This window comes from Carassius auratus, chromosome 7 (assembly GCF_003368295.1).
Source record: "Carassius auratus strain Wakin chromosome 7, ASM336829v1, whole genome shotgun sequence".
Classification (NCBI taxonomy): domain Eukaryota; kingdom Metazoa; phylum Chordata; class Actinopteri; order Cypriniformes; family Cyprinidae; genus Carassius; species Carassius auratus.
The window spans coordinates 22,149,948-22,294,126 of NC_039249.1; the positions used below are offsets into that span (position 1 = coordinate 22,149,948).

Sequence of the window (144,179 nt, forward strand, 5' to 3'; positions counted from 1 at the left end):
CAAGAAAACCTCACAAAATCAGAACCCATAAGCAAAACCGTGTTTAACCACAGCTGCGTTCACGTTATTTATTGTGTTTTTGCTCACATTGTTTCTGGATTGAACAAAGCTGTTGCCTCAGCAGAGAGCTTGATGATCTGTAGACGGCATGACCTAGATAGAGAAATGTGCCAGCGTATGAAGTCAGAGAGCCTCTGATCTACAACAGTAAAGAAAAGGGTAGAAAGAAAGAAAGAAAGAAAGAAAGAAAGTATGGATAGCAGGACAAAGTTTGTGGAGAATCTGGAGAGCAGACAAGATGAGCACTAGAACAGAAAAGTGAGGAGCTGGAGACTCTACTTCTTACCTTGTCCCATTCACTCCATCTCTGTCTCCTCCACTTGTCCTCTTTCTCACTTTCCCCTGTCCTCCAGCCTGTGAATGCATCTCCTCCTCCTAATGAGCAAAGGCTGAGGGCCAATAGCCCAATAGAGTTCATGTTCAATGAACTCTAAAATAAGTTGCATTTCAATACAGGCTCTCTCCCTCTTTCTCTCACTCTCCTTCCTCAATCCTGGACTGTCCTCCTGTATGTTTGTCATTTTAAAAACGAAGCATTTTTTCTTTCTTTCACTTTGCAGTCTCTATTTTTTTTGTCTTGATATGGAGAAAAGCACACCGTACACAGTTGTTATACTTTAAATTATTAAGCATGAAGAAATCAGACAAAACGCAACAAACACTTTAATGATGGTCTACCACAGTCTGATGAGAAAAACCACCTCACAATAATTAGTCTGACAGACCATCTCCATGCAAATAAATTCATCTCTTAAATTCAACAGATTTTACACTTTTCTAAAAACATCTATCATATCTCTAGTATCTCTAGCTCTAAGTAAAGCCCTCATTAGAGACTTCAAATCTCTCATTTCACTGTGAATCCTCGATGAGTAACCTTGGTCACTGAGTGCTTTAAATAGCTAAGGAAGGTGTCAGCTACTCACACAAGTGGAAATCTGTTTGTGTGAACACAAGTCTGTGTGCAGAGCACCTGGATTTAATGATGAGGAGAAATCTGCCCTCTCTTGTCCTTTTGTAACCTTCTCATAAAGTAATTCAAGTTTGGTCAAAGAGTTTACTGTACTAATAACACATACTGTAACTTTAACTTTTAACTTACTGTAAACTTTTCTCTCATAAAAATAAATAAATAATTATTTACTAAAACAAAGCTGCACAAACATCTCATATTGCAGAAACCTCAAAATCCTCTGATTGATGACAGCAGAAGCAATGGAATATGACCACTAACAAAATATTTCTAAACACCAAGGAAATGATTGATGAGAGTAAAATATAGTCAAATGCAGCGCAGGTCATGCCTGATCTGGTAGTGTGTAACACCTGCTGCTCTATATATCCTTCTGAAGGATCCCAACATTAGAAAGTGGTGGCAGATTTATTTTTAACTATCATTTCCGTCTGACCTTAACAGATTGAGTGGCACATTTCAGTGGTTTGTGCACCTATTACAATAACATAGATTTTGCAAAGAGGCTTTTGGGGCAGACTGTTATAATTTGAAACTCAAAGAAAGGGTTAAAAAAAATTAAAGCACATGAATTTAAAAAAAAAAGTATAATAAGACTTCATATTGGAGATGTAGCCTGGCCTTATCCTCTTCTCATTGTAACCCATCTGCTCTCACTGCCCTATCAAATAAAAGCTAAATTAATATATATATATATATATATATATATATATATATATATATATATATATATGTGTGTGTGTGTGTGTGTGTGTGTGTGTGTGTGTGTGTGTGTGTGTGTGTGTGTGTGTGTGTGTGTGTGTGTGTGTGTTGATAATAAAATAATGATGGAGCTTTGAATTACTTCTTATTATATAACGCCCTGCAGTTACTTGTTAATTTCCCATTTAATGGCCAGTTTACTCAAAATCCATTGGAAACGATCAAATCCAGACACAGTCCCACTAGAGGAGTTCAGGGTTCAGAGTCATGCTCAAGGACTCAGATGTACAGTATACAGGCTGTTACAGTCTCACGACCTCTCAGTTGCTGCTGTTTGGTGTTTCACCAGAGCAGACAGTCAACTGTGCTGCAGTCAAACCCACAAACCCTTCTGAGGTGGAAGCAAAAACCTCTGTTTTCTTCATTCATTCCATAGCATTCTTTCCTCTCAGACCCCCGTCAGAAAAAGAAGAACTTTTCCATGGAACATAGGTCTTCAAAAACAAGAGGGGAAAAAAATCATAATAATTGTTGCCTCACATATTTTTATACCCCCGTTTTGCATTTTCCATATCTTGTGCCTCAATCAGTCAAAATAGAGATGAATAGAATTAAATGGCCATTCAGACAATGGGAATCCACACCACTTGTGGACATTAGTCATGTGTTTTCCAAATAGTGATCTTACATGCTGTCCCTCTACAAACTTATCTGGTTTCAAGATGTTCAGTTTCTCCCTGGAAATAATGAATGGATACCAAAGCATTCTGACTAACCAAATCCATCCTCTTCTCACCATGTGTCACCATAATGGTAGTTTAGGATCTTGATCACTCTCGCTTCCTGGATCCGCACTGCTCATGAGTCACAATTTACTCTGATGTGTCATTTTCAGTGAGACTGACTGCCGTGAAACAAATGCAAAACTTTCAGTATGGATATGCATGTAGCTTGTTTCATTCTCTGCTGTTTTTTTAAATTGAAATAAGTGTTCACTGGATGTAAGCATTAAATGTAAGACCTGTGGTTCTCCTGTTTTTGAAGACTCAGCAATGATGTACAGATACTTAAATTTTAACTGCGGTCACTCCATCACTTAGACAGCTTTATGATGTTTTGGCCCGTGCTCATCTTCCTGTTGATTTTTTTTTTCTAGTTTGGACATCAGACAAGGATAGTGTATATCCACATTGGATGCATACCTGCTTAATTTGTGGTTAGCGTGTTTTGCTCTCTAACTATTCTGTGTGGTCAGAAATCATTTCAGTGGTTATTTTATGTTAGTTGACGTACTTCAGTGCTGAGGCACACACATATTTTTTATGGTTGCTCATGAGGAACGTGACAAACCACAGACAGTCCCATATGAACGGGCGACTGCTGACACAGGAAGAAGGGTTGAGGCCAAGCAGCTCTGTACTGAAGCCAGATTTCCTCTCACACTTTATAACCCCCCTCTCCATCTCTTGTCATTTAATCTCATTTTCATTCATTTTCTTGGATAGTTCACTCAAAAATGAAACATTCTACAGTATCATCATTTACTCATCTTTATAAGTCCAAGCCCATTTTACCCATTTTTCTTCTGTGAAACATATAGATATTTCAGATCACCTTTACACAGGTCTTGAGGACTGTTTAAGATCACTAAGCCAATGAGTCGAATATTCATATCAAATCAGTCCAAAATGATAATTAATCAATCACCTGAAGAATTAGTCATTCGTTTTTTTTTTTTTGTTTTTTTTTTTTAATACAGTTGTTTATCAAAGTTGACAGAAATTGAACTTTTGCATTTTTTGTTATTTAAAAGAACATGCTTAGTTTTTATCCTGTTGATCAGATTATTTAATTCCATTTAGATCGAGCTCAGTCAGATTCATTGAACTATTTACAAGAAGCGTTTTCGATCTGATTGAGCCATCAGTTTGACTGTAGCAGATTATTTGGTTGAATGTAAATTCCAGAGTAAATAGCTCACTATGAAGGTAGATTCTCACTGAATAATGAATTAAGATTCACACGATGAACAGGAAGATTCTTCAGTAGCAAACTATTCCTTCGACAACAGCCTTTTTATGCTTTCTTCCACTAGTCATAACTAGAGGCAGAGAGATGGGAGCATTAGCCTCAGTAATGATAATGAAAGGCCGCAGCTGCACTGAGCTACAAATAGCTTTTATATAAGGCAACACAGCCACAGATAGTCATAAATAACAAGCATTTCACAGAATATCAGCTTGCATGCCAAGATTTAACACTAAGTCTATCAATGCAATCTGTACTATCATGCTAACAGTATGACATTATGATCACTATGTGACACCACACACACACACACACACACACACACACACTGGAACACGTTCTCACACAAACATCACGAAGAGCAGCCAGGCCAAGGAGGCAGTGCTGTCTCCATGACAACTGCCTAGAATGTGGAGATTAGTATCAGCATGCTTGTCCACATCTCTGCTGCTCTCTGCCGCTCTCTCTCGCTTCCTCTTGAACCATCTCTTTCCCTCATTCTGTCAGTCTCTTCATCTCCCACCGGATGAAGATGTTTCTTCTAAAACACTGCGCAGCACAGCAGACATCAGAGAGAGAATGTTGAAGATCTGTTGAACAGTCATGCAGTTCATGTGGTATGTCTGGAGGAAATGGTGTTCATGTGGAAAAACCCAAAGATTTAGGGATAAAAACTGTATGCACATTATACACATCTTTTTATACTCATAAAAAAAAATATATATATATTAATGTATTTTAAAATGTAGTTTATTCCTGCAAAGCTGACTTTGCAGTGGTCTTTACTGACGTTTACTGTTGCATGAACCTTCTAGAATTCTTTGATGATCATAAAGTTTAAAGTTTAAAGCAAATTGTATTTCAAATGGAAATCTTTTGTAACATTAAAATTTTCATTTTATTAATTGAAATTATCCTTGCTGAATAAAAGTATGAATTTATGTCTGTGTGCGTTTGTGTGTGTGTGAGTATATACTGTCACCAGAACATTTTCATTTTTTATGCATTTGCACCTGTGTCTTTTTAGGAATCATGCAGTGAACCGTTTAAAACTGTGTCTCGAGATGTTTCAATCGCCAACTGGCCACTGTGACCCTTGAAGGCAAAGAGGTCTGGGTCAGGCTCTCCTGAATGCAGGATGTAAATCACAAACCTGTATATTTTAGGTGATTATTCAAATTCAAAGCATATGAAAATATATGACATCACATATATGACAGCCAGGAAGGTAGATTCTGAAAATGTTCAATTCTGTTAAATTGTGTACACCTGCAAATAAATAAATAAATAAATGCTAAAACTGTAAAGCATATTTTTTCATCAATAATTTGGTAGTTAGAAGATGCCTTCTCTGATACAAGTAACAGAGGAATTGCTATTTTAGTTTTTATAAGTAGCTTAATGTTCAGAGTGGAACTCTTTCACGGTCAGAAATCTGAGAAATTAAACAGAAATATTCCAAATTTAACTCTAGTTGGGATGCATTATTTTTACATGGTGGTTCAGACTGATATTTTTAAATGCCCATAGGAATCGTGGTGTCTGCAAGAACATGTGTTTTTTGGTTTAGGTTTGCTAACTACCTATTTAAAGGTTGAGCAGCTCATTTTGTTTTCCAGAGCTGCAGGGGTTTACTCCCTCAGGTCCAGTAAGTTTGTAAGGCGGAGTAAAGTGGTGGCAGATACTGCCGAAGCCCCTCCCCCTTTCCCACGATCGTTTAGCAGCTCTCTGTCCTGAGAAGAGGCTTCCTCAAAGAGGAACAGCTCTCTAACCCATTACCCTCTGTTTCCTGCAACAGCTTTAGTTTACAAACACTGGGGGGTGGAGGGGGTATAAGAGACACTTCCACAATTCAGCCATGTTTCCGTTTCTCACTTACTCTTTCTCACACTATATCAACACGTGATATACAGCTCCTCCACTGCAATAATGAGGAGGTTTAACAAATAGTGCTTTATCCAAATAAATAAAAATATGATACCATACAAAAAAAAAAAAAAAAAAAGGCAAGACATTGTTTGTTCTCATGCTTGTAAAACAAGCATGAGAACAAAAAATGTAAAATAAAAATTCTGAAGCAGCCATGCCTTTAACTTACCTCTACAAGAGCTTTTTAATTGCAGAGTGCAATGCTGTACCAGGTGAGCTACTGAGCAAGTTTACTGTCAGAAACACCTCACATATGTAGTAAATGTCAAATCATGCACTGCATCAGACGTGTTTTGAGGTTTTAGTACTACTGGTGGTCACTTCAGTTAGAAAATGCAGGGAATTATAGGGAATTTACGGAATTTTGCCAGATGTACTGTAGGTAGAGGCATGTATTTCCAATGAGCCTAAGCTATATTTATTCATAATTGATTATAATAGGAACATTTAAGTAGTAGAATTCAGTTCTTGTTCATCTGTTACACCTGGGTTAGTCTGATATGGGCTTGTTTTAACAGAACTGAACAACTTTAATATTGCTGGATTCCAGCATTAATGGGATTATTCATAAACCCATGTATATGGCTTCACAGTCAACAGAAAACTAGCAGCTAAATCCACAATATAACACTTTCACGTTTCACACTCTGTACTAGACAACTCCATTCAGTGGCAGTGTTTATCCATTTAGGCAAGCTTCTGGATGGCTGGAAGTGAGTCTACGATAACACATTGAACCCACGTTTCTCATATAGACCCCATTCAGATGTAATATACTAATGTGTGCATAAAGTGTCAGTGAAAAAAATCTTCATGCTAATGTGTGAGCTTGAATGAGCTGTGCCAAGGATGCCGTGCCGTGTTCAGATTACCTCCTGATGAGGAGATGGTGTTGGGGTGTTATTTTTGTAGTGTCAGTGGGATGTGTATGGGGGAAGGAGAAACAGGAGGTTATGTAAACGCAGACGCTCGTCATCCTCCACACACCTGTGATTTCTGGGTGATTCACATAGACTCAGCTGGCGGGTCCTTTCCCAGCTCACACACACACACTTTACCACTCTTTTACCTCGTTTACCACTGCGTTCAAGGTCCTGGTTGGTTTGGATCCATTTAGCTGTTTAGAAGAGCCACACGTGCCCCCTGTTGATAGATGTGGTAACTACACCATTTTGCAGCAAAAATTATTTCACCATTTATATACACACTTGTATTTTTTTGCAAGGAACAGCTGTATTGGCATTTCATCATACTATAGATATTTTAATAGGGGTTGGCTTTTTAGAGCCCTGCTGTATCAGAATTTAAAAATGTTTTAATGGCTATTAATTGAGAAAGATGCTTTTATTTTCCGCTAGATGGTGTAGTTATGGAATCTACCTGCTGGGGTTAACGGGGTCATAGCCAAACCAACCAAACTACGACCCTTTGGAGAACAGCGTGTGATTTAATGGATCGAGGAAGAGAACGTTTATAAGCGCCTCCAGACCCAGACACTAATGAGCTCTCATTTTAGAAATCCCTCCTTCCACATACTACCATGTGGGACTGAAATACACGCTTATATTTAAAATCTACTTTGAGAGCTAGATTGACATTAGTATACATTTAGAGCAAACAGAAAAAAAAAAAAAAAAAAAAAAAATCCCGATTTAACAATTAGCCCTACCAAAATATAATGGATTTATACTGGTGAGAGGAAAAACTAAATCCAGCTTGAAGCTTTCAGAATGACAAATGCAGCACTTCCACCTACTGGTCAAGAAGAGTTAGGAACTATCATTATCCTGAAACTATACCCTTTTTCGGGATAACGCATTTTAAAAGACATTTTAAATGAGCTTTACAGATCTGTAAACGGTTTAAACCTAACAAAAATGTCCAATGTTAAGGAGTTGTGCAGTTTAATAACTTGTTAGTACAGCGATACTAACATACAAAAGGTCCATGCGAAAATATTTTGCAGGAACGCATTAAATTAAGTGGCAGTTGAAACGTACAAGATGTTTCTTCAAATGTATTGAAATTAAAGAGCTCCAGTTTGCTCAATATTTAGCGGCATTTTTTGAATTCCAATTCTAACTACACACTGGCCTTTTAAAAGAAACCTAGTCACACAGCATGAGTAATGCTTAAACACCTTTATTGTGCACAGTCAAAAATTCAAACTTCACCTTTGTAAGCAAACTTGGCAGAGAACAATGAGGTAGAATGACAGAGGAGCTTGAGAAATAGCTCTGCATGGAATGCATATGGTGAGAAAAAGACAGTCTTAGTTCTGAAAGTAATGTTATCCATTCAGACATTCAGCAGATGATGATTAAAGTGACATTTGCATTTAGTCTGCTAAGGCTCTTGGTACATTCAAGGGAAGTCTATGGTTTTAAATTCAACAAGCAGCCATTTGGGCTCACACCCACAACACTGCTGATGTACAATAAGTGGTTAAAAACCTACCCCTTTACAAAGTGCAAATTAAAAAGTGCAATAAAACTACGTGCAGTCGATGGCCATTCTCATTTCAGGATTAATATATCAAGTCGGTTTGAAATCTGATCGAGAGCAGTAAAAGCAATGCCTAGTGGGAGGCACGCACTGAAATTGATCTGGATTGGCAATTAGATCTGCAGGGTTATGCGCAAAACTCTTGTTCTACCAAACAGAACACTGATAAGGCAAAACTAAACTCCAAAAAACAAAGAAAAAAAAAAAAGCGCAAAATTAAAAATCTGCCAGGTAGATTGCTATTCAACCTTTTCCATGCCATACCTTAAAACTGTTTCATGTAAAAATTTATGAAAACTAAAACGGTGAAATGTCATGATGAAAAACTGGCTTATAGTTGCGTCTTAAAGAAAAAGAAATTGGCAAAAAAAAAAAAAAAAAAAACTGTTGGAGGGGAAAACCAATTAAAGGCACTGTATGGCTTCCTACTGTTAAACAAGGAGTTTAGAATGGATTAACCAAATAGCAACCTATAAAAAGGGAGGAAAAAAAAAAAAATCCCTTCAACCATGGCCTGAATATCAACTTAGTTCAAAACTCTGGGTCTTCCCCATCCATGGGCCCCAGCTAACCCATCTCACCGTGTACAGTGCCAAAGTGAACAAGCCAAACTAAAAAGAAAGTGCAACAGTGAACTTTCTACAGTGTTTCCCCATGCCCCAACTCCTGGGAGGGCCTTTTGAAGGGGGGCCGACTCTGGAGCAGTTCCCCGAGGAGAGCAGGCGCAATGGACATCCAGGCTGAGGCATCGTGCTGCCATGCGTGGTTTCAGTTGACATCCCGCTTCTTCTGGTTGCGCATCAGAGGGCGGTGGTTACTGAGGATGTCCATGGAGTGCTGCCTATGCCAGCAGGAGCGACAGTAGTATTTGAAGCAGGTCTGGGGGAGAGAAGGGCATAGCGTACAGATTAACGCACTAACAAAAGAGACACCCACAGGTGAGAAAAAAAACCCACACCACCTCACCTTGTCCCTGCAGAAGAACGGCCCAGGCTCACGACTGCATGATTGACAGATGGCATCCTCCAAGTATGGGTCAATCTGAACCTGAAACGAGAAAGACAGTTTCATAAAGAAAAGCTACCGTAATACTAAAGCGTCTTAATCACACGGCCAGGCAGACAGACAAGTGTGACCGTGCCAACTGAACTCAATTTGTCATATAGACCCATTATGTACCTTCTTTGTAAATTTGGGCGTCTTTATCTCAACAAATGCAGCGCTCACTGCTTTCAGATAACTGCGTTGGTTGTTAAAGGTTACACGTCCAGATCCTAGGAGGGGGTGCAAAAAAATTATGTAAGCTAACCCCAGTATAAAAGGTTCTCCATAATCAATTTGTTAACCTTGAGGAACAAAAATAAAATAGCTTTACCAATGGGGTATTTGTGCTTGTCTGTGTCGATGCCTGCATACACAACACCTCCGAACAGATCATTCATGATGCTGGCCAGGGCCTCAGCGTTGAGCATGCCATGCAGAGCTCCTACAAACACAGTGTTCCTAGGGTCCAGCCTTTGAGAGGGGCAACTCACATAGTTACTGTCTGAAATCACCCAAGGGATCACCTGTGCCTGAAATAAAAGAAGGTTTCTGATACATCAAGATAGACAAAGGATACATCAAGGAACAAAGTTTTCACCATCTACAAAACTACACAAAACCATCCAGGAAGCAGGTCAACAGGCAGCCAATGAGTCACTAATGTATAGGGGTTAATCAGTCTGCGTTAAATGTATCAAAAAATAAAAACACCCCCTCCCCCCACTGCATCAAATGCTACCACATCTACTCCTAAAGCACATCTTACATCTTTGCAGCGCATCCTTCTGCTGGACATTTTGAAGTAATACTCGCTGTAGCCCTCAGGATGGAGCAGGTCCTCAGTGCAGTCCTGTAGCAGGGCACGCACAGACTTGTCCGATTCAAACACCAAGTACACATAACCTGGGGAACAATCAGATGAATGAAAATAAGTCACGTGGCCAAGATGTTATTCAGTTTAAAAGGCTTTGCAGCCATCTGCATAACTGTAGACTGCACAAACTTTGGTATGGAAATCTTGCAAAGGGAGTTAACATTTAAATAAATTCCCAGAAACAGATACAACCATGTGTATGAAGGGTTCTTTTCACCAATCAGTTGAGTGCCATGAGCCACACCATCCCACAACAGTGCTGTAATAAAATAGGTTTCCTACCCTTTCAGCATTACCTTTGGGCATATTACCTTTCGGAGGGCAGCGAGGGTGCTTGCCATCCTTACCTGGCCACTCCACACTGAGAGGGCCATAGCATTTAAAAGTGTTTATCAAACCAGCTGGGAACAAAAACAGAGAAGCGATTAGTCTAGAAGCAAACAGGGCTATTGCAGATCTATACTACCCTTCAAAGTTTGGGATTAGTAAGATTTAGGTGTTGGAAATAATTTAAAAAAAGTTGTATTGATTGGATACAGCAATAATAGTAATGAAAGGATTACGAATTTACTCGTTCAACATTAAACCTAATGGTTCAGCTTGGATCCATGTTCAGTGAAGAAACTGGAGTTAATCCAAGAGACCAGCTGTGCCCGAAATGGCAATTCCAGTTCATAGCTAAACAGAATTTTTAGCAGCCACTACTCAAATCTTTAGCGTCACAGGACCATTCCAAAGCAAGTTACTGCATTAACGTTGGGAACGTGTGCAGCCTAAAATGGTGAAAGTTGGTTCCAAGGACTCTTTGAACAGGATGAGTAAATTTAAAACCGAAATATGTAACAAATGCCTTTACGGTCTCTTGATCAATTTAATGAATCCTTGCTGTTCTTACTGAATCTTACAGACCACAAACTTTAAATGGCAGTGTAAACAGATCAGATACAGCACACAGTAAAAGGTGGAGAACAAAAAGCAAAATGGCACAAGTCAATTAACATTTTCTTAGGTGCAGAAACAAAGATCCCACACCTCCTACAGGAATAGACCACGAGTCAACATGGCACACAAACATTTTAATCAAGTAGTCATTTGAAACTTTATTTCAGTTAGTAGGCTAGTAATCTATTCCAAGCAACGCAATAAAAAAAATAAAAATTCAAAACCAACTACCAATTCACATATTGTATAAAAGCAGTTATTCTACCTTCAGTGATGTCCCAGGGGACACCTCCTAAAAAGACCTTGCAGGAATAAATGGGATTTTGGTAGTGTCTGGGGGGCAACTGTCCACTCCATGTGAAGGTAGCTTCATTGATGGCTGTGGAGCACAAATTCTCAAGATGAGCACAACAACAGCAATGCACCTGCATTATGGATTAATGAAAAACACCGTAAACAGCAGCAACAAGGTTGCACGAATCGGTTAAATGGAAGTGTTAAAGGACATTAAAGTGAAGTGACATTCAGCCAAGTATGGTGACCCATACTCAGAATTTGTGCTCTGCATTTAACCCATCCGAAATGCACACACACAGAGCAGTGAACACACACACACTGGGAGCACACACCCGGAGCAGTGGGCAACCATTTATGCTGCGGCGCCCGGGGAGCAGTTGGGGGTTCGATGCCTTGCTCAAGGACACCTAAGTCATGGTATTGAAGGTGGAGAGAGAACTGTACATGCACTCCCCCCACCCACAATTCCGTCCGGCCTGAGACTAGAACCCACAACCCTTCGATTGGGAGACCAACCCTCTAACCATTAGGCCACGACTTCCCCAATAGGTTTTGGTGGGAGGGTGAAGGGGTGGGGGATAGCTTATGAATTCATGCACTACAGTAGCATGCAATGGGCATACAGGCTGCCTGTCGGTGAAGCCAGGCCTCTCTTTCAATGCTGAAGGGGCTCTCAGGGGTCTTCATTAGGTCCCAGTTGGGCCAGATGGAGGCACCAGGCCAGCGGTGGGACAGACCACCGCTTGAGGTGGCACTGGGTGGTGGGGTGAGAGGGGAGCTGCTGTGGTCCAAACGAGAGCCCAGAGCTAGCTTGAGCGGATCCCTTTGCATACTGGACATAAGGAAGGGCACAGACGGAGAGATCCTCAAAGAAGACTACAAAGAGGAAAGAGAAAAGTGTTAGCATTACCAAGAAGAACATTAAAAGGTGAGCTACCTCTAAAACTAGCCTCAATTAAAACACCATTCCACACTCAGCTGCTTTAATTGATAGTCAAGTCAAATTAGTATTGCACTTTTGAGGAGCTTTACAAGAAGTGTCATACTACGGTGTCAGGTTTAACAGCAGTTTTAGGATGGGCAAAATAGAATTTAAATATAATCTGAATGGAGATCTTCCCATTTTGGATTTAGTGCAGTTGCTATAAGAGTGGCACAGTGGTATAGTCAATGAAGCTTAAGTAGAACCAGTCATGATTACCAATCGCAAGGGTTTATACATTTATAAATAAAAAAAAAAAAAAAAAAAAAAAAGACTCAGCAGAAACCACACATAACACAGTCCCAAAACGCTTACCAGCAGGTCTGAGAGGTGATCAGAACCAGAGCTGAAGCCGCTGGTCTCAGAGTCCACAGGGCTAATGGAGTGAGAGTCCAGGAAAGACTGAGAATTCAAGCGTGCCATGCCGGGAAATCTTTCCAGGAAGTCTGTGGCACCAATGGAAGGCTCAGAGTAGCTTGGAAGCCTGTTGGAGAGATGGCTGGGAGTCCCTAAAATCCCATGCACTGAAAAATAAATGGGTTTAAAAATGGTTACAGTAACAGACAAAATAAAAATTAAAAAAAAGTAGCAAGGAAAAGCCAAAAGAATAGATTTTTGTATTACTCAAACCCTCAGAATAAAAGGAGCACTACAAAACTCACAAGTACAGCTGAAGAGGACAGTTCTTCTATTAGAGCACTAATGAGAATTACTAGTGCAAGAGGCAGGCCGAGAATCTGTGACCATCGTCAACAAAAGGCTCTGACTTACGGTTACAGGCCAAGTGAAAATGGTTTAAACATGCTCTAGCTAGGATAAGGCCAAAGACCCAGAAAGAGAATCCACAAGAAAAAGCCTACTGAAAACGTTCACTATAAATCAATACTGTATAAGTCAGGGTTGCTTAAAGTGTATACGGTTACTTTAATGCTACTCATTCCACTCACGCGAGGCTGTATTAGTCTGTGCAGAGGGATCCGAGTCATGGCTGCTCCATGGTCTCTCCCAGTCAGACAGGCTGAGGGACTGTAGGCCCAGACCCCAGTTACTGACGTCAGGCAGACCCCTGGATGAGTCCTGGCCACCGCTGGGGAAGAGCATCCTGCTCCGGACTGCAGACAAGTCGGAGTCGGGACGACCTGTTAACAGAGTCCAGAAACAAACATACTTTTTGGCAACTCTGCATCAGCAGTGGAAATAAAAAGGCATACACATTGAGAAAACATCGGCTCCCTAGACGGATAGAAAATCACAGCTCGCCTCCTTTTGTCTGGCTAAATGACACCGGAGCAGCGGTCTCTGCAGAGACGACCCACCCTGCATGTGACCCAGGCGCTGCTGCCCTCACAGCCCCTTGCTAATGACATCAGTCCCTGGCCTCCTCGATGCCACACCACAGAGCATTCCTGACAAATTCCCCTGCAAAGAGACAGCACCCCCTCCCACCTCTGGCTCAGACACTCGAGGTGGCAGGGAGAGAGAGCTCGCCGCTAGCTGCAGGCTAAGAGACCGAAAACTCCAGTGAATCACAGCACTATTGCTATTGGCTAAGTAGCTGAAGAATGAGCAATCTGGGCTTCTCGTGCAGAGCTGGACTGCATCCAACTGCTTACTCCAGCCCTGATTCAGCATCCTCCGTCTTATCTGCATGACATCGCATGACCAGTGCTGTAATGATTCCCTGCGCACATGAAGCTCTAATGCAGGGCCAAGGCTGAAGGTGCGGACAGCAACGCAGCATGCGCACATGAACAGGGGCAGCAAAAAAAGCTCTTGTTACAGAGCCTGCGCGCACACACACACAAGAATTGTCTGCTTGCATTTGTGGTTTATTCTAGCGCTCAATTAACAAGTGAATCTCTTTGTACACAAACTAGGGTTTACCATTAAAAGGGTCTCGCTTGCATTTGGCAGTGGGAGTGGTGCAAACCCCACTGAGATCCAGTGAGTTTCCCAGCATGGTGTTCATCCTGGAGAACGTGTCTGCATTGCTACATGTAGACAGGGCTGGAATATCAGAATCCAGGCAGTTAAGAAGTCTGGGGTTCTCGCTCTGTCAGAACACAGATAGACATCACAAATGGTAAAACATGGCCTGATTCGTCCCTTGCACCCTTTCCACACCATTTTAGGTTCAGTTAGCAAAACAGTATAATGCCATAAGATTTTAAGTTAAGGAGAATTTATTTGGAGGCCACTTTCAGTAGAGTGATGGTAAACAATATGCCTATAAGTTAATTTGCCACTTCTGCTGTTAAATTGAACAAAGCAGCCAATTATTAAATCTGACAAGCCCAAATCAGTGGACCCATACCGCACTGTAAACAACCATTACTGATGACAGATACAGGCCAGCATAATAACTAGCATTTCTGCATGCTCAACAACCAAAAATGGAGTGGAACACTTCTTTTTTCATTTCCAAATGACCCCAAACTTTTATTGAGGTAGTAGACGCGGGTCAAACGCAAAATAAATATTTAACACGCTCACAAAAACTTTAATAAAAGTGGCGCAAAATTTAAACCCGAACTAACACCGAAACTCACCAGAGAAAACGCCATCGTAGGACTATCAACCAAAATTATCGAAAACAACACCTTATTTAAGTCTCTTAAGTCTACTTAAACCTTTCGAGGGAACTTTTGGCCTAATTCACAACACCTGTGCTCGAGACAAGCGCCTCTTTCTCTCCTGGGATCCACTTCTTCTCTTGAGTAACCAATCACTGATTGCATATTGATATTTATTCATGAGGGGCGGGGACTTGTCGTGACGTCAGTTTCCATAGGCCAATTTACAAAACTACCGTAATTTTTTTTTTAAATGTCCCCAAATTATCTATATTATTATATAATGTATGACAATATTTCTGATTCCTGTCGAGGTGTCATTCTCTCAAACAAGTTCATTTTTCTTATTCAACAAATATTATAGTTGGTCGTGGCGTCTTATGTGTTATGCATTTTAGAGCCTTCTGCAGGTTTCTGAATATATTTAGATCTAAACATAAATGTTATTACTTATTTTTTCATTATCTAAATTGCTCAGTGCGAGTGCGGCCTTGATATTTGTAATGAGTCACGTCGCGTGTAAAATGTATTTTATTGACATAAATCAGGACCATGGAGAGCAGCATTTATAAATTAGGTCTTTATCAAGACAAATCACACAATTTGTGACTAAAGACTTCTATAATACAGTAAATACAATAGTGATTAACAGCAGGAACATTGCAAGAGAGACCAGCAGATACTTTCAGGGCAGGCATTGGATTTAAAACAAATGACAGACTACCGACTCACTTCCTCTAGATGGCAGCACTTACATTGTTTCATAGGGTCTTCACTTTAAAAGGACAGTTCACCTCAAAAGTAAAAGTTTCATGCTGTTGTAAACCTGTTTGATGTTCTTTAATGACACAAAAGGATATGTTGGGCATGAGAGTCTCAGATTTATTATGCCAAAAATAAAAGGCGAGACCCTAGACATGCTGTCTAACATCCCTTTTGTGCTACAAAGTCACGCATATTTGAAAACATGACTATGGATGACCATATTTTTAGCCTACTTCTGTAAATTATGAACCTAATTTCAGACGCATGAAAGCTGCTGCAATTGAAACATAACTGTAGTGCACAGTTCAATAAAAGTACACACAAGACATTTTAATGCATTCCCATTTTAATACTTTTATACAGTAGTATTTTTGTACACCAAACACTTTACAAATGCATTTCAAATGTTTGAATAAACCATTACTATACCCACATTAAAACCCATGCACACTTGTAGCATCTCTTTATATTCAGAGAATTAACGTGAAACAGCGATTTCATGTTAGCAGCAAATTTGCTGTGCATATACTGTTCGTTTTGTGCCACACTGACACGTTTATATAAAAAAAAAAAAAAAAAAAAAAAAAAAAAAAAACACACTACAACTTAACCTCTGAAACTGCTATAAAAGGACATGGATACAAAAACAAATGTCAACACAAAGAAAGGGTTACCAATAACGTGTACAGATTATTCATCTCAATTGCACAAACTCTTGTTTCCCCAGTCACACACTCTAGATTGAGGTGGTCTCATATTTTGTAAAGTCACCAGACCCTCTGTGATGTGTTACAGTGGACATTAGTGGGGGGGAACCATATGACTGTCTGGACATCACATTACCCAAAATAAGTTGGCCAAAGTTTTGTATATAACATAAGCAACTTTAAAAGACCATACTACCAAACAAGACAAACTGAAAAAGGTTACACAGATCATAGAAGCAACAAACATACAATGACACACAGAGCTACACTTCATGTCAAAACTAACATGCTCAATGTCAGCTTCAGTTGATGGTCTCATTTTATGTCGATCCAGAGCAAATCTCAATGAACAAATAAATTAGTATCTTATCTTAAATTCTTCAATACAAAGAAAAAAAAGAGGGGGGGGGAGAGAAAGTTCAAGGGACCAATCCATTAAGAACTGCTAAGGTCTATTTTTGTGCTGTTGGCAATGATTAGTGCTGTCAAATGATTAAAATCGCACATAATGCATGTGTGCTGTATGATAATAAATATTACACATACATTTCAGATTTTTTTTTTATTAAATATTTAGAATATAAATTATGAATAGATAGACATGTAAATACATGTCAATATTTTCAAATGTATACATAAATATACACAGAACACAAGCATTACGCAAGCAAAAACTAATCGATTAATCGTTTGACAGAACTAATTTCAATACAGGCTCAATGAGCAATATGAAAGCAAATTTCATCTCTTCATGGCCTAATTCCAAAGGATTTTAATACATCCAAAAGCCTAAAGTTCAAATGCACTGAACCATTTTTAAACAGGAGCTGGAAGACACCATTTCAAGAGAAACCTGAAAGAAAGAAAAAAATATTAAAGAGAACATTTTATGAATCACATGTTGCATGGGAGAGGAATAGAATGGCCTTACTAGATTTTAACAGAATTGCCGTGATTTCCATCCAGGCTGGGATGAGTCTGATGTGGAGGGATACCAGCGCATCTAAAAAAATAAAGAAATAAAAATAAAACGATATAAAAAAAGTTAACACCTTCAGACTTTGTGAAAGAGCCAAGGAAATCTTCACAATTCATTAGCATGTGACCCAAGCAGTCACAGCTGACAGTTGATTTCTTTGAATAATTAGAACATCTTTTGGACCAGATCATTAGCCTTTACTTGACATTGAGACAGCCTCTACTTATCCGAGATAGGAAAACATGTTAGCATTTGTGGCGAGTGGGGCGTGGGAACGAGGAGTGAGGCCAGGTGTAGTGATTGGAGATGAGCTGCACCTGCGCCCCACCGCCAGTATCGAGTCCCACGTAGGAGATGGAAGGATATAAAACTGGAGTGACGACCGTGAAGGACGAGAGAGGACCAGGCCTGGGACATTATTTTATGTTGTGACTTTTATTTGTGCGCGTCAGTCGCCGTGAGGGGCTGACACGCTGTTTTGTGTTTATTTTGAATAATTAAAGTTTTATTTTGATTGTGCGCCGGTTCCCGCCTCCTTCTTCCCGATGAATATGGAGATGTGAATATCGTTACAGCATTGAACAGAGTAGTAACTCATTTACGTAACCAACATAACTTAAAAGGTGACTGGCATACAAAACATGAAATTATCTTTTGGAGGTCGTAAAACATGTAAATAATACACAAAACAATTGTGACGAGTGGGGCGGATCCGAGAGCCGTGGGAACCGGAGCGAGGCCGGTGGAGTGATTGGAGATGAGCGACACCTGGGCTTCTCTCGTCCTTCACTGTCATCGCTCCTGTTTTATATCCTTCCATCTCCTCCGTGGGACTCGAGACCGGTGGGTCGAGCAGGTGTCGCTCATCTCCAAATCACTCCACCGGCCTCGCTCCGGTTCCCACTGCTCTCGGACCCACCCCACTAGTCACAACAATGTTTAAAGACTTAAATGTCTGAAATTATTTAAATTACGCTTGCTACATTGACTTCCTGCCCAGAAAGAATACAAACTTTTATACACTTTTTTTTTTTTTTTTAATAAACATTCATAATGGTGCATTAAAAGATCTTCCAACAAAATCATAATAATGATGCATCTTTACATTAAAATGCTTTGTTTTCTTTATGGAAATTTTTTTTTAAATCCATTGATTTTGACATGACTAGCAGGATTTAATTTGTGAAACATGGCCTTCCATGAATTAGTGCATAATATTTATGTATATGAATCTGGAACCTAGTACAGTAATGAAAAAACGATTAAAGAGTTAAAATGGCAATTTTAAAGTTAAAAAACAAATACCACACACACACACCAAAAAACGACATGCAAGGGAAAAAAAAAAAGATTAAAAAAAAAAAAATTACAGATGGCCTCACCTGAGCATGAAGTGCAGCTGCTGCTGCAGCGGCCGCTGCTGGGTAGGTGAAAGCCGTGTGGGGCAGGCCGGGGCTGAGCTCTGGGGTATAGAAAGGGTAAGGAGACCAGGCCTCTGGAGATGCTGGGATCAGTGCTGCCCCTGTCAAATCATCTGAGGATTGGGATGAGCAGAGCAAACCATCACCTGAGACTGAGGCCAGTTGAGTTCAGTATCTCAGACATGACTGAAATCACCACTTCAAAACCAAGTGACACATTGTTCAAGTCAGAGGCACAAACACTCCTAAAGACTCTTACAGAGGCAGGAACTAAATCCTGATACCTGTGTGATCTCTGGTCATTTCTGTGACTTGGAACAGAAGAGCGGTTGAATGAGATGTGAAGTGCTAAGGCTCAACTTAAGTGTAATAGAACTAAGAGAACAGAAAAGGCCATTTGCTAATGACACATGCATGTGGAGGTGGATTAGTCTCTTCTTTTGTTTTCCTAAGACCTACTCTATAGATGTGTATGCCTGACTGCAGTGTGTGAACTACTGTGAACTACTGTGTTGGCCAACTTACATGGGTCCCGTGCTATGAAGTGCGCTCCTAGAGCTGGGTGGATATTTGTGGGATTCGGAGTGCCCATCAGCTTACTCTTTGCCATCTTCGTGTTGGCCTTAGCAAACTCTAACCGGAGGGTCTGCGGGTTTTCAGGGTCAAATCGAACCCCCTGGAGACACAAGGGAGGGAGGGGGACAGAGTAATGGGGATGGGTTGTGCCTGCCAGACCCTGGTCAAAATGTGCAGTGCGTTTTAAGCTGGTGCCCACATGCAGTGAACGTTTCTAATAGTGATTGAACAGCAAAGCTAGTGGTTACCTAAACAGAAGCGGACACATACTACACACTAAAGACAACAACAAAAAAAAAAAAAAACCACACACATTACTGGTAATCTACTGAATAGTGGCTTCTCCGGCCATCATGGTGCTCAGTAACTTTTGAAATAAACATTATGCATTTATTTGTAATGCATTGGAACATTTCAATGTATGAGACTACTTTAAAGGGATACTCCATCCCAAAATGAAATTTTTGTTAGTAATCCCTTGCAGTGGGCAGCCATTTATGCTGAGGTGCACAAGGAGCAGTTGGGGGTTTAGTGCCTTTCCGGCCCGAGACTCGAACCCACAACCTTGATCTTGAATAACAGAGCAACCACATTGCTAAATTAAACTCTGTAAAATGTTAAGTAGGTCGCAGTGCCATGCACTTAACGGTCATCTATGGTCATTCTTCAATAAGGTTCATTAATTTACATTAGTTAAATGAACTATTTCCACAGCATTTATTAATCTTAGTTTGTTCGTTTCAGCATTTACTTATGCATTAAAATAACAGGTTGTATTTGTAAACAATGCTGTGTTAACATGAACAATGGATGACTATTTATTAACATTAACAAAGATTAATAAATTGTGTAATAAATGTATTGTTCCTGGTTCATGATAGTTAATATCTTATTGTAAAGTGTTACCATTAATATTGATTCATCATACTGTTGAACTTGACAGTATTTTCCTGTTACTTCATAGGAGCTTCAAAGAAAACTTGTGACCTGCGTTTATCAGTATTTTTTTGCTCATTGGGAGAAAAAGGAAAAAAATAATTTGATATCCTCCCCCAAGGTTTCTATAGAGATCACAATTTATCTATATTGTGAATTCGTATGGCCACAATAACCATGATATTAAAAAAAATCTAATATCATGACAGCACTGATGGCAGATGGACTATTCTGACCATGCTTTTCATACTTTTCAGAACTTTGACAGTGTAACTTACAAGCCTTCTGGTTTTCATCCAAAATATCTTACAATTGTGTTCTGAAGACGAACAAAGCTTTTACACGTTTAAACAACATGGGGGTAAGGGATTAAATGACAATTTTCATTTTGGGATTGAGTATTTCTCTAAGCTCACCATGTTTTAATGGTCAAATGAGATGCAAGCTATGGCCATTATTGTACAAATTGACAGCAGAAAATATTCTTAATGTATATACAGTAGATAATGCATTTAAACCGCATCAAGTATGAACCTAGCTGATAATATTCAACAGATTATCAATATTTCAAGCCATTGCTTACAGATAACTGGTTTCTTACATTTAATGCATTCTTTGCCGCTTCAGCACCGGAACGACTATCAAAGGTTACAAAACCAACAGGCTGGAAAAGAAGGAAACAAGTCAATGGCCATGGTGTAATTTATCAAAAACACACAAGAGACATGGTAAGTGTAACTTTCATTGCGAAAACGAACCAAAAAAAAAACACAATAATAATAATAATAATAATAATAATAATAATAATAATGTGATTGCTCACTACACAGTCCTAAATATAGGTTTATAAATCACTAAAATAAAAAAGGCATGGCCGCAACACAATTGCAAAAGTAAATGTTTTTAATACAACACACAGGTCTGGTCAGCTAATATCAAAATGTCTCACCTGCTTTGATGTTAACTTGATAAGTGAACCCTCATAACCCTGAAAAGGAAAATTAATCCAATTACCATAATGTAGTCACATGCTTGAAAAGAAAGAAATTCCTGCTGCACTCCCTATAAGAGGCCAACTCTGTCAGAGAGGATGCACTTTACCGCACTGCTAATCTGTGCGACTGGAACATCTCTGCTGCTAAGAATTATTCCAATTCTTACAACTCTAAAACTCAATTTAGAAACTTCACTATTCCCCTCCAGTCAATTCATTGTTTCAGTGAGAATTTCTAACTGTTGATTGGGCGACCACAACAATTAGGAGCTAGAAGCAGAGTTAACTAAACACCGTCAATGAGATTTACCATCTAAAACCTCTGTTTTTACCTTAAATGGTCGAAATAGCAGATAAAGTTCACGAGGTTTGATATCTGTTGGCAGACCACTGACAAATAGTGTCCGTACCTGTAAAATACAAAATACATGCAAAGTTTCTAGATAACACAAAAGGAGATGACTTCGTTTAGACACAGAACAGAAATGAAGTGATCAATGACCCTTGGAACACGAAGTCAGCACTTATTTAATGAAGTAAAAAACTAAAATAAATTAAATGCTTATGGTTTGCAATGACCTGAAAAATACAAAAAGCCATGAATTGGGTTTTAAAAAGCCTGGCAGCTTCACACTCAAAACTTATAGTACAAAGACTCATGAAAAACGCATTCAGCTACATGATGGCCACATTCAGCTTCAGAAATAAACAAATGCACATCCACTCGCTTTGACTTGGTGGGGGGTTCAAAGCCACAATGGACTGCCAGTGGAACAGCGATGGACAACGTCGCACAGCGTGACCGCACTTCCTTCCTCTGACCCACAACAACAACCCCGACGGCGCAACACCATTCCTCGGCCCTCAACCCCTCACCTCTGCACCACCTCTGTGTTTTAATGATCATGTATAAAGGTTCAGTTTAAATTAATAGCTTCAGGTTTCAGTAGCTTCAAGTGATACTGACAACCACAATCCAAAACCGTTTTCGAAGTTGATTGTCTCTTATTTGAGATGCCATTCATTAATGGATCGAAACAGCTGCATAAGGCAGTGGTGTCTATTTACAAATAATAATGTGCAAAAAAAAGCTCATACATATATATATATATATATATATATATATATATATATATATATATATATATATATATATATATATATATACACATACATATACACACACACTAACATGTCACAGGTTTATTGCGGTTTGTAAGGGATATAAAAACACACACGTATACACAGACACCAATAAGACTGAAATATGCTTTAAGCCATTTATTTTATTTAGTTTTAACTGTTTGCATCTTTAAAAGCATGGTTTAGGAAGAAACCACACAAATATTACGCAGTGCTGCATTACGACCAGAACAAAATTGTATACAACCATTAAAGGTCAGTGACGCTGAAGCAAATTTCAAACAATTCGGTGATTTGCGTCTGTGTGACAGTTTGAGACAACAAACTAAATCTACTGAGCGGCTTTTTTGTATTTTATTGAGACCCTGGCCAAAAAAAGCTAACCCAAAGACAAACAAACTTTACACCTGACGTAACTCCCTAAACGTTTGAAGGAAGCGCCAATCACATACCGCTCAACAAAATCATAACGTCAAGGTAAAGGAAGTCATTGATTTAATGCAAAACCATTTATATTCAATCTGAAATTATTAACTTTAAACCACCGTCTTTTAATTGTGATTATTTCCTTACTTACTAAAAAAAAAAAAAAAAAAAAAGACACCACACACACACACACACACACACACACACTTAATGGGAGACGCTGAGGCTCCCCTTCACACTTCTAAAGTTTGTAACAAAAAACCATGTACATCGACCTAGACAGATTTTTTTTTTTTTAATACAACACCTCATTGACTAATTTTAAACTCCGAACTCTCACCTCCTCTTCTATTGGGACATTGTTGTTCGGCTCGGAGTCAGACTTGATACTCATCTTGAACGTAAACTTGAGACACCCAGAAGGACCGGCAGAAGTTTCGTTTTTTTCAGCGTCCTAAAGTGCGACTGGATCCTGATGGCGATCCGTGCGGGACTCAGCAGAACTCGTGCGGGACACTGAGGTCGTGTCAAAAGTGCCAGGTGAACCGTAGACGCGAAGGTGACTCGGTGAAACGAAGTGCAGTGCGTGGTGGTGAGGGGAAGAGAAACGACGCTGCCACCTCACATTTACCTCGTTTTAAATGTTAAATTTCAAAGAAAGCAGATCTCATGGGTAGGACCTGTTCCATAGTTGACCTGCTCGCCAATTAGGTCATCAAGAGAGATGGGGCAGGCTCGAGAGCGGCGCTGCAGCTGGTGGTGAAGCCAACCCCTCCATTAGTGAATCATCGCCTTCATGGGGAAGTACGGACCAATTGGAACCGTTCCTTTTATTATTGGAGACATCTCATATCAACTGTATCAGGAGGAGGGAGGAGAGTAAATAAAAGAGAGGAATTCGTTTACTCGAGGCATATAAAAGCTTTGTAAAACTAACTTTGAAGTTTCTTTATGGGTGGCAGTTGTGAAAGGGTCAGGATGTATACATCTTTTTGTTTGTTGAAAAACTGAGCTATTCTAAAAATAACCCTGACATTTGAGTGCATTTAATTATGGGAACATCTGTTTAAAAGGAAAGCTACTTTTCTTGAAACTTGGCGAGACACACAATGCAGGGAACCAATCGTCTGGTAAAAATGGGCCTGTACTGTAAAGCTCATAAATGTTATGTTAAACTGTTTGCACCTTCAGCTGGTCTTCTGTCATGTTTCCTGACATTGTGTAGTCACACAAAGTAAATGAGCATTGTTGAAGCCTGCGGGTGCGGTAAGGGTTGAGAAGGTTTTTTTTTTTTTTTTTTTTTTTTTTTTTTTTTTTACAAATCTAAGTCTAATTATAGACAAAATCATTCTTGCCAGGCCTCTCGAATTCCATTGTGCATAAGGGAGCTATGAACTATTTATAAATCCTACAGATGTTTATTCACAGACTTGCAGTTTGTTTGAGGGCCTGTCTTATAGTGACTGCTTAATTCAGTTACAAACTCCAAACTGGATCTTTAAAGTAGTCCTTTATCGTGATTAATTTGCATGATATTTCTGTGTGTACTGTGTATATCTATGTAGCTTATATATAAATACACACAAATACAGTATATATATATATATATATATATATATATATATATATATATATATATATATATATATATATATATATATATTTAAAATAATAACAAGTATTTACATGTATATATTTATACTCATATAATGTATATTATTATGAATATAATCTTATATATATATATAATATTATATTCATAATCATATACATATATGTACTGTATATATATGATATATATGATATATATATATATATATATATATATATATATATATATATATATATATATATATATATATATATATATATATATATATATATATATATATATATATATATATATACAGTACAGACCAAAAGTTTGGACACACTTTCTCATTCAAAGACTTTTCTTTATTTTCATGACTATGAAAATTGTAGAGTCACACTGAAGGCATCAAGGTCTATTTGACCAAGAAGGAGAGTGATGGGGTGCTGCGCCAGATGACCTGGCCTCCACAGTCACCGGACCTGAACCCAATCCAGATGGTTTAGGGGTGAGCTGGACCGCAGACAGAAGGCAAAAGGGCCAACAAGTGCTTAGCATCTCTCGGGGAACTCCTTCAAGACTGTTGGAAGACCATTTCAGGTGACTACCTCTTGAAGCTCATTAAGAGAATGCCAAGAGTGTGCAAAGCAGTAATCAAAGCAAAAGGTGGCTACTTTGAAGAACCTAGAATATGACATATTTTCAGTTGTTTCACACTTTTTTGTTATGTATATAATTCCATATATAATTCCACATGTGTTAATTCATAGTTTTGATGCCTTCAATGTGAATCTACAATTTTCATAGTCATCAAAATAAAGAAAACTCTTTAAATGAGAAGGTGTGTCCAAACCTTTGGTCTGTACTGTATATAAACGTATTTTTTAAAAAAAATATATACATGCATAGGTGTGTATTTATATATACATAATAAATATACACAGGACACACTCCTGTAGTATATGTGAACAAAAACGTTTATTTTGGTTGCGATTCATTGCGATTACAAATACAAATTGGTTTGAAAAACCTTTTGCAACAACATTAAATGAAAGGTTAACTGCCCTGATGTGCGTTTTTCCATTAACACTCATTCTAACAGTAACCTATTCCTCTTGTTCTCAGGGGTTTAAAAATAAGTCAAACAGAGCACAGGTACACAGAGCCAAAGCTTACAGACTGATAAAGGTATCAGTGCCAGGCTCTTAAAGAATGACAAGTGCACAGATTGGCTGAGTGCAGACATGTCACAGCCAGAAGGGTGCTGGCATTCGTCTGACACGTTACACTGCAAAGTCACATTCAGACCAAATTATTTAAACTCTTTCTATTACTTTATAAAAAAAAAAAAACACAACATATTATCATCAAAGTGACAGGTATAGCTCATCCCTGCAAATTCTCGGCGTATTGTTAATCGACATCCCGTTTCGTGTCATCTCCTTGTTAGTGGTGAGCTCCCCAACACAAAGCCTGTACAGTGGGGTCAGAATGCTGTTATGAGGCCTTCATGTTTTATTGGAGAAGAGCAGGCCCATTGTCCCAAAAGCCACCTCAATCCACACTCCTCCTCCTCACGCCTCACTGGCCCCGTCCCATCACATCGGCGTCATAGAGCTCCACAGCACTTAGCTTGTGTTCCCCGTGTCCTCTGTGCCTCACTGCATATCCAACATTTACAGCGCTCCTTCTTTCCGCTCAGAAGAGACGTTCAAGTCAAAAAAAATATTCCTTTTGGAAAGGCTTTCACACTTTAGATGTATAAGTGGTGACATTATTGAGAGTTCTTTTAGTTTTGTGATTCATGTTGTGAGTGATGATACTCAGTAATGCATCCACATTAATAAGACACATATAATTTTTGGCTTCTTTTTTTTCCCTTCACGTCAGCAGGATTGCACTGGTGTAAAGGCTGGAATATACTACACAGCTTTTTCATTTTTGATTTTTGCCCCAATTTACAGTCTGAGTGAGTCACTAGTTGCCAAAAGTCTGCAGAATTGACAGAAAACTGCATAGTTTGTGATGGGCACAGACACAGACATTTTAGCTTCAGAATATATGATTCCATCCAGTCGGAGGAGATTAAACATGACTGATATTTTAAGACAATTGTAGAATTTCTCCATGAGTTTGTTGTATTCAGAATGATTTCAAAGTCTGGTGGTGTGTGATCCATAGCTATTCAGTTTTAATTTAAGTTTAGGATGCCTAGTATTTTAAAATCTGTTACGATTTTAAAAGTTGTGTAGTTTATTTCAGCCGGGCATTTTGGGAAAATGCTCTCTGTCTAAAGAAACCTTCGTACTCGGCCATCACCTAAAACACAGTCACCACAGTTCATTGCCTCATGGTCAGGGACATTTTTGCCACTGTAAAAACAAACCATTGGTGTAGAATCTCTGGAATAATTGTTGATGCAGAGCCGGATGAAACAAACACAACCAAAATAATGATAAGTTCTGCTTGCATCAATACAGTGTATTTCCTGTTTGCAGCCTCTTTTGCTTCTTGAAGCAATGAGACCTTGTGACCAAAGGATATTGGTATGCCCTTTAGCTTTCTCTTGCATCTGTTTTCTCTTGGACTGCCAAATCAGAATTTACAAAAGCTCTTGTGTTAATCTGTCATTTCCTCTATCTGTTGCCTTCTGTTTTTTCTCATATTAAAGCAAACAACTCTACGAAGACACTCGCAAATGATAAATAACGTTTTTTTTTTCTTTTCTTTTTTTTTTTTTCAAAGCAGTTAGAATATATTTAAAAATGTCTTTTTCTTTCTTTTTTTTTTGCTCACATATTTGTTAAAGTTTTACTATGTCTTCTTGATTAAAGAGCTATTTATTTTATGTACTCCCTCATATTTTCACAAGTGATCCCATGTTTCCTGTTTAAATTTGGAAAATGCACATAAAAGGTTATACTGCTAAAACAAAGGGCAACACATTCCCAGAGAGACAAATTGGGATCTGATAGCACAGAACGCTGGCGTTTTGACGCTGTCTTACATAAACATTTCATGCATTTAGGAAATTCAATCCCAGCCAAACTTTCATGAAGACTATGTATAATGTAAAAAAAACAAAAAACAAAAAGCAAGAAGGACTGAAATAGTAAATACTCTGGAAACTGGATGGGAACATCAAGGCTCTGTCCCTTGTGCCTAGACTGGCTGCCAAACAGGACAAATTACAAAAAAATAAAAATAAAAAAATAACCTCAATGAGTCTCTTCAGTGCTCCATCTCAAATAATTGGGCTTAGCTCATACTGAGAGAAACAAACGTGAGCTACTGTGTATTCAGACAAATGACAATTTGAACTGAGGCTGTCCAATATGAAACGACAGGATGACTATATTTAATAATACTTATATTATTTATTTTTTTAATAAATTATACAGTAAACCATAAGGACAATTTGAAAATGCACAAGAATAAAAAATCTGACCATTTCTCCATAAGGGTTTTGGAAGAGTGCTATGCTGAGCCTCAACAAAAAGTGGGTTATTTTAATTAATACAATATTTAATCATATTTTAGGTCATATGTTACAACATCACTGTATAGACCTTAGTCAGGGAAGATGCCATATGAATTTTATGGGGATGAAAACAAGGCTGTGACGGACAGGCTTAAAGTCTTTTCAATGGTAACATTCAAATCAGTTTTATGCAGTTTTTGTCTGCTGAAAGTTCAGTATGGTGCTACCCTAAAGTCTATGTGCCCAGTCTAAGAGTGTGCGAATTAAAGTCTAAAGTCTTAAATTAAATTAACATTTATGTAGCAAATAAGTTTTGAAACTTGATTTTAGGAGGCTGGTCATCATCTGCAAGGCTTTTTTAAGACTTACCATCAAGCACAAACAGCTTTTGAGACCCACTTTTCTGATGGTGCAAGCAGAACTTCATATAACCATTTAAAACCTCTCACACAGCACAGACTGCAAAGTAGAACTACAGAGACACACAAAAACCAGTCAAGAGGAACTGATCTCATGAAATATTAAACAGAAGTCGGGGGAGTGATTCAGTGATGCATGGGACTGTTAAGGGCTGAATAAGGGGCGTGCATGATGGAGCATGCATATGCTAAGATTTACCTTCTCAATATTAGATATGAAAGTAATAGTAAACTCATTTTTGGTTTTGAAAATGAAATTGGTCACTAATGTTTTGGTATTGGTATTTGGTATTGACTCATTATGGTATTCCAGAAATGTGAACATGCAATGACACCAGATACTATATTCTCTTGAAACATTTCTAATAGCTTCTCAACATCAGTCTATATCTCAGTTCAATCAGTGTTTTTGTAGACAGTGAGGACAATCACATGAAATCGCTACAAGTCAGACTTAAATAGAGCAAGGGACTGGGCACTACGCAGCTGTCCATCACATCTACTGAAGTCTGTCTCGGCCTCTAAGAAAGATGAATATTTGATAATGACCCTCCCTCCTGTATTGGCCTGTCAGCTCCTGTTCTTTCCACAACTGCACAACACACTCTCTCTGGACTTAAGAGGACGGTACAGTGTGCATTATTCAGACGCTCCATGCTGTGCACTTTATGTCGCTTTAAAAAACGGCGCCATATGGGATGATAAATAAAGCAGCCTAAATGTAACCATACATTTACAGGATCAGAAATGTGCATCTTGCGCTTTTGCCTGTACAGCTTTGAAACTTTGCGCTTGTACCAGACTCAGTGGTGACTCAGCCGCAAGGACGAAAACTGCAAGTGGTAAAAGTTTTTCAAACACAACCTCGCTCACCCTTTGTTGTTTACATAATATGGGACACAGTTATGCCCAGAGAAGTGGACACAGTGTGTGTGGAGTGGTAGGATTAAGAATGAGGAACAAAAGGCCTACTGACAGGCCGCCAGGAGGACAGCTGCTTGCTCAGGTCAAGCAGTGTTAATCAATTTAATAATAATAATACAATTCAGCTAATATGAATGTCCCTGAGAGAGTAAATGGAAAAATAGTTATCTGTAACATTTGTATTATTAATATTATTTTTTCCACTAGATAATGATCAAATATTTACTTCATTATGAAGGACATATTGTGGGATCATAGTTCATTTAAGTGTCAGCTCAGACTATTAAAGTTTTAATTAGTTTAATTTTTTATATATATACATTTTAGTTTTTGTTTAATGTTTTAGTCACTTTGGTTGTGTGTGTGTGTTTTTTTTTTTTTTTGTAGTTGATGTTTGATTTGTTATAGTAATAAAAATATATTAATATTATTATCTCTGTATACTTTATTTGAATATTGTATATGATTTTTTTTTCCCTTTTTTCATAAGGTCTTGATATTGTTGAAAACTACTGTCAAAATTGCTGTAATATTTTATATATTTTTAAACAGCTTTCAGATTATGATCTCTCCAATGGCACATCTGAGTTTACATTTACATCACTGTAAAAAATCTAAATAAATAAATTCTAACTTGTAAGTAAAACAATGATTATTACATGTTATATTTTTATACTGTTTCTACTTATTTCAATGTTATCCTTGCCATTTCTTTATAAACATTTGTGAAATGTGCTCACAATTTCTGAGTAAAAAGTGTTTACTAGCTTTTTTCAACTTAATCATACACCCACTTTTTTTGGTGCATGTTTAGACTGTAAAATCAAAAGGACAGACATTTTTTTTACACGTGCAAGCTAAATTCAGGATCATCCAAAGTTTTGTTTAACTTGTCCTTTTCAAACAAGACTAATGTATAGACATACACCCTAAACATGTCCTCTGGTGTGGGCAGTATTTGGCAGTGTTTGAGGGTGGTGGGGGTAGGCGATGTCATCTGTCAGCTGATGTATACCACCCGCCTTGACCTCAGCCTGACCCTCTGCCGCCCCCACAGCAGAGGCATTCCACAAGCTTCCAGAGTCATGTTTTTACTGAGGAAGATTAGACAACCCTCCCCTTAGACTGACCAGCCTCCGCTTCATGCCTCTTTATCTATGAGGCAAAGTCTGCGCTGCCAAGAGCCTCTTTCTCACTGCCACTAGCAGGAGGATCATGTTTTTGTACTGAGTCATTTTGTGAGGTCATATCATTTTGAAATATTAGACAGGGTTGTGTTCTTATACTTATATATATGTAATATAATCACCAAATGATTTGATTCATGTGTCTTATTTAAGAGAAACTAAACCTACTCAGTAAACCTCCAGTAAGCAAAAAAGACACACACCCCTAACTGTTATTCTGCAGTTTACTGACAAAAAGTACAGACAGCTGTGAAGCTAAGGTATATTTTAACCTCTGCCTTCATTCAGGACATTGTTTTAAACATTGTGTTTTCTTAAGGTAAATACATATTTTATGTAGTTTTGAGGAGTTGTAGTTTTAGTAGCGAGAGATCAATAAAAGGGTTGTGTTAATAATATGTTACGTCTTATTAAATTCACTCTGGTAATGTTAGAGATGAATGAAGACAATAATCTTAATAATCACTGATTTACAACACAAAAACATGAAATGCAGTTCAAACGTGAAACAACCTAAGAAAGTCAAAGCACATAATAGACCCAGTTCTGTTGATACATACACAGTCACCAAAGCAGTATAAAATATAGATTTTCATAATTTACTGACACTACTTTGTAAAACATAGTTTTATAATGAGGTTTTATAGTTAGTTATATGTGTATGTGTGTTAATAGTTCTGTGTTGTATAGTAATTTAGTAAATGCTGAAATATTACAAAAATGTTATTAAATGTATGGATTTAAAAATAGTTATAATAATTAATTAAACATTATTTGCACTAAAGAGAGCAGCGTTAAGCAAGGACTCATGAGGCGACAGTGGAGGACAGGATTGAGATATGAGGATTATTGCTTCATCTAGTGGTGATGTTAGGACATAACAAGTGATTTAGACTGGCTGCCTGTCGCCCACTATGAACCGTGAAGGGAACATTTTGAACCGTATCCAACCTCTTGAAATGACGCTGAAGCAGCAGCACTCGAGCCACTGAAGAGGGCGTGCGCGAGGACGCAGCGTCATAACGTCTATTTAATCCCCGATTGTGATCTATTCTGTCTTTGGTTCTAATAGGTCTAACAAAGGATCATAATTGTCATCTTCCAAAGGGACTTTCTTAAACCCGAGACTCGTCAGGACAACTCACCCGAATCTATTGCGTAGAGAAGAAATGATCAACACCCAAGCAAGGTAAGTAATAGTCGCGTGTTTTTTTTTTTTTTTCTGTTCCTTTCTTTTTTCCTTGGTTAGGTCAGTACCTCCTCGAGCATCAGCCATGGTTTGGCGTTTCATAGAAACAGTCAGTGCTGGAAAAGACTAAATGATTGTCTCCTAATACCCTAATACCCGTTTTATTTTATTATATTATTTTTGTAATATGTGCATTACGTCCAAATGAAAATACACTGACATTCTGCAGATGAACAGCTACCTGTAAAAAGGCTACAGGAAAACTGTAATCCGGAATTTAGGTGAATAATACGCAATGATTCATATCTGATTTACAGTGTCTGCAAATCCAACAGCTATAGTTGAGGAACTGGTTAAGACTCAGTGTGTTCAGTGTATTTAGAGTCGTGACAGTGTAGAGTACATCATGTTCTTACATCATCAGTACCGCACATTTGTCCTATCAGATCGTTTCTCTATCATTGTGTGTCTGACCTTTACGTTTATTTTCTGTATTATTATTTCTAAAGTTTGTAATGCAGCACTGCTTCTCCGGTGTCAAGCAGTTTGCACAATTATTAGACAAGCACGAGCGCGTCCGTTACGCAATAAATAAATATAAAAAAGAAATACGAGAATATATGCCATATAAGCATAATAGGTATATGCCATATGCAGCCAAATGAGAGTTTGTGTCAAACTGGCCATGTATTGTGTCTTGTTTGTTTAACATGAATTACTCAAGACCATAAACTCAAAGTTGAAAGATCTTTCTTGTGTCTGTGCAGAGCTGTACTTGTGGATTCAGCTTGTGTGCTCCGCTGGCTCAGGCAGCAAGCTCCAGGGCCTCAGTGGTGTTCCTGATGCTCCTCACCCACAGATGATGAACACAGCTGGGCTTAGCACGAGCAGGGATCTGACTCAAGATGTGCTCCTTCATAAGGTGAGGGCATCACAACCTCACAATGGAGATGCTTATCTACTACAGCCACATCTAAAAATATCTAATCTAATGCGATGCTTCAGTGGTTCAAAAGATAAGCACCTGTTTCTTTCCAGGTTTATGAGATGAAAGTTACTTTATTTATGCATAGATGAATGTAAAGTCATTTTTGCTTATATAATTTTTATGTCTTCCTTTGATGCAGGATGGGAAGTTAACTGTGAAACAGCAGGTGACCTTACTGGACAACAAATCATCAATTCTGCATTTTCAGTATCAGCTAAGTGAGCAGTTGTCATGGAGTATGCAGACTGTGCTCTCTGGCCGTAGCCTCTTTGTTGGTTTACCAAATGGAGAACTTCTTAAAGGCACCAAAGAAGGGTAAGCGATTAGTAGGGACTGAACTATAAGACCTATTTTAGCAAAAAGACACTGAGAATGGATCAGTAAGCCCCACTACTGTCATATTAATAGAGGTTATACATTTATCAAAACCTTCTAATCCTGGCCTAAAAGGTCTTGAATAACTACTTTCTGCACTCTCACTGTATCCCAAAAGGAACAGATTCTTCACAGCCAAACACCTTTGAAGATACAAGTAGAAATGTCATTGTGAATGAGCTGTTGAGGGATGATTGTGTTGAATGCTGAGCTGAAGTCTATGAACAGCATTTTGATGTATGAGTCTTCTTTGTCCAGATGTGTGAGTGCTGAGTGGAGGGCATTGGCGGTTCACTCATATCACTAAGATTGGCAGAAACAGCAATGCACAATATGTCTTAAGTTCTGCTCTCTAAATAAAAGCACTAGTTACGTCACTCCAGGACCATTAGAAGCTCCAGTTCCCATAGAAACAGTCAGTGTCATGTGACGTGTGCTCATGTCTGGCTGGACCAACCTGAAATACACACTTTTGAACAATTTTTGTTCAAAAGAAACAACATTTATTGGAAAGTTTGTCAGGTTTTATTACTGATTTGAGAGATGTTTTTAAAATGTGAGTTTGTCCAGCACTTTTTGGGATCTCAGTATTTCCCCATTTGAGATGGGAGTTAGTCTTGCATGTCCGAAATAACCAGGAGGCCTTGCAAATACGGTGTCAGATTGAACTTACTTTCCTTAAAGGGAATTAGTAAGAATGTTTTCTTTATTCTCCTTAATCCCGAAGGCTCACTGCTGTTTTGGAGTTTGCAGAGGAGAAACTGAAGATCAACCATGTATTTGTGTGGTTCATGAAGAACAGGCCTGATAAATGTAAGTTCAGGATGAGTGGTTTTGATTTGCTGGGAATGGGTTGGGTCGGGTCTTACAGTAACAGTTACAAAGAACCACAATACATTACACCATTCTCAATTATCAACTGTGTTTTAAGACACTATCGTGACAACATTACTCACATTTCACCAGAGGGGTTAACATAAATCTTCTAGCTTCTATAAAATCTAATGCATTTTTGAGAAGTTGTGACTTCTTCTTGTCTCTTCCGCAGTGCTCCTCACCAGAACATTCTGCTACCTTGGATTTGAGCTTGTAAAACAAGATCATCTAACAGCATCCATTGCTGGAGATTTGCATCTTATGGTCTACACTATACAACAAACTCACCCATCAGAAGAATGACTACAAGGCCTTTAAAACACATAATTCTTGTAGACTGTTGCTAAATCCACTAAATGCTAAATCAGTAAGCAGTAGTTATTGTTCAAAACTAACATTGTAAAGGCGCATTCAGGGTAATTCAGTGACTGAAAAAAGTAATAGAGTAATGTTAATCTTACTGATCATTTAAAGAGACACACCTGAACATTTAAATGTGTTTAAATATCAAAATGGCAATATAACTGGTTTGTTGTGTGTGTGTAAATGGCTGATAGTAACTCACATATCATGCCTGTGATATATGCACTGAAGAGTGATCCTTGTGTTTTCAGTTGATGAGTTTTATCTCATCCACTGACTAAATTGTATTTATGACAAAAAAAAAATGTAATCTGAATTATAGCAATGTAATGGGAATTTTTATTTCACTCAGTGAATCTGTAATTGACATGGTCTCTCAGTGAAACTACAAATAAAACAACTTAATAAATGAACATAATGGAAATTTAATTAAGCCTTTTCACAAATGCATAAATTGTTAATAAATTTCCACTCTAGCTTCAATATCTGCAGTGCTTTTGGTAATATAACAACAGGAACATGTATTCATATTTATATCGCATTGTGGAAAGGTATGGGTATGGAGAATTTATTTCAAAGGCATTCATAGATAGTCTTAGTAACAGATAGAAAGACTTTCTTTCTTTGTTTCTTTCTTTATACAATTTATACATTTACAATGCAAGACAGGGCATATAGGCTCACTTACTGCAAAAAACAAACAAACAACCAACAACTATAAAAGAAGCATGAGAATGAAATGAAGCATGAAATCTTAGTAAATATTTTGACAAAGGAGCATCAGTTTTCTTTTTAAGTTTTTGAAACTGTGCATTATCGTGGCATTTTTATTTATTTTTATCTAAAAAACGTCACAAAACCATGTAGGAATAAACAAACTGAATGTCAAATGCATACTGTACATATCAAGGTCATTTAGCAGCAATTTTTTTGGGGAGGTAGACAAGAGCTGCAACATAGACTCTCACCTATATGCCCACAATCAGTTACAGTAGCTGGCATGCTTTTATAAATATTAAATGAAATTAAAAATTCAATTAGTTTAAGTATAAATTTTGACACCTACAGTATTTCTAACATCCCGGTCGATGAACTTGAACCTTTATTAGAATGTCAGATGAGAGAGCTGTGATTGATCTTAATTGTGTTATTGATATTGCAATGGAATGCAATGAGCATAATAGTGAACGGTCAAGATTAAATAATAATAATAATAATAATTGTTGCAGAACAGAATAATAAACCACATGTAGTTCACATTCAGTAAACAAGGCTTAAATCTCATTTGGATTTTAAATTGCAAGATTATAAGAGTGTCCGTAGGGACAAAATATATGGAGTAGGAGGAGGAGGAGTGGCTACTTTTGTAAAGGAAGGGGTACAGTTTATTAGGTAATGAATTTGAAGAAGTAGAAGTAGACGTATGGGCTGGAGATCAGAATTTGAGAATAATTAATTACCATAAAAGATTAAGATTAAGTAGTGATATTCTTGAGAAAAATTATAGGGGATAGAAATTTCATAGACTGGTTTGGTGTGGAGATTTTTATGGACACAGTAGGCTATATTATGAGGAAGTGAAAAAAAAAAGATTTTAATGGAAATATTATAGAGGATATGTTATATAAGTGTTAATAATTTGTTTTAATGATGAAAGAATTGATTTAGCAAAAGGAAAGTCAACTGACTAAGAGTTAACCGTTGTTTCAGGAAATCTGGCAAGGAGAAGAGCACACTCTATTGTCCGAGATCATTATCCAATTCCTTGTAAAATAGGAATAGATATGGAAATTCAGCTGACTGGGATACGTTTTAGGAGGTAAGTGAGACATTGATGATGGAAACTCAGTAGAGGAGGTTGAAGAATATAATAATAAGCGAGTCATTGGTAAAACAAGTAAAACAAGAAGAAGGAAGAAGCCAGTCCCGTGGTGGAATGCTAAGTGTAGTGAAGAAATAAAGCTAATCATCGGAATAAAGATCTGAAAAAGGTTATAGGAAAAACTAAATTTTTGAATGATTTTACTGAGTGTTAGAGAAAACAGGCAAGGTGAGGTGATCAAAAATGCAAAAAGAAATGATGGGAGACAATATCGTGAAAGTATAGGGAAAGAAACTGAAGTAAGTCATATGTGGGGAATTATCAAGAAGATGAATGGAATACAAAATAAATAATAGTATTCCAGTTATAATAAATGGAAATAAACCAGCTGTTTTGGATATCGAAAAAGCTTTAGCATAGTAATGATAATATCCCAGACAGTTTAAGAAGGCATAGACATAACTGTTTAAGAGATAATCCAGAATTATTAGTTCATAGAGGATTAGTACAGTTAGTTTGGAAACATGGGATTGTTATTCCAATTGCAAAACCGGGAAAGAGCTCTTCATTAGTATCTAGTTACAGGCCTATAGCCCTAACATCTAATCTGTGTAAAATAATGGAGAGAATGATTATATTTAGACTGAATCATGTTCTGGAAAATAAAGAATATTTTTCTCCTTACCAGAGTTGGTTTCTAAAGGTCGGAACACTATGGATGCGGTTCTACGTCTAGAGTCTGATATAAGGAAGCTGCAGGTCAATAAGGAGGTTTTAGTAGGAGTATTTTTCAGTGTGGAGAAAGCCCACGACATGATGTGGAAAGAGGGACTTCTAATTCAATTGGATCAGATGGGTATTGGTAGAAGAATGTTTAACTGTTTCCTTTTTGATAGATCTATTCAAGTCAGGGTGGGATCATCATTCTCCAAAATATATTATTCTCTGTCCTATTAAATGTAATGATTAATGACTTTTTTTTTTCCGGAACGTTAAAGAAAGCATCTGAATTTAGCTGGATACTAAACTGACATTTGCAACTCATATATAAAAAAAGTTTTGTTGATAAATGCAAAAAAGTTGCAAATATTTCAAGATATTTAGCTGGGGTGGAATGGGGGAACAGAAGTCATTCACTGAAGAGAATTTATTATGCACTAATTAGGTCAACCATAGATTATGGATGTATGGGTCTGCGTTCAACACATTACATGCATAAATTAGAAATTTTTCAGTCACAGGGATTACGAATATGTTGTGATGCTATCAGGTCTTCTCCTATTCCTGCTTTACAGGTAGAAATACATCAAATATCTTCATTTGCAAAAACAATATTAATGATAAAAATAGAGTGATAACTAAGGATGCAACGGATATGCAGTATCTTGAGCAGGATTATAGATCAATGATTACAGTTTTCACTGATGGATCTAAATATCCAGAAGTATAAGTTAAAATTGGTAAAAGGGTATCTGATGAAGTGGGAGTTTACACAACAGGCGAGCAGCAGTAAATAAGTTAAGATTGGTAAAAGGGTATCTGATGAAGTAGAAGTTTACACAATAGGAGAAGGCACAATATTGTTAGCTACCAGGTGGATGGAGGATTCTTGACCAATGAATGTGTTAATATGCTCAGACTCTTTCTCGACATCATCAAGTCTAATTAGTGAGAGATATATGATATGAAGTAGCTATGCACAGGTTAAATAAATTGGGAAGCAAGATGCTTCCTGTGGGTTTCAGCACATGTGGGAGTAGATGGAAACGAGGAAGTGCATCATCTAGCAAAGGAGGCACTGAAATGATCTTCTGTAGAACTGAATAATTCACTTTGTAAAAAAGAAGTTAAGGGTATAATTCGAACAGCTGTAAAAGGCAAATGGCAAGTAGTAGAATGGAATGAGGAGGAAAGAGGAAGACATCTTTATCAGATTCGAAATAAAATTTGGTGGTGAAAGAGGAAGTCTGGGCAGTAGAAGAGAAGACACAGTCATTACCAGACTTCACCATGGGCTTACTCAGAATTATTTTAACAGTTCCAGCTCATTAGTTTGCGGGAATGCACCTTTTAGTTTGTTTGCCAACCACCATAAAAAGTCAGAAGAAGAAGAAATCGTCACAGATCCCTACCATGTTCACTCAGGGGGGCAGGGTTTCATATTTTATTTAAGCACCCCTGGTCACTGCCATTGGCTAGCGGATCCCCACCTGCTGTTAGCATTCCATTGACTCCCATTCATTTTGGCGTCACTTTGACAGCGATTAACTTTACATCCGAGGCATTTAAAGACTCCATTTGTCCATTCATTATTTCTAAAGAAACACAAAAATGTATAATAGGCACCATTACCTTTTATCTTACGTTGTGGGCCCTGTAGAAGCAGTTTTTGTAAAAATAAGCTAACGATTGTGTCATAACCTGCGACTCTTTGTCGCACAGTATAGAAATTAACATATAGACAGGAGGAGGAGCTCGCAGGAAATATTTACTGTCTATGAGGCTATCGGGGGGACGTGGAGACATGAAGTCAAGGGAGAAGCCCATAGAGAGTCCATAAAGGCAACGGGACATATTTATTCAACAACGTCTGCAAGATTCGGTAGGTGATTCAGATTTCTCTTGGCACAGCTGTTATTAGAAGACTTACAGTTGTCAGACAGGTTGCTCACCTGACATCTATGTCATCAAGCTCAGTTTGAGTCTGCGCTGTACGCTCGACCCCCAGGAAGTGAGTGCTTCTAATTGACTTCATTTGTCTCCGTTGAATCCAAATGGGGTCGCTGTGTCCATTTCTTTTACTGTCTATGTGTTCACTACCCAATGAGCGGTTGTAGCTATTGCTACTATCCTGTCCTGAACATACAGACCAATGTCAACCTAAATATGGCATTTCACTGAATCATCTCTGCTGTACGATAAGACTGCTGTGGCTGATCACAGATGATAAAGCGGAACCCCATGAGTATTGTGCTGACTAGCCACTACAGATCATCACTTTGTGCATTTACAAAGCAGCTGAACTCTCTGAATCATTGACCCTGGCAGTGTTTATCTGAGCATGATTTGAGACAGCAATATGTTACAGAGACGGTGTGAACTAATGATGGAAGCTTTGCAAAGCACCGGGGCTTTCTTTTTCCTCTGTGCACACTAACGACATCCTGTGGTCAAAAGGTGGAAAAAGCTGCCTTTGCATCCCAGACGACCCAGCCATTTCAGGAAATAATTATAATTAGTTTGTGCTATGAAAACCTGTATACAGCAAAGGTAATATGAAGTCTATATAAATAAGTCTTCATGTCAGTCATTGTTATTACACAATATGAAAAAAGTCTGAATAAACAATGCTATGATCAAAATAACAAGATTATCATGGTCAGTTAAAGTGTCTGTGAACCAGGAATTAATACAAAATGAACATGCACAAAACAACACATGCAAATGTTTATTCGTATTATGATTTATTCTTTTAAAAGACGTGAGTGACACATGAAAGTGTGCAAGTGGTTCGTGTTATTTGAATCAGAAGAGCAGTGGTTTTCAAACCGGTCCTGTGAAGACCCCCAGTAGGCATGGGCCGGTATGAGAATCTGACGGTATGATAACCTTAGAACCTTATAATATCACGGTTTCATGGTATTGTGATTACAGCTCTAAAATATGTTATTTTTAAATGTCTTGGTAAAAGCACAACCTTTTTTTTCCACCGAACACAATATATACAATTTTTAAAGGTCCCCTTCTTCGTAATCCCATGTTTCAAACTTTAGTTAGTGTGTAATGTTTTTGTTAGAGTATAAATAATACCTGTAAAATTCTAAAGCTCAAAGTTCAATGCCAAGTGAGATATATAATTTAATGTAGAGGTCAGACAGATTCGGCCACAATATCAAAAAGATTACTATGTCTATTTTTGAAACAATTGATAGAAAAATTCTGGAAGACATAGTGCAGGACCTAAAATCATCAACCTGCTGTTTTGACACACTTCCCACATCTTTTTTCAAAAGTGTGCTTAACTGCTTAGAAGCAGATCTTTTAGAAGATCACTTCTTTCTGGGACATTTCCAAACTCCCTAAAAACTGCAGTTGTTAAGCCCCTCCTGAAAAAGAGCAATCTTGATAACACAATTTTGAGCAATTTCAGACCAATATCTAATCTTCCTTTTATAGGCAAAATTATAGAAAAGGTAGTTTTTAATCAGATGAACAAATACTTAAACTCAAATGGATACCTGGACAATTTTCAATCTGGTTTTCGACCGCATCACAGCACAGAGACAGCAATCATTAAGATAATAAATGATATTCGCTTAAATTGCGACTCTGGCAAAATATCGGTGCTGGTATTGCTAGATCTCAGTGCTGCGTTTGACACTGTCGATCATAACATACTACTAGAGAGACTGGAAAACTGGGTCGGGCTTTCTGGGGTGGAACTTAAATAGTTCAGGTCATACTTAGAAGGGAGAGGCTATTATGTGAGTCTAGGAGAGCATAAGTCTAAATGGACGTCCATGACATGTGGAGTCCCACAAGGCTCAATTCTTGCACCACTCTTGTTTAGCCTGTATATGCTTCCACTGAGTCAAATAATGAGAAATAACCAAATTGCCTATCACAGCTATGCTGATGATACCCAGATTTACCTAGCCTTATCTCCAAATGACTACAGCCCCATTGACTCCCTCTGCAAATGCATTGATGAAATTAATAGTTGGATGTGCAGAACTTTCTTCAGTTAAACAAGGAAAAAACTGTCATTGCATTTGGAAACAAAGATGAAGTGTTCAAGGTGAATGCATACCTTGACCCTAGGGGTCATACAACTAAAATACAAGTCAGGAATCTTGGTGTGATTCTGGACACAGACCTTAGTTTCAGTAGTCATGTCAAAGCAGTAACTAAATCAGCATACTATCATTTGAAAAACATTACAAGAATTAGATGTTTTGTTTCTAGCCAAGACTTGGAGAAACTAGTTCATGCCTTTATCACCAGCAGGGTGGACTATTGTAATGGGCTCCTCACCGGCCTTGCCAAAAAGACCATTAGACAGCTGCAGCTCATCCAGAACGCTGCTGCCAGGATTCTGACTAGAACCAGAAGATCTGAGCATATCACACCAGTCCTCAGGTCCTTACACTAGCTTCCAGTTACATTTAGGATTGATTTTAAAATACTTTTACTTGTATATAAGCCACTACATGACCTGGGACCGAAATATATTTCAGATATGCTCACTGAATATAAACCTAACAGAGCACTCAGATCACTAGGTTCGAGTCAGTTAGAAATACCAAAGGTTCACACAAAACAAGGGGAGTCCGCCTTTAGTTACTATGCTGCCCGCAGTTGGAATCAGCTTCCAGAAGAGATCAGATGTGCTAAAACACTAGTCACTTTTAAACTATACTCAAAACCCATCTGTTTAGTTGTGCATTTATTGAATGAGCACTGTGCTATGTCCCAACTGATTGCACTATATTTTCAATGTTTTATTTTATATAAAATCATTTTCTAACTGTTTTTAAATTGATTTTAAGTAAACGTTTTAATCATTTTAAGTTTTAAAATTGCTTGTTTTATTTTTTTCTTATTTTTCATGATTATTTTACTTTCTTTGATGTAAAGCACTTTGAATTACCATTGTGTATGAAATGTGCTATATAAATAAACTTGCCTTGCCTAAACTCGTGGCCAGGAGAAAAACATATCGTTCCATCAACATAAGAAGTCGTGGCCACGAGAAATGGATGTTGTTCCCTCAACATAGCATCTGGAGGCCACGACATAAGGATGTCGTTACCTCCACAAAATGATCTCGTGGCCACGACATAATATATGGAAGCATAATATGACGTTCCCACGAGTTAATATGACGTGCCCACAAATTAATATCCCGTGGCCACGACCTATTATCACGTTCCCACGAGTTATTATTTCGTGGCCACGACAAAACTAACTGAACAAGTCACTTTACGGGCACCGTAGAAATGAGAGATGACGACGCAATGTTAATTTTTGATAACTTATGATTCAATTGTGGAAATATTAACAAGTTTATAATCCATTCCCCGTATATATGCTGTTCGTGGAGGAGCTGTGAGATCTTGTATGGAAAATGTACCTGTTAATATCAGTGGTGTCAAAAGTATTGGCATTCATTACTCAAGTAGAAGTATAGATACTAAGGTTTAAAAAGACTTTTGTAGAAGTTGAAGTATCAACTCAAGCTTTTTACTCAAGTAAAAGTGTAAAAGTACTGGTTTAAAAAACTACTTAAAGTATAAAAGTAAAAGTAATGTAAGAAAAAAAAATGCCATTAAGAACAAAAGCTTGGGCCGTGCCACAAGGGCCTATTGTGCACTACCCCACCTCCTCAAAAAAAAAATTTTCTAAAGGCCATAGGCCATAATGACTATAATGTTGTATTAAAATGTTCATGTTGAAAAATTTGGGAGGCACTAGGCTACCTGTTTCAGCCACATATATGCCCATTGAAAATGAACTCATTTTAGTACAATGCAAATACATTAAAGAGCTAGAGATATGATGACTAGTTGCCAATAAGTATTGTTATGGTGCAAAAAGTCAAACTTCAGAGGCATGTCATCAATAACCTTGAATGGAATGTAAATGTACATCCAAGCTTAGCTGCAGGACTCTGTGAGGGCAATGGACAAGAACATTGGTGCAGGCTAAGAAACAATTACTCTTGTGTGGTTGACTATTTACAATAAACATTATAGTGCTGTCAAAATGAATGATTAATCTAAGTGATTATTCAAAAACTAAAAATGAAAAATAACTCATAATCCTGATACCTTCTTGATTGATAGCTTCTTGTATTCGGTACATACGTCTGCTATGTCCAGTGTTCGGAGGGTAACGAGTTACAAAGTTGATATAGAGCTTCACAGTCCCACCCACAGCCCGAGAGAGCTCTGGTGCCGGAAGTAAATTTCCCATTCATTTCTCCCATTCACTTTCGGAAAAATCCGTATCTAAAGAGTTTTAGAGCATGTGTGAGGATAACCAGCTACGGCTGAACTCATAAGCATATAACATATCATTTTAAGTGAAAAAATTAAGACAAAATCCAAAAAAAGTCAAAGGTACAAGACAAAGGTACAAATATGTGTACATATTTTCATTTCGAGCGCAGGAACTACTCATCCCATAAACCACCGCGCCCCATTGAATTCGACTGAAGCCACAACTGCGAACGAGGCAACGAGCCTTTTGAGCGACATCCAAATCTGATGACGGCCGCTCGCGCAAACTTTTTCCTCCAGTGAATTTTATTTTATATAGTGAATGTGCAGTAATAGCAGTTCTTTCAGTATTAATCGTGTAAATAAATAGTGTTTTATATATGTATTGTGTATTGATTTTTATTTTATCATCGTGTATTTTATATTGTGTGCGTGTGTGAAAGTGGTTAACGATAACGTCAGCAATGGTGCAGTGCTTTGTACCTGACTGCAATCACTGCTCAGTTGTCAACACATGTCGTTGCCATTACACAAATGTTCAGTAAATGCACAAAAAGGTATGCCTAGGCTAAATATTGTTTTGACAGTGGCATTATAAAATGCTTGATATGACTCATTTCATATGGAGGCTACAGTAGCCTAGCTAAAGTGGACGATAATGCTAACTAAAGTTACCAACCTCCCTGCAAAACTCTCAATGGCAGCCAAGGAGATCATGATTGCACTGATAAGTCTACCGTGCAAAAACGCAATACAGGTTTTTATTTTATTTTATTTTTTTATTAATGATCTTCAGTCTTCACGGACCTTCGAGGGGTTTAACCAGACGGTTATACGAGCTCCACCAATCAGATGCATCACTGTGGGATTGTGGGATTGTTCAGGATTGTGGGTAATGAAGTACTTAGCCAAGACATAGCGAATAAAAGGCATTTAGATCAAAACAAGGTTAGTGCCCCCATGATCTTTTTACGTTTATATGAGCATATACTGTTGCTAAGTACAGCCGTAGCTGGTTTTAAGTCTACCATGTATGGTTACGTTTTAATGGCTTATACCCCAAATGTCAATGCAGAAATTGCATTGAATTTTTAGTTCCGGCACCAGCTGTGGGTGGGACTGTGATGCTCTATAGCCTAGATATCACAACATTGTCATCTGCGTCATTAATCGCAAACGATAATTTATTAAAACGTCTCACTACCCAACTACCTACAGTAGCTTAATTTGTGGAGGACGAAGAGAAAGCACCCATTTGGCAAATGAGCCAGTAGTGAGAAATAAATAATAACTTTTAAGTAGGGTCCAGTGCCTTTTCGATACTTTTAAACTGGTACTGGCGCCTCAACGTGCCTGAACCGATACTTAAAAAAAAAAAAAAGAACTACAAAAAAAAATAGGGATAACATTAAAGAACATTACAAATATTTAAAATAAATCCATAGCTTTCACCTTGGATGCTCTCATTTCCCAAGTTATGCTTCCCTTAATCTAAGGCTAATAAATGTATTTCACAATCTGGGTCATTATTTAATACAAAAGTACACATAATGTTTCTACTGTATCTCTGTCACTCACTCTGATATTTAGTTAAGATGAGTGCTGTCTGTTACTGTCTTAAATCAGTTCTGTGAATGACTGTATGCTCATTCTTTATAAAGTAGCAACAATCTCGTTTTTAAAATACAGTACTGTGCAAAAGTCTTATGGAAAAGAAAGAATAGTGTTTTCACCCCAAAAAAGGGTTTTAAGCCAGTTATTTATATCTTTTGCTGCAATGTGTCAGTAGGACAGTAGTTTGCCATTAATTTTAATAATAATCTAGTGCGATTTTGAATGCACAAGCAGTTTGACGATGGCAAAATGAATGTTTGGAATTGTAAACTGATATTTTATACTGACAGTGACACTCTACAGCAAAATATATAAATAACTGGCCGAACACCATTCTTTTAAGTGAAAATACTGCCTAAGACTTTTGCACAGTAGTGTATGTACGTATGATTAAATGAAGTATATTTAAATAAGTGTAAGGAAACAGCTGTTTCGTGATTAGCGGTGACAAGCGAAAACTTTACACTAGATGAGAAACCGACTGATCGTGACCTTTTGTAAACTGTATTTATGACAAAGAACTTCACAGATACAGATATTCTAACAATCTATCGGTAAACACACACCTTGTGTCCTCTGTCTCTGTTTGAGCTCGCGCTGCTCCACCGTGGTTGGCGGATTGAAGAGCGCGCTGAAAGACGGGAGGAGACCGGACTGACGCCGGTTTCATTTGAAATTTAAGCGGACTGACTCTGAGGCGATCGGATACTACTGGTTCCAACCTACTTTTAAGAAATATATTTTTTGATAAACGAACCCAAAACTGTCTATGCAGTGTGATGTGACTTGTGTCATGTGCAGGTGTAATGGATCGCGTATGGACCAATAGGGTGTCGGTCCGGTATATGTTTATACTTCTCATCCAACCACAATCAAATTCACTCCATCCTGATGGCGCGATTTATCTGGATAGGGTTTTTTTCTTTCTCTCTCTCTGAACGATAACAATCCGGAATGAAATAGCAGTAACGAAGCTATTTTTTAAAATGTAAGGAGTAGAAAGTACAGATACTTGCGTGAAAATGTAAGGAGTAGAAGTAAAAAGTCGGCTGAAAAATAATTACTCAAGTAAAGTATAGATACCCCAAATTTATACTTAAGTACAGTAACGAAGTATTTGTACTTCGTTACTTGACACCTCTGGTTAATATATTGCGTCCACAGTGTAACTGTATCCTGAAGGAAAGCTTTTAGATCAAACATACCGTGCTGTGTAACTCTACTTGTCACCACTAGGGTGCAGCCAATTATTAAAAAGTGTAATCTAGTTGCTCTCATAGATAAGCCAGATACATTTATTCCAGTCATACTAATTATATATTTAGCAACTGCTGCTGTTCTGAAGTATTTTTCCTTGCATTTTCACTTTAACCTCATCCCGGCCACTAAGACTACTAAAACAGACAGCAAATCCATAGTTAGCTTTGAATAATTTAAACTTGTACATAGAGGAATCTGTTTTTATTTTTGTTAGCATCAACAAATTAATAGTTCATGGGAATAAAAAATAAAAAAATACACAAAAAACTTGAACCAAGAATTGAGAACTTACTCCACATAAATACAAAATAAGTACAAAGCACACACACACACACACACACACACACACACACACACACACACACACACAGAACCTAATGTTACCAAGTGAGACATGTTCCAAAATATGTTGACCCTGGAACACATCTAACTCAGCAAAATCAGGACGTGCCACACACACACACATGTTTTTTTAATTTTTTTTTATTTACCTCTTTAACAATGGCATTAATAATCATGAGATACAAGTTAGCTCTAATTTTAATAGTGTGATTTCTAAAAGTCAATTAATGTAATATAATCATAAATTGTGGGCACTTTTATAATGAATATACATTTCTCTGTACTATGCTAATATGTTTTCCAAACAAAAAATTTTAACTGTATTTTAAATTTTAAATTGCAACTGTAATGTAACAAACGTAAAAGTCATGTAATCTTAATGGGGGCTTGAAAAAAGGCTGAAACCTCTTCTTTTAAGGATATAATTGTTCAGCTCCTCTTCATGCTTCGGATATATGAAGAGGTGCTAAACTTTTTGCACTGATTTCTTGCAGAAAACACAACATAATAGGTATAAATTGATATAGTAACTATAAATTCAAAAGCAGTGGCAGGAATTGTATTGATATATGTCTTCAACACTGCAGCAGAAGATGAAACTGAAGACTGTTTGAGAAGAGTATATTCATTAGTTATATTTCAGGGCAAGTGCGCTGCCCCCTACAGTGTGTTTGTCTTTAGGCAGTGGAGATTCTTTCTGCTCTGATCTAATGATTAGTGCCAGAGCAGTGCTTCTGTAAAGCCCGAGGTTAGAGATGAGACAAATGTTTCCCTGTAGCTACATTCATATGATGGTTAGTTGCGCTTCAAACAGAACTTTGGGGAGAGGAAGGGAAGATATTACTCATTCAAACATTACATTTCAAATCTCAAGAAATCATCATTCCTTTTCTGTCAGTAGGAAAGCTTTAAAATGATACGGATTCTGCTAAAGCAATATCTGATCTAAAGGGGGAAAAAAATAACCTAATATAGGTTTAAACATAAGTTCAAAATGTATTTACTCAGTTGGGATGCAGGTGAAATAGTTTCTGTTTATATACCAAATGCCATATCATAACTGAGAAAAACCACAAAACAATCAAAATAAATAAAACTGGGACAGTCCACAGAGAATAAAGAAAGCACACAGAATATGCCGTTGCTCCTCTTATATAATTCACGCTGCACAAGATTTTAAGCAACATAATTAAATCGTAACAGAACAATGGCCTGTTGTCAGTGTGTTTGCTGCAATTTTTTGTGTTGGGGTGTGATGGGCAGCTGTGATTAACTGGTGCTGTGATAGGGCCTCAGCCTTCAGCCCAAGAAAGTGCTGCCAGTGATCCATGTCTCAGCCAGAGGACGATGGCACAGACCTCATCACTGCGGCCAAAACCTCTATCTTACACCCACAACGGCTATGGTCCACTGAAAAGAGCATTACTCTCCTTTCCCATAAAACTCACATTTTCTGAAAATGTATATATATTTTTCAATTATATTCGTCTGTTACATGTTTATTGTAATGTTAGGTTTATTTACATTTATTAAGAAAACAGCACTAAAAAAACTTCAATTGTTGGTTAGATTTTATAATATAGCCTCATTAGTTAACATGAACTAACAATGAGCAGCATAATTTGCAGTATTTATTCATCTTTGTTAATTTTTAATCATTGTTCTTCCAAGTTACACTGAAAAAAGTCTAACATTGCTGTTATTCGTTTAATGTGTATTTTGTCGTTGAAATAGCTTAAAATTATTGTTTTTTTCATTTAAACTAAGCGTTTTAGTTTATATTTATGGTTGAATCCATTTTTTTTACATGGATACAATATGATTTGCAGCGGGACATTAAACTGAATTTATTCATTTGATCAAAGCAATTTTATTAAATTAAGCATGGTTTGCACATGCGCATTGCTGAGTTGGAGTGCCGCTCTCTGACCACCTGACCTGTTTATTTAAAGAATTTTTTAAAAAAAACGTCCGTTATAGTTGAACTGTGTGTTAAGCGGCGGCCGCAGTAACTTATACTTCAACAGACCCCTCCAGGCTGGCTGAGAGACACAGAAGAACTACGAGCAACTCTGAAGAAGGTAAAATAATCAACTTTGTATACCCTTAATGTTTATTATTTTATTTTTTTCAATTAACGTTTTACCTGACTGGCCTTGACTCGTAATTTCAGCATTCACGCTCGATAGTATGTAACTATCACTAGGATATCACTATTATTTCTAAATGCATAATTATGCTAGACATTTTTTTCCGCTCAATTTCTGACACTTGAAATGCAGTAGTAAATCCCCAGGTTCAAGCTTCAAACTTCATGGATGCAAACAGCGCGCTTTTCGACACCTCCCGCTTTTTTCGCGTCAGTCTGCATGACTTGTGTGAATCGTGCAGTTCTGAGAGGTTCTGATTATAATTTCACAAAGTCATCTGAAGTCATTCCATAGCTTAATCGGAGGGACAGAATTATATTTAGATCATTAAATTACAGTTTACGGAAACTCGTCTTCCCTCTCCCTGCGGCTGTCAATCATTCTCCATTTTATATTCAAACCGCGCGCCTCGTCCGTTACAGCAGGATCGAGCGGGTAAAACTCTCTCCAATATGATATATTCACATTATGAGGCTTGATCTGTGGATAAAGGGCTGTGGATTTGCATAAAATTATTATTTTGTTGGAGTTTTTTGCTGTTTTTAAACGACTCGCCACGCTGTGTCTGTTAGATCACACATTACAAGAACTATGAATTGGCATCAAACCAACAATAAATGGAATTTAAAACCGTGAACAAACAAATAATCGATAAACTGTTGGACAGATATACACGAGGATTTGTGCGCTCGACATTTCTTAGCTTTGTGCCGTGAACGAATCGTTCGATTTAACCGGTTCTTCTTAGTGAACCGTTTGAACTAGTTCACCAAATCGAACTGAATCGTTTGAAACGATTCACGTCTCCAATAAGCATTAATCCACAAATGACTTAAGATGTTAACTTTTTTAATGTGGCTGACACTCCCTCTCAGTTCAAACAAACCAATATCCCGGAGTAATTCATTTACTCAAACAGTACACTGACTGAACTGCTGTGAAGAGAGAACTGAAGATGAACACCAAGCAGAGCCAGATAACGAACAAACACGCCCACTGCTGGAGCGGTTCTCTTTCTCGAGTCAAGAGCCAGTTGCATCAGTTTTCCGATCAGCAGTACGTACACTGAACCGAGAATCGTTTCTGTCGGACACGTCCGATTTGATAACCGATGAGCTGATGATACTGCGCATGCATGATTCAGTGTGAAGCAGACTGACACACAGAGCGTCTGAACCGAACTGGTTCTTTTGTTATTGATTCTGACCTGGCGAAACGTAAGTTTATTTCATAACAAATACACTGCAATAAATTATGTATAGTAAGTGGATTACGATTTCTGCCCTCATGACATCTAATTTATTTACTTTATATCTTCAAGACTTAAATCCTCATGCACATTATTGCTGTTACTTTATTCCGTGTGTTGTTGCAAAACTTGATTGTAAACTTTCCATGATTATGAGGTTTTTAACTGACTAAAGTTATGATTAAGGACTTTATATTTGATAGACTTCTCTAATGACGTCAAAACGTTGAGCATAAAAGAACAGATGGACTGTTTTTTTTTTTTTTTTTGACTTGGGTCTCTGCAGAGCAAAAGTGGGCGTTTATTACCTTGTGAGTGGTTTCAAACTGCTGGGTGTTTCTAAATCATGCAATTAAAATGATCACCCTTACCCAACCCCAGCCCTAAACCTAACATCACTATGACATTAGCCAATCAGGTATCATGGTGTAAAAACACCCTGATTTGGTAACTCCCATTACATTCCTGCAGAGACCTATGCTGTTTTTTTTTCAACCGGTTTATTGAATCGAACTGCCCAAAATACTTTTTGACTACATTTTACATGTGTTTGCATCCCTGAAACTCTGAAACTTGACTAATGGTAATGGTTACTTATGCTATCAATAGCTAAAGGTCCTATGTGATCTTTTATTTACACTCCTAATTATCTTGTGTTCAGTATTTATCAGCCATAATATTACAAGGCGCAGCTATTTGTATCTGGTAATGTTAGTTTGCTACACTATTAACAGCATTTACATGTGGTAGAAATTTACCAAAATGTTAGCCAGCTTTTCTAAAATCATAAAATAAAGTATATATCTATTAATGTTAAATGTTGGGTATTCTTAATTTGTGTATGATGTTAGTAGTTAACACACTTTGATGGCTGAAACTTAAATCATGTTTTCTCTTTCAGCTTCAGGGAAGCAGCCACCAATCAGTTGTTCCTGCTGTGCAAATTATTTGGAATCTCCTGCCAGTGATCATTGCTTGTGGTAAGTTCTATTTCCAATGTCATGAGGACGTTTGTGATAATTAGGCATCCTAAAGTGTAAAATTTTCTCTCATCTGGGAAGTTGTCTACCAGATCTACTAAGTAAAACTAGATCATCACTTTTAATTTAGTCACATCCCTTGTAATGAACATTTGATTTTGATTTGCTAATCAAATGTTTTGTTTTGAAAGTTTAGATTGTATAAGAGCTTGGCACATTATGATCTAACATGAAATCGGGAGATTTTCTGAAATTATAACATATTTTCTTTCTTTTTTTGTGCAGGATAATGAGGTTGAAGAACTGGAGCGGACAACCATGGCGATCTTTATCACTGGGAAAGAGGATCCTCTCCATCCACCTAAAGACGGTTGCTGGGCTCATATATACACTAAACCTAAAATATCCAAAAAGGCTACAGTTCACCTTTGAATTTGTGCAAAATGTCCTGATGGAGCTTGATGGAATAAAGATGACCCCAAAAGTCACTAGTACAGGGATTAATTGTATAATTGCATAATTGTTACATTTTATTGTGTTTTTACAGCCAAGACTTTAGATCCTTTTAATAAAAAGGTTGTACTAACAAGGCTGCATTTTCACTGCAGCATTTACAAATGTGGCTGCCCAAGTTCGATGGCTACCAGGTACAAAGGTTGAATAAGGCCAAGTCTTATGAACAACTGAAGAGACTGATTGCAATGTTTCAAGTATTTCTGCTGTCAATCTTCATACATTTGAAGCAAATGTTCAATGTTGTGAGTTTATTGAACAATAAATGTGTTCTAAAGGAAAAGTGTTCTGAGTAGTCATTGATTAAAATTTATTGAAATCATTAATTAAATAAAATAATTAATTTAATCAGACCTATAAAAATTAGTTTGTTCCAAACTAAAATAATTAATTTAATTTAACATATACATATTAGTTTAGTTGGTTTGTTCTAATTTAAAAAAATTAGTTTGTTCCAACCTAAAATAATTAGATTGATCAACCTTTAAAAAGTGGTTTGCATGGATTTAAAATTTTCAAGTTAAACTAAATTAAATTATTTACATTGAGTCAATGTCAAATGTTTCGTGTGATTGATTACTTCAATTTTTTTAAGTTGATACAAGGTTTTTATTTTTTCAGTGTAGTTAAGGGACACTCCAACTCCAACTCAAAATTACCCTCATGTTGTTCCAAATACGTAAAAGCTTTGTTCGTCTTTGGAACACAAATGCGCTGTTTTCTTTCAAATCATTGCGTAAATACACATAGAAAACATATCCTTGTGGCGCGGCTTACACAGAAGAGCGTAAGCAGCTTGCGTTCAGCTCTATTGTCCAAAATGGCGTAACAGTGATGGGGAGAGAAAGAGAAGACGAATCATGTCATTATTTTTGTTTTATTTGCATACAAATAGTATTTTCGTCACTTCATAATGTTACGGTTGAACCACTGATGGCAGATGGACTTTCTGACAATGCTTTTTTCTGCACTTTGATAGCATAATTTATTTGGAAGTTAATGGTACATTCACAAGCCTCCCGGTTTTCATCCAAAATATCTTAAATTGTGTTCCAAAGATGAACGAAGCTAAATGTTAAAATGACCAAAAATGGCTGCGTCCAAAATCCCATTCTCTCTGATTAGGCAATTTTGAATAATTTATTATTCTGCGACTGTTAAAAAAGTTTTGTTCTATATAGTATGAAAACATGTCGTATGAATATAATCTTGGCGTACTACATGCGCCATGATTTCATTGTCATGGGACCTACCAGCTTCAGTTGCAATGCTGTCATTGTGGACTCCTGGGATGGTAAAGTTTCCATTTGATCCGTACAGAATCCCACTGGAAGTGGTGCATCATCTGGGTATTTTTCTACTAACATTGTATGAATAATGTGAATTTGGAGAAGTATGTAATTTCATATGCAGTCTAAGTTGAACAAATAGTAGAAGTATTGTTCCGTGCTCATCTATGTTTACTGGTGTAGTTACTCAATGTAAACATATGACACCTTGTTGTTACTAAATTTTCTTAATCCCTATTAAAGAATGCTGTTGAGAGAAATGCTCAGTGATAAGCAGATGGGAAGCTTGCGAGCTAAGGTCTGATGACTCAATCGCTGATTAGTTTGAGGTCAATGCAGATAAATGATCAAGCAAAGATCAGATGGACTGGAGTTTGAAGCACTGCTCTTCATAGTCAGACGCTCAGGGCATTGACGCGTGCTGTCCCACTGGGAGTGACAACCATTAGGTACATTTCTGAGTGAAAAATGACTGAGCATAATAGATGTCCTAACGAGTCTGGGGGTCTCTGTATCTGTGATATCAGTGGACAGGGTGTTGTCACACTGGGCCATGTCTCTTTTGCAGAGCTGGACATTGATGGATGTTCTCCATTAGTGTATGTCGATCGGTGATTTGTGATTTAATCTGGTATGACCTCAAGCCAGGTCCATCTGCACTCTTAAAAGTAAAGGTTCCTCAAGGGGTTTTCTCAGCAATGTCATCGAAGAATCTTTTCTGGTTCCCTAAAGAGTCTTGCACTTGCAGTGAAACGCTTTCCTAGTATAAAGAACGTTTTAAAAATCTAAAGAACCATTTTGCACTATAAAGTATCTTTTGTGGTATGAAACGGTTCCATGGATGTCACACATTCTTTTTGGAACCATAATGCCAATGAAGAACCTCCATTTTTAAAAGTGCCAGAGTGTTTACAGAAAGACAAATAGAAAGAGGCATACGTTGGTAATTTATTACAGCAAGGTTTGATTTGTTAACATGGTAACACGAACTGACAATGAACAGCACGTATTAATCTTAATCTCAACATTTAGTAATACATTTTTCAGATCGAAAATTGTGTGTTGTGAACTGATATGAACAGGGGTTTTTGTATTTATTATTATTATTATTTTTTTTTTTTTACACAATTTAAGGTTAACAAGTGCCATAAGAATATTGTACTCATTGTTGATTCATGTTAGTTATGTTAGTTGATTCATGTATGCATTATGTTGATTAATGCATTATCATAGGGTTACACTTTAAGGTGTCCTTGTTTTTAAGGCGTCCAATGTAATTAAACAATAATGTACGGAGTAATATTGACTAATTAAATGTATTTACTATATGGGGTTTGATTTAGGGACCTGGCTTGTAATTATGGATAGTTTACTGTTATTACTATAGCAAGAGAAACTGTAAATTATAAATTTTACCCAAAAGTGTTTAAATGCAACATTCCATTTTCTAGTCCATTGTTAATGCTATAACTGTATGCAATACAGTACAGTATGTTAATGCAACCTTTCTGCATGTTCTTGAGGAACAATGGTCCTCCACATCATGGTCTTGGCATGGCACAGTCTATTTCATGGACCACACATTGGCACATTCACCAGGCCCTTATAAAAACAAAGGAGAGAAAAGATACATTCACACACGGCAACATCTGAAGGCCCATACCAAATCAATTGATTGATGGGACAAACGGTGGCTGATGAGGGTGCGCTAGCGAGTGGATGGGTCCGTTCCTTCTCCTGGATACTTCCTGAAGAAATGACAAAGTGCTCTCTGCCCTCGCTCTACATTAATTATCAACTGCTGTCCCAAAAGCACTTTGTCAAAGAGATAAATGAAACAACATCGGGACAGGAACAAATCAGACTGCCTTGGAGGGGAGGGGGAGTTCGGCCTGGGGCCCCTCTTTCTCTCCTGGGGCTCCTGTCCTTCTCCTCTTGGGAGGCAGGATCCAGGATGAATGGGTCTTCATGGGAAATGTGTCGGGGGCAGTTTTCTTAATGTGCTGCGGGTTGTTTAAAAGACAAGAAAATTGACTCAAATTGATATAATGTATATCTAGAGTGCATGCAGACTGGTGCAGAATTAACTTTGAGACACTGTTCATTTAGAAATTGCTGCTAAATGTAAAAAAATAAAAAAACAAATAACAAAGAAATTACAAGCAACACTGAATTAAAGATGACATTCTGAAGAAGAAAAACTGAAAAAGTATTTTCTTATAAAATGTACTCCAATAATCATTCTCCTAATTTCATCAACCGGGTGTATTTGTAAAAATAATTCATATTGTGACAGCACTGCTGAATAGATTAAAAAAAAAAGTACGCTGGCGGAAAATGAAAACTGTAATTTACTTTCACTTTAATCCAAAAGTTGAAGAACTGGCAAAGCGATAAAAAAGCCCCATAGAAGAGTATGAAGTGATTACTTAAAGTCTTTAGGAGCTTTATATGAGAATAAATGTGACAGCCCGGATAGTATTAAAGCAATGAATTCAAGGATGTGAGATGAATAAGAAGCTCCTGTAAGCCATCACATCCATCTGGGTGGGAGAGAGAGAGGGAGGGAGGGACCACTGACGTACGTCACAGATGCTTGCTATCAGCAGTGGTCCAGAAGGCGTAACACAGAGACCGAAAGAAAGAGAGGGTGACACTCTAGAAGAGACAGGGTAAGAAAGAGAAGAAGAATCGGACAGCCTCTTAGATCTAAAAAGTGGTCGAAGATCTGTTCGCTGGGTTTCTGAATTAAAAGTCAAGTTTTTGAAAGCCGGAGTGATAAAAACGACCAGGTCAAGATGCCTAATTTCGCTGGAACCTGGAAGATGAAGAGCAGTGAAAATTTTGAAGAACTCCTCAAAGCGCTTGGTAAGTGATTCACTCACTTCATCCTTCACTAAGTGTAGTATGTGATGACTATAGACTGTTTTATCCTGTTGTTTAGGCCCCGTCCAGAATACTCTCTTCTTCTGCTGTTTAGTCTTCAATAGCATATTCATGGATTAACTAGTGTGAAGAGTAAATCACTATTATTTTCGGGCTGTTGGACTACGTCTTCAGTCTCTTTTGTTTCTTTGGCAGCATGAGTTGCCTGGATTCTTATTCAAATTCTCAAAGCCACAGAGACTACAGAGATTTAGCAAGGGCACAAAAATGCACCAACAAAGTGGAATAGATTTTTTTTTACATTTTCTTTTTAATAAAATGTAATTGTTTCATACCAAGAATAATAATACAAGTTTTGTGCAGCCCAGAAATTATGATTTGATCAAAATGTCTGAAAAATTATTGTTATTTTTTTACATTAAGGTTCAAAAGTCTGGGAAAAGATTTTTGTTTTTGAAAAAAGTCGCCAAAGAAGGCTTCAATTATTTAATCAAAACTACAGTAGAAAATGATTTAGTATAATATATAAATATAATATATAAATATTATATATATATATATATATATATATATATATATAAATATTATATATATATATATATATATATATATATATATATATATATATATATATAAACTATTTTATTTGTTTATAAATATTAGTTATATCTGTAATGGCAAAGATGAATTTTCAGCAGCCATTACTCCAGTCTTCAGTGTCACGATCCTTGAGAAAAAACATGCTTATTTGAAACATTACTTATTATTATCATCAATGTCGAACAGTATTTAATATTTTTGCATAAGCGGTGATACATGATTTCAGTATTCTTAAATGAGAGTTCAAAAGAACAGTGCTTATTTCAAATATAAAAGTATTTTTATATTGACCCCATATTTTTAAATGGTAGTGAGCTTCTTTTTTTATATATATATATATATATCATAGTGAAACTGACGACAACAATTCCCCAGAAAACTGCTAAGCATAAAGAGACATTTCTGAGTAGTGAAATGTTTATGAAAGTGGTTAGAGTTTACACTACAATGCTGTGCCACAAACACGCAGTTAGCGCTTGTAGTTTCAGGATTGTCCATGTAGGCACTACACAAGTCCAAGAGCCGTGGCATTCCTTCCAGTCAACACCCTGTCATTGCAACTCCTTATTTTCAACATCTGCTGATAACAATCTACTCTGTGGTCACTTTAATAACTATTTATGCAGAAAATATGGCATTCCGTGGCTGTATGAATGCTTAACTTGCCCTACTTTTGACTAGGAAAAATTAACGTCAGTCGCATTATAAACATGAAAGCCACACAAGTGAAAGCAGGTCAGATATTCCCTTTGCCTCAGTATCTATTGCAGCAGATTCAAATAAATGATGTAAGCCATCTTGAGGGAATTAGAGCGAGATATACAAGTGTATAATTACAGCACAGTCTAGAGCAATGAATGCTTCGTGGGGTTATTCAATCATTTATTGTATATAATAATCTTTTCATTTGGAGACTTTTGTTTGCTTCATTCTGCCTCAGTGACATAAAACTGAAAACATTTGAAGAAGCAAAGTGGTGAATTTGACATAACTCGTGATGAGATGTTTCATGTAATGCAGGGGTGAACGCTATGCTGAGGAAGGTGGCCTGTGCTGCAGCCTCTAAACCCCACGTGGAGATCCGCCAGAACGGAGAACAGTTCTACATCAAAACCTCCACCACCGTGAGGACCACCGAAATTAACTTCCAGATAGGACAAGAGTTCAACGAGGAGACCGTAGATGGGCGCAAGTGCAAGGTTTCTCTTTTTTTGATCAGTATCTTTATTCTTTAGAAATGAGAATACAGAGATGTATGTGTGTGTATATATATATATATATATATATATATAGTACTATTCACTCGTTCTTTAATATTATATATATTTACATCGGAAGGACATAATTTAACGTACTTGCTTAAAAAAAGTAGCATGTCAAACCTTATTGCATACCTCATATATATATATATATATATATATATATATATATATATATATATATATATATAAATTGCACAGACAGGACTCAATAAATTGATAAAAAAAATTGCAGTCTGTACAGTACATCAAAGAATCCTATAAAATGTATCATGGCTTCTGCAATATAATATAAATACAATATAAGTTAAAAAAAAAAAAAACGTTATACTGAGGACTGGAGAAATGGCTGCTGAAAATTAACATCAGAAGAAGAAATCATTTAAACATTAAATTAAAAAACGGTTATAAAAACAGTATGTTTTTACTAATATTTCACAATAGTACTAATTTTGCCACAATGCTGTATTTCTTTCACAAATATTTTTAAGGTATTACCAACCCAATTTTTGTTTTACTTTTATGGGTGTGTGTGTGTGTGTGTGTGTGTCTTATATTCACTATAAGTACCAAATGTCCCCACAATGATAGTAATTTTTGACCTTGTGGGAACAATTATGGTCCCCATGAGAAAATGTTGGGGTAGGTTTAGGGGTAAGGGTTTAGAAAATACAGTATAAAATATAGTATAATACAGTATTTAGTACAGTATAAATATAGTATAATACAGAAAAAAAATCATTGCATCTATAGAATGTTGCCATAAAAAAATGGAAACCAGTGTGTGTGTGTGTGGTGCAGAGGTGTGCAAAATATATTAAATTACTTACAAGATGTTTAAAATTTAAAGTTTTCTTAATTAAAACTAAAAAAGTAATAAGCACAATACGAAATGGAAGAATATCACTAAAGCTAAATAGACAGTTTGTGACTGTAATAATCTGTTTTCACCTCTAAGGCAGGTCACAGACAGCTTGGTAAAATAGATAATATGACACACAAAGTGCATCAAAGCAACACTGCAGGCTTATCTAAACTAGCTACAGTCGCCCTTATGCCTTCCACCTTTAATCTCCCGGATTTGAATGGATCTGAGGGGATTCCTGCTCAAACGGCTGCTCTCATCACACCCAGCACCGTGCAAGATAATGTGTGCATACTAAAGACCGATGAGCAGGATGTGTTTTCATTCGGAGCCTGTCAACCCATCTGAGGCTGCTGAAAGGGCAATGGGTGGCGACAGGCCGAACTGTCATGTGCTAGAAAGCCTTTTTAACAAGCTAGCCTTTATGACTGCTGCCTTTTTACAAGCAAATAAAAGCAACCACAGGCCTAGCACAAAATAAACATCTGTTTTTCAGAAATGGACACCCAAGCATTTTTCATTTTACTGTTTATTTATTTGGCAGGGGCAACATTAAATGAACACAATGAAAACTGTGTATTTAGTTATTCAGTTAATCGCAGCACAAAAGATTAAGCTCAGAGGGTGGTAAAATATATAGCTATGACTCATTGGCATGACGTCGCAGGTCACCTGAGGTGGTCATCTGTCCTCACTCCATTACTTATGATTCATTCTCTCAAATCAATGTCCTAAAAGCTTTTAAAATTCAATGGACATCATAATTCAAGTGCATATGGACAGACGAGTTCCTCTGAGAAAAATAAAAAATGTTCTTCCAGTGTGCAGTGCATGTAGATACAGATGTTCCTCTTCAAAAGGCTGTTTTGTGGAATTGCCATTTGCCTGTAATTGTCCACAGAGCCTGGTCACATGGGAGACAGAGAACAAGATGACCTGCAGGCAAACCCTTCTGGATGGAAACGGCCCCAAGACGTACTGGACACGAGAGCTGAGAGGGAACGAACTCATTCTGGTGAGGAGCTTTGACAGTTTCTGTGTCTGTCACTGTGTGTTTTGTGAGAAACTGATCGCTTGGATTTGTTTGGAATTTTTACAAAAAAGCAGGATTGGGTAAACATCTGGCCTGCTCCATTTTACAGGCCAGATGGACAACAGTAAACTGGTCTTATAACTGAGGAGGTTTATTACTGGCTTTATTCACTGGCTTCGCTGCCCCTGAGGGACATCAAATGTCTTCCTCTCTCGTTCAAGTATCTGTTATAAACTTTAAAAAAGATTTGGGAAAGACTTGTGATGGTGAAACACTCACACTCGCTCACATTCTTCACATGGGTCACTGAAAATATGTGCCATAAAAAGCTGCTCATGAGCATTCAGTTAAGGTAACTGATGCATAACAAGTGAATACAACCTACAGTAGCATCTAACCTTGTGTGGCACTCATCTCTGGATCACATGCATCCTGATAAAGTTCATGCTATTTATAAGTAGTATAAATATTATATATTATATATATAAGTATATATATTTTTTATATATAAACTAAGTGTTAACTTGCATAAAATTGGCTTAGCATGAAAGGTCCCCTTAAAAGTCTGTCCTGCTTGAGAAGTTTTAAGATGTTGTTACTTGTACTATGCACAACAAATAACATTCATTTGATATAATTTATTGAATCGATATACTTGATTTAACATATATATATATATATATATATATATATATATATATATATATATATGTATATATAAATTAACAAGTTTTGGTTACCAATTTTGTGTACAACCCAGAGACCTCTCAGACATTCTCTTAGGTCTTTTTTAGACCTAAAATCTAACATTATTTTGACACTATACACACTGAGAGGAAATAAGTAAATATTATTATAATATATTCCATTTCATTTTCATAGTTTTAACATTTTTTTTTTAAGTACTGACGGCATCCATCATGAACAAACATTCAAAGACTTGTTACTCAAGTTTTGACAAAACAAATATTAATCTTGCTTTTTTGGGGGAAAAATATCTATATTATTGACAACAAACCAACATTTGGTTCCAAATTAGCAGTATCTGCTACTAAGTGATAACTATAGTCAAACTGTGCAGTTTGCATGCATTTATTCTTTTATTTGGCATTGTTTTATGTTGCCATTCATATAACATTTGTTGAAAAAACTATTTACCAGGCCATTTCAGACCCTGTGTGCTCTATTCATGGAAAGTTATTGCTAAATAAATGAGCTCAACAGAGAAATACGCTGAACCATTAACACAGCACAACTTGCATTCAGTGGTATTTTTGGTCCACATTAATGCGCTCATGGACCTTGACACAGTTGGTGGCATTACAGCATGCCGGACAAGAAAGACATGTCGAAGTCACATCTGTGTCTTATTAGGCACAGCAGAAAATGTGATGCATCACAGTGAACAGGTAATGCAGCTGGCTCACATCAAAACTCCTTCAGGCTCATGAGGAGGAGAGACTTTTGAATGCATGATGGTGATGCATGTCTTTTCATTCCCGACCAGCTGTTTTGTCATGAGCTGAATAATCATGACCAACTGCAGCTAATTAAAAAAAAAAAGGTCTAGTTGCATATTAATATAAGGGCAGCTGCTTTCTGTCTTTTTGTTTACTGAAATTAACCACTTGAAACCATTTGTCATTCATTATAAATGGTTTACATTAAGTTTACTTAATTTTTGCCTGTTTTTTTCACTCTAGTGATTAATGTGGGTGGCTTTTTGTGAAAGTGGCCACATTTTAATAAAACTGGCATCAAGGGACAAAGTTGCTGGCAGTGACCCAGAAAATGCTTTGCAAACGGGTCTAATTGATCATGTTACATGTAGGAATCTGGCGGTGTGTAAGGGCCTGACACTCCTCTTTCTAATGTGTCCCACGGCACGGGCGCACACAGCAGATGGCCCGTCCTAATACCATTTTTTTCAAAAGAGTGCGTGAGGTGGTCCAGCTCTGGAGCGCAGATGGTCTATGGCGTTGTCAACTGCTCTAGTTCTGTTTTGATGTGATTTCCAAACGTTTCAGCACTGAGAAGTCAGAGGCACTTCCTCTCAATCCCATCAATACATCAGTCAAAGCACTTGAGTGATAAACAATTCCAAAAAGCTACAAACAAATTGTTTACGTCAGAGCTACATGTCTTCATTTTAGGAGTGTCACATATAATCACTCTATGACCGCAAATAAATCATGGTGAACAAAATGAACTGTGAATAACACTGAAAGAATGAATGAGTTAATGGCGTTCTCTCTTTATTTATTTTTATTGCTTAGACCTTTGGGGCCGATGACGTGGTGTGCACACGGATTTATGTACGTGAATAAGCACTGGATGGAGGGATATTCCAGCACTTGCAGCTTTGGAGGAATAACATTTTTGTTTGTGATTAACTTGTACTGTTGTTAGTTGATACTTTTTTCTGTTACGACTTAATCACCATTTATGTTTATTCAATTTAATCATTAGATTCATTTTAATAATGTTTTTTTAATAATGTAGTGTTAGTCAGGCCTGGCTCAAGCGCTAAGATGTCTTTAGGTGGGCCGGACAGTTGAGGAATTGAGAAGACCTGGTGTTAGTTATATTCATGGTTATATCTGACAAACATTTGTAATGGTTTACTACAGTATTGTCTAATAATCTTTATTAACTTTTTTGTAGTCATTGTGCATGAAATAATAAAGACATATGGTTGTTAATGATATGATTGTGCATTTGTAAATCTCTTTAACCAGCAAGTTTCACTGGAAACCTACATTTACAGTATTTTCCGGACTATAAGTCACACTTTTTTTCATAGTTTCGCTGGTCCTGCGACTTATAGTCAGGTGCGACTTATTTATCAAAATTAATTTGACATGAACTGAGAGAAATGAACCAAGAGAAAACATTACCGTCTCCTGCCACGAGAGGGCGCTCTATGCTGCTCAGTGCTTCTGTAATCTACACTGAAGACATAGAGTGCCCTCTCGTGGCTGTAGACGGTAATGTTTTCTCTTGGTTCTTGGTTCTAAATAAATGCGACTTAAAGACAGTGCGATTTATGTTTTTTTCCTCATCGTGACGTATTTTTGGACTGATGCGACTTATACTCAGGTGCGACTTATAGTCCGAAAAATACGGTATATATGCTTGAATCTTGTGTTAATGAATCTGTGTTTTATATATATATATATATATATATAATTTTGTGATAGTTGTTTATGAGTCCCTTGTTTGTCCTGGAGTGCATTTCCAAAAAGCAACTATGGTTGCAAGTTCCGTCATTGCTAAAAGTTCAATGGAGCTCACAACCATAGTTAGCTAACGATCCTACAGTGACGCATCATTTAGTACTGCCCTTTAGAAGACATATAAAATGCAGGTTTCCCAGAGGACAACATTACTGTTCAAATATTTGAGGGTCGGTAATATTTTTAAAGAAGTAATAACCCATTAAGAAATAACCCCAAAACCTTAGAATGTGAAATATTATTGCAATTTAAAACGTATCATTATATATTTTAAAACGTAATTTATTCCTGTAGTGGCAAACTCAAATTTTATGCAGCCATTACTCCAGTCTTCACAGTCACATGCAAAAGACAAGTATCTTGCATGGCTAACAACAGGGTCAAAAGAATCAACAGGGTCAAAAGAACGTGTTGGCATGCTTCTCTCCATCTGTGAGGAAAAGCCATCATCCTTCTCCATTTTGTGCTATTTAAGTTATGGACTTGGAGAGCATATTTTAATGACCCATTTCTTCAGGGACCGCTTAATTATAATATGGGGCCAAATCCTAATTAAATAATGAACCATATCGAACACTTTTCCTTTTTTTTTTTTCTCCTGGTAAGTTAGATGTCACTGTAGACTTTTATTACTCTCTTTGGTGTTTAAACGCTTATTCCTTTTTTGGGCAAAAAAAAAAAAAAAAAAAATAACAAAAAAACTTACACAATTTAAAAAATCTCTAAAGACTGTTAAGAGTTAATTGCATTTTCTAATAAAAACCGTAGAGATTTAGTGTAAGAGCTCTAGCATTGCAAATTAATAACTACATGCCTCAATGTGATCATGAGAGTTTGGCTAATGTTTTAAAGGTTAACTCTATAGTCACATTTGAGTGTAAAACATTATACTGCACCCCAGGAGAATGTCCAAACACTCCCTCTTGCGCCAGTGTGGGAAAACTACACAGTGGGTTTCAATGCACATGAATTATGCATTCTCAATAATACTCAAGAGGACATGAGTGTAATTCAGTGAGAAAACACACATGCATTATTGATCCTTATAGTTCCAGGCAGCTCGACACACAGCAGGGTAATCTACTACAATTCTGTTTTATTTCAATCTTTAAAACAATAATGAATAATATAAAAGGCTGTACATGAGAACATAGAAACATGCTGTCATTGCCTTCTTTAAATATGTTTTACATATTTGTCAGCATAAACCAAAGCCTTAAAGCACATACAAATGTGCCCCAAGTTACATTTCCAGACTTCTCGGTACAAGAGGGCAAAATGGGACCAAACAGGTTTGTTTCTAAGTTCTACTCAGAACACAGGCAGTGATATCACAAATTTGAATACATGTTCAGATAAGGGGCCAAATATAGCATCATCCTATTCAACATCTCAGGTTCTGGACAAACTTGAAGCTGTCGAAAACGAACATTTTCATGACTACATAACGAGAGGAGACAGAGTGACCAGACGAAACACTTTAAACAAGTACTCCCTTTGGTAAGAATAGTCATAAAGTGTTTTCTTAAACATCCCAGCATTAGCCTCCTCCACTAAGCTGATAAAGAAGCCTAAAAACTGAACTACGTAACAGTGAATGTTGTCTGAATATAAACAGTCTGGCATATATACATCGTATTTACATCACAAGAGCTTTCGTGACTGTACTTATTTCTGGTTTTCCTGATTGACACATTGTGGCTGGTATCTTAGATGTCTATTAATTAATGGTAATACCTTCATTAATGGTGCTGTAATTAACCTGTGAAAAGAGACCTTGATTACATTTCATGTATATTGCGAACAATACACTTGGGAAATTCACATCACCAGTCGTGGTTTAGCTGCATAGCCTCAAACATGGAGACTTTTTTAAAAACCGATTTGTGATTTTCTCTCATTTGAACAGTTGAACCACAGAAGACATAATATTGCTAATAAACTACTATTCACCTTGAAGAGATGAAAAAAAAAAACAGAGAAAAAATTGGGCATGATCTTGACCTGCATTTGTAAACCATCCTTTTCACAAAAAGCTGCTCAAAAAGACAAAACCGATTCCTGTCTTCTTGGAAATCGAATACAAGTCTGACTAGAGCTGCAGCATTTGCAAGAAGTGTTTTCTTGCCCTCATGATTGAAGGTCACTAAACAACGGAGTATAAAGTCCAGGGGGGATGGGGGGAGACGGCAATCAAAAATTTAAAAAAGGTAAAAAAAAACAAAAAGAAAGGAAAGAAATTGAGCATTTTTCAAAGAACTCAACAGCGGTCAGATTTTAATTTCAGTGCTACTTCAGTCATCGTAAAAACAACATAAAATGGAGGGAAAAGCCCTCCCTTCTCTTAAAAACTTGAGCTTTACAACGTAGTGCTGTAGGTGACTTTGTATTTGTTGATGTTCTGGAAGTGGAGGATCTTGGGTTCACAGACGGTTCTGCAGGGCAGTAGCCCCTCCAGGCCCTCGCCCATCAGCCACGTGTAAGCGGCGGCCGCCATGTCACTGGTCACATGCTCTTTCCTCCACCTGTCTAGCCACGACTGAAAGCGCTGATGCAGACGAGTGCTTACTCTCTGATGTGACTGAAAATCATCAAGATAAACAGAAATCAATCAATCGTGTTAGTAAACAGACAGTGCATTGGTAAGTTAATTTATTAAGTTGAAGCGGGGTAAATCATTTTAATTAAAATGCTAATACATGAAAAAAAGATTCAAGCTGAAATCATACTTTCCTCTTAAAAACTATGGTTTTTGAAGAATATTGCCATCCAAACATTTCCAATTGCCATTTAGTATTTTGTGTCCATACAAGAAAAGTCAATGTGAACCGAAACCGTTTCATTATGATTATGGTTTAAAATATCTGTTTCTTTAGTAGAACTTAAAGGTCATGCAGGTTTGGAATGACTTGAGTATTAATAAATGCTGAAATAATTTTTGGATGGACTATTCATTCAACAATCCCAATTTCCGCTAATCAAAAATAACCATAATAAATGCAGTAGAAAGATCAGAAATGTATTTATATTTATTATATTGCATCGGATAATTGGCGGCTCTTGAATCAAAACGTTTGAGAACCATTGATCCATCATCTATATACCTGATGCGCTCTCAGCTGTGCAGTGCGTCTGTACATGTAGTCCTCCGACTTGAAGACGTACACCATCTTGTAGGAGTTGAGCTTAAACATGCACTCCATTTTTGAGTCCTCGCCGCCCTCGGAGGATTTCTTGGCTGTTTCTTTGGCCTCTCTCACCTGCATCTCCTGACCTCTCTGGCACTTCCGCACTCGCCTCAGGTTCCTTAAAAAGAAAAAGGCACATTGTTCAATTCTCAAAAAATTTAATCTTTCTTAAATTTAGTACAGATGCTAACAAACATGTTAAGGCTCAGCATCTGACAGCCTAAAGAGAGGGACATCCTAATCAAAAAGAAAAATTATGCACCAATGCAACTGTCTACAGTGCACCTGGGTCTCAACAGATATGATAAATTATCAACAAAAGTGATAATCTCCACTGAAAACTCATATCCGTGGCAAAACCGTATTGATCAAGTGCCAAATCAAGGTACTGGATAACAAAAAAAAAGAAAGAAGGTTATTTCCCTGCTTCAATTAAAGACTAAAATTAGAAGTGTACTTACCAAAGGTTACAGATGTGAATGGGCATAGAAACCATGACTCTTATTTTGAATTCAGGACTTCACTTAAAGAAACTAGCCAATCGTCACAAAAAAAAAGAAAAGAAAAAAGAAACCAGGTAGGGAATAAGGTTAAATGGCCAGGATATGGGTTGACATTGAGCATTATGCATTGCATGACCATGCACTAGAAGTGTTTGTTGCATTAATTTTCTTAGCAAAAACAGTGGGTGGTGCAAATGTCAGCTTCTCAACCTCGCACTGCACATAAACAGTAATGAATCAATCCAAAAATAAATACAAATTCGACTGTCAGTTTGTGGATGAACATGGAGACATGAAGAGCATCTCTCGGGCACTGCACATAAAACATGCATTATGAAAACTGAAAGAACAAGCAAATCAATCATCCTCCCATGCTAGAGCTCAAACGTCTGTTGGAAAGAAATAGACTGCACGCACATCTGAGGATAAAATTCAGACCAGAGTTTTATTGAAAAGCCCCTCTCTGAAATACAGCCGTCAGACCATGGTGAGTTTAAGTTTAAGTTCTAATCACGACACCACTTTGTAAACTGACAACCCCAATTGAACCCAGCAATGGGAGGACACATCGTCTTTGAGATCTCAGCATCAAATCTTACAGACTATAAAAGCATTTATACACAATCATGAAATCAGGTCACATACAGAATTACACAAACAGACCACAGCACACTTTACGTGAGAAAGCAAGAAAGTTTTCTGAAACCCAAAAGTGGGCTACTTTAAAAAAGATTATGAAAATCTATTCAAAAGAATGTACAGATTTGAACAAAGCACTCGGCTTTTTTCTTATCTAAATGTCTTCAGCCTCTTTAGAAAGTTGCTCTTCCAAAGAACATGGTGTCTCAACCGAACCCTGTTAAAAGCAGGCATATAAAAACATCTTCCATATTCTCAGATGAAAAACAATTATTAAAAATTAAATGGAATTTTTACCTCATTAAACGTGTCAATCAAGAAAAAATGGTGCACATAATTTTAGATAACACCTCTGCACACATTCCCCACAAACACACCATACTTACAATTTATAAATAAGCGTAAAAAAAACAATAGGTGGCCACATCTGAGCAAAGATAAACAGTCTAACAATTAATTTTCATGAAATAAATTCTCAATAAAGTGCAAATGCAAGCAAGCAGAGAGGTTAGGTGATTATACAGGCATCACTTGTACAGTCTGACTCCCAGACACTTCCAAAGACTACCAAAAGCATTCCTGGGATGTTCCTGTCTTGAGATGAAGCTTCATGGGAAGTTTAAAGGACTCGCGGCTCTAAAGATGGGTGTACTTGGCTGAGCCTCACCTGGGTAGAAACACAGGCTTCTGGGAGAGATGCTCTCGCAGCTCTGGAGATGCCGAGCTGGTGTTCAGATATCGCTCCACGTAGTCGGGCCAGCGCTGAAAAACACAGGCAGACATTCAAGGTTATTTTACAGAAGTAAAAGTCACTGTTAATACCAATACCATCTGGAACTACTGAATATTGCTCAATACATGAAAATAACCTTCAGGATATGTCCTGCATGGCAGTTTAGTGTGTTGTATTTGGAAAGATTCATTTCTTTAATGAATCTCATATATAATGCAACAGCTCTATTCATGTATTTACCTCTTGAAAAATTGACTGTTTTTGAAGCTCAAGACCAAAACTGACAGTCAAATGTAAAATGAGCAGAATAAAAGAACTATAAAAAGTAAGCAAAAACATGAATTTATCTCCTGACCACTAGGTGGCACTGCACCGAAACACAACAGGTAGTCTCAGGTCATGCTTGCTATTACATACACCAAGTTTGGTCACAATAAGCCAAAATGTGGAGATATAGCCTCAAATCCATTTTTTTGTACGTTTCGTCGAATCCGTTCGCAAGTTTTTCGAAAACGGTTGGACGAATCAAGTGAAATTCCATAAATTTCTTCCAGCATGGTCTGAAGATGATTTGAGCCAATTTTGTTGAGAATCAGACAAACAGTCTAAAAAATGTGAGAAAAAGTAGGTTTTTCGAACAATTGAAATTAGAGGAAAAAACTAAACCTTAGAATTTTTTTTTTTTTTAATTTGAAAAGAATTTGAAAGAATTTTCCTTCTATGCCTTATAGTTCAAAAGTTATTAGCATAAACATGAGTGCAAACTTGGACAAGTGGTGGCGCTAAAGAGTTCGAGTTAGACCATTTGCTATGGTTATTGTTGGGACTCTACTCCATCAGTGTACCAACTTTCCAGCAAGCAGTTCTATTGGCTGCCATAGACTCAATAGTGGAAGTAGAAGAAGCAGAAAAAAATAAATAAAAAACGCCAACAGATACAATAGATGCCTACGCACCTTCAGTGCTTGGCCCCTAATAAATAAACTTAATGAATAAAACAAATAATTGTATAATAATGAGAAATTATCATGATTATTAAAATAGTATTAAACACATTTTTATTAAAAATTATAGGACAGAATAGGTGTTTAGAATTATTTTATTAACATATACACACACATATATATATATATAAATTGCAGAAACTAAAAAATTGTTTCAATTGTTTTTTTTTTCTTTACAATATATATATTTTTTTACAATGAAGCCAATCTTTTTTTTTAACAACATGCACAGATCAATCAAATATTACTTCGGTTGTGAACACACTGCAATATCACACACACACACATTTTTTTTCAGGCTGATGGCTGAGGCTGCACCTTTGCCGTCCAGTTGTGCTACTGACGGGCTGATGGGCTTCAGAATATAGAAAATCCTGAAGAACCATGGGAGCTGATGCAGAAGCGAATGTACTTTGACAACCATCTTCCTGCAAGACCCACAACCACTGTACCCTAGAATTCTGTGTGGGTCTTCTAAAACTTGGCAGTTTGCTGAAGGAATTCATAATGGCAATGAATCCAACACCACTGTCTGATTTAATGTAGATATTCACGGCATCCAATCCTTAAGGGTCCACTGTCTGTCACTATCTCTGTAGGTTTTATGGAAGGATCAGTATTTCCCACATATTCCTCCATTCATTAAACAGCACCTTGTTGTTTCTGATCCAACGGATATTACCGCAGGGAGTGTTCCTTGGTTCAGTTGTTCGGGACACATTGTCCTGCGTCCCAAACAGTGCCACAAGCCTGAACCAATTAATTAAGGAAGTCCCTGAGGAGTGAGGAACTGGTGTAAGATTCGTCAAAAAAAAGCTTGTAGTCAGTGTGTCCAACAATTTTTCATCCACAAGGGCTGTAACGGAGTAATAACTCAAAATGCAATGTGCTTAAAGAGATGTTCCCTCCAAAATCCCAAGCACAAATGGAGTCTGCCAGGACAAATGTTTTCTTGTTCACCTTTGTGGGTTTTTTTCTGATGCTGGTTGAAGTACAGCTCTCATCAGCAATGATCTGTAAAGCAAGAAGTCGTCTTGCAGGCATCCCTACATTCCTCATGGAGTCCATCTTCAGAATACTGTTATACAGACCATATCAAAACCAGACAGGAATCTTGTGCAGGACATGATTTGTGCTAGAAGAGACCTCCTACAATAGTCTGTTGAGCAGACCTGGCTCAATGCAAAGTCTTGCCATGGCACATCATTTCTTTCTTATATTTGGGGCCATTTAGACATTAGTGTGTTCCCAGCTGTTCTTACAAGTCAGAAACATCTGTTGGCTTAATATCTGGTTCATGAACTTTGTCACCTCTCTTCTGAGGTGCTACAAGAAAGAGCAATAAGGAAACGACACCATTTTCGTCATTTCCCCTCAACAACTCTTGCAGCAGCAGGTGGCACAGATGTAGCAGATGTTGTCGGATAAAGCGATGCAGCAGAATGACAAAATCTGTTCATCTAAAGGATGGATTTCAGCCTTCAAGTAACGAGTCAGCAGAATGCCTATTGCACAGCACAGAAAGCAGCACAATGGAATAGAGCTCCAATAATGCTTCCCCCACAAAAAAGTAGAATTCGCACTAACATCAAGATAAGTTGTCAGATTGTGAGCTTTAAAATAACATAGTTTGTCAAAATCTGCTGAAGACAATCACACTACTGTCCCACCACCAATAGTCTCATACCAATAGCGTTCTTGCATTTCAAAGTAAACTTGGCTAAGGATTTTGCCACAACACTTCACCAGCAGTCCAGGTTGGATTAATAGGTTAACAGAGGGCTGGGAAATATGGAGCAAAAATATATCTCTCGATATATTTTGCTATATCTCGATATACGATAGGGCTGCACAATGTGTCGTTTAAGCATCTATATCGCGATGTACAAATCCACGATAGTCACATCGCAGGATGTGCGATGTAGGCTGTCATAGTTGATCCGTTATTCATTGAAATAAGGAACATTACACACGCCAGCTGCTCCCCGGCCCTTGACGAATGTGATTTGCGGATTAATTGCACAGCTTAACCATCATAGAGTGAAAGTTTATCATTGACAGGACTGAAAACCACATGCAAGTTTAACAGGGAAGAGAGAGAGGGAGCGCGCGAGAGAGACCGAGAGACAGAGAGAGAGAGAGAGTGCGCGCGAGAGAGACAGAGAGTACATTAGAAGTACCATCAATGTTTATAGAAATGTATATGGATTTATTTTGCATGTAAAAAAAAAATATTATGAATATATATGTATTTTTGTTTTGTTTGTTTCTATTTTGCTATGTACAATGCTTTGGCAATATGTACCTTTGTATGTCATGCCAATAAAGCAATATGAATTGAATTGAGAGAGAGAGAGAGAGAGAGAGAGAGAGAGAGAGACCGAGAGCGAGCCGTTTTCAAACAACACGAGCAGGTGTCTTGCTCTCTCTCCCTCGGGCATAATTAATCAATTGACACGATAGTGTCGATGTTTAAATCATTTAAAATGAGAATGTGCTCACCCCATTATTGTTTGTAGGAAAAAAATATTGCAATATATATCGCAGAAAAATTAAATATCGCAATGTCATTTTTTCCCAATATCGTGCAGCCCTAATATACGATATATATCTTGATATCTTTACAGGAAAAATAATCCCCAAAAACTACTGCAAAAACAAATATGCCAAATATTACATGTTCAGGGCCCTATGAAACTTTTTTATTTTTTCTTTACCAAATGTTTTATTGTTACCTAATTCAGTGTTTTAGCATGTGTAATTATTTAAATGCATAAAAACAACTTAATTAGTTCTTAAAAATTCTACACAAATTCTTACAACAGCCTTATGTGAAATGTTTTTTGCCTTTAGAAATTCTGTGTATTTAAATTTTTCTGGTTATCAAATGAAGGCATAAAACGTTCATTTAATTGATCATTTAATTATTTAAAATTAAGCAAACTTTATTTTTTGGTAAATAAAAGGGATTTACTATTAAAAATAAAACATGGAAGAAATGTTGTGTGATTATTCCTTTAAAAAATTATGTTTGTTTCTTTTTAATAGTAGTAGTAGTGGGCTATTTACATTCTGCTGAACAATAGTAATAGATTTCTGTCAAATACTTTTATTTTGACGAACCGTTACAGTTATGTGTATGTGATACTACAGTCTTTGATGTGATATATGATGCTAGTTTTACTCAAATCAAATGGTCAGATGCTCATGAAGTGACTATCAGAGCAGTTCTGAAGATGATCTTCATGTGTTTATGTCCTGATTAAGTGAGATGACAGAAGATGAAATCACAGCGAGCGTCACGCACTTCCGTGTGTTTAAGGCCTGTGACACACTGGCTGTGTGGCGTCTCTGCTGCGTGTCAGGAGCGTGGCGGCTGCCTTGCGTTTTCTGTGTCTTTACACACCAGAACTGGGCCTGACGCGGCGCTGGCGCGCTGCTGCTGCTTGAGGGACGCCGATTTAATCGATTAAATCGGCAAAATAGACTATGTTTGACTGGTGCAATATTTGAAAATCAATAATTATTTATTTATTCTTTAAATTACATTTATATCTGAATTTATGTCAACCTATAGACTTTCAAATATCAAAATGTCATGAATTAATATGTATTTGTGTACAAAATGACATATAAACATATTTTCCTATTATATTTTGCCTGGAAACGCTTCCAACACCCATGCGGGCCGCGTGAAAAATAGGCATCGGTTTTATTTCTAGCATGCACGCGTTTTCCGCGCGTCTCACGCAGGCAGTCTACAAGCGCTAACCTGTTAACATGGGAGCCGAATTAAAAACAGACACGCCACGCGGCTGAGACGCTTGCGCCTCGCATCCAGTGTGTCGCCGGCCTAATGAATGAAGACGCGCTTCTGCGCCATTCATCAACACAGACATGCAGGATTCATATTTAAATAGACCTTTACGGCTTAATATTTGCAGATATTAGTCCATTACGATTTGATGTAAGTGCAATGACCTACTTTTGATTCATACATTCCGCGTTAAACTGTAAATTCCGTTTTTATGACTGGATTCCGCGATTCCCTCCACGTTTTTTGCATCGTGGAAATCATTGGGCCATACAGTAGACATCTGCCTGCTGTTCGCCCGACGTCTGAAAACCAAAGTATCTCCATATAATGGAGCCAGTTGTCCTTTTTTTTTTGACTAGTTCTGTACACGCGAGGGGAGAGGGGACAAAAGCAAGGAGGCGGGGGGCGAGCGAGCAGGGGCGAGCACAGCACAGAGAAGGCAAACAAGCAAAGTGGCGGAATCAGAATTAAATATAAATATATCGATATATACGATGTCAAAATCTATAATCGGGTTTAATAATATATAGATATATTTTAAATATCGAGATAAAATCTTTAGCAAAGTATCAGGCATGTACCTCAGTATCCACAGGTCCATCCGAGTTCTCCTCCTCTGTGTCCAAAAGCTCTACGGCCAGCTGCACAGTCCCTTTAGACTTCTGGAACAATAACTGCAAAGAAAAAAGAAAAAAAAAAGTCCTGTTTAAATGTGCATGGGTAGCAGACCCATATAAATAGAGAGACTAAATGGAATCTGAACTATATTTTGATTTGTAAATAATATTTAATAAGGAGTCATGCTAGGTATACCATGTAAGCTGTACATTTTCCCTTATAAATTCACAGGATTTAACCTAAAATGTTTAGAGAAAAAGACTCCATAGATACGTATCTATCTACACAGATGAAACTGTGGTTAACAAAGTAGTTAAATAAAGAAAAGGTAATGAAAAGAGGAAGCAGATAAGAGCGTGACATTGAAAAATGTGGTCATTAAAACAAAAAGCAGTGATTTTGGCCGATTAAGCCACTTTGACTGATAGCTTGATGGATGGTCAATTGGTTTGCTTGAAAATCAGCATTTCCTATACAACCATCTTTTACTGTGACTTCAGCATTCTAACTGTGAACACAACTGTAGTACAGAAAAAGCACTTTATTTCTTTTAACACACCATAATATCTCATCTACACTACTGATAAAAATCTAATCCTTTTTGCTTTTCTCAAAAGTGAAAGCATAAAAATTAAAGTCCAAATGTAAACTTCAGTTTTGATGTGAAAATGTGGCATATGCATACAACTGAACACATATACACAAGTATATTGAATCCAAGCTGCCAAAATGACTCATTTTCTGCTTCCAGGTTTTTATTACATAATAGAGATGGAAATATCAGCACAAGACTATCTGCACAGACAGATCAACACCTACAACTTCATCATTGCCTATTAAGCCCCACCCACTCATTTGTTATACAGACAGAAGAAATACTACAGCAGGATCACTGGACTAAAAATAACTAGGGCTGCCTTCAACTAAGGATTTTTCTGGTCGACTAGTAGTTGTTCATTTTAAGTATTAGTTGACTAATCGCACGCTTATTAATAAACCATTTAAATCATTATAATGATCCTTTCATTGCTTACAAAGTCCATAAAGCTATGATTATGAACATGTCGGGGAAAAACGGTAAGGAGGCTGCATTAACATTTTAGTAATACACTGATAAACAAGTGCTTTCTCGTCATCTCCACAGTAGCGGATAAGCCTGTATGCATGTTCCACATAGACCATTACATAACCTGAGAATATTTGTTTTACATTTGAATTGGTTAATTTTAAAAGTAGACATTTCACTCTCTATCGATATATTTTTAACATTTGTAAGGCAAAGATATACACCGTTTCTCACTCAAGTTCACAGATCGAGGTGACAGAAAGCGCAACCTGTTTGATTTCATTATTTTACAAAATTTTGTTGTTATTGTGAGTGCACACAAATAAGCGTAGAGTCTTTACAGATTTTAAAGATGTATTACTCATATCTGTAGGACAAAAAATTATGAAGTATTTTAAGAGCAAGTTAGACCGGCGCCTCCATCTGTCCTGAGGTGAGCGCTACTGTTCAGCATCCACACTCCACACAGACGCTTGAACAGCACACATTTCCCTAGGTTAACATTCGATTGAGCAGTCATGTAATGTTGCTTCTACTTATACATTGCAGGGCAGCAGTGACTGTGACATCTTTAACATTTAAAAGGATACTATGGCAAAGTTATTGCTTTCTTTATTCAAACTTACTTTGTTTTTGATTGATTATTTTAATCTACTGATTATTTTGACAACTGAGCAACCTGATATATATATTTTTTTGTAACAAATAGATGAAGCGAAAATCAGGTTTTACTTTGACTATTACTATATAAACTAATGATGAGGCAATAATAATTGGCTCAAATAAAATATCAAAACCAAGAAATCACATGATTGTATTGAACAACACTGTTAAAATACATAATATTAACTAATCGACTTAAGTACATGTATTAAAACAAATACCTGTAGAAGGCTCCAACAGCCTGGTGACATTTCACTTTACAGCGTGATTAAACAATGTTTAAAATCCATTACATTTTAATATTTGGCCACATGCAGCAACGTTTATTTTGAAATCGCAATGTACAATTCCTGACATATTTAGACATAGGTTGATGTATTCTCCTGTGTTGGCAAAGGTTTATAAATGATTTACGTTACAAATCTGGTGAGATAATGCAAAGTTTTTTTTCCAGATGACGTTCAGAGGAAGAGATTAGCAAGAGAGGAAGAGGAAGAGATAATTCAATTACAATTATCATTATCGTTATCAACTCAATATCACAATGCGTCACAATCACAGTTTTCAAAATTACTGCACATGGCTACATTTTCATTTAAATTATCAAATCTATTTTGTGCTAAAAAAAAAATATATATTATATAAGCACAGCAGGCTGTTTTTTTTAAAAAAAAAACTTATTTAAAATAAGTGATTTTAATGAGTCAATCTTTTGTTCGTTATCTGGCTCGGCTCGGTGTTCATCTTCAGTTCTCTCTTCACAGCAGTTTAGTCAGTGTACTGTTTGAGTAAATTAATTACTCAGGGATATTGGTCTGTTTAACTCAGAGGGAGTGTCAGCCACATTAAAAAAGTTAACAGCTTAAGTCATTTGTGGATTAATGCATATTGGAGACGTGAACCGATTAAAACGATTTAGTTTGATTTGGTGAACTGGTTCAAGAAGATCCGGTTACATCGAATGATTCGTTCACGAACCGGATATCACTACACTGTTTGTTTTGAACTCTCTCACAACAGACAAGGTAGAGATTTGCTATTTTTGGACCAAAATGTATTTTCGATGCTTCAAAAAATTCTAACTGACCCTTTGATTTCACATGGACTACTTTGATGATGTTTTTATTACCTTTCTGGACATGGACAGTATACCGTGTACACAGTTTCAGTGGACGGACTGAGAGCTCTCGGATTAAATCTAAAATATCTTAAACTGTGTCCAAAAGATGAACAGAGGTCTCACGGGTTTGGAACGACATGAGGGTGAGTTATTAATGACATAATTGTCATTTTTTGGTGAAATAACCCTTTAAGTTATAAACATGTCTTTGTAGTAATTTAAACTAAAACGGATTGTCTCTTAACGCCCTCACACTAGAACTCATCAACAAAGACATCTATTGCTGTTGCCACCACCTGTAGTACTTCTAATACTCTCTAGTTGTTATTCTGACTACGCCTTTTCTTTTTTGACTTGAAACAGTGGTCTGGGTCAGTGTTGCCAACTTGTGAAAAAACGGTAAGAAGAATCAGGCTGCATGTGTACAGTAGAGCATGTGTACAATACTATTTAAGACAATATTTACCTAGAATATGCATAAAAACTACAGTATACTTTGAGCTTTAAATGTACATCTTTGGTAGTTTTATCCATACCATACCAATTCCATAATAAAGAGAGAAGTCCACAGTTGCTGGATCTGAAATCAAAAACTTTCCCACTATATGGTATTTGAAAAACAGTAAGCTGAAATGGTAAAATATACAAATTCAGGGTATTTCAAAAAAGTCTGAGTATAGTACCAAAATGACCTTCTACTTGCAGTGAAATTTTGAAGTGTGCATTTGATGGAAACTTTACTATCCCATGAGGCCACGAGAGAGGATTATGAATGGCAGTGAACCGATAGGTCACATGACAGTAACATGGCAGAGATAGTCTCAGGTTACGAATGTTAACATGGTTCCCTGAGTATGGAACAAGACACTGCATCCTCTAGGGGTTGCTATGAGGAACACCTCGTCGTGACCCGTGTCTGAAGCATACATTGAAAAAACACCAACTTGTTGGCCGGCTACAGCCTCTGATGTCACTTCCGGCGTGCCTATCAACAAGCACCTGTAGAGCAAGTCATTCACTTCTTCGTCTGAAGCTTGCGTCCGAAGCATGGCAGGGAGCTAGAGGACGCAGTGTCTCGTTCCCTACTCAGGGAACCATGGTTACAATCGTAACCTGAGACATTTCCTTACAAAGGAACTTTGAACTACTTCCTATAGGGGTCGCTATGGGGAACAGTATACCCAAGCCTCCATGCTGAAGGGAGTGCAGGCTAGAATCATGGCAAGCACCAAGTACCAACTCTACCATTTCCACAGGAGTTGCCCCTGGGACATTAAGACGGCTCTCTGTGACAGTACCCCTTATTGCCAAAGGCCTAAGCTACATACCCAACTTAATTGTTAGGGCCTCGGCCCGGGGTAGAGCTGAAGACTTGGATTAGGAAAGATCCCTTTAAAGCAGGGGTGGGGAACATTAATCCTGGAGGGCCTGTGTCCCTGCAGAGTTTAGCTCCAACCCTGAAAAAAGGGATACTGCTAAGAACCTAGCATTTTCTACCAAGTCTTGCCTGTCAAACAGGGGCTACCGCTAGCTTAAGCATAAGCTTGCTGAAAGAGCTGTCTGAACAGTTCTCTAGTAGCAACAACCTGTTTTGATGGGTATCTGAGGATAAATAGATGGAGTGGCGCCCAAGATGAACGGGGCTTTTACCAACTCAAGAAAGGGCACGAAGCAACCGTGCAAAGCCCTCACCGTATATGATTTTAGAAAGAACGCAGAATACTAGAGTGCAAAATTATCACAGTATGGATATCAGAAAGTGTGCAAAGACTTCACGTGCACACCTACCATAACATGGATTTTCAAATACTGTTCTAAGGAGGGGTTTTCATGATAGAGCAGCTCACAGATGGAAAAATAGTATGATTAAGAGTCATCAACTCGATCTATGGAAACAATACTGGAGCGCTCTGGGAAAAACAGAGAACTCTGAGCTCAGAGTAGCATGCTCATAGGCCCCCTTTTTTTGGAAAAAGGGGAGTGCTGCTAAACTACCACAAGAATCACACAAATAGCCCCTTATGTTGAGGGAAGCGATGCTTGAAGTGTATAAACAAAGTGGCTGAATGAAGCCCAAGGTACCAAGGTCTAATCATCTCAAGAGAGGCAGAGCGCGTAACCCTTACCGTACAGGATTTCAGAAAGTGCACAGAGTCTTGCGTGCACACTTACACAAGAACGCTGCCTCGTCTGGATCACATCCCTTAGGTTCTGCTTATTTGCTCATGACCTACGATTCCTCTCACCCCTGCCCGCAGGTGGGGGAGGAGCGCGAGTTGTAACAATAGCCTTTGTGGCTGTCTTTGATCCTCAGATCGAGACAGACCAGGACCTCTATGTTGTTTGGGCTCAGGCTTGGACCTTCGTGGAACAAAGGATCTGAAGGCAGCAGAGCACGCCTTCGTCTCCCTGAAATTCTCGATCACCATCTCCACAGATGTCTCTCCGCTGCCACCATGGCCACCATAGTCCCGCCCATGGTTGAGGCGGCCTGCTTGGTAGCATGGAGAGGTCTGTGGTGCGGCGCCGCTACCTGATCAGGAGAAAGGCCCTTGCCTCAATCCAGGTCTCTTAGCAGATCAGCTTGATATGCTTGAAGCACTACCATTGTTTATAACAAAGCCACAGCCTGACCTGCTGCTGTGTATGCCTTGCCATTTAAGCCAGATTAATTTCTGAAGGAGCTTAGATGGCAAGGAGGGCGCTTAAAAGAAGATGTCTCGCCCTCAGAAAGACATTTTATTTAAATGTTTTAGTTTTTTTTTTTTTTTTTAACGGCCTTAAATCATCACCTTGTTAGCGCATTTTCATGGCAAGTCCAACTTTGGCGCGATCGATAACCTCTAACAGCTCTACATACGCAGGGCAGGAGAATTGAGAAGGCTCAGCCTCAGCCTCAAGCCTTCCTTGAAAAAAAATGCTCACAATGCATGCAGATTGTCTCCTCAAAGAAATCACGTGAAAACACGCTCCTCATCCAAACAAATGACGCAAAGATATCGGGTGTCAAATAACGCCGACACGGATGCACACATTGTCTAAACACTTGCTAGTAGTTGCCATGATATACAGAGAAAGATCGCTCTTACCAGTTCTTTCAGATACACGCTTCAAACAGAACAGTCAGTGAAGACGAAGAAGAGAATGACATGTTCTCCCGGTGCTTGTTTATAGCCGCGACTGTAGTGACGTCAGAGGCTGTAGCCAGCCAACAATTTGGTGTTTTTTCAATGTATGCTTCAGACACGGGTCATGACGAGGTGTTCCTCATAGTGACCCCTAGAGGACGTAGTTTGAAGTTCCTTTGAAAGGGAACTCCAAATTTCATCATCACTTCCCATATTCATACTCTATAGAACAATCTTTGTTAATGGTCGCAAAGCAAGTTCAAATTCAAATGTAGTACCTACGCGATTTCTGACATTCAGCAAGTGAGTCTTGGTAAATTAAAAGAGATAGTTGTACCTTAAAACAGTTCTCGTCAGACATCAGCTGCTCAGCTTTGCGCTGGTAGGCTGATTCGGCACTTCCTCTAGAAGCTTGGGTGGACAGGGACCCACCGGTGGCTTTGTTGGCAAACTCGCTAAGGAAAAGATCAGTCACCTGTACACAGACCTCATCGCTTACTATATGCTGGAGCTGTGAAAAAAAAAAAAAAAAAGATTAACTGTTAGATGAGATCTTAAAACACTGAAAATGCTTGCTAAAACCACTACTTAAAACCCTACCTGTCTCACTATACTCTGGATGAGTTTGTCCATGGTGAAGGCAATGTAGGCATGGATGGTAAACATTTCCCTAAGCTGGTCCTCGTACTGAGATGTCTCCATGTTGCCATCCAGGAGGTTTCGCACCATCTCTAAGAAGGCGGAGTAGTAGTCTTCAACATCGATGTCCACTGCAAAAACAACCAGGGCATTTCTAATGAATCAATCTCCAACTACAGCATCATAAATAAACAAATTACAGCCTTAAGGCCTTTCCACACTGAGCATGATGAGAAAAAGGGAGGCAAATCGCTGACGAACGGTGCTTTCACACCAGCTTGAAACAATTGTTCACCTTCTGCTAATTCATGCCTGCATGATATAAAGCATTAAATGCATTAAATTAGGATAAACAAGGTTCTACACCAGAAACAAACTATCTAGAATGCTAACAAGAAGGCTACATCCTAAAATATAAGTACAATTAGTATCAATCTACACTCGAAAATATTATTGCTTACCTACTTTAAACCATCACTGAGAGCTTGTAATAACTTCTGATTGATCTTTTGTTGATGATACATGGTGTGATTCTATAATAAGCAGACTCATGCCCTCTTTGTACGTTTAATAATCCTACACTCCTAATATTTGTCATAAACATCCTTTATTGCTATAAAAAAATATATACCACGAGCTGCATACAAAACACATACAAAAAATATATTGTCATAATCGTGTTTATTTGCATTCATATTTCATGTGTAGAAAAATAGCGAACACGCCCTGAGACATAACACTTGTGCACATGGAAGAAAACGGACGGTGCTCTACAGATCACATAATTAATGGACAATTAATAGAAATGTTATTCTGTATAAAGAACACGTGAGAATACATTTGTTCTCAAATACCAATGGTAACAAGAACTCAGCATCCACTCTCTTATCTGGGATACTCTTCTTCTGTGTTTGTTTTAATTGGTTTTCTAAAAAGCGCCACCATTCTCATCCTTTAGTGCAACTGCAGCTACTCCGGTCACCTGATCCTAGCTCAAATAATTTTGGACGGCCCGTGTTTTCGCTTTGCGATACTGAATAGATTCGTCGGACTGGTGAGAAAAATAAAATACAATTCACAATTTAGGTGAGCAAATGTTTGCGGCCTATGTGGAAGCATGCATAGAAATATATTGCTTTATTCCAGCGCGTCGTGTCCGAAATTCGTTTTGCTTCATCACATTCAGTGTGAAAAGGCCTGTAGGCCCCATTTACACTAGTGCGTTTTGTTTTCAAATGAATAACTTTTTCTATGGTTATGCCTGTTATTTGATTATTTGTTATTTGATTATTTTTAGTTTGAAAAATCCGGTGTTGCGTTTCAGTGTAAATGAACCAAAACAGAGACTTTTGAAAACAATGGCATGGCTGGCCAGATTCGCTCTGTGTATCCTTGATAACGGTGTAAACAATAACATCATTATTGACTACCTGCTTAAAATCAAGAGTGAAATATGAAACTTACTGGGTTCCTTCAAACGCAGCTGGATGGCCGGGCTGTCGTTCTTCTCTCTTTTCACTCCCAACGTGTTTCTTTCCCACTCTCTCTCTCTGGCATCTTCCTCTATCTGTTTTTCCGCCTGCGTGTAGATCCGTAGCAGTCGGGAGCACAGGATCTGGTGCAGCCGCAGAAAGATGTACCAGTTATTGTTGACATAGAAGAGGTTGTAGGCATCGTCACAATTACTCAGCTTCTGCTGGGTAGCTGCTGTATGGCTGAAGAGGAGCTTAGACTTCGTTGACGTCGTCCCATTGTGCTTTTTAGTCCCGTCTTCATCTGGTTCGGTCTCCTCTTCTTCCTCCTCCTCCACATCAGAAAGCTCGCCGCGTCGGGCGAACAGCATGTCGGGAATGAAATGGTATATGATCTGTTTGATTTTGTACTTGTCCTCTTTGTGGATGCCGGACTGCCTCTTCACATGGTGGATGATGAGAGCAGCCGTGTCTTCCAGGATCTGGCTGTCCTCGTACATGATGGTCATGTGAGGACCTGACGGAGGGGCGGCATTGTCTTCTGAAGCCTGCTCTTGCCGCTAAGTTGATGAAAAGGCCATTATGTGCAATCAGACAACAATATTTACAATTTTTGGATTCAAAACATACATTTGGAATGTTTCATACCTCATCATAAAGAGTCTCGATTTCATTGAGCAGCATTTTGGAGCGAAACACCTTTGTGTCGTTCTGTTTGAAGTTAATACCTTGGTGATCTAAAGACTTCAGGTAATACTTCTCATTCTGTTCCCTCCAGATCTTATTGAAGCCACGCTGTGCCTCTCGCCACTCTTCTTCTTTAGTTTTCAGCCTAAGACGACAAACATAATGAATTCTCTGAGCAAAACCTGAAATGAAAAGAACTGTTTAAGACCGTGCTCTCGCTATATGAATACCATATGAGCAGGTAGGACAATATTTATGGTAACATAGGAACTGAAAAAAAAAATGGTTTTTATAAAATGATAAACTTTACAATTCAGCATTTATTATTATTTGTATTTTTTTAAAAGGTTGTCAAAAGTATAAATTACATTAATTTAAACAATTATTAATCGTCATATTAATCAAATAGTACCGTATTTTCCGCACTATAAGGCACACTTAAAAGCCTTTAAAATAGGCTGTTCTAAAATAGGCCATTCATTGAAGGTGCGCCTTATAATATATATATATATATATATATATATATATATATATATATATATATATATATATATATATATATATATATATATATATATATATATATATATATATATACACATACATACATACATATAGAGCTGCTGAGAGCAGTCTCACCCCGGCTAGTCCTTCTGATATGTGCTGCTGGCTCTGAGGTCTCTTTAGTGGTTAAACATAAAATATAATTCATTTTGGGTAAATCTAACAGGTAATCTTTGGTCTGTATTCAATTTATCAATGAATTATCAATTAATGAAAATAAAAAAGGCAAATTTATATATTCCGCTTCATTGTAATGGCTTATGGCTATTATTATGTTTAAATGAAAATGAAAGGAGGCAGTGGTATTTGATATCCTATTTAATTTTATTGTAAATATACAGTGAGGAAAATTGCAGTAGGCAAGGCGAGCTGACTGATCTTATCAAGTACGCTGCCGTTTGCAGAATTACCAGATTTCCGTTCTCGCGGACGTCACACTCCCGAGACTAAAGTCCAAACTACCGAGGATGCAAGTCCAAAATCAGCATACTTTGTATCTACAAACGTGTGCCAACCTACATCACCAGACCATTTGACTAGTCTTACCAGTACTTTAGACTGAAGTGGAATCACAGAATCAACAGGTCTGGGGGGAAAAAGTTCATAGGGGGAAAAAGTTAATGGGGAAAAAAAGTTCCGGGTAATTTCGGTAGAAATGCGAAATTAGAACCTTAATGGTTTAGATTTGTATAATGCATTCGCTTCTTGGCTGACTGAAAATGCACATTTATTCTCTGTGGGTCCTTAAAAATTTAAGACCTCTTGAATTCATAATTAAGACTTTCTTGTACCATTTAAAACTTTCTGTGGCGAAACTAAATTTAAGACTTTTAAAGACCTACAGAAACCCTGAAAGTGAACCTGGAGAAGTTTGAGGTTTAAAAATTGCATTAGGCCAAATAAAAATGTTAATTTTAATTTGAAAAACAGTGCAGCCCTATATGCTTTTGAATAATTTCCATAATCATGTACTATATGATATTTAAATTGTACTATAAAGAAAACAAAAACTTTCTAATCTGTCCTCTTTCAAAGAAAGAGCCTTTTCTCCCCACAGTGCATGACATTTTTATAGTTTTATGAATTTGCTAGGAAGGAGTCACCTTCAGACAATAACATTTATGCTGACCTTTTGAGTACAATAGGTACAGAGACAGCAGGGTTCGTCTTAAGCCCATCTATGATGTCTGGAGCTTTATCACCATATATCCTCTGAATAGCTTTACGATGGATGACCTCAGAGGAGCCTCCGATGGTGTTGTCCAGCCGGAACTTGGCCTGTTCCTCAGCCGTCATGCGCGAGAGCCTCTTTTGAACAGCCTCCAGAACACGGATGGTGGCGAGGTTTGTCTCCAGAACCACATCAAGCTGCACGACACATGACATTGAAATGAATATCCTATTACACTGAAGACAATGAAACTTTGGTAAACTGAAATAATATAAAAAATTGATATCACTTTTTCTGCTTACCTCAAATCGCTCATCTTCACATCTATATATATGCTCTTCGTACTGGGTCTTTTTGGAGCTGACAAAGGTTGAGTCCTCAGACCAAGATGGAAATGACACCCATGTATCATTCAACACCTGAAAATGTATTCAACATTAGCTGAAATAATCAAAACCTTAGCAAATGGGTACCCCTTAGTACCAGTATACCATCAACCAACACCAGCTGCAAAATCTTTAGCTTGAGTGTTAAGCCTGCAAAAAATAATAAATTCAAGTTGTACTAGGTGTGAAAGGATGGTGAACTCACCTCTTTGCACAATGGAGTCCTGCCTGTACATCGAGGCTGCTGGAAGCTTTTGGGAAGGGCTCTGTAACTGGAGCCCAATCTTTTGCAGGATGCATAATCAATTTCCATTGCAATGCCTTCAGTGGCTCGCTCTTTGGGAAAGCTCTCAATATGGGCACACTCTCTGTAGCCGAGGAAGTTCTTGAACCATGTAAAAAGCTCAGGAAATTTCCTGATAATAATAACAAAAATGTCAGAAAGTAAAAAGGTTTATTGAGTTCCAATTTATAATTAATTAAATGAAATGATGGCTGCATAAAAGCCATTAAATCAGACTGAAAGTATGTCAATATGAAATTCTAATGAATTCCACTCACCCCAAAAATGGTAAGACCAGCTGCACAAGTTCAGCCCGTGAGATCACTTCTTGATTGAAGATGACCAAACAGCGCAAGAAATTGTCGTAAGCCTCTGAACTCCGCAGAGCTTTCCGCACCTGAGAAGGGAACACAGTGTACATGCCACATAACTCACTGTAATCCTTGTAATATTTACTGTACCAACTTAATTAGCATATTTTTGCATTCCACTGCAAGACTATATTAAAAGCAATCACCTTTTCAAAAAAGAGAGATTCAGCACCAATTCCAAGTTTACTGGCTTCAGCCAGCGAATGGTCTTTTCCCATTCCCAATTTTTGCTTTTTCTGTTGAGGAGTTAAAAGAGGATGAATAATGCTGGTACAATAATAAATAATAGAATGAATAATAATAATAATAATAATGAATAATACAATTAAAAAAAAACAAAAAAAAAACAAACAGCAATTTTCAATGTTTTAATTTCACGTTTTACTCAAAATTACCTTAACAGGGGGCGTAGTGGGCAGCCCTGGATGTCTACGAATTGGACATCCATTCTGATTAAACCTCTGCTTATTGTTCAGTTGAGGTCTCTTTACGGTCACCCCATGATCAATACGCACAGCTTCAGCCTTCTCAGCTGTAGTCTTACTCAATAACTGAGGATAAGAGAGAAACACCAAGTGAGATATTACAGATATAATAATATAGATATTATTACCACAGATCTCAACAGGCCAGATCTCAAAACCCACCACTGAACTGTTAGCATCTGGCAGGAACTGGCCGAATTCTGAAAGAAGGTCCTCTTGGCTCTTGAAAAGCTGGGCCACCTGAGCATAGACCTGCTGCTCTGTGAGAGTGGGTGTGTAGTTTCCCCCTGCCTCCTTAGCATTACGCTGCTCCTTCTGTACAACAAACAAAGCACAAGTTTACCATAAGCATGCAGCATAAAGGCCTGTAAACACACACCACTAGGGATGCACCGGATGTTCGGTAACAGAAATAAGAGAAAGACGAGATCAAGTAGACGAGCACACTAATGCAGCAAACATGTCAGTAGTGTGGAGGCAGTGTTTATTACTGTCGGAGGAAGACGCAAAAATCATTACATGCACTGACAGCGAGAGACTGTTTAGTGCTGTATCTCATGTCATTAATTACTGTAAGATTATTGAAATCACGAAACGTCCTTACACAAATTAGTAAATAAACTGCAGAATATTGTTTTGTAATACACGCATGTATTGCATCTTTTCTGGCAGCGCGCCACAAGCTCGAGGTGATATCTGCCTGTAAGCCAGGGTTCAAAGTCCCAAAAAAAATTGCCCTGAAACAGTGATACTCCTCAGTTGCTCAGTAACCTTTTTATGAAGTCATGTGACTATGTGATATGTGTGACAAACATTATTAATAAATCTGCTGTTGACCACAAAAAGCAGTCTTCCTGTAGGTTTCCGCCAAAATAAAATGAATAAATTGAAGTTCTTTTTTTTTTTTAGCTTTCATGTTAAACTGTGCTTTGTTGGTATGATGTCTGCTAGAATGTTAAAAAAAAAATCATAATTAAAGGTACACAAAGCAATATATGAAAAACGCTTTTAAATCACAAACCGAGCACCCCTACCTTATAGTGCGGAAAATACGGTACTATTTGTTTAATATGACGATTAATAATTGTTTAAATTAATGTAATTGATACTTTTGACAACCTTTTTAAAAAATACAAATAATAATAAATGCTGAATTGTAAAGTTTATCATTTTATAAAACCATTTTTTTTTTTCAGTTCCTATGTTACCATAAATATTGTCCTACCTGCTCATATGGTATTCATTTTATTAAAAAGCCTTTAAAAAACACTTGTGGACAATCAGCAGTAAGGGGACATGTCTTGTAATGAAAGAGAAGAGAGCACTTTGAGTGCACAGGATGGATATTAGCAGATCAACTATAGATGGAGAGAGATGGCAGGTAAACAAAAAGAGGAAAATATCTGAGCAACAAAACATTAAAAAGGTTTATGATCAGGTAAGTGGTAGGTAGAGGTAAAAAAATATATATTTAGGTGCATCCCAACACACTACTGTTTAAAAATTTGAAGTTGGTAGGATTTATTAAATGGTTTTGAACAACAACAAAAAACAGAACAAAAAAAAAAAAGTACTGTAATTAGTCTTGCTGACCCAAACTTTTGATAGCGTACTTGGGTGAGTAAAAAGGTTGGTTGTATTACACAGCGGTACAGAGCATACTGACATACAGATATTGTCCTCTGTGCCTCAGCTCTCACCTGGTATGTGTGCAGAATTTCCAAGAAGGATTTGTAGACCTCTGGCTGGTTCTGAAAGCGGTTCTTGATTTTGTTCACGTAGTTGATAGCGTGGTTGAACTCCACAGGCTGGTTGTTCTGCAGCGGGGTTGAACCGGCAGTGCTGCTGCTGATGGGAGTGTGGGACTGGACCGAAGGCGAGCGCGGGGAGGCGTATGAGGGAATGGACGGATTAGGCTGGCTCGTTGGGGTAAGTGCAGGAGACTGCACTGGCTGTGGAAAATAAAGTGAATTTAAACAACTTTGCAAATGTACAAGGGTAAATATGTACAGAGGGTAAAACATCTCAGTTTTACCTTGCTAATCTTGGCAGGGGTTGGCTGGCTAGGGATGACCAAGGCTGCAGTGCTGGTGGGAGCTGCTGTTTGAGTCTGGTGCTGCGCTGGCTGGGTTATGGGAAGGTTTTGAACAGAGATACCATGTGGGGTGATGTGGTGGATCTGGCCGGGAGTGGTCACATTAACCAGATCATTGGTCTGAACCTCAATCTTGTAGCCAGGAGGCAGGAAGGTGTTGAAGCCCATGATGAGGTCTGGATGGCCCTTGAAGAGCTGGGAGACTCTGCTGATCACACCTGGTGTATCAATGCTGACAACACAAGAGCAGTACATTTATGGTATTTGATTTGCAGTATCCTTGAGTTTAAGAACACAATCATAAAAGTGCTTGCAAGAAAAGCCCTGTATGGATATTCCTTTCTCCTAAATTCTTAACACCAAATATTAAAGATCTGCAATTAAAAACACCTCATTAAAACATTTGTAATCATGTTATTATTTAATTTTAACATGATAATAAAGTTACGTTTTTGTATAATTTCTACTCTAGAAATGTAATGCTGAAAATTACAAAATCTCCCATTTCAATCAGGAGCATTGAAACATGAGGAGCCGAATTCCTCAGAAAGGCAACAGGATGTTGTAAATCAATTCCTAGTGCCACAAGTCAGAATCAAGATAACCAACCAACTCTTTCACAGAACAGCTTTCAACATTAACACCATTAGAACAATTATTGACAATTTCAATTCAGAGAAGAGATTGCCAAATTTGGGGCAAGTAATCAAGATTGGTGGTCAAAGAGTTGCACAGCCGACCATCACATGTAAACCCATGAGAGTAAACAAGATCCTTGGATTGGCTCCCCCCACCTAGCAGAACCAGACTAAAATTCCTAAGCGGACCTTTTATGTCAGAGAATGGCACATGAACTTTCTTTTATAGATGTATCAAAATTAACTCAAAAGGAGTTCTAAAGGAATATCAGTCCATTGCTTAACTCTATATCAATTTATGAAACCCACACATTTGACTATCATGTTTTTAATTGCTTATTGTGTATGCCTTTTTAATAACTACTGAATAGTTTATGGATTCATATTCATGTTTAGTATGTATGTGTTTCAAGTATGTACTGCTTGCTTGAAATGTTTCTGACCATCAGTTATTTGTAAAATGTATCATATTCTTGTTATAGAAATCATGTCCAAAATTATACCCTGCAAGAGCGGGAAAATTCGGGCCACATGCTTGATAAGATAACATGATTTATGATTCCCCAAGCAAAGACAATATCTAATTGGTCAAGACAACATTTGAGGTGTGGCCAAAAGGCCAGTTTAAATACTCATGACACCATCAAATTTGGCTTTTAGCATGCATTTAGCTTTTGTTATTGGTCATGCCGGCTTTTAGCCTGCTTTTAGTCATGCTTTTAGTCATCACTTTAAGCATTCTTTGAGCGCGGTGCCAGCGTGCATCGTCCTGCACGCCTGCTGCTACTTAGCCACGATGAGAAGAAACACCACCTAGTCTCGTCAAACTTTACTTCTGTTCTTTTACTTTAGTTTCTTTTCTTTTCCGTTGAGAGTTTCGTGTTCGAAGTAAAGTTTTGTAACTCTGCGTCTTCCAGTCTGACCTCGAGTGCCCGTTCAACCTCAACCAGCCCACAAAGCCGCATCGTCAGACGACGCCCAACCATGGGCTTACCAAGACGTCAACGACTACTGAACTTCCAGCCAATCAGCAAGCTCGGGAAACCCCCCTTTCAATGACAACAAGGGGAACCCCGTTACACAGGCAACACAAGTACCTCCAGACTCTGATCTGTACTGGTGTATCAAATAGAATTTTAATCTCATTAGATTTAATCTCATGCAGATTTGATGTCAAACGTCTTGTTCAGTGAATCGCTGGCCGTTTCAGTGATCAGCCGTGAAACAGTGATTCTGTTCAAATTCCTTTTAAAATCTTAAATGATTCCCTTTGAGCTAAATTGACCCGTTTCCCTTACACTAAGACAGAATGATTACTGGTCATTCAAAATCTAACCAACAGCGGTGAAGGAATGACGATTTGTGACATGGCAAATGTCACGACTAGGGCTGGGACAACGCGTCGCGGTCATCGATGACGTCGACGCGTTGTCCCAGCCCTAGTCGTGACATTTGCCAAGTATCGTGACCCATACTCGGAATTGGTGTTTTGCATTTAACCCATCCAAGTGCACACATGCAGCAGTGAGAAGTGTGTTGATGCACTGATACAATATTTTAAATTGTTCTCTGATATCTTCATAGAAGGTATGTTGCTTAGGTAAGGGCAAAAAATGTCCATTTAAAACCCAAGGATTTGTCCCTAGAAATAAAGGGTCTGTTTTTACCTTATTTGGAAGGGTCATGAATAATTATGTTCAACTCTGCTCTGATTGGCTGTTTCACCGTGCGGCTCAGTGTTGAGCTCTGCTCTGATTTACAATAGTTTTACTCAAATGAAACTGCAAAATGCTCATCAAGTGACTCCCAGAGCACTTCTGAGGATGGTGTTCATGTATTTATGTCCTCATTTGCTGAGATGGCAGACAATAAAAACACCCAAGGGTCGGTTGCACCAGCAGGATATACACCCTGTAGTAAGACTAGGCTGGATGTAAAATCTGCTTTAAGCTGTGCGTAGAATTAATACCTGTTGCACAATCTATGCGTAGTGCTACATCTTAGACTAAATCTTATGTCTAGACAAAGGTAGGTGTAGAGTGAAAAGTCAATGTTTGCTCATGCATTTTTAGTTTTTAGGATTCATCTATGTTAATTATTACTTCAAACGTGAATTGTAGTTTGTATTATCTAAATAAATTATAAAAAAATAAAAATAAAAACCTGTACCATTCGTCATCTTGCTTGATTTAATGCTTTAGTGCTCTCTCTCTCTCTCGCACGCGTGCTCTCTCTCTCCCCTCTGTCTGTCTCTCTCTCTCTCGCTCTCTCTCTCTCTCTCCCCTTCTGTCTCTCTCTCTCTCTCTCTCTCTCTCTCTCTCAGAAACCAAACAAGCCCCAAGAACAAAAAAATCTAACAAAAACAAAACTCTAACTGACCTTTGAGACTTGAACTCCTTCATGATATCCAGGAAGTCATTGTAGACCTGCGGCTGATTGCCAAACTGAAGTTTAACTTGATCCAAATAGGAAAGAGCATCTTCAACCTGAAATTACATACATCTCAGTTCTCAATCCATCTAAATGAATGCAGATAATTCCCATGATCTTCTAAACAGATCTCTTACCTTGAGCCTTTGAAACTGCTGCTGACCCAGTGTTGGGGCAGGGGCAGGGGTAAGGGTAGGGGTAGCATGAGCATGACCCTGGCCCACAGGCTGGACAGCTGGCCCATGGTGATGAGGCCCAGTGTGCACAGCTGAACTGCTGGTATGTCCATGTCCACCAGAACTCTGGGCCACTGATAACTGTTAGAGCAGAAGGAGAAATGGTTAATTATCAGGACTGCTTACATAAAGTGAAATTTAATTTCCCTTTAACACTATGTGATGAATTCTCATTCATTTCAATATATCCCAAAATGTGCTTTACGGCTTTACTTTGAATGTACAATAAAACTGTCCAGATTCCTTCCGTCGCAGGTAGTTCCGGCAATAGTTCATTTTATGGGTATTGTAGAGGCCAATTCAACAAAAACAACTGAAACCTATTAGTTATTCCAAGTGTTTTTAAAATGTTGTCCAATATATACAGTGGCATGCTAAAGTTTGGGAACCCCTTGCAGAATCTGTGAAAATGTGAATCATTTAAAAAAAATAAGAGAGATCATACTAAATGCATGTTTTTTTTTTTATTTAGTACTGTCCTGAGTAAGATATAGTACATAAAAGATGTTTACATTTAGTTGACAACACAATAAGAAATGCTGAAATTATTAAAATAACCCCATTCAAAAGTTTGGGAACCCTTGGTTCTTAATACTGTGTGCTGTCACCTAGATGATCCATGACTGTCTTTCTGTTTTGTGATGGTTGTGCATGAGTCCGTTGTTTGTTCTGAACAGTTAAACTAAGAACTGTTCTTCAGAAAAATCTTTAAGGTCCTGCAGATTCTTCAGTTCTCCAGCTTCTTTCGCATATTTGAAACCTTTATAGGTTTCAATATAAACCTTTCAAACATTCACTGATGCTCCAGATGCATTTTTTAGTTCTACACTTCGTAAGCAACAGAAGATACAGATAGATCTATTGTTCGTTATCTGGCTCGGCGTTCACCTTCAGCTCTCTCTTCAAAGCAGTTCAGTCATTGTACTGTTTGAGTAACGTAATTTCCGGACTATTGAGCGCACCTGAATATAAGCCGCACCCACTTAATTAGAAAAAAATAAATATTTTGAACATAAGCTTTAAGAACATAAGCTTTAAGAACACAGGCTTTAACGAAACACTGCTTGTAACAAAAATAAATAGGCTTTAACGAAACACGGCTTGTAACAAAAATAAACTGGCTTTAACCAAAACCGGCTTGTCACAAAAAAAAAAAAAAAAAAAATTGCAGTAAACAGAAGCCTACCAAGAAAGTCATTGGTCACTATCTTCCTCCTCCTGTGCACTGAAACCACTGAAGTCATCTCCTTCGGTGTCGGAGTTGAACAGCCTCAGAATTGCTTCATCCGATATTGGATCGTTTTCATTGTCGCTCTCGTCTCTTTCATCCGGAGGCAAATGCCCCGCTGAGCGCTCTTCAACACGCAGCAGTCCAGCCTTTCGAAACCCGCTGATGATAGTGGATTTTTTGACAATGCTCCACGTTGTCAGGATCCACTGGCAGACTTGACCATAAGTTGCTCTTCGCATCCGGCCCGTTTTAGTGAAGGATTTCTCCCCACTTGTCATCCAATCCATTCATGCATTAGGCTTTCCGTCATCCATCCTTCCTTGTTGACTTTCACAACAATTCCTCTCGGGAATTTTTCTTTCGGCATCATCGTGCGTTTAAAAATCACCATCAGTGGAAGCTTTTCTCCCGATGCCGTGCAGCTCAGAACACAGGTGAAATGCGTTTTTTCATGCCCAGTTGTTTTCAGCGTGACGAATGATTCGCCTTTCCTGTTGACAGTCCGAGTGAGAGGCAGGTCAAACGTCAGAGGAACCTCATCCATATTTATGATGTCGTACGGGCCGATGGTATGCTCCGCTATCTTTGCATCAGTGAATTTGCGGAAGTTTGAAACTTTTTCCTCGTAGTCGGGAGGGAGCTGCTGACATAGACTCGTCCGTACCCTGATGGCCTTTACGTCTCATAAATCTGAGACACCACGATGGTCCACCTCTAAAATCCTCAAACTTCATTGCGGTGGCAATTGTTTTGGCTTTCAGTCGGATCTGCACAGTTGAAACACCTCGGCCGTCTGCTCTCTGTGTGTTGACCCAGTCTTCGAGCTCATTTTCTAGTTCGGGCCATCTGCTTTTCTTCCCCCTGAAAGCTTTAGTTGTCTTTTTGCACTGAGTCAATTCCTCACGCTGCAGTTTCCAACGTCTTATCATCGACTCATTAAGACCAAGCTCCCGTGCAGCAGCTCTATTTCCTTTCCCAACAGCCAGATCAATTGCCTTCAAATTGAAAGCTGCATCATGCATTTCTCCTTGTCTTTGCCATGATGAGGGTGACAAAATGACTACCGTAATCAGAATGATGGGAAGTTTGAGCGCGCTCGATTTAATCTAAATAGTAAACAAGAAAAGTTGTTTGACCTTAACCCGTTCGGCAATTTCATTGGTCTAATGAAAGCTTCATTCCGCCAAAAAACTGAGCATGTCACAGAATGTGTAAAAAAAAAAAAAAAAAAAAAAAATCCATATATTAGCCGCGTCGTTGTTTAAGCCGCAAGGTTCAAAGCGGGGGAAAGAAGTTGCGGCTTATAGTCCGGAAATTACTGTACATGAATTACTCCGGGATATTGATTTGTTTGAACTCAGAGGGAGTCAGCCACATTAAAAAAAGTTAACAGCTTAAGTCATTTGTGGATTAATGCATATTGGAGATTGGAGAACCATTTAAAACATTCAGTTCGATTTGGTGAACTGGATCAAAAAGATCCGGTTACATCAAATGATTAGTTCGCGAACCGGATATCACAAACTGCTTTATTTTGAACTCTCTCTCACAACAGACACAGAAGAGAAGACAATGATGAATAAAGTCGTAGTTTTTGCTATTTTTGGACCAAAATGTATTTTCAATGCTTCAAAAAATTCTAACTGACCCTCTGATGTCACATGGACTACTTTGATGATGTTTTTCTTACCTTTCTGGACATGGACAGTATACCTTACACACAGCTTCAATGGAGGGACTGAGAGCTCTCGGACTAAATCTAAAATATCTTGAACTGTGTTTTAAAGATAAACAGAGGTCTTACAGGTTTGGAACAACATGAGGGTAAGTTATTAATGACATAATTTTGCTATTTGGGTGAACTAACCCTTTAAGAACTAAGGATTACCAAACTTTTGAATGGGTTTATTTTAATAAATTCTGTATTTGTTTTGTCTTGTGGACTAAATGCAAAGATCTTATGTAAAATATCTTACTCAGGACTAGAGCTGCACGATTAATCGTTAAAATATTGTGATCTTGATTCAGACACCCTCTCAATCTCATTTCTAAATGACAACGATTCCCCAAGTCTGTTTTAAACCTTTGACAAAGTCTTACGCCTGTTTCACATATAATCCGTCTGCAGTGCGTATGCAGTCCGTGTGCGTTACGTATGTGGTGCTGAATCAGCACGGACTCATTCTGCTTTCACACAGGACGCGTTTGCAGTCCGCTACTGATCCGCGGCTGTTTAAGCCACAAAACACAACATTTGTTCATTATTTTGTAACAATCTTTCATAGACATATATAAATTCAAATATAAACAACGTATTACTCATGCATTTGACTGCTAGGTTTTTATAATAAGTTGCTGAAACAATCTGCAACGCCTCTATAAAAGTGCATATATAATGTTGCCTTGTTTCTCTAAATTAGCTCTTTTTCTTGTTTTAAATCTAGCCAAAACCCATGTGTTGCGTGTGAAACACAGTAGGCTTTAATTAGTATACATTTATTGTGAAATGATTGCATTTACGTGTCAATCCATGTTAATTTTTACCGCGAACAATGCGCTGCCACTTTAATTCAGCGCATGCAGCACAGCAAAATTTCAATCATTTTCCTCCACAAAAACATGTAGGCTTAGCCTAATCTCTGTGAGTAAAGGTTTTTCAAATGATAACTAAATATTCATTGAGTCTTAAATGCATAATGTTGACAGAGTATTTACGCTAATGTTGGCATTATTCTTTTATTAAATAAAGCAAATCCGGCGGAGCCTTTATCTTAATTTCGTTATTGCCAAATACCCATCTTAATTTAAAATTTATCTTAATTTAATTTTTTTTAAATGACTCATTTTTATTGGTGCGTTGGTCTATTTATAGGTTAAATGAGCCTATGTCTAGAATGCTGAGATGTTACGATGTCACAGAGGACTTATTTTATTTCTTTATTCCAACTTCCAAGTGGTCTCTACGTTAGTTATGAGTAAATTATGTTAAAACATGAATAAATTACTCATTGTTGACAAAAGGCAAAAGAGCTGTGTGCGTGCGCACATTTGAATAATGTCGGGCTGTAAACGGGTTCGGGCTTTAAAAAAGCTGTCAATCAAAATGTACTTGTCGGGCGCGGGCCGAAACCTGTCGGGCTCGGGTCATGTCGGGCCTAACTTTTAAGGCCCGATTACAGCTCTAACCGGATCATTCAAATCAGTGTTCACAATGCTGCTGACACAGAGAAAGCAGTTAGCATGTTTGGTTAAGAAACATCTTCACAAACTTTTCAACTACCGAATTTTTGGACTATAAGTCACACCTGAGTATAAGTCGCATCAGTCCAAAAATACGTCATGATGAGGAAAAAAACATAAGTCGCACTCAAGAACCAAGAGAAAACATTACCATCTAGAGCCATGAGAGGGCGCTCTGTGTGTTCAGTGTAGGCTACAGGAGCACTGAGCAGCATCTCTGGCAGCATAGAGCGCCCTCTCGTGGCTGGAGACGGTAATGTGAACTCTTGGTTAATTTCTCTCGGTTAATGTCAAACTAATATTAATAAATAAGTAGCACCTGACTATAAGTCACAGGACCAGCCAAACTATGGAAAAAAGTGCGACTTATAGTCCGGAAAATATGGTACAAAGTATTATTTCTGTCTTACAGTCATTCATATTATCACAGAAATACTGGGATACAGTTTATAATTCATATATAAACATTTATGTCTATATTGTAGCGTTCAAAATGGAGAAAATCCCCTTTTGAAAGTACTGCGCTTCAAATAAAGTTTGTGTCGATTGCATTATTTCACCACTAGGTAGCGACAAGTGTCTTAAAAATGTATTTGTCAACGAATGACATTTTCATTCAAGAGAATCGTTCAAAAATGCTGATTCATCCAGTAATGAAACAAGTGAAGTAGGTTTATGAGTGAGTCGTTGAATCAGTGACTTAAACAACTTTTTCATCATTCTAATATAAAAAATTGGGGTCTTAAATATATTATATATACACTATCAGATAAAAGTTTTTAAACCATAAGATGTGTAATGTTTTTTAAAGAAGTCTCTTCTGCTCACCAAACCTGCATTTATTTGATCCAAAGTAGAGCAAAAACAGTAAAATTTTGAAATATTTGTACAATTTAAAATAACTTCTTTCTACTTGAATGTATTTTAAAGTGTAATTTTATTTCTGTGATGCACAGCTGAATTTTTACCATCATTACTCTAGTCTTGTCACATGATCTTCAGAAATTATTTTAATATCCTGATTTGCTGTTCAAAAACATTTATTATTATTAGTTTTATTATAATGTTGAAAACAGATAAGTAGATTTTTTTTCAGGTTTCTTTGATAGAAAGTTCAGAAGAACAAACTTTATGTGAAATAGAAATCTTTTGTTATAAATGTCTCTATCACACTTGATCAATTTAAAGAATCCTTCCAAATAAAAGCATGTATTTATATACTTGTGATAATGCTAATAGTAATAATAATAAAAAAAGGTTTCCTGAGCAGCAAATCAGCATATCAGAATGATTTCTGAAGGATCATGTGACATTGAAGACTGGAGTAATGATGCAGAAAATTCAACTTTGACCACAGGCATAAATTACATTCTAAAATATATTCCAATAGAAAGCAGTTTTTTTTAAACTGTAAAAATGTATCACAACATTACTACTTTTGCTGTATTTTGGATAAAATAAATGTAGGCTTGGTGAGCAGAAAAAAATCTTACCGTTCAAAAACTTTGGGACTTGTAGTGTATATCAAAATGTTTAATAATTCAATCAGATTATTAGACCTTTTTAAATAGACTGCAGCAATAACATTTTGTCCCACATAATTTTAATTAGTTCAGAATCGTAGGAGAATTGTGATCTCCATATGAGACCAAAAAAAATTTGTGATTCTCAATTTATCCAGAATCGTGCATCCCTACTCAGGACAGTACTAAATAAAAAATAACATGCATTTAGTATGATCCCACTTGTTTTTTTGAAAATTATTCACATTTTCACAGATTCTCCAAGGGGTTCCCAAACTTTTGCATGCCACTGTATATACACACATATTCTTTATATACATATTCTTTAAATAAAGTTTACACTATTATTTTATATTAATGTTTATTTATAATATTTAATACATAAAAACAAAGTCATATTTACCAAAATAATGCAAAACTGTTGATGGCGTTTGTACCTGATAGGTCTGTGAGACAGAGTACTGCATGCTGGACGAAGGCTGCATGTTGTCTGGTGCAGTCTCGTAGAGGGAGGAGGCAGAGTTAAGGACGCGGTGCTGAAAGCCGTCCACACCCCCGGGGAGCTGCCGCTGAGAGCCGATCACGGTGTCCTGATCCTCCAAGCGCCGCTTCATTATGTACGCATGCTCCTCACTGCGGTGGAATCTACAACAAACAAATAGCAAATATTCATATGAAAGTTACCACTAAATATACATACACTCCCAGACAAAAAGTTGGACACACTTGACTGAATTCATGTTTTTAATGATTAGGGATGTAACGATTCACTCAACTGACGATTTGATTCACGATTTTGATTTCACGATTCGATTCAATTTACTTTTTTTTTCTTTTTTTTAACAAAATGACATTTAAGACAAATTATTAATTAAACGTGTCCATTTATAATTGCTTGGCCAAAATGCCGTAAATTTCTTTGTGAAATTTAAATTTCACCATAGTAATATACTACATAGAGTGTAAAATGTAAATAAGAAAACTAGACTGAAGTTTTAAAACAAGCCCCAAATCAAATAAATAACACAAATAAAATCTCTTCATATAAACAAAATAAGGCTTTGTCTGTACTCTTTCCATTTGAAATAAGAGGCAACCACTGCATTTTAATCATGATCCAAACAAAGATGCTGCATTAATGCTACATAAGCAGTTTTTAATTACAGTTTAGTTAATTGTAAAATTTTGAAGCAAAAAAAAAAAAAAAAAGAATAGTTTGACTTCAGTTTTGTGAAACTATACATAAAAAAAATCTGAATGAAACAACGGACGAGCTGAATGAGATGCATATTCACTCTCTGCTAGCAGGTGGCACTTAAAGCCTTCCTTGGTTTCTGTAAACGAAGCAGCGCTGCACTTATGAACTTAAAAATAAAGACAAGATAAAAAGAAAAAATACCATCTAAACTTTTCTAAAGACAGTAAGTTCCCCTCAGACATGCATTCATATAAACTCCTACCACTAAATCTAATCGCGATTTGTATAGCATCTCATTCTCAACTAATTTGAATCGTCACATATTTGAATCGATTTTCATTCAGCCTACAGTTAACCGTTACATCCCTACTGATGATCTTAAACCGTTTAAAACAACATGAGGGTGAGTAAAATAAAAAGGTTTGGGGTTACTATTCCTTTAAAACCAAAAAATTATCTAAAGAAATTAATTTGTAGACAAATACATGTATTCACATATAAATCGACAAAGTTAATAAGAATTATTTTAATGTGTGAATTGGACTGAATAGTGAAATCAAACAGTGTCAGGTGGCTCTTCATGAAGTTTGGTTGAGAAAAGCCTAGTGTGTTACTATAGCTGTGTCCAAATTCAGGGTCTACATCCTTCGGAGGACGCATTTGAAGGATGTTACGTCACAGCGCCGCGACGAAGGCTGTCCAAATTCGTAGGATCCTTCAAATGCGGCCCACAAATGCGTCCTCCTTTTCCCCGAATTCGAAGGATGGGTGTGATGGATCCTTTCGCGTCCTACCTATCCCATAATACTTTTCGGCAGGACGAAGCGAGCGGTAGCGGAGTGGGGGAGGAGTATTATTTTCGATGTTTTTTTAAAAACTGGCTTTTCAAAAAGATATATTTTCAGTGGTTTTCTAGTTAGGCATTTTGTTTTAGCATTAAGCATTTTTTTTTTACATGTGTACGTGTATATGTAAAAAAAAAAACGTTTACTTTCGTAAACTAGCTTCTTCCTTACTGCCTGTGTGAATATCCCCTTACACACAGTTTATTTGTTAGTGATTGAAGCTGTTTTAACGCTTCTAAGGACGAAAGAGCAGACAGAAGTGTTTATAAAGCTCCGGGGAGAGAACGATGAGCTCTTCACCCGCTTCTTGCTTGGCGCTGTCACGGTTGCTAGGCGACAGGATATGAGCAAGTTGCAACGGTTAAGGGAGGGAACTGAAAGAAGGGTAGGCTGTCCAAATTCACAAACACCGACTTCCGGTTTTTGCTGTCGTCGGAGGACCCATCCTCCTTCAACCGGGTAGGAAGGATCCTAAGGAGGATGCAGACCCTGAATTTGGACACAGCTTATGAAACTCTAAAACAGGAGAGTTTTAATTTGTTCACTATTTTGTCACCGGACAATTTTCAAACTTACATGTGGGCAAGTTCATAGTTTCAATGACTTCAATAATATTTCAAAATGTGCCAACAGTGAATGCATAAATAACGGACATACTCATTTTTTTTGATGATTAAGGCTTATTCATTCCTTACTACTACAGGCGTGTCCAAAGGTTTTGGCATTTATTGTCTACAAATTAGTTTATAACTGGTTTGGCTTGTTGATGCATAATACCCGAAAGCGTTTGAAATCTTATATTGTCTTGAAAAACGCAATGTGTAAGCAGCCTGCTGAGGGGACCTCCACTTCATGGCTTCGTGAAAAGTTATAGTGACACCTGTCAGACACATTCACTGCCAAATAATGATGCTCCCCCAAATGTCAGAACGACTTGGTTTTAAACTGTCCATTATTTTTTCCATTCTTAGCTTCCACTGGCTAACAGACACCATGATGTTATGAGCGTTGCCATTACTCACATGAGACGGAGACAAAACTTTAAACAATGTTACAGTTTTCTATGAACCTGTGTATGCAGGGAGTTGTGTGTAGATAGTTACAATGTAAGGAAAACATGCTAGGGGATGTGTGCCATCTCAATTTTATTTAAATGGCTAAAGTCTGTTTTATCCAAGCAGTTTCGCATCATCTGAGTGTGTATGTGTGTGTGTGTGTGGCAGGCCTGAGACTACATGTCCCACAAACTTCACAACACACTGTAATGCACAGTAAAATTTAATCAGACACACATATTATGCATTTAAATATGTACGTATGCATGTTGACTAATATTTTGGATCAATAAAAATCCATTAAAACCAATAAAAGCTTCCAGTACCTCACTGCGGTAAAGTTAGTTTGACATTCATTTGGCGGTTTTATACCAATTAAACTCGGTGTGCGCCCCTAACTCAACGATAGACAAATACATGCCCTTTACATTGTACAAGGCTTAATTTCTATAATATATATAGATTTTTTTATTAATTAACCATATAAATTAGTTTAACACTTTAACTACAAGTCATTATACTATTTAACCAATAATCCCTGTTATTGCACAATGCTCCAGTTTTAGAATAACCATTATGTGTATTATAATACCGTATTTTCAGCACTATAAGGCGCACCGGATTATAAGGCGCACCATCAATGAATGGCCTATTTTAGAACTGTTTTCATATATAGGGCGCACCGGATTATAAGGCGCATAGAATAGAAGATACTACAGTCAAACGGTTGACTGGGTTTGCATCATGCATCTAGATGGAGCTGTGCTAAAGGGAATGTCAACATTTTGACAGAAGCCTTGATCCATATATAAGGCGCACTGTCGTTTTTTGAGAAAATTAAAGGCATTTAAGTGCACCTTATAGTGCGGAAAAAATACAGTAATTTAAAAAAAAATTAAATGTATGCTATAACATAAATCCATTCAACAACAACACCATTTGATCTAAAGGTATCAAACAAACTGTAAAAATCTCTAAATATTATTCCCTATAATGCACAAGTCTTGTTTTTTCTGATTATGCCTGTATTGATTTTATATACAGTACAGAATCCATATTTTTGATATGTTTATCATACTGTACTAACTTGAATTACACTCTAAGACACAGTTTGAGATGAAGTTATCAAACCATCTGTAAATTATTCAGAATATTATTCCCTATAATGCACAAGGCTTAGTTTTACAGATTATGTCTTTATAGTTTTTATTTACAGAACTGAAACCATGTGTCATGTTTTATATACTCTACCTACTTTAATTAAACTCGGACACCGTTTGAGATAAAGGTATCAAACCAACTGTAAATTACCCTATTATTCTGCATGATGCAGAAGGCTTTTTTATCATTAATCTGATATTTTTTTAGACGGTCCTGGAAACAAATTTAAATCAATTAAACTTGGGACACCACTTCAGATAAAGGAATCAAACCAACTCTAAATTACTCAACTGGTGCTCATGGCATATTTGTCCTGATTATTAATCTGATGTATATATGAGAAGCATCACTGATAATGTGTCCCAGCGCACCTGCAGAATGTATTATTCACATATTGTTTCTGGCTGTGCCAGGGCCTGCCAGGAGTAGGCTGGTTGACAACCAAAAACAGGTCAGTGACTACTGGAGAGACAGCTGACAGCACGGCACCGGTTGACCGGCCATAAATCGGTTTTTGGTCTTTTTTTCAGCCGATTTTTCCGGAAATGCGCTCACGTGCACAGACTACATTGTAATCGTTCGCCATGTCATTTGTGTGGAGGACACAGGGAGCCGACATAGACAGTAAAAGAAATGGACACAGCGACCCCACTGGAACTCGATTGAGACAAGTGAAGCCCATTTTTAGCAATTTTTAGCACTTCCCTTTCTGACGCGCAGACTCAAACTAAGCTTGATAACGTCAACAACCTGTCTGACAGATGTAAATCTTCAAAATGGCTGTGCGTGCAAACTGCCATCGTTAATCTTGCAGAGACGGCGAGCTTGAGCGGGGAGTTCTTTGGCGTGAGTGAAGAGGAGTAAGTATTCTTATTAATTATTTTGTATAGTATTTTAAAATGTAACGCCAGTACGCCATATTAAGTTAATTGCCTGCAAGCTTCTCCTCTATGGAGCCAAAAGAGTCTCAATAAAGATAAATGCACACACTACATTCACATATGCACACACAGGATTCATACATGCACACACATGATTCATAAATACACACACAGGATACACAAATGTGCACAAAATTCACAAATGCACACACAAAATTTAAAAAGCACAGAAGATTCACAAATGCATACGAAATTCAGAAATGCACACAAAATTCAGAAATACACACACAATTCAGAAATGCTAACAACATTTACAAATGCACTCAAGATTCACAAATGCACAGAACAAGATTCACAAATGTATTTCTGATGCACACACACATATATCTTGATTTACAAACTGCTTGCGGTCTGTGAACCTCACTGCATTTGTGTGTGAATTTTGAGACTCCCCTGACTTGACTTGACACACAAATGCATGGAATGATCAGCAACCAATCAGATGTCTCCCTTCTTTTAGCCAATCACAAGAACGCACGTGGTTGTTTACTTATAAGCCAATCACATGCGTTCACACAGCGCTATATGCCTGTGGTGCACATATTATAGCCTACTTATTTATGAAATTGTATGGAAATACAGATGTTTAGATTACAATTCAGGTTTATTTTTTATAATTTTTAACAAAATATACATTTAAAAATGTCTCAATACATATAGCCCAGACTGTGACTGCAGAAAAAAAGTTAACCATGGATTCATAAATTTGCAATAGGCAATTATTTCATTTTATTGAAATATTTTAATGAAAGTAAAAAAAAATGCACTGCAATTTTATTCTGTTTTATCCTTATACTTCGTGAAAATATGTTCTCAAAAATTCCTGAAGCTTTGTTTGGGATGTTAAACTACTTTAGGAGCTCTAAGGACTGCCATGGTGAAAACAATATTTGAAATCTCCTTGTTAATTTTGCTAGAGTATGGGTCAGTGTTTTGATTGCAGAAGAGTTCGACAAAGGATTACTAACATAATAAAACAACTCCAGGTATATTTTTGATGAGGATATGACAATGCAAAATGGTTAAAATCTCTTAAAAATCTATGCTGAATGATAAAGACCCTTTATTAATAATTTACTTGGGAAAAAAATGGAAAAAACTAAAATATAAAGTACATAAACCGATTAATCGATTAATCGTAAAAATAATTGACAGATTAATCGATTATCAAAATAATCGTTAGTTGCAGCCCTAATAATATTCGATCCCTACATGAAGAGAGAGTCAGTGGTCCGCTGAGAGAGGAAAGTGACTCTCCGGCTGCGCTAAGTGAATCGCCGCTGTGTGAGGAAAGGGAATCGTTCGCTCTACTTCGCTGGGTGAGGAAAGTGAATCGTTCGCTGAGGAAAGTGAGTCGCTCGCTGCGTGACTCGTGAGGAAAGTGAGTCGTTCCGTGTGTGACTCGTGAGGAAAGTGAGTCGTTCGCTGCATGACTCGTGAGGAAAGTGAGTCGTTCGCTGCGAGAGGAAAGTGACTCTCCGGCTGCGGAAAGTGAGTCTCCTGCTGCGCAAAGTGGGTGTCCGGCTTATAAGTGAACAATCCCCCTCATGGGGTGCATTCTTGTGATTGGCTCAAACAAGGGAGATATCTGATTGGTTGCAGATCATTCCCTGTTTAAAAAAAGGCATTTGTGTGTCAAGCCAAGTCAGAGGAGTCTCAAAATTCACACACAAATGCAGTGAAGTTCACAGACCGCAAGCAGTTTGTAAATCAAGATATATGTGTGTGTGCATCAGAAATACATTTCTGAATCTTGTTCTGTGCATTTGTGAATCTTGAGTGCATTTGTAAATGTTGTTTGCATTTCTGAATTGTGTGTGCATTTCTGAATTTTGTGTGCATTTCTGAATTTTGTAAGCATTTGTGAATCTTCTGTGCTTTTTTAAATTTTGTGTGTGCATTTGTGAATTTTGTGCGCATTTGTGTATCCTGTGTGTGTATTTATGAATCCTATGTGTGCATATGTGAATGTAGTGTGTGCATTTATCTTTATTGATACTCTTTTGGCTCCATACTCCTCTGGTCTGTAGGTTAATTTCTCTACGGTGCGACAGAGAGTCGAGTGGTTATGAAGCAATCGTTAGCCTATTTTTACAAAAACTGTTTCTACGGGCCATAATGTAACACATAAGGAAATGGAGCCCTTTATACACTGTCGTGTATCTTTAGAAATAAATAATGGACAAGTGGAGTCTTTAAACGCCTCAGATGTAAAGTTATTAGCTGTCAAAGTGACGGCAAAATGAATGCAAAGTCAATGGGATGCTAATGCAAGTGAAGTTCTGCTACAAGATGGCAGCTCGCAGCCGACTTCAACTTCCGGTCGACGTCCTTGCCGCCTGGCAGCAGATCAGCACTGGAAGTGCAGAGCTTCATGTCTGAGGCACAGATAGCAGGAAGCGATCAGCAGTTGTTGTAATGGCGCACAAATAAGAGTCCCTTTCCTGCCCACTAAAGCTGCATGAGCATATACTGTACCGGTGCACGCCCTGAACACGAGTAGGCCGTGAAGAGATGTTCAGATCAACTTCTCAAGCGCTGGATGAGAAACAAAACGGACTAAACTGTGACAAAACTGAAATGCTTTTTTTTTTTTTTTTTTATTAGAACTTGCATACACATTTGAATAGCCATAAACGTCAGTTCTACATTAGGATGATTATTTTTATTTTACCTTAAAATTAGACTTAGAATTAGACTTAATTTGATTTAAAAATCACCTGCTGTAGCACACTGAAAAAAAATAAGTGTTTCATTCATCCAATTAAAACATTTTAGGGTAATGATTCACATCTATATTTTTTTACTTGAGACAATAAGTTATTTATTTTTCATTGGCTCAAGTAAAAATATAAAAAATATAGATGTGAATCATTACCCTATTTATTTATTTTTTTTTAATTGGATGAATGAAACACTTTGCATCTTTATTTATTCACACCAACATTATTTTATTTTATCATTTTGGAAAACTTATTTATATAGCATACTTTTATTTAGTCTCACTGGTAAAGACCTTTTTTTTTTTATTTAAAACCAAATTTAAAAACTAAAACAAATACTGAATGCTGATTAAAGCCCTATTCGGATGGGACTAGTTTCACAGGGGGTCGTTAGAGAAATCTGCGTTTCACAGACGTACTTGGTGATTTTAATCCCGTCCGAATCTGCCACGTCTGTGTTTTTCTCACACAACCTCTGTGATAATTCCAGAGCAAATTACCTACCGTTTTTCAGCAAACTCAGTGATCCTCTGAGAAAACTAATCCCGTCCGAATGCGAATGTCTGTGATTGCCGGTGATATTTTATTTCACAACGCGTTTCCTTGTGTTTTGGCCAACGTGAATTACCGTAGATGCTCTTACCGCGCAGATGTTTGATATATTTGCTTAGCGGAAAATAAATAATAATAAAAAATAATACAAATAATAAAATCAAGAGCATACTAGCTATACATGCTATACTAGCCATTTAGTATTTATTGTTTAATAATACTAAGGCAATCATTCTGAATGAATGCAATGCCCGCATACAGAGCGCATCATCTCTGTGACGCCCAGATGCACAAATCAGACCCTCCCACCTCTGTAATAAACACGGAGATACTAGTCCCGTCCGAATTGGTACATGAAAATCACAGACGTCAGGTGGTAAGAATCGAAACTCAAACGTAGTTTAGAAAACTAGTCCCGTCCGAATAGTGCTTAAGAAACATCTTATTGAATGTGTGTTGATTGTGTTGTTTGGATCGTAAAACTATGCAGTTTTTGCCTTTAATTTCACATGGTTACAGTTAATCTTTTATTTAAGGCCAGTTCTCTGTAGTTTCAACACAATTCAAAAACAAAAGCTAAATGCTGATGTCTGTTCCATCTATGTTTGTACTGAATGTAGGCTACTTACTGTGCAGTTACTGCTGTTAATTTCAGATGGTTACAGTTCTTGTTTTCAATAGCCAAAAGCAAGTTTGGCCTATTAAATACCAAATATCTTGTTTATGCACACTTTCCTTCTGTCTTGTTTGTTGCTTAAAAAAAAAAAAAAAAAAAAAAAAACGGAAATCGGTATCTGAATCGGCCAGTTTGCTTGTAAAAAATCGGTATCGGAATCGGCCATGAAAAATCATGATCGGTGCATCCCTAACGGCAACTGGGGCAATGAGGGCTAGCATCCCAAATTTCATCTTTCGAGAGGAAGAACCCAAATTAAGCTACGGACACACACTCCATTAAATACCCCCAGGGGAGCAATTAACTTCCATAGTGTAATACCTTCCTACTACGGAAGTCAATGGTAACCACCAACTGTTTGATTACAAAGGAATCTTCAAAATATCTTCTTTTATGTTCAACATAAGAAAGCAACTCATACAGGTTTGGAACTACATGAGGTTGAATAAATGACAATTAAATTTTTTGGGTGAACTATACATTTAACAAAATAAACATCTAAATAGAAAATATATATTTATTTATTTTTTAATTAAGTATTGGTCTCCCATAGTACCATACATTTAAATCATGATGGACACAGTTAAAACCACACATAACACCTCAATGCCATGGTAAAAACAACTATTTGGTAAATTATGTTTAGATTGAAAAGCCTTCTGACTGTCGTTGCACAGTGTTTCACCCATTTAAACGTAGTTTTAAGAAGTCAGCTATGTTCATCGCTGAATTCAAGCAGTGGATCTCACAGCGCTGCTTAATGCTCGCTTGACTGAGTAAACACATCTGCTCTAGTGAGCTCGCGCTGCACGACAGTTTGAACTTTGTTCCAAGTAGATAAATGATCCGTGTGGCGTGTCTCAAATGGGTCACGTTTTGTTCCGCATTTGATGCATAATTATAACATCCAACATCTATGAAACTCTTCATATCATTTTATTGAGGAAAATTAGTCACGTTAATTATCATTATCTAATTATTGCCCAGCACAAGAGCCAATAGTGCAATGCACAGAGATCACCGGAATCATCCCACAATGCCCAGTACCTCCAGGCACCAGAAGCCCCAGCCCCAGGCAGAGTAAAGCAAGAAGTACGAGTGAAACGGCCCACACCTTGCGTCAAACATTTGGAAAGGTGATGCGGACAGTCGCCCTCAAGCCCTGACTTCAGTTCCTTTATGACACCTTGCATGATGCCAATAGGGAGATGGACCTTGAACAGCAAAAGGCCCTTCTTGAGCCACCAGCCCTAAAGGTTGATTTCAAATCGAGGAGGTGGTGAGGGCAGCGAGACCCATTTCAGCCCCAGGAACAAGTGGCGTGCCATGTAATTTATAATTGCTGCCCAGATCTGCTGCGATTGCTCAGGAAACTCTTGTGGACAATATGGCGTAGTGGAATTATTGCAAGCCAGTGGAAATATGCTGAAGGTGTGTGGATACCCAAGGAAGATAATTCCACAAACACTGAGCAATTTAGGTCCATCTCGTTGTTCAGTGTTGAGGGCAAATTCTTCTTCAGCATTCTGTCCAAGCGGATGACTTACTTTCTGCTTAAAAATGGTTACATTGATACATCAGTGCAGAAAGGAGGGACTTCTGGGATGCCTGGCTGTCTTGAGCACACTGGAAGAATCACCCAGCTGATCAGAGAAGCATGGGAGAACAGAGGAGATCTGGATATATGGGTCCATACCACATAAGTTGGTAGAGACTGCACTGAACTGGCACCATGTCCTCAGTAAGATCACAGACCTCAACCTGGACTATTATAACAATTTCAGGTTGAAAGTCTCTAATGGGTCTGTAACATCAAGTTGGGATCGCCTGGAGAAAGGTATCATTACTGAATGCACAATTTCAGTAATCCTCTTTGCACTGGCCATGTAAACAGATGCCAAAGCTGTTTAGGTGGAGTGCAGAGACCCGCTGTCCAAGATGGGGTACGCCAACCACTGATAAGAGCTTACACATGGTATGACCTCACAGTCTCGACAGGCAGCAGATGGATCCTTCAAGGCTTGGAGACGCTCATCAAGTGGGCAAGAATGAGGTTCAAGCCTGCCAAATCTAGATCACTTGACCTGAAGAAATCATAGACAAGTTCCGCTTCATGTTGGAGGACACCGCAATTCCAACCATTAGTGAGAAGCCAGTGAAGAGTCTCAGATACCTCTTTGACCACAGCATCCGAGATACAGCCGCTATCCAGTCATCCATTGGTGAGCTTGAGAAGTGGTTCAAAAATGTAGATAAATCTGGTTTGCCTGAAAAGTTAAAGTGCTGGATATACCAGTATGGCATCCTGACACGGATTCTATGGCCTCTGCTGGTACATGAAGTGCCGATTTCATCAGTTGAACTTATGGAGAGGAAAGTTAGTACCCATCTCTGCAGATGGCTCTGATCACCTTACAGCTTGAATACTACAGCTCTGTATGGGAAGAGTAATACCCTTCACCTTACTTTCAGCTGCATTACAGAGGAGTTAATGGTCTCCTGCACCAGAGAAACAATGCAGTATAGAGACTTCAATGACCCCGAACAGGAAAAAAGTGGAAAGCCTCTAGGGAGCTGGAGGGGGCAGTGGCTTGGGAAAGAGCAGGGCTCATTGGTTTTTCAATGCCAAACTACAGTAAATCATGTGACAAGGAAAAGCGATACCTTGTGCAGGATGACTTGAGGGCAACAGTGGAAGAAATCTGCATGAGTAAAGTGGCAGGCATGAGGCAACAAGGGGCATGGATGTGATGGAAAAGGGTCACTAGAACACATTCTGAATTGCTGCCCAAAGGCTCATGGGGATGGCTGCTATCGCTGGTGCCATGACCCGGTTCTAATGGTAATAGCGGAGGGTGTATCCCTGGCCATTGCAAATAGCAAGCACCATCATCGAGTTAGGGAGGAAATACGCTTTGTGAAAGAAGGAGAGCAGCCAACACAGCAGCACAAAGCTCCAGTAGGCCTTCTTCATACAGCACGGGACTGGCAGCTCTTAGTTGACCTGGAGAAGCAGCTGAAATTCCCAATCGCATCTTAGTAACATCTTTGTGACCTGACATCATCATTTTATTTGAGGTTTCAGAACAGCTTGCTTTGATAGAATTGAATGTACCCTGGACAGATCGAATGGAAGAGGCATTCCAGAGGAAAAGTGACAGGTGCAAAGAGTTGATTGATCAGTACAGAGAGAGGGGTTGGAGAGCTTGCGGTTTCCCTGTAGAGGTTGGATGCAGGGGGTTTGCTGGCCGCTACCTCTACAGAGCATTCACTGCACTAGGGTTGAGTGGACAACAGAAGACAGGAACCATTAGACTTGCTACAGAGGCTACAGAAAGAGCTTCAAGATTGCCGTGGATAAAAAGGGGTGATCCATGGCTTAATGATGCTGTGAACAGGTTGGGTCTTGATCACCCCAGGCCAGGTCACCTGGGTGAGGGCGTATTATGTTGAAACATCCGATGACCCCAGGAAACATCACTGATGATGCGTCCCAATGCATCCGCAGGATGTATTATTCACCCACCTACATGTATTTTATATACATATATAGTACTGCTAATAGTAGTGCTGGGCGTTAAACCAGTTCATACCAAAAACCAGTGTATATTTTCGTTACGATGTTAATTTTGAATATACGCCATACCGGTGTATTTAATTACTCAGCGTTCGGAATGAACGTTATGCTGCGCAGCGCGAAAATGTTTCAGACGGACCCTTTACAATGTTGTACTTCTAAGCAGGGACTGCGAGGCGTGGTGAGGGTAAACTCAGCAGTGCTCTGGCGTTACGTTACAACGCCTGTTTCACACATAGTCCGTCTGCTTAACGGACTCCAGCGGCACGAGGTTGTGGTCAGGGTGTTCAAGGAGGGGTGCGTCTGCAGCGATTGTTAACGTACCGAATCTTTTTTTGCTGTGCTGCAGGCGCTGAATTAAAGTGAAAGCACATTGTTTGCGGGAAAAATTAAAATTTTTGGTTAGGTTTAAAACAAGAAAAAGAGCACTTTTAGATAAACAAGGAAAACAATATATATGTTCACTTTTATGGAAGCAGAAAAACAAAGTTCATTAAGATCCGTGGGATTGCTTGTGATAAAGATTTAAATACAAAATGCATGAGACTGTTTCTGTCTGTGGTGTTTTAATTTTAGATATTTTAACAAGTAGGCTAATTATTGTGTTTAAATGTTTTGCCGCTTTCTTGAGCAGCTTATTATACAACCCTAGAAGTAAAATGCATGAATAATGCGTTGTTTATATTTATTGAGTTTAAACTAATGTCCATATGAAAGACTGATACTGTTCTGTGATAAAAGATTTACAATGCTGAAAAAAAATTATATATATATATATATATATATATGTGTGTGAAAGCACAATGAGTCCGTGCTGCGGACTGCATATGCACTGCAGATTATGCATATATAATATCTATTTTATGCAAGTGCTGTCGGGCTAAAATTGTCGCCAAAGGCGGCAACACAAGCAATTTGCTCCAGCACCTTAGTGGCAAGCAGGACTTGGAATATTAACGAGCAGAAAATGCATTGTACACCTGATTATGCATTAAAACAAAATGTCATAAACCGGAAAACCAGTATAATAAAAATAAAAAAATGTATATAGATTTTTGGTCAAATTGCCCAGCACTAGCTAATAGTATTAAACCAACTGTAAAATAATACATCTGTACATATACGGCTGGGTATGGATTCATATGTCCAGATTTGATTCGATTTTGATTTGCAAGCTCTCAATTTGATTCTCGGTTTTCTTTTTTTATTATATTCAGTGACAAATGCTATTGACATTTATATTGTGCTGGGAACTAATGTGGTAAGAGCTGCGTTCTCTGGAATCCTCTGAAGCGGTGGACTTCTACGTTCCGACTGGTTGCTGCCCAACCGCGTCATAGCTCATAACCATAAAGTTGCCTTAATTTCAACTCTCCTCGACGCTCTCAACAGCCAAATCGAGCCGCGCTGCTCCTCGCCGCTGCTTGACGCCGGCTTACATTGAAAATGAATGACTTCCGGCCACTTTGATGCTCACGACGCCGGGGGTGTGAACGCACAGTAAGTCGCACCTAAGTATAAGTCGCATCAGTCCAAAAATACGTCATGACGAGGGAAAAAACATAAGTCGCACTGGACTATAAGTAGGGATGGGTACCGAAACCCGGTATTAAAATGGCCCCGGGGCTAAATTATGAAAGACCATAGTATCAGTAAGATCTGACGGTATCGGTTCTGCTTTCGGTACTGGAGGAAAAAAAAATAATGTATTTTTGCTTAATAATGTTGTCGTGCACATTTAATCTCGCCAAACATTTCTAATGTGCGATCATATTAAGACGTTTGTCCGTGAGATCTGCGTGAACTCTCATGCGTGCCGCAGAGGCTGTCTGTCTGTCAGTCACACACACACACCACAACGAGCGCACGCACATGCATTAACTGTACGTAAACTCCTGCTTCATAATAAACAGTGACGATGGCGAAGAGATTTGTTTAATGTTATCATGCAGATTTTATCTTACCAAACATTTCTAATTTGCGATATTATTAAGACGTTTGTCTGTTAGATCTGCAAGAACTTGCATGCGCGCCGCGGAGGCTGTCTGTCAGTCACACACACACAACAAGAACGAGCGCGGTACACGCATAACAGTACGAAAACTCCCACTTATTACAAAGAGTGATGATGGCGGATGGCAAAACGTTCCAAAGTGTGGTTATACTTCACTAGAGTTAATGCTGACAACCCTCGTTGTCATAAGTGCAAAACAATATTTGCATGTAAGGGCGGAAACACAAGTAATCTGTCAAAGCATCTTTCAAAATTGCATTATGTGTATCGACTGGTAGAGAAAACATTATCGTCTACAGCTGCAAGAGGGCGCTATATGTTTACAGTGTAGACTACAGGAGCACTGAGCAGCATAGAGCGCCCTCTCGCGGCTGTAGACAATATTGCTTCTATTGGTTCATTTCTCTCAGTTCATGTCAAATTAATTTTGATAAATAAGTCGCACCTGACGAAGTCGCAGGACCAGCCAAACTATGGAAAAAAAAGTGTGACTTATAGTCTGGAAAATACGACATGTCATTAAACAAAACAGTTCCCCGTGGCATCCGCCATTCATTTATTGATTGCAGAAATCATGGGGCCTTATGCGTGGTATTAAATGCTTCCACAGATTTATAGTATTCCTAGCATTACACCTGATCATTGTGAATGACGTGTATGGATTTACTCTTGATTCTCATCAACAGTATCTCCGCCATGATAAGCGCTGAATGAATGACAGGCATTCCGTGGTAACATCAAGGACGGTAAATAAGAGTGTGACATCTAGTGGAGAGTATGTTAAACATATCAAAAACATGTTTTAAAGAGCCACACAGATGGGAAATCAAAAATTACCTGTATTACAGTGTATGATGTAGCTGTCCATCTGTGTAAACAATGTACAAATAATTAAACCAATAAGTACACGATTTATAAAGTTATTGGCTTCTAAAGTAAGGAGTCGACTCTGAATCGCTGAAACGAGACGTTATAGATTTCAAATCTTCTGGCCATCTCTATGTACGTCACTAGGAACGCTATGCATAATAATCTCCGCCTACCGTGTTGGGAGAAACGGAACTCTGACCTGCCCCACCCCCACACACAGACGCTCTGTTTGGTGTGAGAGCATCATGTCGAGGAGACCGTTTGTTTTATTTTCACTGCCAAAGAAAGAAGATCAGAAGAACCAATAGCTAAAATTCATTTTCACCACAATACCAGAGCAGTATAACAAATCCCTTTTGTTGTGTTCACAACATTTCACTGATGACTGCTTTTCTAATCTCGGTGAGTACAGCGGGATTTTCAAAGCGTTTGGCCATAAAAGATGGTTCATTAGAACAACGAGCATCTCCGAATCACACGCAAAGTATGATTATGAAGTTATGTGTCTGTTTTCTCCCGAGCGCCTTATCAGTATGTGTGCTGTCTGCAGCCTTTGTTTGTGCTGATCGTCATGTACAAACACGTCATTAAAATGAAGTGTAACTCCGTGAATACTCAACGAAGAGACATGAGAGAGATATCTATAGAAAGCTTGACATGTCTACTTTAAAACTAAACAAGTGCTGCCGAAAACAGATATTCTGTGATAAAGTAATCCATTTGAAAACAACGCGATGTCTGTTTTTCATGTCTCCCTTCGTGACCACGCCCCCGCGCTGAATGCACTATTCAGATTCAAAATTAAGCGCGCGGCTTAAATACAGCCACACAGAAGAAAAAGCAGCAAGACTGTTCAAGTTTTTTATTTAACTGTTTGCTTTGCGATGAGAGGAATAAGACATAATTCACCCCAAACAGATGCTAACGCATAGTTTACCGTGGAGGTGTGCGGAACAACCAATCAAACCTGACTATGTTAGTTGACCAATCAGAACACAGTTTGCTACCGAAAGGTGGGGTTTAAGGAAACTGAATCTTTTGAACAGCTTCGCGCGAACCGTTTGGGAATCTCTGAGAATTGAGGTAATTTTAAAATGATATTTTGACAAAATGACAATGTTTTTTAACCTTGGATGGATTTAAACCTAATGTACAGGACTTATAAACAGTGATAGGAAGCTTAGAATTTTCATCTTACTGGCTCTTTAAGGCATAACCTGAAAAACAAAGCATTGCATTATAGGGAGTAATATTCTTGATATTTTACAGTTGGTTTGATATGTTTATCTCAAACGGTGTCAGAGTTTAAGTAAGTACAGTACATTAACCATATAAAAAATATGTTGCCATTACTGTAAATAAAAACAATACAAGCACAATGAGGAAAGAGGGGGGGGGGGGGGGGGAGTTTAATTTAAGTAGGTACAGTATAATAAAAATTTGATTTCACTACGGTTTATAAAAAATAAAGGTCCAATTTGGAAAAATAAGCCTTGTGGAATTAAAGGAATAATATTTAGAGATTTTTACAGGTGGTTTGATACCTTTATCTCAAAAGGTGTCAGATTTTAATTAAAGTAGGTATAGTACATTAACCAAATCAGAAATATGTTGTCAGCACTGTATATAAAAACAATACTAGCAAAATATGAAAAAAACATCCTTTACAGGGAATAACATTCTGAATATTTTACAGATGTTTTGATAACTTTATCTCAAACAGTGTCAGAGTTTAATTAAAGTAGGTACAGTATGTTACACAAAAATATGGTCTCTGTAACATATATAAAAACAAAACAGACATAATCAGAAAAAAATGCATACATTAAAAGTTTGACAATTATTATAACACACATAAAATGGGAATTCCAAAAACGGAGCGTTGTGCAATATCAGGGATGTTTTTCCTGAACATTTTAGTATTGGTTTTATAGTATAAAGTCATGTAGTTAAATTGTTTAATTGATTTATATGTTTTTTTTTTCTTCTTCTTTTAGAAACGAAGCCTTGTGCAACGTAAAGGGCATATATTTATGTCTATCGGTGTTAGTTCGGCCTCAAAGCAAAACAGGCGCAAAGAGTTTAACTGGTATAAAACCGAATGTCTAATGAATGTCAAACGTCAAACTAACTTCACCGCAGTCGGAAACCTCTATCGAAGAGTAAAAACAGGCGGCGAGCAGTAACCGCCTCTGTCCGATGCAGAGTTCAGACCAACACAAACTGATCACACCAAAATAAAAACAACATTCGATCACTAACTCTTCCCTAATTGATAAAAATCGACAAATAACATCTAATTACCAACCAAACATCGAGACCATGCGATAAGACAGTTTGGTTAGCACTCGATGTTGCCAAGTGTTTCTAGCTACATATCAGGAAGTCCTGCTGAATGGTTCTGCCGGTAAACACTCAACTGCTCGGTGATCAAAGCAACATGGTTATTCGGGAACGTTAGTTCAGAAGACTCCAATAAGCCAGCACTGATCGCTGACAGGTCAAAGGCAGAAAATGATAGTTAGACCTTCAGGATGAGCAGCTAATCAACACAGCAGAGATTAAAAACCTTGTGTAGCCATTCAGGCTAAGTTAAGTGCGGCTAGCTAGAGCCTCGACAAATACTCTTATATAATCACTAGCTTGACATACATCACTTCAAAACAAACATGATTTAATGTCGGAATCTTTTAATTTCACGTCACCCGGGTGATTTACTGGCCATTTGGAGAGGACAGCTGTTTTCGCTTCATTAACTGTGAGAGTTAACGTTAGCTACTTTTAGCCTGAATGAAGCACTGCGACGACGACAGCTAGCGAACGTCCGCTAGCAAGCAGAGCCAACTCACCCCGCAACACACTCCGGATCACTTCTTTCTCCTCCGCCGAGAAATCAAAGCCTGTGAAGCCTGGTAAAACCGCTCTCAAATGTTGAATCGTGTAAGGTTAGGATTTGAATGATAAATTAAAATGCACTATTCACTCAAGGCGCCAGACCTCAAATTGCATGCTAGGTTGCTAATTGGCTAACATGGGAAAACAACCACAGCAGGAGGATCCTCTCTGTCGGGGGCGTGGTCTTGGAGGAGGCGGTACCAACTAACTCCAGCCGAGAACAGCGATTGGTGGCGCGCTGGTGAAATTCGAATATATCCCGTTTCTGCAGGATTTACCCTCCCGCCTTCTCTGACAAAAGGAACAGTAGTGGTTCATCTCAGTGACTCGATTCTTTTGAATCCGGTCACTAAGGATTCACGCAGACCTGTTCGCTGTTGCATTCAGTGATTTATTTTGCAGGTTACATTGGTTGTGGTTCAATTGCATTCTTCCCAAACTAGAAACGCAATTACATAATTTAATTATAAAATAAATGTAACTGTAATCTGTCACTGAGAAAAAAAAAAATTACACTTACATAATGAAAATGTTAACTATTGCAAGGGCTGTGGTGTATCTGCTTTAAGATTAAATAATCGTAAAGGGGTGCTATTTTGCTCTTTGCTCTTTTTGGGGGGTGTACTAGAACCACAGACTGTAGCGTTTTTTGCCATCTTGGCAGCGCGTCAGGCCGGCGACACACTGGATGCGTGGCGCAAGCGTCTCAGCCGCGTGGCGTGTCGGTTTTTAAATCGGCTCCTATGTTAACAGGTTAGAGCTTACAGACCGCCTGCGTGAGACGCGCGTCTCACTGTGCGTTCACACCGCCGGCGTCGAGAGCGTCAAAAATCGCTCTTGCCGCTCTGCTCACGACGCTGCAGAAAGATTCGTGAGCGCTCAGACGCTCTGACGTAGATCGAATGCTTATTTTGAATTTAAAGCGGCCGCAAAGCAAACAGCTTGTTGATCTCGTGCAGACTAACCACAAGGAGGGTAAAGTTATAAGTTAACCTCATTAAATATTGTTGTGGACTAAATATTAAGATCCTTTACTTAAAATGAACAATCTCAGACACCTTGGTCCACGTATCACTTTTAATCTATTTTTTATGTCCCTGTACGTAAACAGGGACACATCATAGATTATTGCAAACGCGAAACAGCAATAATCAACCTGTCCTCCATTGTGATTGGGAACTAATGGTCGGAGCTGCGTTCTCTGGAATCCTCTCAAGCGGTGGACTTCTACGTTCCGATTGGTTGCTGCCCAACCGCGTCATAGATCATTACCATAAAGTTGCCCTGATTTCAACTCTCCTCGACGCTCTCAACGGCCAAGTCGCGCCGCGCCGCTCCTCGCCGCTGCTCGACGCCGGCTCACATTGAAAATGAATGACTTCCGGCCACTTTGACGCTCTCGACGCTGGCGGTGTGAACGCACAGTCAGGCGCGGCTCGAGCCGCGCGGAAAACGCTTGCTTGCTAGAAATAGAACCGACGCCTATTTTTACCGCGACACGCGCGCGTGTTGGAAGCTTTTCCAGGCAAAATATAATAGGAAAATGTGTTTAAATGTCATTTTGTACACAAATACATATTAATTCCTGATATTTTGATATCTGAAAGTCTGTAGGTTGACATAAATTCAGATATAAATGTAATTTAAATAATAAATAAATAATTATCGATTTTCAAATATTGCACCTGTCAAATATAATCTATTTCGCCGTCAATACTTTTGACGGTGTCCTTTATCAGTAGGCGTAGCAGGCCCGTCGTCAAGGGGGGGCATCGGGGGGCAGTGCCCCCCCAAATGACTTTTTGTGCCCCCCTAAACGTAACGCACAGAACAATTAACCAAACTTGCATTACTGTGCATTCACACCGCCGGCGTCGAGAGCGTCAAAGTGGCCGGAAGTCATTCATTTTCAATGTAAACCAGCGTCGAGGTGCGGCGCGGCGCGACTTGGCCTTTGAGAGCGTCGAGCAGAGTTTAAATCAAGGCAACTTTATGGTAGGTGAGCTATGACGCGGTTGGGCAGCAACCAATCGGAACGTAGAAGTCAACCGCTTGAGAGGATTCCAGAGGACGCAGCTCCGATCACATTAGTTCCCAAGCAAAATAGAGGACAGGTTGATTATTTCTGTTTCGCGTTTGCAGTAATCTATGATGTGTCCCTGTTTGCGTACAGGGACATAAAAAAATAATTAAAATTGATACGTGGGCCAAGGTGTCTGAGATCGTTCATTTTAAGTAAAGGATCTTAATATTTCGTCCACAACAACATTTGATGAGATCAACTTAGCACGTTAACCTCCTTGTGGTTAGTCTGCATAAGATCAACAAGTCTTGTTGCTTTGCGGCCACTTTAAATACAAAAAAAGCATTCGGTCTACGTCAGAGCATCTGAGCGCTCACGAATCTATCTGCAGCGTCGTGAGCAGAACAGTATAAGCGATTTTTGACGCTCCCGACGCCGCCGGTGTGAGCGCGCAGTTAGTCATTTATTATTGAGTTTTATTGATTTAGATCATTGCACTAATAACGTTGTTTCAGCAGAAGTTGACTCACAGGAACAGTAATCACTACAACGGTAACACTAGAAATGCATAATTACCTTCAGAAATGATTCAGACGATTCATTATTCAACGCATTATTACACAGAACATAATTTTAAATATAATTATATTAATAAAATGACTGTTAAAACATCCCAAAAACAGCACCCAAACCTTGCAAAGACCTACCTCATTAATTATTCAAATACAAAAGCCAATGGCAAGTCTCCAGCAGCAGACCTTTCAATATGTTATTTTTGTGTTAGTAGTTTTATTAATTCAAATTACAATATGCAGTTTGTGTGTAAGTATATGTATATGTATATATAAATCATGCAATTCATTTAGTTAAGCATACAGTATTGTGTTGTTTATACGCAATTGCTTTGCGCAGCTGAGCTGCGCGTTGCATGCGATCTCAGAATAAATTTTTGGCGGTTTTGGAAATGTTAAGAGACAATAAACAGAGACGTTGAGATCAAACGGTGAAGTATTTTATTTGAATAATTCAACAAAACAAGACTATTGTGGTCTATTTTAGTTATAGCCTAATATGGGTTTATGTTATGGTCTGTCTCAGATCATTAAAAAAAGTGTGCCCCCCTATGAAAATTAAATGCCCCCCCATTTGGTTTGTTCTGGCGACGGCCCTGAGGCGTAGGCGTAGGTGTGTAAAAAAAAGTATATATTTTTGTAATGAAGACATGAGCCTGGTCTGTCAACGGTCTCCCTCTACAGCAGCAGCGCGCCAGCGCCGCGTCAGGCACGCTTCTGGTGTGTAAAGACACAGAATCCGCCACGCTTCTGGGACGCTTCAAAATATCAGGAATTCATATGTATTTGTGTACAAAATGACATTTAAACACATTTTCCTATTATATTTTGCCTGGAAAAGCTTCCAACACGCGCGCGTCGCGGTAAAAATAGGCGTCGGTTCTATTTCTAGCAAGCAAGCGTTTGAAAATCACCCCTTACAGTTGTCATGAAGGGCAAAATGCTCACTGCCAACAGAATTTTTTAAAAAAAAGGCGCCTTTCACTGCATAAAATGCGTTCTCTCTCTTTAAGACTTTATCTATTTGTGGTGGCATATATATGCAAATTCATTCTTGGAGTGGTAGAGATTGAGGTTTCCCTGGTAACCGTTGTACACAAACCAGCGCTCCTCTCACAAGCACTATGACATCCAATTTTCTGAAGACAGTTGGTTTCCTTTAGAAATACAGTCATATAAATACACCCACACTCAAAGGGAAACACTGTAGTCTCATAATTGAAGTGTAAATTCTGCAGATTATCATTGTCCAGTATTGTACCGCTGGTGTCAGCAATTTATTATAAAAACTTCTTCATAATTGTAACATACATATTTACATACATAATCATTCAGTTTTGTAATTACTTGACTTTACACCAGAACTATTTCTTCGTTGTCTTGTCTGATGCACTCAACCAGGACCTCGCCCCTCCCCTCCCCCAACCATTTGAATTTCTGTGGGAAGTATTTGAATATGCTAATGAGGCACTTTGTTACATCACAAAAACCCGGAAAACAACGCTGTAGTTCAAACGAGCGGTTCGTTTTAAGATGTTGGTTAGGCATTTAAACATTCCCAAGATCCCAATCCAATTTAGCAACTGTAGGATGTGCTGGTCCAACATATCCAATCCATTGAGGCCTTATCTTCCAACATGCAGGACTCAAAGGATCTTCTGCCTTGGTGTACAGAAAATATGAACATAATACAATATGTCTGTATGCATGGTGCACTGTATCCAAAAAAATACACTCCGCTTGACTTGACTGTCCATTTTCAGTATGATGGATGAGCCAGAAGTAATTTTAAATGTATTCTTTATGTCATCTTTTTTTTTTTCTGACTGCTAAATGTGAATACATTTTTACATATAGGCCATAAAAATGCAAAACAAACCTTTTTATTTCTAAGATGAAAAATGGATGCAACTAGCTGAATTAAACAGAGGGGTCAAAGATTTGCCTGGTTAGCATGACTCTTTTAGCTCAGGTTTGTAGATGACACAACTACACCATCTGGACCTAGAAGCATTTTTAACATCGATGGCCATTTAAAATGACCTGTTTGTTCTGCAACATCCGGAAAAAATAAAAGAAAATAATAATAATTCATTATTTTATAAAAGATGTTTTACTATAATTTCCAATTCTCAGACTAGTTGCTTGTGAAGGTTTTGGGACTGTGCACATTCTTGCGGTCCCATCGTGGCTTTGTGTGGCTCCAATGTAATTAGTCACATGGCATTTATGGCTCAAGGTGATTGACTCAGAACAACCTGGCGGCAGACCTATGAGCCATCATGAGCAAAGATGGCTGATTTAGATTTTCTTCTGTGGGTTCGTTGAAAAGATGTGAAAGCGATGTGTGCCAACAAATAGCTTTCTCCAAGTATTATATCCTAGGCATCTTTAAATATGTGATAAGGATGATGTGACAAAAGTCATGATAGAAGGTCATGACTCAAATGACTACTGCTGCTGTACTGAAGCATTTATCGTGGTATAAAACTTACAGTGTAATTATTCCTAGAATATTTACTGCCATTATATTCACTAACATTTCAAATTTGTTGACTAGAATCCTTTTCTTGACATATTTCTTGCCCTTCAAAGATTTCTCACTGTTAAAACATATAATTTAGTAATATTCAATGAAATATTTGCAATTGTAAAAATATGTAGTTTTATGGTTTTATTTTGACATGTCAGAGAACATTGGAGATTCTGGTGAAGTTGTGATGAACAGTGCTGTATGGAGGGGCCCACAACAGCAGAGGGAGACAGAGTAATTTCTGCTGTTAATCTCTCACTTTAAGGACATAGTAAATAAAATTAGCTTCCTTGCATGTTACTGAATCAACAATAATGATTTGCACGAAGGGGCATTTTCAACTGGTGTAGTGGGTCCAAATTTATACTTGTTCAGAATCACCTCTGAGAGTTTTTCTCAATTGCTCACACACTCTAAACTCAAACTATAATTAAATTTTCTAACACCATGACTAATTTCTCAAACTATAAACACTATTCCTGATTAAGTCAAACTGTAAAAAAAAAAAGAAAAAATATTAAATGTTTTATTACAATTATAATTACACATTCAGCATGTTCACCATGTGTTTTGTAGAAAGCTCTAGCATGCATTAATCATCACAATTCTCAGCATGGGAATGCCAGAAAAGCTAAATTTTCAAATACCAATCAAAGCCTCAAGCTCGCAGGTGATACTGTCACAAGTGAGTTCTTGGAATTAACACAAACAATGGAAAATATGCTCGAGGGAGAGGAGGCGGGTAAGCAGTAGGAAATGCAATGAGAACATTTTGTTTCTGATGCGATTTGTGCTAGTTGACCATGTCCTTCTCTGTGCAAGATTGCAAGGTATACAACAGAAATCTGAATGAGCAGGAAATAATTTTTCAAGTAATAGAGGTTGTTCAGAAGAATGTTACTTTGTAGTCATGCTGAAGTTCAAAAGGCCTGGAGGCGCTACATCCCGCTACTGCTATAGCTACAATGCTGTAACATTTACTGTGGTTTAGATGAGATTCTCTGATGTGGCACAGACAAAATGCTGATTCGGGATAAATGAGATGTCACATTCTTAAACAGTCTTTTCCCCCTCATGTTGCATTTTGTGCAATAGTTTTTAAGTAATATTTTAACAATTTGGTGAACAGAGAGGTTTCAGCAGTGGGTGCAATATAGCACTGTGGACGTTTCTAGGGCAAGTGAGTGAAGCCAGTTATAGTGGTGCAGGAACAGTTGTTGGCATGTGAGTGTTGGTGCCGTTCCAGAGCACCAAAGACAACAGTTGCTGACTGTGAGAGAAACATTCTGCTCCAGAAGTGACATTTGCACCCCCAAGAAGCTGTTACTATTAAAACATGTTTTTAGACATTTATGAATTTAACTATTGTGCTTTAAAATGTCAAATCTATTTGCAGAGATGAAAAATTATCACTGAGACATATTAAGAAGACTGGCAGATGGAGGAATGTTGGCCATTAGGGAAACCCTCAGATGGGAGGTCAGTTGAACACTCCATTGAGCTGGGTTTGATCTTGCCCTAGGAATAGAACCAAGAAGAGTCGCTGGCTTATCGTCTCACTTTTGAGATGATCTTACAGTTCACTTACATGGAAAAATAGGAAACTGTCAGTCTGTTGACCTTTTTTCATCACCTTGAAGAAATATTTCTTCCAAACATTTAGCATTTTGTTATTACCTCAGCCTCACATTGTCCCAAACTTCCATGATATACACAAAATGTTGAACAAACGTGCCAATAACACGTCGATTGCCGAAAAACTGTTTAGATTTTCGGTAAACTATTCTTTTAGAGAAATAATCATCATGTTGTCAGGGTTATTTTGGAGCAGTGGCACAATTACACGCAGTCAGTGGGGATTTCTACTGTTGAAAAGACTAAAAGCCCTGTAATTATTCTCTCACATTACTTCAGCTCTGTTTTTAAGGGGACACGAGATGAGATGTTGATTCTGAGAGGCCAGTTGGTTCACACTGAGGGTCTTCTAGGTGAGACTGGCACAGATTTATTTGGGACAAGTCCCAATCCACTATTCTAGAAGTCTGTAATGAAGTAATCCTGTGGTCTGTAGAGGGCCATTGACCTTATATATTCAGAGGTAATTAGCGAGCCACAATACTCACTGCTTCCTGGAAACAAAAAGCCTACTAATTTAGATGTACTGTTGTGGGTTTTTTGTTTGTTTGTTTTTCATTACGAATGTGTATAATGTTTATTTCAGCCTATGACAATCTGAATTAAATGTGCTTTTTTGTGCTTCCCTCTGGTCTTTGCTTGTGGAATAGATGCTGACCTTATTGAGTAAATGCAATCACGAGGTACATATAGACCAATTCAGAGTAGACGTCACAGTAACGTCACTTGCAGCTGGGCGCATAGTGGTTGCAGAAAAACACTGGGAACAAGTGGAGGTAAATGGGTAAAATCCATGGAATAAGAGAAAAAAAAAATATTTTTGTGCCTTTTGATGTCAAGATCGGAATGCAAATAATTTGTATAGAATACTGTCATCAAAGACACCATTTGAAGCTAAAAGCTGACGTTTAAATTGACATATTTTGGATGAAAAATGCTATGATTACTCTACTTTTAAAGCATACATTTGATTTAAACAATAGGTCTACATAATATTCACATTTGCTGTTCAATGATGTATTGTATTAGCGCTACAAACCTTACTATTAACATTTTAACATTTATTTATCTCACAACTCCTCGCAAATGCAAGTTTATACATCCAAATGAAGACTTTATAACTCAACTTAAGAATAGTTTGAGTTGAGTTTGTCAATTCTGAGAAAAAAACAACAAAACAAAAAAAAACCTGAAGAGCTGAGGGGAAAAGAGATAATGACGATGTGTTTTTCCTTATTAGAAGTTTGAGATATAATCTCGAAACTGCGAGAATAAAGTCTGAATTTTGAGATATAAAATCAAATTTACTTTTTTTATTTTATTGTTTTATTCCTGTTAAAAACCGTCATTTTCTGCCACTAGATGGTCTCTGCACACAAAAAAACGTCATCCCTGTTTCGGATCTGTAAGACTATCCCACTATCTAATGTCAATTTCATTGAATAACCGTGCTTATCGCTGAGTGACAAGCTCTTGTTATATGCAGAGAACATTTTGAAAATTACATCTAATCAATATAACCAGTAATCTAACAATTTTATACTGTATCCGTGTAATTCTCTGTCCGTAAAGGCTATTCGCTCCCGGGTTTTCTGCAACCATGATGTGCGCACATCCTGAATGTTTACAAACCTAAAATTGGTCTATAGCACATACAAAATGTAAAGCAGAGGTGCTGCACAGCTTTCTGTGGTTGAGGGAAACAAGTTGTCTTGATTACGTTAAGACATGCAGTATGAGGGATGGATGCTGGCTCATCTCAAGATATCTGATTACCTGAGATAGACTACTTAAATGAACTGGCAAAGGCCCTGTTGTGGGCTTGAAAGTGTTATGGCATCATGCTTATTGGATGCTGTCAGGCAGGCCAGCACAATCAATTCACTATTTGTCCAGGAACAATATTGACCTGTTTCCCATAACAGGGTGGTTCTAGATAAAAGCAACTGTTTTGAAAATTCTGATTGGCCTCTATGCAAAACTGCTTGGTCTAATGGTGGGCTTATATATTCAGCTGTGAAATATATAAGTTCCAAAGGAATTAGAAGCTATTTTTATTGTTGTAGTGTACAGGTAGCATATATAATAATGCAAATACATCTAGACTTTAGTGCCTTCTGTGCAATTAAGTGCATTTTTTGCGAGTAGTAATAGATCTTAAATTGTCATTCTCCATAAAATGTGTTCTATTATTATGCATTTGGTTTTTTTTCTGTATATGATCAGTGTTTTGTGTCTGTACTCTTTGCTCTTTCTTGAAAAATATCATTAAAATCTGAACATAACCCACAGACATCTATAGCAATGAATCCCCCATGTCAATCACTTTATTGCCCTTCATGATGACTCCTTGTGATAGATCTTAAATTGGGCATGATACTCCATAAAAATGAAGCATTATAAGCCTTGAAAATCCTCTCTTGTGTGACTGTATCAAAATAGGTGAAATATAACAGCAACACACATTTTATTAAACAGTTTAGGCAGAGGTTGCAGATGTTACATGTGAACATTATGTGAAAGTAAGGCAATTTGAAAGGCTGCAGGCGTAAAGTGAATACATAAGTGAAAGATTGCATGAAAATAAAGATGACAGAGTAGATTTACTGAATGGTGCATAAATTATGCATGGCCACACAACAGATGCTTTCAACAGTCTAGTAACACTGCTTCTCTGTAATTTTTGTCATTGTGACCTCTTCCTTTTATGTATTGACTAAATATTGTAGCATGATGTGAAGAAAACAGCTTTGAAGTATTTCTAAAGCATTTACTTGGATTGCTTTTGCAATGCTGCAATATGTAGGCAATATTCTACATATGGTAATGTGATTTCAGCAGCTCATACGTTTCTCTGTCTCATTGCGACTTTACCCTCAGCGTGACATTTGCCCGTGGGGGCATCAGAAATTGCATGATGATCTGAAACGACAGATTAATGCAAATTCAAGTAGTCGTTCTGCTTAATACTCATTTAACGTAGTGGAGGTCAAATGAGCCCTCAGCTGTGGTGATGACCCATACATATGGTTGTCACATCTTGATCTCTATTTCAGACTCTGTCAGTGTGTCTTTTGAAGCTCCATTAACAATCTCTCGAGATCTGTAAATTGCACAAAGACAAATATGATTTTATCATAAGGGCATAATCTTTTAAAAGAGAGACAACCACTTGTATCAATGAGGTATGTGGAAAAAGGTTATAGTTAAAATCTGTAATTTTACAAAGGGGGACCCTTCTAAGATCAAAATCAGGTTTTCATTAAAAACCCCAGCAAAGGTATACTCAAAACTGTTTCTCACTCACTCACACAAATGTTCAGAGGTGGGAGATTTCAGAGGAGATTTCAATTTATTCTGTCCTTTCAATGACATATCCTGTGTCTCATTTTCCTTTCAAGCTGAGATCCTGTGGTGATTTTCTGTCGCTTGTCCCCAATCCGTGTCCACTTGGCAAATCAGACTCCCCTCAGGTCCCCTGTGCTTTGTCTATTCTTCAGACTGGAGACCTCTGACAACAGATACAAGACCTTTTCGACGGCTCGGCAAGGTGTGAGAACAGAAGTCCAGACAAACAGCGATACCTCTGGGCAAGCTTCATACATAACACACTTTTAGAAACTTAGAGTCCGAGACCTTTCTCTGTTCCGTGCACTCGAGTCCAAGCATCATACCTCCATTATTATCTTGGGTAATCAGATTTCTGCCAGCATCACAGGGATTTGACAAATGGCCCTGTGCATCAGGACCGACTCCCCATTTCCCTCTCTTCAGGCTCTTCCTGTAAATGTGCCCATTCTAAGTGTGATGTATAATGGTGCCCAGCTCTGTCAGACAGCTCTGAATGAGATTGTGTTTTCCTTTATTGTTCCTCTGCCTTTGCTGAGGCAGTCATATCTAAGGATGGACATATCCATCGAGAGGCCTCAATAAGCTGAATCTCCTGGCAAACAATCATGTTGTGCCGTGCTGATATATCAGAGACAGGACTGACACTGAGAATGGAGAAAATTCCTCAGAAACACTAATGATTTCTTGATGCTGTTGCTGGTTGAAGTCTGACAGGGGTGTTGCTTGGCCTTTTTACTGGGGCAAGAACCCCTGTGAAATTCCCCAGTAACAAAATACTGATAAATACTTGATGAAAAGATTGTTTCCTCGATTGCGCTACATTGATCACTTTCCGTATGCAATAAGTATCAGTTTTGTTTTAAATGTTGCTAAGGTGACCATCATAAAATAAAAAATGTTGGGATTGACAAATGCATTCAACCGGAAGTGAAACCGCGATGCAGTAAAGTACTATTAAAACTTGTTGTTCTTTTACTTGTAATGTGTTTATGTTATAATGTATAATTTTCAAATACTGATATCGCTAAAATTAGTGGGGTCCAATGGATTTTAGTATGGTATTAAACCGGCATTGGTGCTTTTTTATATGAATTCTCTCCAATAATTTTGGTATTGTGACAACTACTTTTCCAGTTGATGCATTCAGTGTAACTGGGCTGTTAGGTGGGGATTGAACTTGGGTCTGTTTTGTTCAAAGTCACTGAGTTAACGAATTGAGCTAACTCCCCACTAAATTAAGCCAAGAGCAGGGGTAATTAGACGGCAAGGAGTCATGGATTTTTCACAAAAACAATCTTTACTAATAAAAAGTGCAGCAAAACAAGAGACCTGGGCTTCCAAGAAACAATACAAAGAAAAATAGACACAAGGGTCCAAAGACTTAAACTTTAACAGACTTAGCTTACAACAGGTAACATAGGCACAAAACTGAACAATAAGGCATGGCACAAACACACTTAAATAGGGCAAGATACAGGTGTGATGCATCAGGCATAATGAGTGATAGTGTTTAGCAGGAATCTGGTTAGAGGCGCCACCTGCCGACCAGGAGGAAAATAGCAGTCCAGTTGAGGGTTCCTCACATTTAGGCTCATTTACTCATTCACTGAATCATTTGGAGAGGTTTCTCAGACCAAAATGGTAACAGGATACAAAAAGAGCACAGAATAAGCCACAATCCAGGAAACAAAACTTGCTAATGTTTTCTATTGGTTGTCAATGATGTAGCAGCTCTTTATTGCACAAGGAGCTTGTGGATGACTCTAGCACAGCCAATGACAATTTATATCCACGATAGTATCAGATAAAAAGTATTAAAATATAGGCATACATTTTTGATCGAGGGCTTGTTCCCCAGTAATGATGAAAAGCTACACGGCCCTGCTGTCTGAGCTAGCAGTAGTAAGATGAAGTACCTTACATGATGTTGCATGTAATAAGCACAACTGTTATTAGTTGGGGTTTTACCTTTGCTCACTTTCCTTTTGTCAGGAAGATTTTTAACAAGTTGGATTCTTTACAATGCAGAGCTTGATAACTCCTGAAAATAAAAGATCAATTTGCATTCAGTGTAACAAGGTGATGGATTAAAGCATTAAAGAGTAATTTATTACAGCCAAAATACACAAATGACAAGAAACGCTTTCCAGATGGGTATATTTGAATTGCCTAGGCTTATCTTCATCCTCCCATGGTCTCATGGAGTGAAACACCTCATTTGTTTTGACTCACTCAGTGCTGTCTTCCAGCTTGCCATGCTATTTGGCATCATGCTGTTTACTTCTGGAGGAGGGCATGGGTGAGTGGCTGCTGCTGCTTGACACATATTAGTCCTTTCCTCCTGAGGTTTGCATTGAGCTTTGACGGCTTGCTGTGTTCTCTCACAGTGAAGAAAAACTCTGAACATTTAGGCCTTTGTATATTTGCGGTCTTGTGTGGGTCACACCAAGTTGCACATTGCCAGTTAATCATGACTACTTTGTCAGTAAAAGGCTATATACCTTGTCGTTGGTCCTTTCCATTGAGGTTAATTCTGTTGCAACTCAGTCAATAAAAGGAAGAAATGTAATTTAGTAGCTAAATTTGATTCAGTACTTAAAGTGTCATTGAGGTCATGAGTTGTAAATTGTGTGACTCTGTACAGCTAAATGAGGTGACGCAAAATGGATTTGACCTTAACCCTTAAAGACAATCCAGTAGAAAAGCAACAATGCAGATGTCCCTGCTGTATAGAGTATGTCCAGTACACTCTGTTGAGTATTGTTGCAAAAGAAACTGTGACAGGGTGGTCTGGACCCCAGTGTGGAGCACAAGGGTCTTCTATCAGCCTGAAGAGCTTTATTATGCAGTAATGACCTGCTAACTGTACATTGTCCTGCTTCTTACAAGGCTGCTCACCAAATAAGTGGAAATTGAATATTGATCTTAAAATTTTGCCTCATTATCTTCCTCTCATAAAACATACACCACTAGAGTATAGAAAACAATTGGCCTAGCAACAAGATGAACACTTGGAGTAATATTATAACTGAAATCCTCCAAGGTCATGTCCACTACAGTCAAAAAAACAAGAGATGCAAGATAGTTGCAGTTGCATTTGAAATGAGAGAGCAAGTCTGTGATGTGATATGAGAGACATGAAAGTAGTGCCAGTTTTAGTTACCAAAATGAGTGGTCTAATACAGCGTTATCACTGACAATGAATATTAGGAAATATCTGACTGCTAAATGCAGGTTTTATGGAGAGATGTGTCCTAACATTTACATTCACCCCCCAAAAGGACAGGTAATAGGCTACACATTATTATTTATCTTTCCATCTATAAAAATCAATTCCCCTGCAGGTTAAATAGTGCCCTAAACACACAACATCTGCGGACAGCAGAGCTCTAGTTTTCATATGCCCCTTGGGTCTCACACAATGTTACAAACCATCTCAGTCTTAAGCATACCAATTGGCCAACTTTAATTGTGCACCAATTGTGCTCCACCATGGGTATTTCTCTAGAGTTATATCAACATGTCTTTATTTTATTATATTAGTGCACTTAAAACCTGTTTAGGAGAAAATGACTAAGTTTTGCCTAAGGTGACCCACATTGCTTTTATGTTAGTCTAGTCTTGTTTTCCCCTGACATGTTTCTCAAACCCACAGTGTATGTGCGGTTAAAAATATTAATGTTCCACAACATTTAGCTGTCCTTAATGTAGACTTCTAGGTTGTTCAAGAGACTGGGAGATCTACCAGAGGGCTGCTTTGGGTTGCAGTTGGATCTAGGCCAGATGAAAACAGCAATATCTACGTAGCAACACACCTTTTCATTGAAATGTAAATTTTGGCCCCTGGATCAACATTTTCAAATCCTGTCCTACATTAGCTTTTTAAAATCAAACCAACCAGAAGCCCCACTTACCTGTATCATCCATAAATTACCAGTGATGTAAGAAGCCGGGATGTTGGAGGCAACCTTTGTTTGGTGATACTTGTATTGCAGTCTGCTGCGTGTAATGAGGTCATTCATCGTCCTTTGATGCTGGGCGGCCTGGGAACAATAGGTGGCTGGCGGCAAACCTGACTCATAATGACAGAACAGACAGAGTCGTCTCAGCTAATGGCAGCCTGTCATGATTCTGATGATTTCCGCAGCTCAATTTCACTGGTTTTGTCCCTGAGCAGTTTGTCTGCCTGATGAAGTGCTGAATGCATTTCTGATGGATCGCATGTTGTTGTTTAGCTTTTTTTGCCAACCGGAATGTGAATGACTGAGAGTGACATATGCTAGAGCATTTCATTTCTCTTCTGTAATTGTTTTAGACACCACTGTTATTTTGTTCTGATTTCCTGAAATGAAATTCTAATGTAAAATGAAGCACGCCCACCAGGCAAGCCGGAAGGTTTCTGGTAGTTTAAGACAACATTTACCGTTTTACTCATTTATTAATTTTTTTACTCAAACCTTTCCATTTTTAATACTCTAACTGAAATATTACAGAGCCCCAGTTTGGTAGTAGATAAAGTAAGAGGCACTTTAAAGGGTTTGTTCATCCAAAATTGAAAATTATGTCATTAATGATTCACCCTTATGTCATTCCAAAAACGTAAGACCTCTGTTCATCTAGAGAACACAGTTTAAGATATTTTAGTTCTAAATATCTTCCTGATCCTCCACTGTAAATGTATGTACAGTACACTGTCTACTTTGAAGATGTTTTAATTACCTTTCTGGACATGTACATACATTTTCAGTGTAGGATCAGAAAGCTCTTGGACTAAATCTAAAATATCTTAAACAGTGTTCCGAAGATACAAAAGTCTTACAGGTTTGGAACAACATGAGGGTGAGTCATTAATGACATAATTTTAATTTTTGGATGAACCAACTCTTTAAGAATTTAAATGAAAGAATAATGTCTTTGTTGATTATATGACACTTTTGAGTGAAAATGTTTATAGAACACATACAGAATCTGTCCTCAAGTCAAACCGCTGAGTAGTATTTCATCCGCCTGGCCTAAAGATCATGCTCACAGCTCCCACAAACTGTCAGGCATATGCTTCACTGGCCAAGGACTCAATTGGGTACAACAACTGTTGTCGTATTTGTCCAGTGGGATATGACGCCTTCAGAGAATAGCCCCTGCGCAGCATACAACTTCATTACGGGCATAAATAATGTCTGAAGAGCAGTACTTGTGACTCTCGGACAGTTGGACAAAAGAACAGAATTTGCTGCAGGTGGTGTTCAATAATTCATGGACTTGTGAAACTCCCTATAAGTTGGAAGACATTTTGTTGCGTGGTAAAAATCCATCTGCTTTTATAAACACATACCACACTGGGGTGTTAAAAGACTAAACACATGGTACCAGGGCAAAATGTGAGTCTGGGATCTGCCTAAATGTCTGATTGTTTGAATCCTCTATGACACTTTACAGATAAGTGTGTTGGCATTAGTTCAAGGGATATAGTTAAAGGGTTAGTTAGTTAAAGGGGTCATGTGATGATGCTAAAAAGTACATTATTTAGTGTATTTAGTGTAATGAAATGTGTTTCTGTGGTTGAAGGTTAAAAAAACACATTATTTTCCACATACTGTACATTATTGTTTCTCCTCTATGCCCCACTTTTCTGAAACACATAATTTTTTACAAAAATCATCGGTCTGAAAAGTGAGGTGTGCTCTAATTGGCCACCTATCCTGTGCATTGGGATTGGTGGAATGCCTCAAGCGTGTGATGGAAATGTTATGCCCCTTACCATACTATGATACTCAGAACACCTGCGTGGCTGGACAAAAACAATAAAACCACTTACAAATGAGGCATTTATTGCATCCATTGGGGACATAATTACTGATTATAATGACTTATCGTGTGTCGCACCACATGGGCCGGGGGGCTAGAGTGAGGAACAGTTGGTGACTACAGTGAGGAATGGGTGGTGACTAGAGTGAGGAACGGCCAGGGGCTATAGTGAGGAACGGCCGGGGGGCTAGAGTGAGGAATGGCCAGCGGTTGGAGTGAGGAATGGCCGGGGGCTGAAATGAGGAACAGCCGGGGGCTAGAGTGAGGAACGGCCAGGGGCTAGAGAGAGAAAAGGCTGGGGGCTAGAGTGAGGTACGGCTGGCAACTAGAGTGAGGAACGGACAGTGTCTAAAGTGAGAAACAGCCAGGGGCTAGAGTAAGGAAAGGCAGGGGGCCAGAGTGAGGAAAGGTCGGGGGCTAGAGTGAGTAAAGGCTGGAGGCCAGAGTGAGGAAAGGCCGGGGGCTAGAGTAAGGAACGGCAGGCAACTAGAGTGAGGAATAGCCGGGGTCTATAGTGAAAAACAGCCAGGGGCTAGAGTAAAGAAAGGCAGGGGGCCAGAGTGAGGAAAGGTCAGGGGCTAGAGTGAGGAAAGGTCGGGGGCTAGAGTGAGTAACGGCCGGGGGTTGGAGTGAGGAACGGCCGGGGGTTGGAGTGAGGAACGGCCGGTGGGCTAGAGTGAGGAATGGCCGGGGGTTGGAGTGAGGAACGGCCGGAGGCTGGAGTGAGGAATGGCCGGGGGCAGGAGTGAGGCCAGGGCTAGATTGAGGAACAGCCGGGGGCTAGAGTGAGGAATGGCCAGGGGCTAGAGTGAGGAATGGCCAGGGGCTAGAGTGAGGAACGGCAGGCAACTAGAGTGAGGAATGGCCGGGGTCTATAGTGAGAAACAGCCAGGGGCTAGAGTAAGGAAAGGTCGGGGGCTAGAATGAGTAACGGCCGGGGGTTGGAGTGAGGAACGGCCGGGGGTTGGAGTGAGGAACGGCCGGGGGTTGGAGTGAGGAACGGCCGGAGGCTAGAGTGAGGAATGGCCCGGGGCTAGAGTGAGGAATGGCCAGGGGCTAGAGTGAGGAACGGCAGGCAACTAGAGTGAGGAATGGCCGGGGTCTATAGTGAGAAACAGCCAGGGGCTAGAGTAAGGAAAGGCCGGGGGCCAGAGTGAGGAAAGGTCGGGGGCTCGAGTGAGGAAAGGCCGGGGGCTAGAGAGAGGAATGGCCGGGGTCTATAGTGAGAAAAAGCCAGGGGCTAGAGTAAGGAAAGGCAGGGGGCCAGAGTGAGGAAAGGTCGGGGTCTATAGTGAGAAACAGCCAGGGGCCAGAGTAAGGAAAGCCCGGGGGCTAGAGAGAGGAATGGCCGGGGTCTATAGTGAGAAACAGCCAGGGGCTAGAGTAAGGAAAGGCAGGGGGCCAGAGTGAGGAAAGGTCGGGGTCTATAGTGAGGAAAGGTCAGGGGCTAGAGTGAGGAATTGGATTTGAGACTTTAGTCTTTGCAATTTTACAGATCTTCTTTATTCACAAAGAGCTTGTAACACTCCAAAGAGAAAGAAAACATTTTAATTGCATCATATGACCCCTTTAATAGATGTGTTTATTTAATGGAAACTTATACTTTAAAGTTTTATTTCTATTTTTAGGATTTCCAAGCCATTGTGTTCAGAACCATGATGATCCCACATGGCATGTTCCACTTGTAAAAGACACAGGGGAAAATACTTTATATACACACCTATTTAGCTGGCACATACTTGATGTGTTTGTGCTTTATCAGCCTTAGTTACTGATAGAATATTATGTATCTAGTGCTGTTGACACATATACAGATTTTTGTAAGATGCTTGTTTATATATTATGGTCTAAAATAGGTTTACATTGTGTTTCTGAACTGTGGAAAGCTAAATATAGCATACGTGATGTTTTCATATGCTTGTCATCACTTGATGCCCCTGTAGACAGAGTAGATTTGTTTTATGATGGCGCTGGGTATTACATACACCGTGAGCATTATGTATTTTAAAATTAGATTGCCTCAAACCATAAAACAGCTGCTCTGAAAATAGAAATTCTTTGGAGCGCACACAAAATAGAACAGAAACGCCCAAAATGAACCCATGAGCATCATGAAGATTGTTTCTTAGAGACGTCAAGAACGAGAGAAATTGATTTCCTTTTCTTCAGCCAAGACTCATTAAAATAAATGGCAGGATCAAAAAGCCAAGTTTGATTAAAGTCAGACTTTGATGTAGTCATTTGCCACCTGTGGTTGTGTGTCCCTACCCGAAAGGTTCAGGAGACAATTGGGAGAGCGGCAAGAAAGATGGCATTTCCCTTTGAAGCACATCTGTACCGACCACATCCCCAAAGTAAGCCTATTTTCTTCCATCACTGTCACTGTCAGGTGTGAATACTTCAGGGCATTTTCAGCTGCAGGACTTTTTTGTTCTTATTACCCATTTGCAGGGTTTACAGCATTCCAGGGACTCTCAGAAGAATGAGCTTATTCCTTAAATGTCAAAATGTCCTATGTCAAAATGGCCTCTACTGCACTACTGACATCCATAATGCCATACATCTGATTTCTGTTTCCTGCATTATTTAAAAGAGAGGGACACTGAGAAATATTACAGAAAAAAAGAGAGATTCTCAATGGTCCACCTCTCTTGCAGAGACTCTTGTGTATGATATATTCATTATTTTGAGATTTGACCACATAATACTTGTTGCTGGCTGTTTGTAACACATTGTATTAATATTTTATTTGTTTCTGTCATTGTATATATTTTATCCAGCAACCCCAAGAACACCTATAGGCATCAAAAAATTAAAATAAATAATAAATCAGCTCCCCAGCAGATTCATGATCAGGAAGATATTACAATTCAATCCACTGCAACTTTGTGCAATGTAAGCATATAATGCACATTCCAGTCAACATATACCGTTCAAAAGTTTGGGATCGGCAAGACTTGTAATGTTTTTTTAAAGAAGTCTCTTATGCTCATCAAGGCTGCATTTATTTGATCAAAAATAGAGTTGTTTTGAAGCCACTGCTTCATTATTTTAGCTGTGTGCTTAGGGTCATTGTCTTGTTGGAAGGTGAACCTTCGGCCCAGTCGGAGGTCCTGAGCACTCTGGAGAAGGTTTTTCGTCCAGGATATCCCTGTACTTGAATGCATTCATCTTTCCCTAGATTGCTACCAGTGATCCTGTCCCTACAGCTGAAAAACTGGGACTGTATTGGAAAGGTGTCACTGTTGGGACTGTATTGGAAAGGTGATGATCAGTGCCTGGTTTTCTCCATGCTTACTGCTTAGAATTAAGGCCAAAAAGTTATATCTTGCTCTCATCAGACCAGTTAATCATTCAGGTGTTTTTTTTTTAGCAAACTCCATGCGGGCTTTCATGTGTCTTGCACTGAGGAGAGGCTTCCGTCGGGCCACTCTGCCATAAAGCATTGACTGGTGGAGAGCTGCAGTGATGGTTGACTTTACAACTTTTCCCCCATCTCCCGACTGCATCTTTGGAGCTCAGCCACAGTGATCTTTGGGTTCTTCTTTACCTCTCTCACCAAGGTTCTTCTCCCCAGATAGCTCAGTTTGGCGGGACGGCCAGCTCTATGAAGGGTTCTGGCCATCCCAAACGTCTTCCACTTAAGGATTACGGAGGCCACTGTGCTCTTAGGAACCTTAAGTGCAGCAGAAATTTTTGCCTTGCCACAATTCTGTCTCTGAGCTCTTCAGGCAGTTCCTTTGACTTCATGATTCTCATTTGCTCTGACATGCACTGCGAGCTGTAAGGTCTTATATAGACAGGTGTGTGGCTTTCCTAATCAAGTCCAATCAGTACTATCAAACACAGCTGGAGTCAAATGAAGGCATAGAACCATCTCAACGATGATCAGAAGAAATTGACAATATTTAATTGGAGTTAAATATATGAGTGTCACAGCAAAGGGTCTGAATAATTGGGACCATGTGATATTTCAGTTTTTCTTTTTTAATAAATCTGCAAAAATGTCAACAATTATGTATTTTTCTGTCAATATGGGGTGCTGTGTGTACATTAATGAGGAAAAAATGAACTTAAATGATTTAACAAATGGCTGCAATATAAAAAAATGTAAAAATGTAAGGGGGTCTGAATACTTTCCGTACCCACCGTATATATAATTGGTATATATTATATAAATAGTTATACATTTGCCTATTGTATAATTGCCCATTTACCTATTAGTTATCTTGGTGCTGGGTTGGGTCTTGGCCATGTAAAATCTGGATTCTGCAGCAAAACCATTTGAGATCCACCACTGTGAGTCGTGCTGTTTTGGGGAATATAGAACAAAACACATGATTCATCTTGCATTAAAGGGGTCATGAACTGCTTTTTTTTCTCTGTACTATTCTCGAGGTCCACTTATAATGTTATCAAGATTTTTACATAAAAACATCAGAATTAAGAGGTAATAGGCTATTTTCTGTCCTGCTTTTAACCTCCCCATCTGAACGTTTGAACGGTCGTGGTGGATTGTAGACTTGTAGAAATAAATGCCCACCGCTATGATTGGCTAACAGTTTCTGAGTTTGAAAGCCTACATCCTTCACAGATGGACCCTTCTGTGTTTTAGGTTAGAAATGCATAAATACTCAGTACATATCAAATGATTTGCAATTAATAACAGACAAAACAATAGTGACCACGTAATAAAAAGTTACTCACACTTTTGTGATGTGACAGAACTGTTGGATCCAATATATTATATATCTAATATATATAAATTGTGCATTGTTTGTAAACAAATTAAGTGAACACAAGACTTAGTTCTTACTGATGTGGTTTGGCACTTCATTAAAAATAAAATTAATCATTTTTATCGTTTGGTTTCTGTGTAGACCTGTAAACATGTAGCGATGTAGAAGCAGGCGTCGATCTTCTTCTTTGAAGGTGGTATTTAGCCACACTATTACATCATAAAGTAGCAAATTCCGAAACCTGTCATTTTGGCAGATTGGCTTCAATATAGGCTGATTTTAGACTAATGAGACATTTTTAAGTTCTTAAACTTACAGGATGCTTTTATAGTAAAAATGACATGGAAGCCTGTTTCCACCACTGAATAAAAACAATACATTTTTCAGTTCATGACCCCTTTAAAGGGTGTAATGTTTTGTCAGATCAGTGCTCTCCCTCCTGCTAATACCACTTGCTTCTATCTAGCAAATAATGGTTCAAAGGCTACTCAATAGGTCCTGTCGAAACTTCCTGCTTTAAATAGAAAACACAACAACACAGGAGAGATTCATGGGCACTTGAGACCTTTTCTTGCCAGGTCAAATCAGGTTATTTCTGTGAACTAATTGTGTAAAAACGCATAAAGCAGAAATGGAGTTAGTTATACATAAGTCTACTTACACTTATGCAATTATTGAGATTTTTCTCTGCAGCTTGCAGCAGCGCATCCACAAAGTACTAATGCTTTTGTGGTATGATTATCCGATTTTCCTTCTTTTTAGACTCTTTTATTGTCTGTCTGCTTGAAAAAGCAGTTTGTTCAGAGGATCCATGCAAAAAGCCACTTTGGAACTGCCATTGATATAATGCACAGCTCTGTAATATGTAGTGATAATTCTATCACAAGAACCTCGACTGGTGCCATATACCACACAACAGCTCATCTAATAAGTCACACCATCGCCAGCTCTGCGTTGGTGTTCCATTGGAAGATTAGAGTGCTAACAAAACGTCTAGGACAGATCCACAGCAGATCACACACACACACACGCACACACTCCCTCTCCCACATCGAGCCTTGATCTGGTTGTACTGTGCTGAGATAAATCCCTCACACATGTAGGGTCGGTTCTGCTGCTCTCCGTCTTCCTCCTCTGCCCTCTCACTCGGAGGAATATTGAGGCACCTCTTCAGTCTGTTTGTGCAGCTTAACAACCCCTGTGCCTCGTGCTCCACATCACCCTTCTCCTCCACCCCCATAAAATCTGCATTTGATTATCCCCCCCCTCCTTAATCTCGCTTGTCTCTCTACCTGCCGCACCACCTCCTCTCGCTTATTGTTTAGTATAATGGTGTGTGGACTTACAAGGATTTACACCTGATTATATCCCGCAGGGCGAATCCCCCATAGACTGACCTTGCAGTTCACTATTGCGATTGGCTAAGCAGACTCAGCCCATTCGGCCAAATTCCTCATCCCTCTCTCTCTCTCTCTCTCTCTTTCTCTCTCCATTTTGTGTCTCCGGCTCTCGCTCACTCTCTCTCCATTGGCTGTTGTTTATCCACCCTGCCTGTTTACCTCCATGAGTCATCCATTTGTCACATTGCAGCTCCCAGTAGCTTTTGACGAACGCTGCCTTTTGCATAAAAGCCCAGCATTAATCGCTGTGTTCTGACAGGATGACGGAGAGGTAGAGACCAGTTTCACAAAGGTATAGTCAAATTTCTGGGACAACCCCCCCACCCCCCATGCCGGCATCCCTCTGTCCCTGCTCCTGTTTCCCGCTGCATTCGGTCTAAAGAATTGAATTTCAATAGTTACATTGTCCCTGTTATGAGCTTTGTGCCGCTTCTCTTTTCCTCCCCCCTCCTTCTCACTTCTTATCCATCTCTGCCTGCCAGTCTTAGGCTTTCTCTCCCCTCCCTCGCTCCCTCAGTTTCCTCCATCTCTCCATCTCAATGCGCCACAGCTCCTCCCTCCACCTTGCACAGCGTCGACTCCTCCCTCTCCATCTTTCTTCCCTCACTCACTCACGCTCCATCTCTCGCTCTGCTGGGTATGGCATGTATGTGAGCGGGTGCACTCCTGTTTACATGCATGCCTGGGACAGACTCTCACGCATTCTGGGGACTGTAGCTGCTCGTGCTCCACACTCTGAGAAATTTCTGGACCCCCTTGCTTGCTTTGAGGAATTGTGTGCCGTTTTTGTTTTCCCTCTCACTCATGAAATTCTTCAAAGGCCTCTTGTGTGCCACCCTGCCACTCTGGAGCGATTCGGATCTAAGCTGCACTCTGGCAGAATGGAATTGCCAAATTTAGACTCCACCGCATGACGTTTCTGGTAAGAGCAGTTTGCATTCAGTGCCAGATAAGCCTTTCGAGAACTCTAAGAATTTGCAAAGGTCTGAAAGAGGGAGACAAGATTGGGATTTTTAGGGGGGTAATGTGTCTGAGAAGGATTGGGTAGAGGCTCCGGAGGAAAAGATGCTGAATAATGCTTCTGAACTAGACACGGGACCTAATACCGTGGACTGTCATTGCACAAGAAGGGGGTAATTTGCTACAAATTAATATCTGGCTGTGTGGGCTTGCATGCATGTTTTCATCTGCACAATGTTTAAAAAAAAAAAAAGAAAGAAAAAAAAGAAAGAAAGAAAATCTCACTCCTGCCCTCCTTCCTCATCTTTTTTGAGTATTTCTATATGGTCAGGTTGATACATGCTGTCTATGGTGTATGCTTGAATATATGCGAGACTTCTGAGTGTATTTTGGGGCTGTTGTCATGGTTTATTGCTCAATTATATTTATTTTGCAAGATGCATTATGGAAGAAAATAGTGTTTTGCTTTTGACGCGTTTGAGTCTTTAATGCACAGTCCTCATTATAGAGCCTATTTCTCTCCTATTTTCCTCTCTCCCTCTCTTTCTCTCTCTCTCTCTCTCTCTCTCTCACACACACACACACACACACACTCACTCACTAATTTTCTCTCTTTCTTGCTCTCTTTTTCCTCTCTCCCTGTTTTACCGCTTGGAAGCAACTTCCTCTGCAGCTAATGTGGCGTTTAAAAGAATAACAACATTACACTTAATTTCTTAATCTTGGCAGGCTGTCAAAAATACATTAAGAGGAGTCTTACTGAATGCATCAAAGATTCATGCTATCTTAGTGTTCTCAATGGTACATCCTTTACAGCTGTCAGATCCATAGTTTCTTATGTAAAGATGCATTGTCAGTATACATCTATAAAACCAAGATACATTTTTTATTTTTCACCTTCATATATACACAGGCCAATAATTTTCACATGAGGTGTGAGCTAATTCTCAGACTCAAATCCAAGACACCATGTGCTCTGCAAAAACCTCCTTCTGCTGTTTTATTTTTCCCATCGAACACAGGGTTATCCATCAAAACACAATGCATCTGCAATATGCATATAGGCTTGTGTTGGGTAGGAAGATGGGAACATGAAACAACTGCATGGCAACAGTATCCTGGCCACATTCTGAAGATGATGTAGCTGCCAGTGGAGAAATCCAGGCCAAAACACAAGAGCCATGGCTGAAAATTTAGCACCGAATAGTGATACAAATAAAACAGCCTATAAATTGAGATATGTTTCAGTATGCTGGCGGTTGTGTTCAAAGGCAATCTCCTCATTGAGCAGATTCTCAGCTGATGGTAATAGCCATTATGATAATGCTGCAGTCTGATAACAAACAACAGATGAAACAAGATAAGGCAGTGCTACAGGAGAACTGCATCACCTCACACTCTTGTGCCTTGCGTTCACACATAGATTAGAGCCTATGCCTGTCAGACCTCTGGTTTTCACAGCTTTTGTGAACGATACAGCCTGAGCACAAAAAAGGGTCCAAATCCCAAAAATCATTGAAATTCAGATCCCATTGTGAACCTGCCACATCCCTCTCTGCCTCCCTATTCATTCTCTTCTATTCACTTTTTTAAGCAGTCAGTGAGGGCCTGCTTTCGGCCGCGGTGGCTTAGATAGACAGACCAGACGTGCGTTTGTCCTCATTGTAGAGGGATGTGAAGAATCGGACGCCATCAGCGCAGCAGCTCGTTTCTGTCACACAAAATGAGGCACTATTGAAATGGGCTGTACATGGCGGGGAAGCCAGCGAGGGGCTGCTGTGAGAGGCGACCAAGTGGCATATCAGACAGTGCACACTCACTCCAGCCTCCCACAAATGTATTCAGAAGGTCACAGAGTCGCTTCACTGCAGCAGACTCTCCCATTAAAATTTAATCATAACAGCTTTATGTAAAAAAAGTAAAAAAAATACGAGACTAGGCCTATGCTTTCCTTTCTTGCTGCCGCGTTTCTAAGAGTTACGTGAATTAAAATGATGTTTACTTGTCTGAAGCGATGCTTTCGTATCTCCACCGATCATCTGGGTGGCTGCTGATGGGTAAATTTGCGCCTTGAGAAAGACGAGAGGAAGATATCATTGATCATATCAGTCAGACTAATCAAATTATTAGCCTCGGATGGAGTGCTGGTCAGAGGAACAATGCTAACATAATTCAGGAAGCTCGAGAGTGATTATCCCGTGGCTAATTTTGTGAGATAAGCTCCTTCCTAATAGAACTATTGATAAAGAACTCCAAGGAGCTTGGTTGGAGCTAGACTGCTTTTGGCATTACGGTCGTCCTATTTTCCAACCACATTTTCTCTCTATTTTGTTTCAATTAAACCCAAAACAAAGAGCCCTGTGTTTAAAAGAGGAAGAGCGGTTGGAGTAATTACCAGCTTTGCCTGCTGGTAGCGGTGAATTTAAAGTGAATCTCAAGAGCATTAATGAGGAATGAAAAACACTTTATGGAATTATTATTAACCGTTGCCGGAAAGCTAAGGGGAGGATTGACATGGGACTGGGCCCAATTAGACTTCGCGCCATGACAAGGAACCTGACAGCAGCCATAGCTTTGCAAATTTAGCCAGACCATGAGCTGAAATAACCTATAATGCTTCAGCTGGCTGATGGGTGGCCCATGCTGATGCCGCTTACAAGGAATGGATGTGTTTTATTGTCAAGAGTAAGAGACAGTAATGCAGTGCATCTGTTTCATTTCTAGCCCTTGAAGGATGCTTGTTTAAACTGTAAGCATCACACATTGCTCCATCGGCACTTAGTACGAAGACTAATATTTAATCTCAACCATGCTTGGAGTTGAAAAAGCATGTTTTTTACTCAATGTATGACAGCATGAAACTTCCAGGTCACCAGTTGGCACAAAGAAGGTTGCTGCCGGTCTTTTTTTTAATACCGGTTTTCATTTTCTCTTCGGATTTCTCTTCTAAATGCTGTTAGAGTACAAGAGTGCCCAGCTGTGAGGGAAAATCATGGAGAATATGTATTCAGATAAAAAAAAAAAAAAAAAAAAAAAAAAAAAATATATATATATATATATATATATATATATATATATATAGTCTTGTATCAGCATGCTACATTCAATTCCATATAGTGTCCATATAATACTCTTCTTCATGCAAAAGCCTCATTTTGACAGTTTAGTCATAGCTTTTGTTTGATTGGTATAAATTTGAGCGCAGTGCTTGACATTCTCGCTTCGATAAGTCTAGAGTTCCCAATGTTTCGACATCAAGGTTCATGTTAGTTTTTCCTTTAGTGAAATGTAGCTTTCCAAACCTTGGGCTTTGATCTAAATCTTACTGTCATCAAAAAACAAGATCAAGAGAGAGGAGTCAAATGGAAGCAAACAGTTGGAAGATACGTCTCTGCTTTGAATGCTAAATCCGTAGGCTTAAAACCCAAGCTGATTTGGTATACAAAGTTGTTTGTGTGGGGTAGGAAGAAGACAAATGTATGGGGCAAGCAGAGCTGATTATTGATTTGGCTCAGGTCCTCACTGATTAAGTGCTGTTGTAAATACTGATAAAGACACCTGCTTATGTTGTGATGAATGGTAGCAACTTGATTTGCCACTCACAACTCGGGTGGCCTTTACAATATTTTCAGCGACCTAGCATCCAGATATATTTCTAAACAGACTATTTTATTTTTACTCCACTTTGCTAATCAGTTGTGCCTATAACAATAACTAACCAACATATATTTCAAAGTAAATTAAAATAAAGAGTAAAAACACTGGTTGATTCTACTCTGCAAACAACACAGTGATCCCATGAATGTGACTCCAGCTGTCACAACTGTATACATAAAATATTTCTTTACATAAAAGTTCTTAAGATCAGGGAATAAATGAATTGTATAATGAATGGTTCACCCATGCCATTTCGCAAGCAGACTGCATGAGAACAGACAGCCAATTACCAGCAATTTAGCAGATAACTATTTATGTATTGAGAATATTTAGATAGCTGTTAACCACTGATTTGCTTCATACCATGAAATGTGTGCAGTGTGATCAGGGATGCCAGAGAGGGAGAAAAAGAGAGAGTGACAGGCAGAAGGAACGGGATGATGAATAAATAGATTGGAAGAAGGAACAAAATGAACTCCCTCAGGCCAGTACAGCCAATTAGTTGCTGCACTCTACATTCGCTTTACTTTCAACTCACAGTAGCTTTCTATTAGACTGTTGTGCTTATTATAAAACATTATGCTTAGTGGTATTATTTGCCGGCACAAATGAATCATTATTTAATCCTTCTCTGAAAGAATGTAATAAAAATCTAAGTAAAATGAAACATTTTATAATTGTGACTGCAAATAGTTTTTTACTTGTGGTTAACCCCAAAACGATGCTTATTTTCAATATTTCTCTCAATAAATTTTCTTCATTTGTGAAATATTTGAAATATTAGAAACATGGTTACAGTTTGGTGTTATGATTTATGAATCATGAATTTTAATTTAACTGGAATTAAAGTTTCTAAAGCCTAGAACAATTTAATCTGTATTTAATATATATATATATATATATATATATATATATATATATATATATATATATATATATATATATATATATATATATATATATATATATAAAATCTGTATTTAATCTGTTTTCACTGTGGTACAATAAATAACACGTTTTATTCAAAAAAAAAAAAATACACAATGATGAATCACCACACCATTAACAAATTATTCTTTCTTTGATATAATATTGTTAATAAAAAGCACAAAAGCCCAACTGAAATGGTTTTTCTCCCCCACATTTGAACTCTCTGGAGATCAAAACAAGGTATTAATTACTATGTAAAACATGTTGTTTCATGACTGTTTTATCTAAACTAGAAGCTAAATCCCTGACTGAAACACTTATTTGCCACAACAGGAGTGTGTTTAATGTGCATAGAGAGAACACCATTCCAACTGAAGTAAACCCAGTGCAATTTAAATGTGTAAGCACAAATGTAGGAAGAAGAAACATGGTTGCACTTTATTTTACAGTACGTGTACTAACATGTACTTATAGTGAACTTACAGTGTATTTATCTAAGAAAGTTCTGGTAATACAAGGTAACTACATGGGGTAGGGTTAGGTTTAGGGGTAGATTCAGGGTTAGTACCTAGTTATTACATAGTTATTGTAATTACTATAATAAGTACATAGTATGTACATGAGGAACAGGACTGTAAAATAAAGTGCTACCAGAAACATTATATTCTCTAGTTAAACACTGTTGTGTTTTGAAAGTATTGTTTTATTATGGCCAAACGTAGGATATGATATATATTTTGTCAATTGAAACTCTTATTGTAGCCTATAAAACCCAAATAAACAGGAATGTGCAAGTGGGTCACTCCCAAGCTTTGCCTATTTGTCTTGATTGGTCAAGCAGAAGCTCACTGGCAAGGTCAGAAGTACGATGGTGAACAGGGAGAGAAAATAAGAAGACTGCGTAGATGGTCCGACGTGATATTTTTTCTCAAGGTTATAGCCAGGATGAAACAGAGGGGATAGAGTGGGAGAGAGAGCAGGAAGATGGACCTTTGGGTTGAATTACATTTGTACGTGAGTGGGAGAGACAGAATATCATCCTGTGAGCACTCAAACACATGAGCGGAGTAACATGAAAATATAAAATCAATTCAACTGAAAGCCATCCTCTGTGGTTTCAGATGGCGATAAATCTCGATACCGCCATGACGGACGTGTTTGGTTTCGTCTGTGTAATTTGCCTCGAAACAAAACATCCGTGGAAAACATTTTGTTTTTGTATTGTTTTTTTGTTGACATAGGTAAATCCTCATATTTGTTCAGAGCTTCAACCTTAAACATTAATTTCTCCTTGAGGGTCTCTAGCTTAAACAGATAAATAGCTCCGTTTTCCAACGTTGGAGGCAGAATTGATTTTGCCCTCTAGCTTGACAGATATCCCTGAAAGTAACAAATAGTGAAGAAGAGGACAAATCTTTGAAGCGCAACACTTATTAACTTCATGAGTGTTGGGAAGGTGCAGTAATCTAAAAGAGATCTAGTCCTCCATTAGGAAAGGAAGGAGGCATCCGTCGGCAGACACCTTGTGAGAAGGAAGCCTTGCTAATTCCTCCCACCTGCTGACAACAGATAATTGAAAAGTGTGTTGGCAGACCCTTTGAGTATGAACCGGAAATTGACTTTTCAATTAACCTGCTCATATTTTATTTCCTGATTAAACTCGACTGATCAACAGTCTTCTGAATTTCTCCTCTGCAAACCCAGGCCATGTTGAGTTTGAGTTACAGTGGATGTTGCAAAATGGCAAAATAGGGCATTACATTTGAGGGTCCTGTTCTCAGAGGAGCAC

At 38.3% G+C, this 144,179-nt stretch overlaps 6 protein-coding genes and 1 long non-coding RNA gene across 11 annotated transcripts in view; 4 read left to right on the plus strand and 3 right to left on the minus strand.

The window, feature by feature from the left end:
- Positions 1–7,818: 7,818 nt before the first annotated feature.
- cpeb1b (cytoplasmic polyadenylation element binding protein 1b) lies at positions 7,819–15,038 on the minus strand. 2 transcript variants are annotated; one of them, XM_026267923.1, is made up of 12 exons: positions 14,886–15,038; positions 14,221–14,389; positions 13,284–13,475; positions 12,652–12,860; positions 11,978–12,230; positions 11,323–11,436; positions 10,427–10,516; positions 10,008–10,144; positions 9,573–9,771; positions 9,377–9,471; positions 9,164–9,244; positions 7,819–9,076 (listed from the first exon to the last, which is right to left on the minus strand). In XM_026267923.1, exons 1-12 carry the CDS (start codon positions 14,898–14,900, stop codon positions 8,966–8,968), a joined length of 1,665 nt encoding a protein of 554 aa, XP_026123708.1. In that variant the 5' UTR covers positions 14,901–15,038; the 3' UTR covers positions 7,819–8,965. The 2 variants fall into 2 exon arrangements, with proteins under 2 accessions (XP_026123708.1, XP_026123707.1); XM_026267922.1 differs by having other exon boundaries at positions 10,412–10,516; positions 14,886–15,037.
- Positions 15,039–16,002: 964 nt separating this feature from the next.
- On the minus strand, positions 16,003–23,668 carry rbpms2b (RNA binding protein, mRNA processing factor 2b). 2 transcript variants are annotated; one of them, XM_026267924.1, is made up of 8 exons: positions 23,197–23,668; positions 21,620–21,697; positions 21,243–21,281; positions 20,895–20,957; positions 19,307–19,457; positions 18,743–18,933; positions 17,313–17,384; positions 16,003–17,234 (listed from the first exon to the last, which is right to left on the minus strand). In XM_026267924.1, exons 1-7 carry the CDS (start codon positions 23,248–23,250, stop codon positions 17,319–17,321), a joined length of 642 nt encoding a protein of 213 aa, XP_026123709.1. In that variant the 5' UTR covers positions 23,251–23,668; the 3' UTR covers positions 16,003–17,234; positions 17,313–17,318. The 2 variants fall into 2 exon arrangements, with proteins under 2 accessions (XP_026123709.1, XP_026123710.1); XM_026267925.1 differs by having other exon boundaries at positions 18,743–18,894; positions 23,197–23,665.
- Positions 23,669–31,355: 7,687 nt separating this feature from the next.
- Positions 31,356–34,662, plus strand: LOC113106227 (ornithine decarboxylase antizyme 2). Its single transcript, XM_074559921.1, is given in 6 exon segments — positions 31,356–31,647; positions 32,415–32,487; positions 32,489–32,569; positions 32,775–32,950; positions 33,738–33,823; positions 34,059–34,662. Coding segments are annotated over 6 exon segments (567 nt in total). The 5' UTR covers positions 31,356–31,627; the 3' UTR covers positions 34,190–34,662.
- A 13,412-nt stretch (positions 34,663–48,074) lies between these two features.
- LOC113106228 (uncharacterized) lies at positions 48,075–51,782 on the plus strand. The gene is made up of 3 exons (XR_003292461.1): positions 48,075–48,369; positions 50,589–50,667; positions 50,953–51,782. It is a non-coding gene; the product is annotated as an uncharacterized LOC113106228 (long non-coding RNA).
- Positions 51,783–55,081: 3,299 nt separating this feature from the next.
- Positions 55,082–61,801, plus strand: crabp1b (cellular retinoic acid binding protein 1b). Its single transcript, XM_026267927.1, has 4 exons — positions 55,082–55,337; positions 56,976–57,154; positions 58,981–59,094; positions 61,389–61,801. Exons 1-4 carry the CDS (start codon positions 55,268–55,270, stop codon positions 61,437–61,439), a joined length of 414 nt encoding a protein of 137 aa, XP_026123712.1. The 5' UTR covers positions 55,082–55,267; the 3' UTR covers positions 61,440–61,801.
- Positions 61,802–63,424: 1,623 nt separating this feature from the next.
- On the minus strand, positions 63,425–114,966 carry sin3ab (SIN3 transcription regulator family member Ab). 2 transcript variants are annotated; one of them, XM_026267929.1, is made up of 21 exons: positions 114,740–114,965; positions 96,716–96,923; positions 90,186–90,365; positions 89,998–90,104; positions 86,921–87,212; positions 86,586–86,837; positions 85,048–85,200; positions 84,796–84,951; positions 84,547–84,636; positions 84,308–84,426; positions 83,952–84,162; positions 83,663–83,779; positions 83,319–83,557; positions 81,587–81,770; positions 80,931–81,498; positions 79,428–79,597; positions 79,165–79,338; positions 72,814–72,906; positions 67,346–67,440; positions 65,453–65,654; positions 63,425–64,929 (listed from the first exon to the last, which is right to left on the minus strand). In XM_026267929.1, exons 2-21 carry the CDS (start codon positions 96,890–96,892, stop codon positions 64,708–64,710), a joined length of 3,801 nt encoding a protein of 1,266 aa, XP_026123714.1. In that variant the 5' UTR covers positions 96,893–96,923; positions 114,740–114,965; the 3' UTR covers positions 63,425–64,707. The 2 variants fall into 2 exon arrangements, with proteins under 2 accessions (XP_026123714.1, XP_026123713.1); XM_026267928.1 differs by having other exon boundaries at positions 84,796–85,200; positions 114,740–114,966.
- Positions 114,967–136,743: 21,777 nt separating this feature from the next.
- lingo1b (leucine rich repeat and Ig domain containing 1b) overlaps positions 136,744–144,179 on the plus strand; it is a 17,413-nt gene continuing 9,977 nt past the window's right edge. The window contains exon 1 of one of the 2 annotated variants that reach the window (XM_026267948.1): positions 136,744–137,765. In XM_026267948.1, coding sequence (XP_026123733.1) covers positions 137,754–137,765 — 12 coding nt within the window. In that variant the 5' untranslated portion in view covers positions 136,744–137,753. The remainder of the gene's footprint in view (positions 137,766–144,179) is intronic. The other variant, XM_026267947.1, reaches the window with a different exon arrangement.

Excerpts from the sequence above, each read along its gene's own strand:
- cpeb1b (XM_026267922.1), bottom strand. Across the intron at positions 12,231-12,651 it reads ATCACCTCTCAGACCTGCTG|TCTTCTTTGAGGATCTCTCC; the intron begins GTAAGCGTTTTG and ends TCCTCTTTGTAG. Across the intron at positions 9,077-9,163 it reads CGTTCTTCTGCAGGGACAAG|ACCTGCTTCAAATACTACTG; the intron begins GTGAGGTGGTGT and ends TCTCTCCCCCAG.
- rbpms2b (XM_026267924.1), bottom strand. The coding sequence starts at position 23,250 with ATGAGTATCAAGTCTGACTCCGAGCCGAACAACAATGTCCCAATAGAA. Across the intron at positions 21,698-23,196 it reads ATGTCCCAATAGAAGAGGAG|GTACGGACACTATTTGTCAG; the intron begins GTGAGAGTTCGG and ends TGTATTTTACAG. Across the intron at positions 19,458-20,894 it reads CGGCAAAGAATGCATTAAAT|GGGGTTCGATTTGACCCTGA; the intron begins GTAAGAAACCAG and ends TTGTGTCTCCAG.
- crabp1b (XM_026267927.1), top strand. The coding sequence starts at position 55,268 with ATGCCTAATTTCGCTGGAACCTGGAAGATGAAGAGCAGTGAAAATTTT. Across the intron at positions 55,338-56,975 it reads AGAACTCCTCAAAGCGCTTG|GGGTGAACGCTATGCTGAGG; the intron begins GTAAGTGATTCA and ends CATGTAATGCAG. Across the intron at positions 59,095-61,388 it reads GAGGGAACGAACTCATTCTG|ACCTTTGGGGCCGATGACGT; the intron begins GTGAGGAGCTTT and ends TTTATTGCTTAG.
- sin3ab (XM_026267928.1), bottom strand. The coding sequence starts at position 96,892 with ATGAAGCGGCGCTTGGAGGATCAGGACACCGTGATCGGCTCTCAGCGG. Across the intron at positions 90,366-96,715 it reads CTGTCTCACAGACCTATCAG|TTATCAGTGGCCCAGAGTTC; the intron begins GTACAAACGCCA and ends CTGCTCTAACAG. Across the intron at positions 79,598-80,930 it reads GCTGCGTTTGAAGGAACCCA|TGGACATCGATGTTGAAGAC; the intron begins GTAAGTTTCATA and ends TTGTTTTTGCAG.